The sequence below is a fragment of the Python bivittatus genome, unplaced genomic scaffold (genome assembly GCF_059951505.1).
Source record: "Python bivittatus isolate LINGU-HERP-01145 unplaced genomic scaffold, Pbiv_v1 ctg000440_np1212, whole genome shotgun sequence".
In the NCBI taxonomy this organism is placed as follows: domain Eukaryota; kingdom Metazoa; phylum Chordata; class Lepidosauria; order Squamata; family Pythonidae; genus Python; species Python bivittatus.
Window position 1 is genome coordinate 9410794 of NW_028277063.1, and position 136779 is coordinate 9547572.

The 136779-nt window shown below is 41.8% G+C and overlaps 4 protein-coding genes across 9 annotated transcripts; 3 read left to right on the forward strand and 1 right to left on the reverse strand.

Moving 5' to 3' along the window:
• Positions 1-1885: 1885 nt before the first annotated feature.
• Positions 1886-6273, forward strand: LOC103062608 (olfactory receptor 10A7-like). Of its 2 annotated transcripts, XM_088142547.1 has the most exons (2): positions 1886-1894; positions 5368-6273. In XM_088142547.1, the coding sequence occupies exons 1-2, from the start codon at positions 1886-1888 to the stop codon at positions 6271-6273; spliced, it is 915 nt and encodes a 304-aa protein (XP_087998673.1). The 2 variants fall into 2 exon arrangements, with proteins under 2 accessions (XP_087998673.1, XP_007444766.4); XM_007444704.4 differs by lacking the exon at positions 1886-1894 and having other exon boundaries at positions 5338-6273.
• A 15486-nt stretch (positions 6274-21759) lies between these two features.
• Positions 21760-29420, reverse strand: LOC103059055 (serine protease 33-like). Its single transcript, XM_007444321.3, has 6 exons — positions 29369-29420; positions 27586-27612; positions 25223-25388; positions 24613-24890; positions 23817-24007; positions 21760-22256 (listed from the first exon to the last, which is right to left on the reverse strand). The coding sequence occupies exons 1-6, from the start codon at positions 29418-29420 to the stop codon at positions 21990-21992; spliced, it is 981 nt and encodes a 326-aa protein (XP_007444383.3). The 3' UTR covers positions 21760-21989.
• An 8562-nt stretch (positions 29421-37982) lies between these two features.
• LOC103050046 (von Willebrand factor A domain-containing protein 5A-like) lies at positions 37983-64818 on the forward strand. Of its 3 annotated transcripts, XM_088142797.1 has the most exons (20): positions 37991-38551; positions 41793-41863; positions 44565-44635; positions 44895-45097; positions 46944-47166; positions 48116-48288; positions 49632-49746; positions 49994-50166; positions 50520-50608; positions 51154-51298; positions 53762-53841; positions 53928-54042; positions 55451-55615; positions 55811-55914; positions 56705-56910; positions 59662-59714; positions 60977-61058; positions 61799-61956; positions 62711-62834; positions 64117-64818. In XM_088142797.1, exons 3-20 carry the CDS (start codon positions 44581-44583, stop codon positions 64194-64196), a joined length of 2343 nt encoding a protein of 780 aa, XP_087998923.1. In that variant the 5' UTR covers positions 37991-38551; positions 41793-41863; positions 44565-44580; the 3' UTR covers positions 64197-64818. The 3 variants fall into 3 exon arrangements, with proteins under 3 accessions (XP_087998924.1, XP_087998925.1, XP_087998923.1); XM_088142798.1 differs by lacking the exons at positions 62711-62834; positions 64117-64818 and having other exon boundaries at positions 37983-38551; positions 59676-59714; positions 61799-61937; XM_088142799.1 differs by lacking the exons at positions 60977-61058; positions 61799-61956; positions 62711-62834; positions 64117-64818 and having other exon boundaries at positions 37984-38551; positions 59676-60869.
• Positions 64819-74669: 9851 nt separating this feature from the next.
• On the forward strand, positions 74670-104775 carry LOC103051714 (von Willebrand factor A domain-containing protein 5A-like). Of its 3 annotated transcripts, none has more exons than XM_088142795.1 (21): positions 74670-75228; positions 78895-78965; positions 81671-81741; positions 82001-82203; positions 85830-86052; positions 86520-86692; positions 88013-88127; positions 88375-88547; positions 88901-88989; positions 89535-89679; positions 93757-93836; positions 93923-94037; positions 95119-95283; positions 95479-95582; positions 96373-96584; positions 97842-97967; positions 99380-99418; positions 100701-100790; positions 101734-101891; positions 102650-102773; positions 104055-104775. In XM_088142795.1, the coding sequence occupies exons 3-21, from the start codon at positions 81687-81689 to the stop codon at positions 104132-104134; spliced, it is 2469 nt and encodes an 822-aa protein (XP_087998921.1). In that variant the 5' UTR covers positions 74670-75228; positions 78895-78965; positions 81671-81686; the 3' UTR covers positions 104135-104775. The 3 variants fall into 3 exon arrangements, with proteins under 3 accessions (XP_087998921.1, XP_087998919.1, XP_087998922.1); XM_088142793.1 differs by having other exon boundaries at positions 99380-99416; positions 100696-100790; XM_088142796.1 differs by lacking the exon at positions 99380-99418.
• The last annotated feature ends 32004 nt before the right edge of the window (positions 104776-136779 follow it).

The window sequence follows — 136779 nt, forward strand, 5'->3', positions numbered from 1 at the left end:
TTCCTTCATTGTTGTGCTTGCCATGAAAGGGACTGGCAAGGATAAGGAGACAGACTAAAAATTTAGGCTTAGTACCCTGCTTTCCGAGGCAATAATAGGAGATTAACGTATTGCATAGATGCTTCCTATATCAAACAGGAAGTAGCCTTCACCATAAATATTCAGTGTTGCCATTCGTAGGTGTGTTATATATTTACCAATCTAGTGATATATGCTTAGCACTTTACATAACTTTGTAAACAGATTGCCACTCTTTTTTTTGTAATAACTTTATTAGATTTTTAAACAAGAAAGATAAAAACTAACAAAAACTCATCTTTAAAATAAAGGAAAGAAAAAATAAAAAAAGAGAGAACAAAGCCAAAAGTGCAAGAAAAAAAAAAGGAAAAAAAAAGGAAAAAAAAGAAATAGAAAGAAATGACTTCCTGTTTTCTTTTACAACAGTTATAGCATACATTTAAATTAAACTGTTACTCTATAGTCACAACATAACTTTCATTTTTTCTATCATCTACAATTTTTTTCTAGTCATTAAACCCATATATCATAAGTTCATTTTTTCTGTTTCACACAAAAACTCCAAAAGGGGTTTCCAATCAGCATTAAACTTAGTGTCCTTTCTCTTATCAAGATTGTCAATTTAGCCAACTCAGCAAGCTCCATCATCTTCACCATCCACTCTTCTATTGTGGGCAATGTCAAATCTTTCCACTGTTGTGCATATAAAAGTCTCACTGTAGTTATCATATATAGAAACAAAATTCCATGAGTTTTTCCCAACTTTTTGTCAATAAGTCCAAAAAGAAATGCCTCTGGCTTCAGCTGTATATTAATCTTTAAAATCTTCTGAATTAGTGTATGTATTTGGATCCAAAATGTCCTAGCTTTTTTATATATCCATCAAGCATGATAAAAAGTCCCCTATTGTTGTTCACACTTCCAGCATAAATTCAAAGTACCTTTATACATTTTAGACAATTTTTCCAGTGACAAATACCAACAATACATCATTTTATAAAAATTTTCTTTAAGATTATAACATAATGTAAATTTCAGTCCTTTCATCCACATATTTTCCCATTGTTCCATTTGCATGTTGTAACCAAAATTTTAGCCCATTTAATCATGCATTATTTCACTTGTTTATCTTCTGTTTCAAATTTCAATAAAAGTTTATACATTTTAACAATAACATATCACTTGTACATAATTCTGTTTCAAATTCAGACTTATAACGTTCAAAACCAAAAGTCCTTTTGCCTTCTTTAAATCTTTCTAATAATTGTAGATAGGAAAACCATTGACACATATATCCTTCTAATGTGAAATCTTCTCTTGATTTTATTTTGAATTCTCCCTGGAAAAATTCTAATATGTCACCATAAGTTAACCATTTGTGTTTAGTTATCATTTCTCTTCTATACGTAATATGCTTCTTGTGGTGAAAGCCACACGGATATTTTCGGAGACAACCTGGGTTTATATCTATTCCATGTTCTCAAGATGGCACGTCTAACAAAGTGATTTTTGAAATCTACATTAACCTTAGCTTTATCATACCATAGATAACCATGCCACCCAAACCTCAAATCATGTCTTAACTCCAGTAATCTTCTATTTCTCAGTATCACCCATTCTTTCATCCAAACTAAACAACAAGGTGTAAAATATAATTTCAAATCAGGTAGATCCAAACCTCCTCTTTCTTTAGCATCTTGTAGCAGCTTTTATTTGATTCGTGGTTTTTTCCCCTGCCACACAAATTTAGATATGTCTTTCTGCCATTGTTTAATTGGTACATCAGTTGTCAAAACAGGTATTATCTGAAACAAAAATAACATTCTAGGCAAAACATTCATCTTTATCACAGAAATTCTCCCCAACAATGACAATTGTAAGTTTTCTTATCTTAACATATATTTTTAACTTCATTCCATATCTTAACATAATTATTTTGAAATAACATACAATTTATATTTGTCAAATAAAAACCCAAATATTTTACCTTTTTCTCAATATTAAAACCAGTTTTGTTCAACAATTCTGTTTAATTTTGTGTCTTCATATTTTTGTTAACATCTTTGTCTTCTATTTGTTAATCTTAAAACCAGCTAATGCACCAAATTCTTTTAGTTCTCCCATTAGTAGTTCAATCCCCTTTAAAGGATCTTCCAAAACTAGCACCACATCATCTGAAAAAGCTCTCCACTTATAAGTCTCTTTTTTTAATTTTTACACCCATCTTGCCTTATATCTCTATTCGAAACTTCAAGAACCAAAATAAACAAAAGAGAGGATAATGGGCAACCTTGTCTTGTTCGTTTTTGTATCTCACAAGATTTTGTTAGATCTCCATTAACAATAATTTGTGCTTTCTGTGGGGTTTAAGTCAAGTTTACCTATTTTATTAAATTCTCTCCAAAATTTGTATCTTCCAAAGCTTTATATTAAAAAGGCCAATTTAAATTGTCAAAAGCTTTCTCTGCATCTAAAAACATTAACGCTGCTCGTTTTTCATTATGCTGTTCCAAGTATTCTGGTATGTCCAACACCATTCTGACATTGTCCTTTAACTGTCTTTTAGGTAAAAATCCACATTGATCTTCATGAACAAATTCTCGCAAAATTATTTTCAGTCTGTCTGCTAAAATTGTGAATAACTTATAATCATTCAATAGTGATATTGGTCTATAATTTCTTGTTAGAGTTATATCTTGCCCCCTTTTAGGTATTAATGCTATATTAGCCTCTTTCCATGTCTCTGGCATCTTTCCTCCCTTTAGTACAGAATTAATCATATTTTGGAGGGGTTGTAAAAGTTCATCCTCAAAACATTTGTAATAGGAACCTAAACAGATTGATGCTTTTAGAAAATACGTGGTGTATAACAGTAAGGGGAGGAGAGGAGAAGTGCAAAGATCCATGAGATCGAATCAGAATTTCTGAAACAGAGGGGATTACAAGTGGTCCTCGCTTAATGGCCATTCATTCAGTGACCATTCAAACTTGAGATGGCACTGAATGAGGGGTACTTATGACCACTCCTAGAAGTTCTGGCCACTGCAGCATCCCTGCGGTCACATGATTGCAAGATTGCAGCATCCCACAGTCACATTTTCGCCATTTGTGATTTTCTTTACTGGCTTCCTAGAAGCAAAGTCAATGAGGAAGTTGGCAGGAGGTCACAAATGGGAACCACGTGATGTCCTCGCTTAATGACAGTGTGGGATTCACTTACCAACGGCAACCAGAAAATGCCGGAACTACCCTTGCTAAGAAACATGGTCACATAACATCACACTTTATGACTGCATCACTTAGCGACAGAAATTCCTGTCCCAATTGCCATTGTTAACCAAGGACTACTTGTATTGGCCTAATGGTACTGCAGCAAAACCAATGTTATGAGCAATAACCATACTGCTCTTAAACTGACTGCATAAGGCTCAAGCTAGCCACATATTAACTATTATTCTAGTCTTATTTAAGGATTCAGGCATTCCCACTTTCTTGTTCTGAATGATTTTATCAGTGAATGACTTGAAAGAAACATCACGTAAGAGAAAATAAATATTTCACTGTATACAAAAAGAGCATTTGTGCAGCACATGGTTAATAATATATCTAGTTGTATGGGGTCACTTCTAAGCAAGGTTCATATTTATATTTTCATTACTATTTATTAAATTAATAGAAAAAAGTATAGATAACAATATAGTGTGACCTCAAAAATATTAATCAAGATGAGAATAAAAAAATGATTAAAGGAAGAAAAGGAGAAAGGCGGGGGGGAGCCTGGAATATTGTTAAGCAGAATAATTCCTGGACTTACTGCTTTTTAAAAGTGTTTGTAATTGTAGACAATATTAACTCAAATGCATAGATACAAGTTAGATGTTTCCTTGGAGATACACATGGCAGACAATTTGTGGCAGATTCCTTGGAGATATATATCACAGATAACTGAACTGGGCAAATTATTTCATCCAATCTGAAAAATTGTTTGATTCCAGAGACTCCAAGTACTGAGGCCAAGGATGATTCCAGCTGAGTAGCTCCTAGTACTATCAATCAAAAGATATGCTCTAGTTTTCTATCTTTTTTTCTTTAAAGTTTTTCAATAGTTAAAAAGAAGCAGAGAAAACACTGAAGCTTTGCCAATGGAAAGCAGTGATGACTTCTAAACCCTATAAAATTCCATGGATGAGGAAGAAAATTAAACAATAAAAACCTCAAAGGAAGGTACCTAAGAAATGAACCCACTGGACCATCCTGAAGATCAGTATGTGTGGTGTACTTCCATAACTCATCCAAGGAGGTTCACTGAATTTTGTCCACTTCCAACTATTGATGTTGTTTGCTGCCAAGATTTATGGTACAGCACCAAATCTGAAAGTAAGTAAACAGCAGGGATACTAGATAGGAAGAAGAGGACGTAGGTGGACTCTGGATTGTTGTTTTAAAAATGATTCATTAATGGAACCCTATATTCTGGAAAAATGCATAGCTGAGATATGTACATTATCATTATGGCTTAATTTTTCGTATACAACAGGATGGTTTTACAATACTTTTTTTTCCAGTTTAAAAAGGACCCGTTGAGGAAGTTAAAAGGCTCAGGAAGATCTTCCTGTTCAAACTATACACAGTTCTGTTAAATTCTGTGGTGCTATTTTCAGGCAAAGTTAAGAGGAATATTTGCAGAACATAAACATACCATCCTGAAACCCTTACCTAACAACAATAACTTATCAAGGTTACAGATAAGATTTAAGAAAGGATGCCAATTTTTATTAAAAGCTCCAGGGATCCTAACAATAAAGAATGCCTGGCATTTTGCTTGATTCAGGATACTGATATCTATTTAAAAACTACAAAATTTTAAAGGTTAAGAACCTGACTTTATTGAAACTTCACTTCTATATTTTTACTATATTCCGACCAACATTCCTTCTTGCTTTCTTTCCTGAGGGGAAAAATGTTATAGTCAGGCTAGATTTTGTAAGGTGCCATACAATTTTATTTGATTTAGCCTCTGAAAGCAATTTCCAATTAAATATGCTGGTGAATCAATTTCACAGGCAACCTGAGTTTCATAAGAAAGCATCTTGGAGGAGTGAGGGGAGCTAGAACAGTCTTTCACAACTTGCTGCCTCCAGATATGTTGGACTGAAACTCCAAGAACGGTGAGATAAATTTTGGGAGTTCCAGTCTGGCACATCTGAAAATATCAGGTTTTGGAAGGCTAGCCTACAGAGTTTTGATTAAGTCAGTAGTTAGATAAGTAGTCACACTCCCTGAAGTCCATCCTTTTCACCTTCCTTTCTTCTTTTCTAGATGAATGTTGAGCTGGCCAGACCCTGGGAGAACCAAAGTGCCGTAAATGAGTTTGTCTTACTGGGGTTTCATGAGCATCCTGTGCTGCTTTTCACTGCCTTTCTTGCTATCTATCTGACTGTTCTCCTAGGCAATGGCCTCATTGTGGTAGTGACAATGCAGGATCCTGCCCTCCATACACCTATGTACTTTTTTCTGAGAAGTTTATCAGGGCTTGAGGTATGTTACATTTCAGTCACTCTTCCCAGGATGATAGCCAGCCTGGCCACGGGAGACCACTCCATATCCTTGGAAGCCTGTGCCTCCCAAATGTTCTTCCTGCTTTTCCTGGGTGGTGCTGAGTGTTTCTTACTAGCTGCCATGGCCTATGATCGCTATCTTGCTATCTGCCTGCCCCTGCACTATATGACCATAATGAATCAAAGGATGCTCCTAGGATTGGTGTCTGGTTCTTTCGTTCTCAGCCTCCCAATGCAGTTGGTACAAATTGGACTCATCTTCTCCCTCCCCTTCTGTGGCCCTAATAAGATGGACCACTTCTTCTGTGACATCCCACCAGTCCTCAGTCTGGCTTGTGCTGATCTCTATACCAACGAGTTGGTAATCTATACTGAGGATGTCATCTTTGTGTTGGCTCCATTTGTTCTCATCTTGACCTCCTATGTATACATCACCAGGACTATACTACACATGCCATCAGCCACAGGGCGTCAGAAGGCTTTTTCCACTTGTTCATCTCATGTGATTGTGGTCAGTCTTTTCTATGGCTCTGGAATGTTGGTATATCTCCGTCCCAAAACCACAGACTCCATTAAAGTTGACAAGCTACTTTCCCTCCTCTACACAGTCATCATTCCCCTTTGCAACCCCCTCATCTACACTTTGAGGAATAAGGAGGTAAAGGCTGCCCTGAAGAGACTCTTCAGTAATAAATAGTCCTTTGATGTGAGCAAGAAGGGTGTTTGAGGACATCAGCTGAACACCTCCCTTGCTTTCAGAATCTTCCAAATCCAGGAAGATATATCTGCTGAAAAAACAAGTAAAATAGGCTCAGAAGCATGCTTGTTTAGCCACAGGTCTTAGTTCAGTTCAAGATTTTATTTAACAATAAAGTGGTAGATTATTACTGAGTTTTGTTTTTTTGGTTTTGTTTGGTTTTGTTTGGTTTTCTTCTGTTTTGTCATTCATATGCATGCTTGAGAAATTGGTACACGTTACAGTTAGGATGATATGAGTACTACTGACAGACAATGGGCTACTATAAGGAATGTCATAAGCATGAGAGATGAATGTCTTAATGAATAGAATAGAATAGAATAGAAATATTTATTGTCATTGTACTACTTGTACAACGAAATTAAATGCCACCCCAGTGCAGCTTTAAAAATATAAAAACCATAGAACACATAAAACACATAACACACATAAACACATATAACACAACCTTCACATTCCATATTGCACAACCCCTGATGCTGCATTAATAGTGCACTATACGATAGAATTCAGTACAGTTGCAGCTCTAAGATAGAAGCTATTCTTCAGCCTATTGGTCCTTGTTTTCATTATCCTGTACCATCTGCCAGATGGTAATAATTCAAAAAAAGAATGTCCCGGGTGGGATGGATCCTTAAGAATGTTTTGAGCCTTCTTAAGGCAGCAGGAACTATAAAGTTCTTCCAAAGAGGGGAGAGGGCAACCAATGATCCTCTGGGCAGTGATGGTAACCCTCTGGAGCGCTTTCCTATCTGCCACTGTGCAGTTAGCAAACCATACACAGGTGCAGTAGGTCAAAATGCTCTCAATGGTACAGCGGTAGAAGGTCACCAGCAGTTTTTCATTCAGTTGTTGTTTCCTGAGAAGTCTCAGGTAGTATAATCTCTGCTGGGCCCTCTTAACCAAGGCTGCAATATGAGTGCCCCAGGTCAAGTCCTCCTTTATAGTAACACCGAGAAACTTAAAACTGGCCACCTGTTCCACTCGGTCTCCATTGATAACCAGGGGCTGGACATCTAATCTATTCCTCCTATAGTCCACTATAAGCTCCTTGGTCTTACTGATATTAAGAGCCAAATTATTGTCTCCGCACCACGAAAGCAACCGGTCCACCTCATCCCGGTAGGCAGACTCATCTCCTTTGGAGATAAGCCCATGATGGGTACTTGTTGTAGAATTGATGGGTACTTGTAAAACTGATCTCTTTGGGAATCTTTCTTCTTCTATCCTAAAGCTTGTGAAAATCAAACATTTAGATCACAATATATCAAGTGTGCATCGGTTGCACAGGTTGTGCTTGATCTTTTTTCCAGGTACAATATGAATGTCTTTTTTATTCTTAATCTTTATATGGTTTATTTTATTGATTTATTACAATTACATCCTGTCTTTACTTCAGAGGTTCAAGGGGGTGTACATAACATCCCCATCTGCAATTTTTCCTCACCATGATTACTCTAAGTAAAGTTGGGCTGAGAAATACTGATGGGTCAAGTCATCCAGTGAACTTCCTTGTCTAACACCTTAACCACTGCACAACACTTTACCATCTGCACCAACATAAATTTGCCCAGGCCTTGAGTTCAATCACAGAGGCCTTGCAGAACCATCAGATTGGCCCAGCATTCTTAGTGGCATTTCCACCTCTTTGGAATTCCTCTCTCAGTCACTCATGACTTTTAAGCAAGTATTGGTAAAAATAAAGTAAAATCTATTCAGCTCATGTTTTCTTTGGCTTCATGATTTAATAGCTGTTGTCTTGATAGTTAATTTACTTGGAGGCTGGGTTGTTGTGGTTGATTAGTTTTAAATATTTTATTGTTAAGGTATTTTATTAATAAATTACTATAAGTAAATATAGGGTTGCATTTATAAATAGGCAAACTAAGCATAGTGAGAAGCAGTCCTTTTAAAAAATAAGAAATATCAGTGGTACAGATTTCTGGAGAGGGACACTTGCATTTTCAAAGGCTGGGTGCCAAGCTCAGATAAACCACACCATAACTTTTTATCTTTTTATCAAATATTATTCACTTAGTGTGATTGGTGAATGAGATTGCAAAAAACTCAAGGGAGAGTTTATCTCATCTGAACTGATGTGATGGAAACCACTTTCCTGGGCTGATTTCAGCATAAAGTCCCTTTCTAAGAAAAAATGTGGTCAAGAAATCAGTAACTTGGTTTTTGGGGGGGGGGGGCGAGGGTTGTTTATTTGGTTAGTTGGCTGATTGGGTTGGGTTTTTATTTTTTGTTTTTGATAAAACAATATAGTAGCTCAAAACTGGTGATCTATGCAGATGATACCTTGTGATTCTTCATTCAGTATTTTCTCTGGGTAGAGTCTCCATGTAGGTTGCTATAACAAATTTTAAATTTAAAGAAAACATTGTGGTTAATTTTATGGCTTTATGCTGCTATTTTTGGAAGTCCAGATGCTCTGGCACTAAAGACACTATGTTGCCAACTGCTGCCTAAGCATTATTCATCTCCTGGTAGAGCCAGTTTGGCAACACGTGGTTGAAGGCAAGCTTCTTTTCTGAAGCTTTTTCTTTCTATTAGTTGCATCACCAAGATGTATGATTCATGTCACTTCTCTCCTTAGCTTTTCATCTTTAAAGACAAAAAGTTCACTGCCAATCTTTGGTATCATGGGTAAGAATCAAGAAAACAAGATCAACTCTCTTCAGATCTGCACACTTCAACCTAATTCTTTTTCTCTCTTTCTTCTCTAAACTCCAACTGGTGTGTCTCCTTTTGCACTGGTGCCCTCAAGGGCAAAATTCAACAGCTGCTGGCAGCGCTGAGGGTATCACCATCAAGGAACACATGCTGGCCAAGATGAGGAGCTAGGAGTTTGAGCTCCATCTTCCAGATCACCTAAACTTTCATCTTTTCTAAGCAATTGGTGGCTAGATTCTTTGTTTTTCTCCTTCATGATTATACAATGCTTTTATAGGAACCAACTGGTTCTCCATTTAGTTGTTTAATAAAAATGAAACCTGAATAAACAAGGAGTTATTTCGCTCAATCTTTCTTCAAGGCATGGAGGCCAAGCCTTAAAGGGCTGTTTTCTAGAACTGGTCTGTTGGCTCAGCTGTCTCTTTATTTCCTGTGCTGAAGTCTTGTATTATTTATTCCTTCAACAGTTCTGCTTAGGTTGCCCTTAGATAATTATCAAAATATTTTTTGCTGCAAAACCATATAATAGGTGCTGCTGACATCAACACCAAACTTCCTTTCTACAGTATGCCTATTCTTTTCAAACAATTTGGTCTTTACCTAAAAGCCTTGAAATCCATATGCATAAATGTGAAAAACTGAGAAGTTATTTTGTTTGACATGCCTTGCCAGCACTGCCAACAGCTCCACATAAAATTTCATATGCCTAAAAATTAGAAATCACTGTTTTTTACATTTTCTTTTATATATATATATATATATATATATATATATATATATATATAAAAGAAAATATAAAAAAACAGTGATATATATATATATATGATTTTTATTGAAACTTTTAAAAAAGAAGATAAAAACGAATACAAACTAATATAAAGTAAGGAAGAGAAAGCAAGAAAGCAAAGAGAAACCAAAAAGTGCAAAAAAATGTTTAAAAAGTTGAAGAAAAATAGAAAAGAAAGAAAAAAGACACAAAGAAGTACCTTCCAATATTCTTCACAGCGCTTATAAGTACAATTGTATTTTAACCTCTCTCAAGTTACATCATAACTCTCTTCTTTCTATAATCTGTCCTGTCTAATCATCAAAGCCATAAATCACAAGTTCATTTTTTTCATTTTTATGCAAAAAGTTCATAAGAGGTTTCCAGTCACCAATAAATGTAGACAGTGCCTTTTCTCTAATCAAAGAAGTTGATTTATCCATCTCAGCAAGATCTACCCTTTTTTAAATTTCCAAAGGGGTAGCCATGTTAATCTGTTCTGACAAGATCAAGAACGAATCATGTTTCACCTTAAAAACTATCAGTTTTGTTATGGCAAAAGCTTTTACGAATCACAGGCTACAGATGGTTTTATGAATCACAGTCCATGTATAATCTGAAGAAAGGAAGGTTATCTAGATATACTGTAGAGCTGTCACTCAATGGGGTGAGAAATGGTAAAAGAAGAGATGAAACAGGGTTATGTATAGATAGTGACATTAATAAGCAATATTTAGGTGAGGCACACTCATGATTGTCCTGATGAGCTAGTTAAAATAGGCTAAACCATAATGTGGTCTGTTTAGTCTGGTACTTCTCATAACATTCACAAATATTTATCCAATTATGAATATATATTTTTTTGTTGTTGGATTTTTTAAAATGCCAGCAGAGTATCTCAGGCCTCTTCTCAAGCTTTAATCCTCCTATGGGTATGGCTACATTCTCTAAGGCATTACAAGTTTTGAAGAAAACCACATAGTAGCAACCATTGGTATGGTTGAAGCTGCTAAGGAACATTTCACAGGTACTGAAAACAACACAATCCTTCCTTTTTGCCTGAAGATTCAAACTGTAAATGGCTTTCTTTATGAGAGGGCAGAGTTCATAATCTTATAATTGACTTCATATGGTGATGAGGAAAGTTCTTTCCTTTATTTTTTTAATTAGGTCACTTTGCCTGCTATTTCTTCTGTGGTCAAAGTACTTGAACTGAGAAGGTACGTGGGGTTGGTTGGGAGATGAAATATACTTTTGCCTTTTCGTGTACATTTTCCCACTTATTTTCTTCTTAAAATGGGAAAAACTACCATGCTGAATTTCAGGAATTTGCCCCTCAAATTTAATGATATGATCTAGGATGGTTTGAGGGCAGCACAAATGAAGCTGGGGATATGCAGACCATAATTTGTCCATCATTTCACCAAGCCAAAATCACGCATCATATCATTGCCTAGAATAGTATATGAACTGAGGGCATTTCCCAACAGTGTTTTTTTCTCCTCAAAGCCTCCAAATCATTTTCATCCTACTGCCCTACAGCTGGCTACTAAACATTCCCCACAAGCAGGCCATGTTTCTGCCAATCAGCCAGGATGGTTGAACAAACAGAATTTGGGCTGTTTTACAATGGTAGATGATTTTTCAAAAGTACCAAATTCACCAGCATTTCCCTTGCAACTACTAATCACTATTTTAATCCTTCAGATTGAGGTAAACATTCCTTTGTGTGTGTGTGTGTGTGTGTGTGTTAGTGAATTTGTAGTTCTTTATTTAGAATGTTGTCCTTTTTTAATTTAAAAATTGTTTTATTGTTATAAGACATACATAATACATAATATATTATTTTGGTAAACTGGCATTTATACAGTTTTGACTAGAGAATCAGCACTCTAATGTTGAGACAACTCAAATCATCAAAGATTATTTTAAAAAATGAATATGAATATAGGCTTCATTTAAATTATCATCAGTTACTAATTTTCTTGCATTTTTTTTCAAATCCATTTTTAAACCCATCCAGAAGTAGTAGCATTCACATTAGCTATATACTGTGTCCACATTTTAATAGTGATGGGTAAGGAAGGGGAACACATGGCCCACCAATGTTGGTGAACTGCACTGGTGCTGGGGATGAGATCCAGCATTTGAAGAGTCACTGGTTTAGAACAGTGGTTCTCAGTTGTTTACTTAATGTAAACCATCTCATCATTACTGACAACTGTTGAGAATGTGAGATTTGCCCCGTTCGACAGAGAAACTCTCGTGACACGTGTGGTTCACAAAGAAGGTTTACTCATACGTAACGTAGTAGTCACAAGCAAAGCCAGGACTGGCTTGGTACAATTGCATCACTTGTTATATTCCCCCCTTCCCGCGCTTTTTCCCGCCTCGTGATCGCGTTGCGGCTGTGGGCAATTAGGCCCCCCAATGTCCCCCCTGATCGTTCATGATGGCAGGGTCGGTCAGAGTCCATTGTCCTTGATTGCCAGTCCCCCTCCGGCTGGGTTGGCCCCTCCCTGCTACGTGCAGACCCGCGGGTTCTGTGCTGCGTTGCGATCTTGTTTCGCTGCCCTGCGGCCCCGTTCCTTGCTTGCTCGCGCCGTTATCAGTTCGTAATTAAAAGCTTCCGCTGCGGTTTTCCTGTTTAGCTGGCCGCAGGTGGCTCGTTAATTAGCGGCGCTTTCGGTTCCTCTTTTCCCCGCTAGCTACCGCCGGTGGATTCCGCGTGGTCTGGTTGCGAGCTTCCCTGCAGCCCCGTGCTTCCCTGAAACCTCGTGCTGACCGAACCTGACATGCCGCCCCCCTGACGACAACTCCCCCCCTCGGTCCTATTTCGGCTTCCCGGGGTATTTACTGTAAAAGTCCCGCACTAGGTCCGGCGCCCTTATGTGGGCTTTACTCACCCATTCGCTGTGGGACTTGGGGAAATGTTTCCATTGCACTAGGAGCTGGGTCTGCCCCTTGTGCCTCCGGGCGTCCAGTATCCGGTTGATTTCGAAATGCTGCTCCCCCGACCATGATGGGGGTGGTACTCCCTCCGCCTTGTGCCAGGCGTTCCCCGGCTGGTGCAACTTTAGCAGGCTGCAATGGAACACCGGGTGGATCTTCCCGAGGCTTTTCGGGAGCGTCAGCCTGACGGTCACCGGATTGATGATCTCCGAAATGGGGAACGGCCCCACAAACCTCGGGCTGAGTTTTTTCGATGCCTGGTGCGTCTTTAGGTTTTTGGTTGACAGATACACCTGGTCCCCCACTTTCCACTTCTCCTCGGGGAGCCTCTTGCGGTCCGCGTGCTTCTTGTAGTCGGCTTTGGCTCTTTGCAATGCCGCGTGCGCCGCTCGCCGGGTCTCGTCGATTTGGGCGAACCAGGCGTCCAGGGAGTTGATCTGGGATTCCGGCTGAGGCAGCTCCGGCATGGGGACGAATTCTCTCCCGGTGGCTACTTTGAACGGAGAGAACCCGGTGCTCTTGTGGACGGCGTTGTTGTATGCCACCTCCGCGAATGGTAGTAGCTCCGCCCAATCGCCCTGTTGGTGCCCCACGTAGCAGCGCAGGTACTGTTCGAGCCCCCCGTTCAGGCGTTCTGTGGCTCCGTCCGTCTGCGGGTGCGCCGCGGAGGATAGGGCTTGTTTCGTCCCCACCCGCTTCAGGAACTCCCGCCAGAACCGCGCGATGAAGTTGCCGCCCCGATCGCTGACGATACGTCGAGGTGCGCCGTGGAGTCGGTAGACATGTTGCACGAACAGTTTCGCCAGCCCCTCGGCCGTGGGGACTCGCCGGCACGCTACAAAGTGCGCTTGTTTGGAGAATAAGTCCGTGACCACCCAAATGGCGGTCTTCCCCTTACTCTCCGGGAGCTCCACTATGAAGTCCATGGCGACCTCTTGCCAAGGGCCGTCGGGTTCCGCTACCGGCTGGAGTAGGCCTCTAGGTTTGCCTTTGGCTCCTTTCGCCGTTGCGCACACCGGGCAACCCCCGAGTACGCCTCCACGTCCTTCCGGAGCGTGGGCCACCAAAACTGCCGCCGGATTAAGTGGAGTGTCTTTACGAAGCCGTAATGCCCCGCGCTCCGGCTGTCGTGGGCTCTCTCCATGACCTCCCGTCGGCAACCCTCGGGCACGTACAGCTTTCCTTCGTGCCACCACAACCCCTCTTGGCCGGTTAGCGCCTCTCGGTTCTGCTTGAGCCAGCCGTCCCGCTCCGCTGCCTCCGCGAACCCTTGCCTTACTTCAGACGCCGCGTCCCGTCGCTCCCCCTTGGTCTGGCTTCGGGTCACCGCCTTTGCAGCCAGCCTGCTGGCGGGGATGACGGAGTCCACGATCTCCTCCCGTAGGCTGGCGTGTTGGGGCATGCGAGACAGTCCATCCGCTAAGAAGTTGCGCTTCCCGGGGATGTGTTTCAGTGTGAACCTGAACCTCCCGAAGTATTGGGACCACCGTGCCTGTTTGGGGGATAGCTTACGCGGGGTCTTCAGGGCCTCGAGGTTCTTATGGTCCGTCCACACCTCGAACGGTTCAGTTGCCCCCTCCAGTAGATGCCTCCACGTGGCCAGCGCCCACTTGACCGCGTACGCCTCTTTCTCCCACTCCATCCACCTCCTCTCCGTCTCGGTGAATTTGCGGGAGGCGTAGGCGCACGGGTGGATGGCCCCTTCCGGGCTGGGTTGGAGCAGGACTGCTCCCGTTGCCACGTCTGATGCATCCACTTGGATTATAAACCGCCGGTCTGGGTCGGGATGGCGCAGGATCGGCTCCGCGGTGAACCGCTGTTTTAGTTCCTCAAACGCCCCCTGGCATTCTGCAGTCCACGCGAGTGCCATGCTGGGCTTGGGGGTTTCCCAGTGCCCTTGGTTTTTAGCAGGTCGGTTAGGGGAAGGGCGATTTGGGCGAAGTTCGGGATGAACTGACGATAGAAGTTCGCAAACCCTAGGAAGCTTTGGAGTTGCCTCCGGGTTCGCGGCGCTTCCCAGCCCAGGACATCCCTTACTTTCGCCGGGTCCATCTCAATTCCCCGGCTGGATATTCGGTAGCCGAGGTAGTCTAGTTGCTCTCGATGGAACTCGCATTTCGAGAGCTTTGCGTACAGCTGTGCCTTCAGCAGTCTCTGGAGCACCGTGCGCACCAGGCTCACGTGCTCCGCCAGGGTCTCGGTGTAGATGAGGATGTCGTCCAGGTAGACCAGGACGCCCCGGTAGAGTAGGTCGTGCAGCACCTCATTAATTAGCTGCATAAATACCCCCGGGGCCCCTTTTAATCCGAACGGCATCACGGAAAACTGGTAGCTTCCGAGCGGGGTGTTGAACGCCGTCTTCCACTCATCTTTTGCGCGGATCCTAACTCTGAAGTAGGCTTCGCGCAAGTCCAGTTTTGTGAACACCCTCCCCTTCGACAGATGCGACATCAAGTCCTTCATCAGGGGAGGGGGTATTTGTACTCCGTGCTGATTGCGTTCAGCCCCCGGTAGTCTACGCACATACGGAGCGAGCCGTCCTTCTTCTCCCGGAATAACACCGGGGCCGCTAATGGTGACTTCGCGGGTTGGATGAATCCCCGTGCTAGGTTCTTGTCTATGAACTCGCGCAGGGCTCCCATCTCCCTCCTCGACAGGGAGTACATTGTCGGCTTAGGCAGGGTCGCTCCTGGCTCTAGCTCGATGGCGCAATCACTGGGCCGGTGTGGTGGGAGCTGGTCAGACTCCTTCTCCCCGAACGCTGCCGCCAGGTCTCGATACTGCCTCGGGATTCCGCCGCCCGTCGGGGGTTCCCGGGTCCGGCCCCTCGCTTTGCGGTTGCCTCGCCAGTCGCCGCTGCCTCCCTCGCCTCGGGATCGTGGCGGGTCTCCGGGGTCCCGGCGCTGCTGCTGCTGCTGCTGCTGTTGCTGTCGCCGCCCGGGTCTCGGGCCCCATCTGCTCTCGCCCCGTCTCCCGGTGTCCCGGACCCTCCGCTTGTCCGCCGGTGGTTGCGGCTGCCTCCGTCTCCACGGCTCGGTCCCCTCTGCTCTCGCCCCTCGCCGGTCTGTCGACCCCGAACCGCACTGCCTCTGCCGTCCAGTCGACTCGTGGGTTCCGCCGCCGCAGCCACGCCAAGCCGAGTACCACCGCGTAGTCGGCCACCGGGACCACCACGAACCTCAGTTCTTCCCGGTGACTCCCGATCGTCATCTGGACCGGCTCGGTGTAATACTGAGCTGGTCCCCCCCCTGCCAGCGTGCCATCTAACTGGCTGAATGAAATGGGCTCCCGGAGGCGCCTCAGCTGTAGCCCGAGCCCCAAGACCACCGCTGGGTGCATCAAGCAGTGGGTGCAGCCCGAGTCCAGTAGCGCCCGTAGCTGCGCCTCCCCTCCGGATCTCACCCCCCGGACGTGTATCCTCACCCGGAACGGTGGGCAGTCCTCGTCTCCTATTGGGTCCGCGCGCCTCGACTCCCCTGCTCGCACTGGGACGCCGTTCAGTGCGAGCGCGCCTCGTTTCCCGCCGGCTCCGAGTCCTCTCCAGAGGATGCTGTCTCCGGGGTCGACCACCCCCCGCGTCCTTTCTCGGTCACCGCCGCCACTGCCCCCTTCCGCGGTCGGTCACCGGTCCTTTTCCCGTTCGCACGCGGGGTTTTGACTTCGGGCCGTGGTGGGGCGCCTTCCCGCTCCGTCGGGCACTGCGCCGCTCGGTGGCCTCTGCCTCCGCATCGGAAACACAGATTCGGGGCTCTGGTCGCCTCTCGCCTCCCGGTGGACTGCCGTCGACCGCTCCGTCTCTCCTCGGGGCTCCTCTCCCTCGGCCGGTCCCTCGTCTGGTCCCGTCGTCTTGTGCTCTGTTGGATCTGCCGCCACGCCGATTCCGCCGTTCCGGCCAGCCAGATCCAATCCTTCACTGTGGCCGGGTCGTCCCGCCCCAGTGCCCGTTCCAGGATCTCTGGGTTGAGTCCCCTCTTAAAATACTTCACCTTCAGGGACTCCGGCCAGTCCGCGAGCTTCTCGGCCAACCTCCGGAACTCCAGGGCATATTCCGATACCGATTTGCCCCGCTGCCTGAATTGTAGGATGTCGTCCTCCGCCCGCTTGGCGCTCAATGTGTCCTCGAATCTGTCCCGGAGCGCCTGCATGAAGTCCGGGAAACTCCGTAGTTCCGCCGCGTTGGCATCGTACAGCCCGATCACCCAGCTGGCGGCTTGGCCATCTAGCAGCTCGGCCACGTAGGATACCCTGTCCTCGTCTCTAGCGAATAGGTGACCACCCCTCTGCATGAACCCCCTGACGTGCGTCAGAAAGTGCGGCAGCTGTTCGGGGTCCCCTGAGAACTTCCCAGTGATACCTCGAAGTCTCAGGGCGTCTGCCGCCCGTTGGTCCTCCGACCGGGGCGCCGTGGGTGGTGCCGGCGGGGGTGTCGGACCGCCCCCCTGTCGCTCGCCTCCTCGTTTACCGCCGGTGGCCCCACTCTCTGCAGTAGGGTCTGGAGCATCGCCTCCACGGCGTCTAGGCGTCGCTCGACTCTCTCCTCTAGTCGGGCGAATTTCTCGCTCCACTCACGGTCCCGGAACCCCGAACCCCGGGTCATCGTAACGCCCGAATCGTCTGGTCCTTGATTCACGCCCATCGACCACCGCTCGGATGGAGTGCGCCCGGCCCTGGCCGCTGCCCCGTCGCTCCCGGGCGGCTCCGACCGCCCTTCCGCGAGCCTGGATCCCTCGCGCTCCAGCTGACCCACGGATTCCTCGTCGCTGGTCATGCCTGTATTGAGAAAGAAAACGCTCCTCGGTGGTACCGGGTAGCGCTGACGGTGAGTCCTGGCTTTATGTGAGATTTGCCCCGTTCGACAGAGAAACTCTCGTGACACGTGTGGTTCACAAAGAAGGTTTACTCATGCGTAACGTAGTAGTCACAAGCAAAGCCAGGACTGGCTTGGTACAATTGCATCACTTGTTATATTCCCCCTTCCCGCGCTTTTTCCCGCCTCGTGATCGCGTTGCGGCTGTGGGCAATTAGGCCCCCCAATGTCCCCCTGATCGTTCATGATGGCAGGGTCGGTCAGAGTCCATTGTCCTTGATTGCCAGTCCCCCTCCGGCTGGGTTGGCCCCTCCCTGCTACGTGCAGACCCGCGGGTTCTGTGCTGCGTTGCGATCTTGTTTCGCTGCCCTGCGGCCCCGTTCCTTGCTTGCTCGCGCCGTTATCAGTTCGTAATTAAAAGCTTCCGCTGCGGTTTTCCTGTTTAGCTGGCCGCAGGTGGCTCGTTAATTAGCGGCGCTTTCGGTTCCTCTTTTCCCCGCTAGCTACCGCCGGTGGATTCCGCGTGGTCTGGTTGCGAGCTTCCCTGCAGCCCCGTGCTTCCCTGAAACCTCGTGCTGACCGAACCTGACAGAGAACTGGCCCATAAACCAATATTCAGACTTTGCATGACCATCTGAAGATTCTAACTAGTCCCCCAAATTAAAGTGAAATTAATTTTAAAATTGAAATGGACAAACTTTCAGATATAACTGATCAAATGCATGGTCATTCAGGTCCCTTTGATCAAACAATGCTACATAATGGGACCTAGGAAATGCGCCTTCTCTATGACAGTGGGTTGGATAATATCAAGCCCCTGTAGGATGTTATTCAATTTAGTGTCTTCTTTCTTCCAAACATGCATGATCTTTGTTTCCCTTTGTTTTATTATTTTCTTGCTTTTAATACTGAAAAGTGCCCACAGTCTTGTGGAGTTGGGTGGCCTATAAATAATAAATAAATTAAATGTGAGATCCAAACTTGAAATAAGGAATAATTACCAGACTATAGACTTTTTAACCAGTGGGACAGCCTGCCTCCTGTAGTCTAGAGTGCTCCATCACTGAATATAACAAAGGTTGGGCATCCATTTGTCTGGGAAGGTCTGAAGATTCCTGCCCTGGGCAAGGGGTAGGACCAGAAGACATCCAAGGTCCCTTCCAACCCTATGATTGTATCCATTAGAAGGGTATGTTATATGTGAAAATAAAATAATAAAATGAAATGAAATATTCGTCTCTCAAAAAATGAAAAACAATTCCCAAAGAACATCTGGAGATATATCACTATTATCATTTCTCTGCCCCTTGTGGTCTTTCCCTACCAGTTGTTTATTATTATTACTGTTGGTCGCACAGTCAGATAGATGTTTAGACCGGATCTGGCATTTTTATCCACCTATCAAGTCCCTCCCAAGGTCCCAGAGCACTTGAGCTTCTTCATTTTCTATTACTTTGTCTGTTTTGTGGTCCCACCAGTTCTTGCTTCCAGGCAAAGGGTATTTCTTGTGGATATTCCATTGTGCACCATTCTTGCTACTTTGTCATGCCATTGCAGCAGCTAACTAGGTGGTCCATTGTTTCTTCAGCTTCTTTGCAGAGGTGGCATTTGCTCTCTGTTGCTGTCTTCTCAATTCTGGCTTTACACGCATTTGTTCTTAAGGCTTGGTCTTGTGCAGCCAGAATTACCCCTCTGCCTCTTTCTTCAACTTTCCTGCTCTTAGCCATTGCCAAGTCTGGTTGTTATCTGCTTTGCCTACTAGTTTTTTTGTGTACCGTCCATGTAATATTTTGCCTTGCCATGTCTCTTTTCTATTCTTCATTTGGCCTTTCTTATAGGCCAGTTTGGTCTCTTCGGTATTCAGTAAGCCTTCATGGTGTACTAGCTTCAGTGCATCTTCTTCACTGTCCTTCAGATATTCTTCCAATGCTTTTTTTCTTCAACCATTATTATTTTATCCCATCAATTATATTTATATATTTATATTTATATTTACACACACACACACATATTTATATAGCTCAAGGTGGCGAACACACTTAATCCTCCTGCCTATTTTCCCCACAACAACCGCCCTGTGAGGTGGGTTGGGCTGAGAGAGAGTGACTGGCCCAGAGTTACTCAGCTGGCTTTCATGCCTTTGAATCCTAATGTTAATATCCCAGAATTCTATCATTTAAAGTTGCATTTCTGATTGCAGTGACATTTGCTAGACAAATTCTGAGATCATGGCCTTCTCAGAGATCATCTATGTGTATCTGACAAGGAAACAGCAATCTTATTATTAAGTAGATCCATTTTCATTTCCAAAGTAAACTTGTCAATTTGTAGGATATTTTCTTTTTTCTGTCCCAAGACTTTATTACTTGGAAAGAGTGTCCACAAAATGTATGCAGCATGGCATTTCAATTGGCATCCAGCACAACACAGCATTTACTTTTTGCCTCCCTTCAGATAGCCACTCAAGAATTAAAAATGTATGGTGTCCTCTCTAAGATCCAGGATATCCTGCATACTGATTTAAAGCCTAAATATTTCTGGCTTATGGGCTTCAGGGATATCTTTATTTGAGGTCTATAGCTCATTCCACCAGGACAATGTCAACTATAGCAGCTTTTTTGACTAATGCTCCAGTTTCAGAAATTTGTAGAACAATGACCTGGTTGTCTTTTCCCACTTTTGTCAGGTATCACATGACTCATATAGACACCTCCACCAAGACTGTCTTTGGAAGACAAGTTTTACAGCATGTGGTTTTTCCCCTTTAAATTCCATTTGGCTGGTGAAAAAAGTAACTGATTACTTATGTCTCTGATCTGCCCTAGCATAACTCGCTTTGGTTCTACGCAATGTGTGGGTGCCTCCTTTACCACAAACAGAGAAAGGAACATTGGATAATTTAGGTAAAAGTTATTTCCAGTTTCGCGTGAAAGAGAATCTACCCCCATCTTGGAAGTGTCTACAGAGGGAAATTACTAGAAATCTAGGCTGAGTACCCTGCTTTCCTGGGCAATAACAGAGGATTAATTCATTGTGTAGATGCTTCCTATATCAAACAGGACGTAGCCTTCACAATAAGTAGCCAATGTACCCATCTATAGTTGTGTTGTTATATAATTTACCAAACTATTGATATATGCTTGGCACTTTACAGAACACTGAAAATAGACTGCTTCTCCTAAGAAGCATGAAGTATATAACCATAAGGAGGGAAGGCTCCATAAGATCAGTTCTGGACTTCTGAAAGCAGATGAGATTATTGGCCTAATGGTGCCACAGCAAAAACAATGTTACGTGCAAACAATACTGTTCTTCGGCTGGCTACATTAGGGTCAGGTGACCACATAGAAATATTATTCTAAATTTATTTAAATATTAGTTCTTCTGACTTCCCTGTTCTACCTGATTTTATTAGTGAATGGCCTGAAGGGAATATCATAACAGGAGAAAGTGTGAGAAAATAAAACGGGACACAAAGACTGCATTTGTGCGACACATTGTCCAGTTATACGTGTTTACTTTTCTGCCAGGTTCCACATTTTTTATTTTTATTGTTTTTATGTTAAATTAATAAAACTATAGATGTATAGAATATTAATACAATGTAATTTCAAAATTAATAAGATAATGAAAAGAATATGGGAATAAAAGGGGGGAAAGCCTCAAATATTGTGAAACAAAGTAACTCAAGAAACTTTAACTGTAGGTCTTCTTCCCTGCAACCTTGTTAAAAAAAGCAAAATGAATTCAAATCTCAACAAATACATGCCAGCAAGTGATTGTTGCAAATAGAATAGATTTCTTCTGTCAGTGTCATATGCAAATTCTTTTAGGTATCCCCACTGCCCCAAAATTTCATCCAGCTGACACTGGTTTGTTCTAGCATTTTTGTGTCATCTGCTACCAACTTTTACCTACTGATAAAGAAAAAAGTAAACTAAAGCAAGCTGTAGGCTGTTTAGGTGTTGGGGGTATGTGTGTGTCTGCTTAGCAATGAGCATGATGACAGAACTATAAAACAAATCAGCACAATCCATGATCACAGCAAACCATGATGGAGGTTATCATGTTGTCTGAACATGTTCATTATTGGGTAAGCTGGTAGAAGAGGCTCCTAGAAGACGACTTGGGGATAAAGAACATTTTACTTGAAAGTCCTTATCTCATGGCACAAACCCCTTCTTTCTATCCCTAATGATTCAAGGAAACAAACTGGGTTTATTTCATTTATTATCAAATGTATAACCAAGTCAGAATTCTGAAAGTGGTTAATAATAAGATAAAGTGGTAACAGGCGGCTAATGTAGTCTAGTCTCTGGGGAAATTCCTATTTTACACAACAGGAATAAATATATTTTCCCTTTGGAACTAGGTATTTTTGCATTGTAGCTGAATGGTAATACTATATTAAGTGCTATATGGTACTTGTGTTACAATTACATTTCCAGCTGGTTATAAAAGAACAGCACTGATATGGAGAGGGGTCAGGAGAAAGATTAAAAACAAGAGAAGGACAACAGAAGTCCCATTGGAGAGAGGAACACCACCACTTGAAGCTGAGTTCTTTTCTATAGTGTGTTGAATCCAGTCCATGTAAGAGGTGACTCTGGTATAGACTCCGGGTCGGTTGGGTTCAGAACAACCCAGCCCAAAGCTCACAACTCCAGCTAGGAACCATGTACCATTCAGCTTGCAGGCCAGAGGTCCCCCAGAGTCACCCTAAAAAGAAAAAAAGAAGTTAACTAGGAACACTCCTCCAGGAGGCCATAAGGCAATGACATGCATTTTGAGTTTATTAAATTTAAACAGATGAAATGAATATGGCCATTCACCATTTCCTCTTAGTTTTATTCAGCCAAGCTTTTTCCATACTGAAAAGGGGAAAATAATAATGATTTAAAAGTAAATGTGAAAACAAACAATCCTGTGGAGAGCCAATATTTCATCTTCAATGTCTTTGATGTGGGGTTTGAAGGTGGCTAAGGATACCCTCAGTGAGCAGAGGGGCCTTTGTCTCTCTGCTTTCAGAAATCCATGACATCACTGGAGACATACTGGAGAAAATGCTATTGCTGCTTTGTGGTACTATCTGCCTCAGAAGGAGTATGTAAAACCACTTGAAAATGTTGACAAATTGTTTTGTGGGGCGAAAAGGTACTGCCATTAAGGATGTACTGTAAGAACCAGTATGATCAAACTATTAGACTGAGAAGGTGTAGGTTTAAATTCAAACTTAATCACAAAGCTTACCAAATTTACTTTAGACTGGTCATTATTCTAAGACATATGTTGTAAATATAAATAGAAAAAAACAATTCTGCCCTAATCTACTTAGAAGAATGAGGTGGGAAAAATGTTTTAAAGTGATCGATGATTGTTAGGTTTTGGGGGGGGGGGACTAGATTAGTCTCCTTATTTTAAACAAGTAGGCTATGAGAACACATGTGCAAAAATGTGTTAGTGTTGTTAAAATCCCTGTAGATTATGAGCTAAATAAACAAATAAAATTATTAGAAAAAATATCTGGGAGAGTTCAGAGGAGTTGGTAAAGACTTAATGACCTCTGAGTATGCTCACTGATCACACAATGACACACAGACACTGTAGAACAGGAGAAAAAAAATGGATGGGTGGGATGGATCTCAAACAAAAGCATATATATACAATTCATTGCAGCTACCCAACGTTTCCTGTAAATACAGAAAACCTTTAGCTTCTTAATTGGGATGAACTGCCATTTTCATACTAACTTTTAGCCAACTAAGGAAAATCAGTTAGCAGGGGTGAGCAACCATTTTTGGATCAGAGGTCATGTTCAAGAAGTAGGTCATGTCTGGAACTTCAATGCAAGAAATATGGGGCTTGGCAAAAAAGTGGGCAGGTTCAGAGTGCATGCTACCAGCATTTCAGTTGTATTAAACTGCTTATTTCTATTATCATGCCCATCATTGCTGTTACTTAAAAATCATTACTAATTTTTAGCATTGCCAGTCACAGTTACACATATTACAGGTAAACACTGACTTACAAACTGAAGACTTGTTTTCATTATTGTCCATTATGATTCCCCGTCAATATTATTAAGATTCCAGTGATCTTTTTCCACCCTGTATACACTGGTTGGATTCACACATGGTGCTCAGCACAGTTATGGAACAAACTACAATATCTAAGTTCCCAGAACACGCTACAACTCATGCTAAACAAGTCACATTCTGTATTACAGTAATATGTGATGCAAGTCATAATTGATCCCCAGCTCTGATGCCTGATTTTTACCTGGCAAGAATCTTTCTTTCCTTCTGGATATCCAGCACAGATCATGTCATCATAGATTAGCCTGTAGTCTTTTGGCACAGCTTCAGTATCTGTGTCAATGCTGCTGGAGTCATTATGGTACATTTCATCACACTTATCAACATCTAGGATTGGCACCTCCAGCTTCTGCAGTGTCCGAGTGATGAAAGAGGCTGGTGCAAAAAAAGGGAGGCTCCAAGGTGAACATCAGGTCCTAAGCACTTACGGGTGAAGTCTTCCCCCTCATTGGTTTTAAAGGACAAAGGGGTACATGGAAGCATCTGTGAGCCTTTAGGGATCTTTTTCATCCCTTTAAATCTCTCCCAACTCCTCCAGACCATAAACCAAATGTTTTGACTCCACACCCTTTGCAATAATGTCACTGTGCCACTGACTACATTCTTGATGGCATTAAGTGGCCGATTAAAGCAAACAAACAATGGAATGGCAAAAACAATGGATATAATTAGTCCGGTTAGGAGTAAGCCATGAGCTACACGTGCCCCACAGTTCATTTATTACAGATCCCAGAGCCCTCCCAAATCATGCCACCAAAATTCAGGGGCAAATCACTACTGCAAAAAATCTTTCTTTTCTTTTACAACGATAAGTGATCATATAAATTTGTTAACCCTCCATAAGGCTTAATGCAGCTAAATGGCCCTCAAAACATTGTGGGGAGAAAAATCCTCTACCCCCAAACGTAGACCATATTCCCTATCCTTTGCAGAGGCCTGAATTACACCCTTGATGTAAGAAGATCCCACCTCTTTCTTACCATCTGGATAGAGGTTCCCCCAGCCAGTGACCCAGCACATCATCCCTGCAGGGAAAGGCTCAGGATCTGCGATACTGGATAGGCAGATAGGCAAGATGGTTCGGGAGAAATTGACGGGCTCCTCTAGCTGCACCAGAGCAATATCAGCACTCAGCCCATCTCCAGCATAATAGGGATGCACTACAATCAGGCTGACAGCAGATGAGACCATGGTGGGTGCAGGTTTGGGGAGTTCATACTCCCCCAGGTGTACTCGATACTTAGATGGAACTAGTGGCCTGTGGGAGCCAAGAAAAAATCAGTCTTCTACAATCCTTGCTCAGCTTTGAAATTCAACAGGAAATCTGGTGCTTTGAAATGAAGGTGCTTTCAGACAAGGCATTTACCATGCAATTGCTCTGCCTTGTTCATAGAACATTATGGAGGACAACTTTTATACATTTATGCCACCTTCATATAAGCAAGATAAAGTTGGTCCACTGCCAAATGGATGAATTTAACTGAACTGCCATTGCCCCCTAGTGCTATAGCTCTATCTTCAATTACTGATGCCCTTATAGAAGAGAAACAGGCTAAGATACAGTCTCTTCAGTGCAAATCTGCTACTTACCCTTCAAAGCAATGAGCAGCTGTCACCACCCACCGGGAGGAGATGAGACTTCCACCACATACATGTAGCCTGTTTTCTCGTATGCTGACCTGCCAGGGCCACTCCCCTTCCACAGATTTCTCCCCACCAACAATGCGAAGGGAATGTACTTTTGGGCGCCCACAGACTATAAAAGAACCAGAAGAGAGGTGTGAGAAGTAGACGAGAGCTGCAGGAAATTGATGAGATCATATTTTGGGTGGTGTTACTACCATTCCACTACCAGTACAACCCAAGTATTGTGTTGTATTGCCATAGTTGGGTCCACATATTAATTTTATATTATTATTATTATTGTATTGTTGTTGTTGTTATTTTGTGAAGCCGCAAGGTATTTGGATGGGTGGAAAGAACATATTGCATGTTTCCTTGGAATTCTTAATTCAGTTCAACCCTACTGCATGTTACAGGTAAAGTTTCTTTCTGACTTTTACTCCTGATGATTTCATAGGCACATCCAGATGTTTTCTTGGTAAAAATATGCAAATGGATTGCAACTGTCTTCTTGACTTTTTTCAACTTCCCAGTTCCTGACAGTCTTCCATCCAAATACCAACCTGGTCCTATTCCACTTAGCTTTTCAAAATCTATCATCATTGGTTAGGTGGACATGAAGACCTACATTAGGGAATTTGTAACAGATGTTGAGAGAATAGAATGATTAGGATAAATCAACAAAATGATTGAAAGGGTTGTGATAGTTAGACCATGGGTGAGAGGGTAAAGAGAGCTAAGGATACTGTTAGGGTGAGGGAGAAGATACACAGATATGATTAATGAGCACATATAGTAATGGAAAATATTTATTTATTTATTTATTTATTTATTTATTTATTTATTTATTTAAGCAATTTATATGGCCGCCCAACTCACTCACAGTGACTCTGGGCAGCTTACAGAAATAAAACCCCAAATACAAACCCACTACAGCCCCATCCCTGGTGACAACAATACATTCAAACAAACCACTTGATGGGCTCCATATCAAATATGTTAAATACATACCTGAATATGTCAGCAATTATCTACAGCCAGCAGGAAACCCTTTGCTTATAGAAAAAAATAGATGTTCTCAAGGTAGTTTCATAATGATAGAATATCTGGGGCCTCCAGACATCTTTGAAAAATGGTTAGAGACAAATAGGCAAACTGGTGTCTCCTCCAGGGGTTTTAGGCAACTCTTTTAATCCCTTGCCATTCCATTAGCTGGGAATGAGGGGAAATATATTTAAAGGCTACCAGATCATCTACTGCTGTTTAAAAACATTTTGTGTTTACTTAGCCAAGTGTAATGTATTTTCTACTTTAGATCTTGTTGACAACTGCCTTGAGTTTACAGAGTAGGATGAGTCATAACTAGACATAATTACATCAAAACAAATTACACCTAAGACTAGATAGAAAGAAAAAGCTGTAGAAAGAATGTGGGTAGATGAGTGTAGATCAAGCAACAATAGATAGATGGAGGCAGCCACCAAATGTTGCTAAACTACGGCTCCCAATATCCCTAACCATCATGGCCAATTATAAGGGATGCTGGATTTCTAGTTCAGCAATATTCATAGGTTCTGTGCCACACATAACAGTATACAAAGATGTAAACAGTGGAATTAAATGAAGACTAGCATTTATAACATAGAGAGGATATACATACACACACACACACACACACGACTGTATTACCTACCTGGCTCTCACATATGTTCATTAACATGCACAAGAGGCCTATAAGGTGCACAGCATCCATACACAGCCTGGCCAGATTTTCACTCTCTTTATACAGCAGATGTGGGTCTTTTCTCATCCATGTACAACTGATTTGCCCACATGGAAATCTTCAGTCCCCACCCTACACTGCATTTGCAAGTGTGCCCATGTTTAATCTCTCTCTCTCTCTGTATATATACACACTCTTCCTTTTCATGACTATCTCTGCCCTATATTGAAGCATATTATTTATTTATTAAATCAATTTATATAGCCACCCATCCCCATACTGTTACACTTATCTTGCAAATGAGTCAGTTTTTGCACCAAGTGAACCATCACAGATGGTTGGAAAAAGGAAACTGAAATATGTAGGCATTTCCTAATAAACTAAAGAACATTTATACACTGTCACACTCTTCATCTCCTGGCCATAACCTAAAACTTATCACAAGAAAGAAGCCTAAAAAAGTGTGAATAGAGAAATGTCCATTTTTTCAATTAGTATATGCGTAGGCTTATTTATAACACTGAAAGTTATTCACTATCCCTTCTCTAGGCCTTCCTTCCCCATTATTAGTTATGGCTGATTGTCCTTTATCCAAGTGTATTCTTACCTTTTTGAGCATCAGTATTTTCCACACCTAAAAACACAACAAATGATGGAGTCAGAGTGATGGAATGAGAGACTATTACTATTAGAAGCTAGAGATCAGGAGTTAGATAGCCAAAGAACAGTAGGTAAATATTTTGACTTCCCAAAACACACTGTCATCAACAGCAAGGTTGCCATTCTTGGAGGAAAAAAAGAATTATAAAACTACTTTTACTCCAAAACAGCTGAATAATAATTCTTTACGATCTATACCATCATATCGAATGGGTTAAACATGACCATGTTAAAATAAAATGTTTAACTGGGTCAGTCAAAGACCTAGTACTCACAGATATAATATGATAAGCTTGGTTAGTGTTAATGTTGGTTTTGTTTATTTTTTTTAGTGGCTTTGGGTTGTGAGAACCCAAATCTGGTTAGCTATTTGGTTAGCTTATTATGCAAAGCCAGAAAAGATGTTATCTCAGTAAAAAGATTAAGCATCTTCTATGAAGATTCTCTGCATGTGTTAACCAGCTCATTGATGAAAGAATGACTATGTCACAGCTATTCTTTGGTTAATGATCTCAATGTTTGGTTAATTTACACTGTCACCTCTCCTCTTACCATTTCTTCTCCCAACAATATCTGTGAGTATATATGATCCACGCTACAAACCTCTTGGTTGTTTTTGATCCAAAAGGCTTACACAAGAGGAGATCAGATGGCATGGGTTTGCATTGTTCTGACTCACCAAACATGTTCTATCAAAAGCCTACACAGATATTTCCCAAACCTGATTACTAGGGAAATGTAACCGAGTCTAGGCCTGAAGCATTGCAAGTAAAGCCAGGCCAGTAAAAGATATGCCACTAAGGAAATTCCTTGGTCAGTAACTGTAATGGATCTTTCTCTGAAGACTGATAAGCAGCAAATCTGATCTCTTTAGCATATTGTTACAGAAATAGGAACAGAGCAGTAACTCAAGCTTGCCATGAGCCCACAGACACACAAACTGTTTCAGTCCAGTAATTTGTCACCATTCTAATTGTATAATGCATCAAAGTGATAAGTTGCTATGTAATGGCCACAAGGAGAGAATATAAAACCCATCTGCATTCTCAGTGCAGGAATCTACATGCATACACATTTTCCTTACACAGCTGGATTACTACCTGTATTCTGACAAATGGAATATTGCAATTGTTTTCTTCTTCTGCAGGAATACTTTTTTAACCAGGAGAAAAGCAATACTTGTTGGAAGTTTTGCTAGCTACACCACTGAAAAAGGCACAGAAGTCCTGGCTGAGGGTGAAATTGGTACCTAGAGCTAAGTAATATCAGCCTCCAGATCTCCCCATTCTCATGCACTGGAAGAATCCACATCTACTTCTCATCGTCGTCAGAAGCATCGTTTTCTGATGTCTCAGATTTTGAAGCTCACCTGGCAAGCCTAGGACATTCCTTGCTCTTACATCTCCTTGCTGTAGTTAGCCAAATTCTCATATTTCTCCCAAATATTTTCATCTTTCTTACCACCTTCTCAGATAACCTAGTTGTGTTGAATCTTTACTTTTCAAGACAAAAATTGGTGGCTCAAATGGAGCAGAGATTGTTTCTGTACTCTCCAACACTAATCTAGGTGATCAAGTACCATCCCTACAACTATCAAAGACACCTCTACAGACAGACAGACAGACAGACAGACAAAGAAAGAAAGAAAGAAAGAAAGAAAGAAAGAAAGAAAGAAAGAAAGAAAGAAAGAAAGAAAGAAAGAAAAAGCACTTTCTGTCCTGGCTACCCACCTTTCAGCAAGAGAAATAGAAGCACAATCTGGGAGCAACAGAAAGCCAGCATTGTCCAGGACTAGCAGCCTTCAGTCATCCAGCCCTACTGCAGATCAGGTATACAGGAACAGCACACTAGGCTGTGATGCTCAGGTCAAGCACCCAGGACTTGCAGAGAACCAAAGGAGCAATCTCTTGGCTGTTGCTCAATACCAAGGAGACTGCCAAAGAGACCTGAGCTGCTGGATATTGTCCTTCTCTCACTCCACCCCCAGTTTTTCAGTGGGGCAAGTTGAGCAGCCTACTCACAGGCTGGAAGCCAAGCTATCCTAACAACTTCTATCTCCACCTCTGGGTGGAGTGAAGTGGTAAGTAATTTGGAGTAATATGAACAATTATCTGATAGCAGCTTGCTATTGAAGGTAAGAGAAAAAGCTGCATCTATTACACTTTCTACTTCAAGAATTAGTGTTATATTGTTTTCAGGCACTATGCAGGGTGCCTGGTAACAAAACTTTTAATGCCTTAAATAGGATGGAAGCAAGATACCTAAGGAATGGCTAAGAATTCTGGGAAATACAGTCCCAGTGTCTCTGGAAATTGCCAGGTCAAAGATGAAGAATCTAGTCCTAGAAAAAAAAACTGTCCATGTTTTAGGTTCAAGTCATGAGACATGGTAACATGGCACTTAATACCAAATCCATATACCATATTAAACAATAATAATAAACAATAAATCTGGATTGGTATGATAAACAAGCTGCTGTTTGTAGAGCACAAAGACTGGGCTCACACAACCAAGCCAAAGTCCCATGAAATACTAAGCTTCAGGTATGCAGTTTATGGTTTAGCATATGGGTTGAATTTGCACTCCATGGCTTAATCATGGCTCACTGAATTAACCTGAGTGGATTCAGCAACATACAGAACCATAAGCTAACTACAGTGGCTCTAAATAACAGCAATAATTCTAATACATTGATAGAATTGCAAATAGCACACATTTGAATTTATATAGAAAGTTTAATTTTACTGTTAACAAAAACTACTGAGATTACGTACTTGAAGTCGTCTTAGAAAATGAAGTCAAGATCATGTGGGATTTTAAAATACAGACTGATAGATACTTGAAAACCAACACACCAGACATTACTATTATTGAAAAAAAATGTGGATCATAGATACAGCAATACCAGGAAAGAGTCAAACTGACAAAAAACACATGAAAGAAGTAACAAAATACCAAGATTTGTGAACTGAAGTTGACAGACTTTGGAAGAAAATGTCAGCTATAATACAATAGTAATTGGAGCTCTTGGAGCCATATCAAAGCCAGACCAAAAGAATTCACCAACTACGTAGCTTACATAAGGAATCTTCTTTCATTTTATTCCCACAACAACAACCCTATGAGGTAGGTTGGGCTGAAAGAAGATGACTGGCCTGAAGTTACTCAGAGAGTTTCCCATGGCTGTCAGCCCCTTGAGGTAGGCCAGACCAGGAAACTGCAAGAACAGCTAGAACTCTATTATTAAAGGGTACAGTAACAGAAACTTGCAAGCCTGACACAGATTCTCTCTCTCCTCTCTGACACCAATAAGACTCAAGATAGGGCAATCTTGAATTTCCTTCTTACTCTTCCTCCTTTTCAGGGCTAAGCTGATGTTTATCTAATGGCTGTTGCATGCCTTCTTCAACACTATCTCTGCACTCAATATAACAATGCCAGAGGGTGGACTTGAACCTGGGTTTCTTCAGTCTGTTACCTTAACTTCTACACCAGTTTTTTTTCCAGCTTGGTAACATTAAGATGTGTGGACTTTGACTCCCAGAATTCCCCAGCCAGCATGCTGGTTGGACAATTCTAAGAGTTGAAGTTCACAAATCTTAAAGTTGCCAAGCTGGAAAAACACAGTTCTACACCTTGGTGGTTCTCACTACAAACACACTGATTCACACAACATGCTAAGCTCCAAACTAGCCAACTGTGTTTTAGACTAGCATGAGAACCTACCTGACATGGGAACCTACCTGAAGGCATCTTTGACCATGTACAGCAGAGCAGTGTCTTCTCCTTCATTAAAGGTAGGTAATGGCTGGTTTGCATATCAGAGAATCCCTAGCTTAAATTTCTCTGTAATCACCTTTGCAAACCATTATTTTCTCAGCCTCAATTATTTCACTCCAACCCTGTTTGTAATGTGGTAGTAAGTGATATAATTATCTTATAGGCGTTGTTATGAAATCATTAGATAACCTACTGGATACGTTATTGGTCTGAATATTCCTTGAAATCAATTTCTTGAATTGAAGAAATTTCAATTGAAGAAATTTCAATTCCTTGAAATCAACCTCTAGAACAGAGGTAAGCTGAATTCAAGCTTACTGGATATATTTCTGTTTTTTATTATTATTATTATTATTATTATTATTATTATTATTATTATTATTATTATTATGCTAAGGAAGCAAACACAAACTAAGAATCACAGAACAGACTCAGATGAGCCTTTGAGCATCTTTTTATCCAGAAATGTATTTTTTTTTAATTTGAGAACTGAACTCACAGTCTTTTACTAACACATGGATCATTTCAGTTTTGCTCATAAACCCTCTTCAGCTACCTAATTTATTATTACCATTAAACAATTGGAAATCAATAACCTCTGGTCCGAGCTTGACCTGCTATCTATCTAGAATTTAAACCTTGGCTGCTAGTTCACAATATTTTGGATAAATCCAGATCACCCAATGAGCGGGCTCCTTTCTAGTCACGTTTTCAGGTCAACAAGTTACCTCTAGCCAAGGTGTGAGGGAAGCTAACCTGCTTCTATGATTCTGGGTCCTTAGCCTGGAACATCTAATAAGACTTGGTAAACCAAAACCTTCATTTTCTTAGTCCAAGAAAATGGTGCCTTCTGCCTTAGGAGAAGAGACTCCACACAGGCACAAAAACTGCATATTTATATATTATCCAAGTTGTTCAATAACAGGAGTGTCAATCTTTACAGTTCACACCATAATCCATACCAGAAAACAACCTTGGGGGGGGGGGTTCTACACCACATCTCATAAAAAGTAGTAACCTTTTAGCCACATACCATGTGCCCCCTTCCCTCTTCTCCCTTCCTCTGACCCTCAGTTATATTTCTAGACCTTGCTTAAATGCTTACATGTCATTTTACTTCAAGCTCAAGAGTTCACTAACAGTTCAATCGCTTCAATATGGGTCAATCATGGCCACTGTTTAGTCATTCTAAGTATGCACATTCCCACCCATCCTTTACAACATTTAGTTCTCTTTCCCTTAAACCAGCAGCACACAGCTACCATGCATCAAAACGTAAAAACTAGGTTAAAATCACTGTTCCTTCAGTGCAGTGTAAATATAAGCTCAAGTTCCAGTCTGTTCCCTCCCTGTCCTAGCTGACCTCCCAGGGAGCAACCAAGATTCAAAGCACTGGAAGAGCAGGATTCCCAGCAATTGTGCTGGAAAATTGGAACATGAGCATCGTGCTGACAGTGCATGCTGAAAGTGGGTGAGTCATATAAGCACACCTCCAGAAACTGTCAGCATACTTTACCATCTGAGTTGATTTTCATTCACAGAAACTGCATCGTTCTCGCAATACGTGTAATTGACTGTTTATATACATTTCCTGTTCAATTTCATTTCAAGAAGAGATTTTCTCAGAGTGACATTTAGGAACATATACACCCAGTGATGTGCTGGTAAATGTTTGAGAACTGGCTCTGACAGCACCATTGCTGCTGTTGTGCAGTATCACTAGCCATGGAACAGCAGATCAGCACCGTAGGCCGAGTAGCTCGGCTCGGCTGCGTACCAGCTCACAAAATCCCAGAAACTTTAACAATCAGCTCTCATGATCGGAAGTAAGCTGGCACCAGCAATTTATGTGGTGCGATACCTAAAATCACTGGGCCCTGGCACAGTGGCCCATTAAGGCTATAAGAAGAGCCCTGCTAGGTAAGGCCATTAGTTCCTCTAGTCTGGGTAAACACTTAGCAACCACTAATACCCTGACGTTGTAGGAGTCTGTCTAGTGCCATTTTAAACCCACTCAAATCAGCTATCATTGCCACAATTATCACTACCAATTCCACAGCTGAATTACAGTACCATATGTGCTGTGTGAAAAAGTATTCTCTTCATTCATCAGGCATTGGGTTGCAATTTCAGTTTCACACTCCCCAATTATGTTTGCATTGGTCTGTTGTAGCAAATCAGAAATTGAATACTGTATCCATTACCTTTTTAAAGCAATTTTCTGCAATTTTCCTGTACTGCTGCAAAGTTCACTTTCAACCTTCATTAGCCATTGACTGTGATGGCTAACGATGGGAGCAGAAGCCACCTTGAAGGCACCAACTTGGGAAAGGCAATTTTATAAACTGTGGCTCATTTCTCATAATATTCAAAGGATGGATTATTGAAGCAAGATTATGGAATAAGCTACAGTTGGCTCAGTTCATACAATACTAAGCCATAAACCAAAGTCAGTTGGTGTCAGATGGTGCCTACATTGAATTAAATAAGAAAACCAATGTTTACAAAGCAAAATAATTTGGGCTCACTGAAATCACTAAACTATCATTTGCTCTACTCATTTTAGTGTTACATATACAAGCCCAGTCAATGTTTTATTCCATTGACCCAAGTTTCAGAGAGTTAAGTTTTATAACCGCTTGTAGAAAATGGCCAAAGAGAGCTATTATATGGCTTGTTTGAGTCTGGCTTAGCATCTTGTGTGAACTCAGGGTCTAGTATTTGCAAACTTAGCATCATGGCTTTAACTAATCCTGGTTAAGCAATTCTGGTTGACCAAAATTGACAACTGCTCCAAGTTCACATGACACACATTGTTCAGACCTTGATTAAACAGCTGCCTGCCACAGGAGTTAAGATGGTGGTCCACAGGCCTTATTAATCTGGTATGGAAGTTAAGCATGTCATGTGAACAGCTAATATCTAAGGATCCTCTGGAGTTCTTGTCTCTTTTCTTAGTACTGTCATAAGGAAACTAAGAATTTGGTGATATTTCCCTTCCTGCCATAGGTTCTGTAGTCAATCAATCAAAGTTTATTGCGGTCTTGGACCAGTACAAGGATGATGCTCTGTGAAAATATACAGAGTCTATCTGAAAATGATAACGACCTAAGATAAAATTAAAAGTTAAAATTAAATTAAATTAAAATGCATTTATAAAACTGTCTAACTAAAGTCTGTGGCTGCAATATAAGGTGCAGTCTATACTAGGTGAAAATATACTCACTAAGATTATGTTAAATATAAAATGTAAAATCTAAATATCTTAAATTACCACTCTGATAATATATAACATTAAAATGAATTACTGTTACATAAAATACATTGTATAAATTAGCCCATCAGGATCTGACGAATCTTCATTCCTGCAGCACAAAACCTAGCTACTTGCGCTGTGACAATAGGCTTTGATTCTATAGTCTTAATCTTGTGGGTTTTATTCTTTCCTGATACAAAGTTGCCTTCTAACAACAATGCTTCAGTATCAAAGAGAGAAGAGCTCGTTCACTTTCTTATATATGGACATTTCAAGCCCACAATTCATACCATGTTTCTATAATACAGTTGGGAAGACTCCAAGAGCCTCTTAAAATTCTGCAGGGGCTGTACAAGATCCTGGGGCTATGATACACCAGGCCTAGCCCAAAACCTTTGTCCCCTTAAAGACAAGATGGCATCTTCTTCCAGCTACAAAGCCTGGCTAAACTAGTAGTTCAATCTGATTTTAGTGCTGGGGAAGAGATGCCCAGAACAGGACATACCCCAATGTATTCTCTAATGGAGGTTTTAAAAGGAAGAAAAGAGGATGACCAGCAGCGAAGTGGATGCACTTGATTAAAGTGGGGATGGGCATGCCATTGGAAGACCTGAAGGTCCAGACTGGGGACAGATCATCCTGGAGAAGGTCTATCTATGAGACCACTAAGAATCAACACCATCTTGAAGTCAATCATTTAAAAAACAAAAGGGTAGTGGGCAAGGCAAAGCTGGGAATTCGGATTCCCCTCCCCCAATTTTGGGGGAGGGTTTGAGGGTCTCTTTGTTTTTTAAACCATATTACAGCTATACAGTAATACCTCGGTTCACAAACACTTCTGTTCACGAACAATTTGGTTCGCGAACAGCAGCATTCGCAAAATTTTGCTTCCATTCGCGAACTCCACATCGGGTGACGAACACAACCTGCGGCCATCTTCCCTGCTCTGACACGTGGTCGTGGCTTCCTCTAGGCGAGAACACAGTCGCAGACAGACACTTGCTGTGAAGCTTTTTGGTGTGCTTTTTAGCACATACAGTTCATCCAGCATGGCTCCAAAGAAAGTGCAGAGCAAGCATGGTGGTAAAAAGAAAGTGCAGAGTGGTAAAACAAGTGACATTAGACAGCTTTTCGCCAAAACTGAGCCTGCAGCTAAGAGACAAAGAAGAGAGGAAACCCCTGAAGGAGATCTCCCCAATGTCCTTATGGAAGGGGACTCTCCCTCCAAACAATAACCGCCTCCCCACCCGCCTTCCTGTCCTCCACACCAGAAGTCGCCTCAACCAAGGTTAGTGTTCTCTCTCTTCATACTGTACTGTACTTTGTTTCATATCTTTGTGGTTAAAAAAAAATACATATGGTTCAGAATGGATTAACCTTATTTACATTGAACCTTATGGGAAAATTTGATTCGGTTGACGACCAAAATCAGTTGGCGACCATGTTCATAGGGGTCAGAATGGATTAACTTTATTTACATTGAACCTTATGGGGAAATTTGATTCGGTTCGCGACCAATTCAGTTTGCGCCCAGAATCGTGGAACAAATTAAGTTCGTGAATTGAGGTACCACTATTAGGATGTACACCCTAGGACTTTTGTATCTGTTTCCTCAACACACCAATAGCATGCACTACCAATCTTCAACAACTGCACTAAGGAGTCTGCAAAACAAAGACCAAAGTTCACAGGCAAATCAGATCTGAAATGTCAGGTTGTCCATCCCACCTTTCCACAGTATTCTGGTTTATGCACAATAAACCATGTTTTGATTAACCATAGTTTTCTTAATGAAGCACAACTAGCCTGGCCTTGCACAATCCATTAACCTGTATATGGTTTCTGTGATTTTGGCTTGAGATGTTGTGAGAGCTGTTCTCCAGCTGAATTTGCTTACAGTGCCAAACTAAAACTAAACAAATGGCATGATGACTTTCCTTATTTTGGTAACATGTGTGAAGCCTGATTCTATCACACATTTGTACAAATTCTCAAGAACACTTGATTAAGGGAGACCAGCTTCCATCTAGCTCTCCCAGCAATCCTGACATAATGGTGCAGATCCTTAATAGCAATAAGGAATGCCTACTAACCCTTCTCTAATTGTACCTAGCTAAGTTACAGACATGGCATGACAACTTTCTTCAGTCGTGTCCATCTTATCTCCAGCCCGTGAGTTAGAGAGGCTCAAAGTGGCTTTAGTTGTGCCAGTGTTCAAGAACGTGCAGTGTTTTTGTATTCAAGGAGGAAAAGATGCTTCAAGACATATGGGCGTGATGACAGCATCTGTCAGCAACTCCTTAAACCAAAGGCGCCTTTTCCTGGGATTGCACTGCAGCAAAAAATCATGCCATTCTGGAAATGAGGCCACTGGCTTAACAAACTGCTAACAGACACAACATGAACATCCCTGTATGCTCCCTCTCCCTTCAAATCCAAAGTGTTGCACAGCCCTACTATTTCCTCCCTTATTCTGACACAGTCCAGGTGTAGCCCAAACTGGGCAAATTATCTCATTCACTTGGAGGCTAGAAAGGTGACTGCAGTAATTTGAAACAGATGCAGTCAAGGCAGGATAGAGACTGGCCATAGGACAGCCATTGTCCCACTGGCCTAGGGATAGAGGGAGCTATGGGCTGTAGGAGAAAACAAAGGACTGGAGAAGCAGGAGGGAGGAAGAAAGAGGCTGTACTGTACTTCCCTCCCACTGATTGTTCCTCTCCTCCTGTCCTCCTTGAAGATTTGGATAGGCAGAAATCAGGGCATAGTCATTTAAAACACCCAAATCTCATCTTAAAAGACCATTGAGACTGCTGAAAGGTTTCACTTCACCCAGTTGTTTCAGGTATCCACGTGCTCTTCTCCTCTGGCCAATTTTCACATATGGCAGGTGTTTGTTCTAACGATAGGTTTGTTGGGGAGTGGAAAGATGCCTGAGAGCAGATTACTGGATCCACCCCAGTCATCATTTCAAACATTCAGCATCAGTAGTTGGCTTATGTAAGCTGAATGTATGCATATACACACATGTGCACCCAACAAGATCTATACCAGTGGCTGGTGTGGGTCTTCCGGGCTGTGTGGCCGTGGTCTTGAAGTCTTGTTTCCTAACGTTTCGCCAGCACCTGTGACCGGCATCTTTGGTCTTCGACAATACATCTATACCAGTGTTTCTCAACTTGGCAACTTTAAGATGGGTGGACTTCAACTCCCAGAATTCCCCACGTTCAGGTTATGGCATGGCTATGAAGTTCTGTAAAACCCAAACCATGCAAATAGTAGGTGGGGAGAAAGGGGTTAATCCTTCCCTCCAGCCACGAAGTCCCTCCCTGAACCGAGCTGGGTTACGAGGCAGGCAGGTTGAGAAAAGCTGAACAGCCTGCCCATCTCCTGGTAAACAACGCGGTGCATTTGGGCCTTCAGCTGCCCCCAAGTCCTACAAGCAAAGCCTGTGACTGAGGATTAGGGGAGCTGTAATCCAGATGTCCTTGTACCACGACCGAGGATCGTCAGATATGGGCATTATAGGATATCGCTTGCGCTTCTTCCTTCCTAAAACGCGCGGGGAAGGACGGAGGGAGAGAGAAAAAAGATCGGGAGCTTCTGATGAGACCGCGGAGCCCCTGAAGGAAAAGAGGACGCAACAGGAACGGACGGAGGGGGAACACGGCCAAGAGCTCTCCCCGCTGCCTTCGTTGGTCCCGTCCGGCGCAACTCTCGGACCGAGCATGGCTAGGATCGCGCTGATTGGAGCTCGTCTGGTGGAAGAATCTAAGGCGTTCTCTAGCTAGGGGTGGGGATAACGGGGAATTCCCGGGAAAGTTTACTTTCGCTTTTTCTTCAGAGGAGAGGCGGCTGGAATTTCGCACCTTTGAAGGTAGGTAGACCAAACTCCTTTGCAGGAGGGAGTTTCCCTTCCGAATTCTGACGTAGCGTTTACTTCTTTGCTTATATAGAAGGTTAGTCTGTATCCTGTTGCCTTTGTAGTCTCGCACTGTGAATCTTTGGAGAACTAAAAGCAGTTTGCTTCTCCGTCTCCTTGAGGAAGCAGCCCGATTTTGTATTTCGCTGTTGCACTTCCTGTCCTCTGCGGCAATCGGGGCGTGTCTCCCTAATCAGGAGAGTCTCCCTACTAACCCTAAAGAGAGTAAGAAAGACAGAGGTTGTCTTGTCTTCTGCTGGCCAACTAGATCAAAGGGACCTGAGAACTTCCAAAGAACTCTCAATGGAAGAATCCCAGCCCTCCAACCCTGTGTCCTTTCATTTATACTCCATGGTGAGGGCTGTGCTAATTATCACAATCAGTGTTAATGTTCACCTTTCTTACCACCTGGTCCATTTCTTTCTTGTTTGATGTGTCCCTTTATAAAAACAATGTATGTCCTGCTATATTGGTCCTGGCCATACAATTGCAACGTACATTGCCTTCAGCTTGTTTCCATTTATTAGCTCTAAGAGGGTATCTACTGTTAGCTGTAGTCTGCACCCCTCAGCTATTTTATTATCCACCCTTTATCCCTCTCCTGCTGTTCAGCCAGAATAGAGGGATTTAGAGAAAATAGAAAATAGCAGAATAGAAGGATGGGTAGCTTCATAATACAATGAATAGGATAAAGATATTCTGTGGAAAATGCAAACCTTTCTTTTATAACTGCATTATTGATTAACTTTTACTCCTCCATAGGTTTCTGGATATCTTTTCTCCAGGCTTTCAGAAATGTGGGTCTCTATAGTGTAGTGGTAAAATGTTGGACTAAAATCAGGGAGACCCAAATCCTAGTCCATTCTCAGCTACAGAAGCTCACTGTGACCTTTGGCCACTCAGTTTCTCTCAGGCTAACCTACCTCTCATGGTTGATGCTATGGGTGGGAAAAAATGGGAGCAAAAAAGAAAATATGAAGAAATGAGTTCTGATTTTCTTTTACAGCAGTTATAAGTATAAATGTAAATAAATCTCTTCCTGTATGGTTACATCATGACACATTTTTCTATAATGTATTTTTTTCTAATCATCAAAGCCATATATCATAATTTCATTTTTCTTTTTCTGTTTCATGCAAAGGCAAGATACAGGCAAGGCTTTTGCTTTTTTCATGACCTGCCACAGATCAGTAGTTATTTTTTGTGTTTGCTGTAAACACGTTTATTCGTAGACATTGTAACTTCCCGCCACCTTTGTCTGCAAACAGAATTCTTAAAGAAATAACACGTTTCCCTAATAGTAGAGTCTGGGTAGATTCCTCCAGCCTAAAGCAAGAATCAAATTAATTGCATTTAGTTTAGTGCTAGACAGCTGAGGGGGAAAAAGCAAATGTATTTTAAACAAGTACAGGACAGCTCATTTTTCCAGAGATGATTGTACTAAAGGGAAGTTTCTCATCCAGTAGAGTGTGATGCAGAGTTCAGTAACCTTCGTAGTGAGGCAGGGCTGTCCATGAGCAACAGAAATCATTTCTCCGCTAGCAACCTTTAGTAACCTCTGTCTTCAGTGCTAAGTCCTGTTCTGCTTCTGCAGCAAATCACACAATCCCTACTGTGGTCAGGTCACTGACCCAAAGTTAGCATACAAATCAGAACAAGATACCTGAAAGCAATATAACAAAAATCATACAAAACCATCAGAGTTTATCGACTATTACATTTATCAACCAGTACATTTATCAACATCAGTTCTTGTCTATACTTTAATCCAAGAGAAGATAAGAAAAGCAGCTGGTTGATTCTCCTGCCAGTGGTAAAACTAAGCACTTGTTATTCTCCCTGTAGGCTAGAAGCGAAGGCAGGTTTTAACACATGGCTTGACCCAACTGAGCCAGACTGATGTAGTGGTTAAGCATCAGTCTAGAGACTGGGAGTTCTAGTCCTGCCTTAGGCATGATGCCAGCTGTATGACCTTGGGCCAGTCCTTCTCCCTCAGCCCTAGAGAGCAGGCAATGGCAAACCACATCTGAAATCTTGCCAAGAAAATTGCAGGGACTAGTCCAGGTAGTCACCAAGACTGCCTTGAAGACAGCAAAAAAAGACCCATCTACCAAACACTAATGCAAAGGGTTGATGGGGCTCTTATGAGAAACTCTTCTGCTTTACTGAGATGCTCCTCCTGGTAAGCAAAATCCACTGGGCAGGAACAGCATACACTGAATGGCACAACCAAGTAGCTGGTATTGTGGACAGGAACATCTGCACAATATTGTGTACAGTATGGACTACACCCTCCCAAGTCTAGATGGGAGATTCCACAGAAGGTCATGGTGAATAACAGAGCTAAGATCCTGTGGGACTTCCAGATCCAGATATTGTGGTACTAGACAAGGACCAGAAGACAGCAATGGTGATAGATATAGCAGTGCCAAGTGACAGCAACATCAGGAAAAAGGAATATGAGAAATGGAGAAGTGCCAAGGCCTGACGGAGAGAGGATGTGGAAAGTAAAGGCCAAAGTGGTCCCAGTTATGGTAGGAACACCTGAGACTGTGACTCCTAAGCTGAGAGAATGGCTCCAACAGATCCTAGTATCAACATCAGAGCTCTCTGTCCAGAAGAGTGAAGAGTGCAGTCCTATGTACACTAAGATACTGTGCAGAACCCACAATTTCCCAGGGCTCTGATAGAGGACCAGAGATTGAGGAAGACACATACTACCCATAGGGTTAGAGGGGTATATATACACACACACACACATACATACATATATACACACACACACTCACGTACAAAAACATACATACATACATACTTATATTTAGTATTGAAGCATTTAGATTTTCATTAAGGATTTCTGAATCCTGTTTTCTTCTTTTCATTAAGTTTGTAAGTTTGGAGGCCTTTTTCACTAACCTTGATAGATAAAAAGTTGTGCCCATAGAGACAGGATAAGGTATACATTCCAAGGATAGCTTCTTGCTTGGGAAAAGGTGTTTAGCTAATGGTCAGGGGCCCTAGGAAGGAAGGAAGGAATTTCATAATATGAAATAACTCTGAGGTGGGAAAAAGGTGACTGAGTAAGGGGTGACGTACTAAGGGAGGGGTTGCATGGAATGTATATATTGTGCTAAGGGGAGGGGGTTGAACTGCAGGCCACCCACCTAACAGCTTGCTGTCATCTCTTTTGCTTCAGGGTGAAGAATAACGAGCTTAATTTCATGCTACTGCCCATTGTCTCTTTGGTCCCGGCTCAGAAACAAACTGGTAGGAAATAATTCTAACAAGGGAATCCTTTCCTAGAAAACAGAGGTTGAGAGGAACAAGCAATGTGGTTTATGTACTGAATTGTTCTTAGGACTAAAATCAGGGAAGAACCCAATGGGCACCTATTTCTTTGTACTGATTATCTGTTTTCTGTTAAGAGACAGAGAACCAATTTAGTAGTGAAGGTCAGAAAAAGTCCTTACAGCTTCTCTAAGAAATAAGAATGTCTGTCTGTCTGTCTCTCTGTCTATCTGTCTATCTATCTTCCTACCTACCTACCTACCTATCTACCTACCTACCAACAGCTGTTTCAAACTCCCCCAAATAGGAAGCAAACCTAGGTCATGAGATAAGCTCATGATCTCTTCCATTGTTATTTGCACTGACCCTTTACGAAATATTTATTTAGTGGTAGTAAATCATGAGTGCAGATTTCCTTTTGTAATAAGAAAAAATCCCCATGTATTTAAATAAAAGGCAAAAGTGAAAATGATTTGAGAGCTCTCTGATTCATCCCCTTAAGCTGCAGGAGAAGACTGCCTGGGCTTGAATAATATATGAAATAATTTTTGGTATGTCTTGATTCATTTATTTATTCATTCATTTGTTTATTATTGATTCATCAACCTTCATGTATTTTAATTCTTACAATATGTCTGAAATAAGATAAACCAAATAGTGACTCTCTCTTTTCCTTTTAAATTATGGTAGAGGATATATTTTGGGATTTATTATCTTTACTCGGCCAGGCTTAACACAGTATCAGCTTTAACACATTTGGGTGGAATATAAAATAGCTAAGAAAAAACAGAACAGCCATCACCATCCCCAGATCACCAATGCAACCTGGTCAATGGACATTGGGTGGTGAAATGGGGATGGGGGTGGCTCTCACTGTCTTCTCTGGTGTTATCCCCCCTTCTTTTGCCAGCCTGGGGAGAAATGCCCTGACTGACAGGCAACTCAGTGGAGTACAGTGAAGTGGAGGGGAGTTGGATAAACCAGAAGAGTGTTCTACTCCTACATCCACCAGTGCTGTGGAAGCTGCCTGATCCCCTGGGGTAAAATGATGGAGGCTACACAGTGAAGCTTTATCTTGTTAGCCTGGGGAGAAATGCTGCAGGTCAAACAGCAGAATGATTCTGGCTGAAACAGGAACGAGTTCTCCATGTGCATGTCAGTTGAGGTACTTTTTTACACAAGTCTGGCAGTCTTGTATGAGACCAGTAGACACATTTTTTAAAAAATGCCTTGGCTGGCAAGCATTTTGCACCATAAAGCATCAGGCAGGGGAGACTCCCTCCCATTGGGCAGTCTGCCTCTACAGCCATATAGATAAGGACCCAAAGTGGCCAGCACTTTACAATGTACCCATCTGACATTACATGGGCAACTGCCTGGTGGCTGATGTCTTCTCTGCCCAAGCCAAAATGGCCATGAAGGGAAGTCACCAGGAAAAAACAGAACAGCCATCACCATCCCCAGATCACCAATGCAACCTGGTCAATGGACATTGGGTGGTGAAATGGGGATGGGGGTGGCTCTCACTGTCTTCTCTGGTGTTATCCCCCCTTCTTTTGCCAGCCTGGGGAGAAATGCCCTGACTGACAGGCAACTCAGTGGAGTACAGTGAAGTGGAGGGGAGTTGGATAAACCAGAAGAGTGTTCTACTCCTACATCCACCAGTGCTGTGGAAGCTGCCTGATCCCCTGGGGTAAAATGATGGAGGCTACAGAGCGTCCCAGAGAGGAGGGACACGTCAACAACAGCTGAAAGTGGTGAATGGGAGGTGGGCAGATCCTGGCATCATCAACAGAGTTGCCACCAAAGTAGCAGAAATGTGCATGTCAGAAGAAGATAACCCACCACTTCTGCATCGGGTCTGATAACTACCAAATTAGGTTGCCTCAGCTATGGGCTGCAGATGAGATGGACTGCATTATGGGACATGTCCTTAAAGAACAAGCAAGGTATCTTCAAGCCATACTTAGGGGCACATGTGAATGGCTGCTACCAGCAACCAACCATCATTGTACCAAAATTATACTAAAAAAGCTAGGCTTTATATCTCTTCCACAGTGGTTCGGTGATCTTATATTTACTTTGTTCTATTTTTTCCCTTTAAGTCCTTCAAAAGATGTGGCCTGTTTCTTATATATCTTTGTTTCATACTAACAAATTTATATGGTCGCCCATCTACCAGTGAACTCTGGACAGCGAACAAGAATAAAAACATAGTACATTAAAAAAAATTGAAACAAAAAACAAGGCCCCAATAAAACTAAGCCATGTTTATTTTGGTTTATCATGATATACATACAGGGTCAGAAAAAAAACACGGTTTTATAGCAGTAAACTATTATTCTTTGTTAGCTACCTGATCATAGGAGTGGTGTAATGCTGTGAACAAACAGGTTGGTTGTTTCTTGCCTTATTCCTAGTTTGTTTTGTGGCCGAGCAAATATCTAGCTAAACCATAGAAATGCAAAGCAAGAATGGCTATAAATGAAGCAATTGATATCTGGAATTAGCCAGGAAGCCACAAAGAAATTACTCAGTTGAAAACTGTCCCAAAGTCTTTATGGCTTCTTCAAAAAATCTGTATATTAGCTGAAATCATTGTTTACCTACCATGATGTAGGAAAATAGCTATTTCTTTAAATCAGAATAAAAATAGGATTATAATTTTTGTCTTCTACAGTTGGCTTCCTCTCAATATGTGGGCATCAACTATTCATAGATGTGGCCTTCTCACGTCCTCTAAGGTGCCAGGTAAATTGAATATCCATGATTACTGGTTAATGCTCTCTAAAACAGAAAGTTGCATGCTGCTTAAAAATGAAATGATGGTGCTTTCTAGCTGACAGTCTGTAATTATGTAGCTTTGTAGATCATTTGATGGGTTTGAGGTCTCCTGCAATGAATTTCTTCTCAATGCCTTCAGCATTTAACTCTGAGCTCAAGGTTTTTTTCTCTGGGGCAGGCCAGATATTCAGTTAACTATTCTCTTTCTCTTATTTCCACACCTCAGTGCCTTTGAAAAGCATTTCTGTGGATGTCCTTGTCCGAAGTTTCGTGGCTGATGTAGTAGCTGAACTCCAATACCAGAATGAGGAGAAGAACCCTGTGGAGGTCACCTTTGTCTTCCCTCTGGATGATGAGGCTGCAGTATATGCCTTTGAGGGTCTGATCGGTGGGACACGGATTGAGGCCCAGATCCGAGAGAAGAAGCAGGTATGGAGCAATGAAATATTTAGGGATTTAGAGGTCATTTTTTGTGGAGTCAACAGAGATTTCATCGATGCACCCCAATTGTGTGTCAAGAATTCCATATGTTGCTCTTAGAATCAGCTGTACTAAATTGAATGTTTACAGATACTTTCTTTAGTGGGTCTTAGGATATTTTCTTATTGTTTTTACATGTTTACAATAGTTAGCAGTTCTTAAGTGGTGAATATGTTTTCAGTTTGGAAAGACATCTGCCAACTGCTAAACAGTATTTCCTTTTCCAAGAACTGTGCTCTTAGTCTGATCTTAAGTGGCCTGTGAATGCTACTCTTACAATCATGCTTCTCATTTTTCCTTGTTTAACTTTTCCATTTGTTGCCGGGCTGCTTATATTGGAATATTTACTCATGGCCATCTTAGGTTTCAGAAAAGAACAACCCTGCTTCCATATTTTGCTTTCCTCTTTGTTTACCCTTGTATTTCCCTCCCTTCTTTTCCATTGTCATTGTTATACACCTGCAACATTACTGGGTCATTCCCCCACCAATATCATTTAAAAGATATTTCAACATTTACCTTTACTTGACTACTAAAATGCATTGTTTCAATGTATCCTTATTTACACTTCTCAATATTTGTCAAGTGCATCTAACTCAATAAATATCTTGAAATTTTTTGTCTAGCACTGTCCTAAATTGTTGGTAGTATCTCAGTTTCCTGACTATTAAAGCCCATTAAGAAGTTCCTTCTTTATTGTTTCTATAATTTCCTCCCTTTTATTTGCATTGTCCTGTTGTCTTTCAGGCTTACCTGTATACAAAACGCTGTAAAGGGTTGAATGGATGTAACAAAGCAAGAGAGACATGTCTCTGTTGCACTTCTCCCAATTCCAGAATTTTTTAAAAAGTGCCATTGTCTTTTGTCCTGCCTGAATGCGCTGCTAATTTTCTTAACATAGAAAACCAATAAAATGACAAAAATTGTTGCTGGCAGTCAGGCAGCATATAAATTTAATATATCAATATTTTGTTTGATGGTGTTAAAAGTATTCTTGTAGGATGTAAGCAAAAATACCGTTGACTCCATCAAACAATAACTATTAAGGTTGGTTGCACAATCAGCTACATATTTAGACTGCATTTGGCAATTTTATCCACCTATCGAGTCCTTCCCAAGGACCTGGGATAGGCAGATGGTGTTAATTCAGCTTCAAATCCATTCAGCTTCATATCACCTGTGTAAAGGAGGTGGGATAGCCTGATAGATGTTTTTGATGTTTGATAGCCAAGGCCTGCCTTGTTCAGTATTGTTGACAGAGGGATCGATGCAATAACAAACAGTAGTGTTGATAGTGAGTCTCCCTGAACGATTCCTCTCTTGATATTGACTTCTCCCAATCTATCACCATTAGCAAGCAACGGTGTCTTCTACTGTGCCACTGATCTTTGCACAAAGCTTCTGACGTTTCTACTGACTCCTGTTATTTCTAGGCACTTGATTATCCAGTCATGTAGCAGGGAGTCGAATGCCTTCTTGTAATCAATCCAAGCTGCGTTCAAGTTGGTCTTCCTTCTCTTACAGTTTCCAAAATTATCTTGCCAATTAGGAGCTGGTCTTTTGCCCCTCTGCTGTTTGGGCAGTTTCCTTTCTGCTCAGATGGAAAGAGCTTGTTTTCAGCTAGATGCATCAGGTGTTGGACTGCATCAGCTACAACACCAGTTAGCAATTTGAAAGTGAAACACCATCAAACATCAACATCAACATCATCATCATCATCATCATCATCATCATCATCATCATCATCTGTGATCTTGTCCTGTTCCTGCCCATTTCTCCCTCTTCTCCAATATAGGCAGAGCAAGAATATGAGGATGCCCTGAGCCAAGGCCACCAAGCTTTCCTGCTTGAGAGAGAAGAAAACACCAGTGACATTTTCACATGCAACCTGGGCAATCTTCCTCCTGGTGCCGAGGCCACACTGAAACTGCGTTACGTTCAAGCTCTAGCTGTGGAACCGGATGGCGCTGCCCGTTTTGTCCTGCCCACTGTCCTGAACCCCCGCTATGTTCCTGAAGGTAACTGTCTGTATTCCCAACTCCAGCATGGAGCCCCCAAAGCAAGGCCTCCAATAGGCCCCTTCCCAGCCCTCTTGCTCAGGGGCTCCAAGCCTGGGACATTATGGAACAGTGAACTCAGCTGTGCACTTTCACCCTCTTCCTCCTGAGCCTCCTTACTTTACACCTAAGACTGGAACTGCAGAGCCATCTCTTAAAAAACAGCAACCAGAGTGGCTGGAATCATACAAGACATGAAGCCATAATATAGGATGCGTACAGTCATGTGGTCATGCAGCTAGCAGTGATTCAGTCACATTATGCAAACTTCCACTTTCCACTGAATTTACCATTTTCTTTATTCTTTTAATGGGATTGAACTTAAAATCGTGTGCAGTTATTAGACCAGACTTTTGCAAGATGGTGCCCTCCAGACAAGTATCAGAAGGCGCAAAGAGCTCAAAGTGAGAGACTTTCAGCCATAAAATTCCATTATTTTCCTTTCCAAATTAAAAAAAAAAAAATGCTGATACAGACTGCCCTTCTTCCCTTCCCATTTTCTTCTCACACCATCTTAAGGAAGTAGATTAAGTTTGCAGGCTGAGAGATTGGGACAAGATAACATCCACTTCAATTTGAGCAAGATTCCTTGTGACTTCATGGACACCCTCTTGTGCTCCTCTTGGCAGGAGTGAGTTACCATTGCTTTCTTCAGTGGTAGCCAAGTGGTAACCATGGCTATCCCTGCGTAGCTTTGGAGTCCAAGCAAAGCATCTGGCAGGATCCAAAATCAGCGAGGATTGTGGCTGTATGGGGCTCTGAACCTGGTCTGTCTTAGTCCAGCACGCTAATCGCAGCACCACAGTGCCCCTTTCCTGTCTTGATTGGTGTCCTGCTACCCTCTGGGAATCCTCACAGGAGCCTCCCCACTTTCTGTGCGCAGGTCCATGCATGTGTTTTATCTTTGCAGGCTCAGAAGAAGGCAGTGTTTCCCAGCAGATACCACGAGTGCCCACAGGAGCTCTGCCCTACACACTCAGCCTCAGCGCCCGGGTGGAGTCCCCCTACACCATCAACCGCGTGGGCTCAAAATGCACTCTTGATCCTTTGCAGTATTTGACAGAGGACCGGACCACTGCCCAGGTAGTGCTGCTCAGGACCTGAGGATTTGGGTTGGAAGAAACGTCTGAAAAAAATTGTTGTTTTCCCAGCCCCTGTACACCTCGCCCTCCACATCAGTAGTGTGCATGGACCCAACAACCAAATGAGATATAGGGTTGTTCACACCATTTGGGTTTCCAGGACTGACTTTTAGAAAAAAAAAACAGAAATAGGATGCAGGATGAAGATTGATGCTCAAAAGCAGTGGTGTCGCTGCCCCACTAGAGGGCTCTAAATGCACAGGAGTTGCCAGATGCAGTTCCTTTTAGAACTGCTGAAAATGTTGGTCTGCTGCAAAGTAGAGCTACCTGGTTTCCCAAATAGTCTTTATTCCCATATTGGGCTAAGAGGTGCTCTGCCAATATTTGGATCTATGCCATGGGTGCAGTGACGGTCTGGAAAATGCCAACAATCCTCCATAAGATAGAAAGAAAATGGTGTTGTCTTGCTGCCAGAGAGCAACGAGAAAGGGAGAGAGACTGAGAGAGAGGATCCTGGGGATTACAGGCTAAGGAGTTGGACTATATTACAGGGCATGAGCTAGAGGGAAGGAGGACATTTTGCCAAGAACCTCTTAGTGCCAGTCTGCATCATTAAGCCAGGAGTAAGCAACTTTTCTACAACCAGGATTTGGACTTTCAGGTTTATTTTTCAGCATATAAGGGTCATAGCAGGCTAGACAGTGATGTAAATGGCATCACCAGAGTCAGTGAATTTGTTAGGTTGTATTGAGATAGAGCTAGAGATGGAACTGCATTAAGTCTATCAGAAGCTAAATGCGCCTGTCTCTTTTTGATCTCCTACTGAATGATTCTGCCATTTCCTCTCATATCTCAGTGCTGCAATATTGGGGGATCCAGGGGCTGACTGTGCTGGCCAAGAGATTACCAGTTCCCTGTTCCCCACACTGGTAGCCTTCAGACTGTTCCACTACCAGTCCCATCGTTCCCAGAAATCATGGCTTACCCAAGTGGGAGAACACCAGGTTTCGTATATGGCCTTTCTCTGGAAGAATAGATGAGCTTACAGGGCTGAACCAGTCTTCTGGAACTCCTCAGAGTGGGAGTTTGCATACATATCTGGGTGACCTGTTCCTATCGGGATTAAAAGGGATCCTCTCTTAATGAAAGATGTAAGGGACAAGGCAAGGCAGCCTTTACATGACAAAGGCTTGAGCAGCCTCCATGGCTTAGAAACTCAGCAATTCCTGCTTATAACCTAGTCATTCTTGTGTGGCATTTAGTTTGAGAATTCCTGGCCTAGAGTGTACAGCAGTGTTAGGACTGCAACCTGCGAGCACTTTGGTTTTGCTTATCTTCCCAAAGGTTTCCTTGGCTAAAGGGCACCAATTTGACCGTGATGTGGAACTGTTGATATATTATGAAGACGTTCACAAGACCAGTGCCATTTTAGAGGCTGGGAAGTCTGGGGCTGCTCCAGGTGAGCAAAGCTGAAGGCAGAGGTGGGGAATCTGTGCCTCTCCACTACAGCTCTCAGCAATCCCTGTTAGCATGCCTATCAGTGAAGGATGCTGAGAGATGTCACTCAGCAACATCTGGAGGAACACCAGTTCCTCATCTTTGGCATAAGGTTATCCTGTGGCTGAAGTAGAAGGTTCCTTGGAATTGGAAGGGCCCTGCCTTGAGTGAAAATGCTTATCGATCTCATTTCTTCCTGCAAAATACAGGATCGCTGATGGGGGACCCTGCCCTTCTGCTAACCCTGTACCCCAACATTCCAGCTGTCAAGCCAGGTCAGAGTGTTGCTGGAGAGTTCATCTTCCTGCTGGATCGCTCTGGCAGCATGGGTCCCATCGTGGATTACCAGCACTCCTTACCATCACGCATTCAGAGTGCCAAGGTACCTTATGGGTGGATGGATAGAGGGGTTGCAATAGAGATCTGTAGTCTACTACAATTATAAGCTGAGTGTAGTGTTTTACTGAATGCTTTGGATTTTCCTCAAGCCTTCGAAGGTGCTCAACATGATGTCCATGGTCCGTTCTTTAGAACAACCCTGGGAAGTAGATCACACTCAATGACTAAACAAGTCACAGAAAGAGGCTTAGGGCTGAGAATTGAAACCTAAGTCTCCCAACCCTGTATCCACACACAACAGATTTTATAAAAGGAGAACTAAAGAAAAGTAGAGATGATACTTTAACATGCATGGAAACTGACTCTGGATGTTTATCTACTCCCCCTCCATCTCAGGAGACCCTGATTTTCTTGCTAAAGAGTCTCCCTCTGGGATGTTACTTCAACATCTATGGCTTTGGCTCTACTTATGACTCATTCTACCCGTAAGTATTAGAAGTTGCCTCTTGTCAGACCTTTTATTTCTTAGCTTCACCAGCCCCTACCTATCCACTGGAAAGAATCAAATATGTAGTTTGTTTTTAAAAACAATACAAAGTTAAAAAGGAGATGTCAGCCGAAAGAAATTGGTCTGACCATGACAGGAACCAAATTTGATTGAAACCTAAGGAAGCTTACATCAATTAAATGCAGTTTGTAATTTTCCCTACATATTGCATTGAAAAATATAATTGGGTGGAAAGGGTTGGAAGGTTCTGGGAGTTAAACCAAAGCTTTTGGGAGCCTGTATGTGACCTTAAGATCTCATATCGGACCCCAGATCATGAGGTGTTGTGTTGTCCTCTTTGGGCTTCTTGGTGGTCATCATGTCCCCCTTGTGCCCTCAGCATTGAGTTCTAGGGCTATAAATACTGTGAGATGGCGAAGAGGAAATGGATGATTGTTGTGTATATGGGCAATATATAAAACGCTGTTTAGGGGAACTTGGCTGAGCTTGGGGATAGCCTTTACCCTCTAGAACTCTCTGCAGGCAGAGTGTGGAGTACACCCAGGAGACCATGAACACTGCTATCCAACGTGTGAAGAAGCTGGATTGTGACTTGGGAGGCACAGAGATTCTAAGACCCCTGAAGGCCATTTACAGCCAGCCAGGCCATGAAGGGCATCCTCGACAGGTATTCAAATAAGATCTTCTTCCCTTTCATACAGAATCAGGATTAAGCACACTCATGGAAAGGTTTACAGAAAAAGCATATAAGAATGCTCATTGCTAGAAGCATGAGGAGTATTTACTTTTATTATAGGCTGTAGACATTTTATATATCCAAACTCATCACATTATTTCCCGTAGCTACTCAGGTCACTTCATGGTGAACCAGCTGAACCTTCCAAAAGGTCTTCTAGGGCAGCCCTGTGTAAAATAAATTGCAGTAGTCCAGCAGCAAGGTCATAAGGGCGTGGGTGATTGAGAGCAAAGTTTCCTGGTTGAGATACAGCTGCAACTGGCGCACCATGCTCGCAATATTTATTACTTCTTCTGACATTAATAGCCTTGGTTTCAATTTCATTCTTGATGATGTCACCATAATTTCCATAGAAATCTCTAAAATCCCCTTTCCAGGATTCCCTCAGTTCAGTTCAGGCACTGGGTAACATAGTTCTTTTCATTCTGTTCCAAACAACTCCCTCACCTTCTCTCTTTGGTCCATTTTCCATTCATTCTGTTGGGAAATTAATCAATCTTACAATATTTTTAATATTTTATTTTGCATTTTTGTCTGCAGTCATTCTACTTTTACTCCAGTTTCTTTCACTTCTTTCCTTTCTTTTCCATTCCATTTTTTCCCCCAAGATTCATTCTTGACATTACTAAAAAATGTTTATCCCATTGTCAGAATGTTTTATAGAATCCTTCACTAACTCTCTCTGTTATTTATCATAAATAATCAAATCTATCATGCTTTTAGATTTATATTAATTGTTCTCAATTAATTTATAATAATTGTTCCCCCCTGTGTATGTATGAGTAGGCTTATGCTTAAACCACATATGTAAAACAAGCAAACCTTTTTTTAAGCAGATAACTCACCAGTCATCATTTACTCATTCTTGGATTCCACTGGATCACGTTAATTCAAAGTGTTGCACATTTGTTCCAGTACTCAACCCTGTTTTTTCTGTTACCATACGCACTGGAATTTAACATGAACTTACCACCTATGTATGGATTCCTACTTTCATACACATTTATAACACTTAGATGATACTAATTCATACTTTCTGACAAAAAATTTAGTCCTTTCATTGATGATGAAACCTACACATTTACTTCCCTGCATGTCTTCATTAACCCATTCCACAAACACAGGCAACCATTGAAAACTCTTATATCCTTTCCTTTGTTTCACAGACACATGATATATCTGTTTTTCTTTCATTTCATTCATTAATTTATATCTGTAACTCCTTATGATCTTCTGTATGCCATGGTCATAACCTGTCAGACCAGCTCCATCTACATAAGCAGATGCAACCCTAGATGTTGATCACCTTCCATCTTGCTTTTGGGGCAATTAAGGCTTTCTAGCGAAATAACAGTGGGGACGCAGTGGCATGGAAGCTTAATGACACTGGAAGTTGCCGGCCAGGGACAGTTGACACTCCAGCGGTTCGAGCCCAGCTCCGCATGGCAGGGGGAGCTCCTGTCGTTACTCTCCTAGCTTCTGCCCACCTACCAGCTAGAAAGCATCGGCAAGTAGATAAATAGGTACTCTCACCCCAGTGGGAGGAAGAACGCTGGCGGCACCTTGCACGGGAAAACAGTAATCAGTTGCCGGTAGCCATCGAAAGATGCGATGCAACGGAAGAGACTCAATTTCCTGCGTCTGCTAGCTGGGCTCCACCCTAGGAAGGAGGCAGTGGCAAACCACTTCAAAAAAAAACAAAAAAACACCTTCCTAGGAAAAGTGCAGGGACTTGTCCAGGCAGTCTCCGTAGAATCGGTCACAATTGAATGCGGATAAAAAAAGAAAGAAAGCGAAATAAGAGAACTGTAGATTATGTTGCCAACTTTTGTCAGACCTGTACCACATACAGCATTCCCCACTAACAATAAGGACAGTAATGATCTCCTTGGGCACCAAATGGAGATACATGCACTGTGTGTCCCTAGATGCTATGCTACCAAATACTAGGTTGCCACAATAGAACTGTTTTGTTTAGATTCGATTCTGGTAGCATGACCACCTGAATAATTAAAGTAAGATGTAACATAATAAAACTGGAGCGTTCTTGGTTGGGATTGGCTGCTCCACAGTGATCAGCTTTTCTGTTGTCTCCGAGCTGAGGCCAGCAGTGGTGATTGCTGATCCCCACGGTGACTGGTGAGGTACAAGGCTAAGGCTGTGTAGGAAGAAAAAAGAGAGGAACTGTAGGCCCAGCCAGGAGGTCACCGTATGGAGAATCAATTTGTTTTAGGGAATGCAGAGATGGTTACACAGAGCTTTGGTTGCCTTCCAGTCCTGTCATCTCTTGAAACCCTCCATAGGAAGTTCAAATTAAATTTCTTCTCACCTGCTTCTAGGCACCTTGGTGGTCAGCTTAGACTTTTGACTTCATGTCTCTCTCCATCTCCACAGCTCTTTGTATTCACCGACGGAGAGGTGTCCAATACAAACGAGGCCATTGCTGAAGTTCAACTTCACAGTAGCTCCCACAGGTAAGTAGAGAGGGTGAAACTGTTTTGCTGCTGTTCTTTTCTCCTGGCTTCCATCAGCTTCTGCCCTCTTCCTTCCCCCCCAACAGGTGCTTCTCCTTTGGCATTGGGGAAGGGGCTTCCACGGCTCTCATCAAAGGCATTGCTCGAGCTGCTGGAGGCAGTGCTGAATTCATCACTGGCAAGGAACGCATGCAGGCCAAGGTGAGGCCTCTCCCTCTTCATGTGTTTTAGCCCTGCTGTGTGTCATTGGCATGTAGTTCCAGGATTTAGCATCTTTTAGGCTGCCACTTGATTATCTATAAGTTTTTAATAACACAGCTGTAGTGGCTTTATACCTTTCAGGCAAGCGGGGGGATCAGAAATTACTTTGCATGGTTCAGTTCTTTGGTGCTGCCAAGAACTAATGAGAAAACCCACTGTTTACTTTGGTTTATAATACATATTCTTCATGAGGCACAAATAGAGGAGCATATTTTTGGGTAGTAGAGATACACACACTCTTGTTATCTGGAAGATTTGGGGATTAATAACACAGTTATTATGACGTAGCTCTTCCTAGACTAGAAGCCCCAGATGGGATGAAAGATTAACCAAAGTGGCAAGATAGAATCAGAGAATCACAGAAGAGACTGTTTAGGCCATTGACTCCAATGACCCTTTCAGGCCAGGAATCCAAATTAAAGCATCCTAATTTGTTTCACCTCCATCTGAACACAGCAAATGAAAGGGAGCCCATTTACCTCTCTAGGTAATTATTTCCACTGTTGAACTGCTCTTAACATGAGAAAGTTTGGTCTAACTTTCAACCAGAATCTGTCTTCCTGTAATTGAATCCACTATTCCATTTCCTGCATTCTGGAACAAGAGACAATTACGTCTTGCTTGTTTATTGGATTTATATCCTTCCTTTCAAATAAGAGCTCGAGGCAATGTGTTTATTTATTTGGATTTTTTTAAGGCCCCCCAATTTATTTGGATTTTTTAAGGCCCCCCAGTTCATCACCAACTCCGCAATCCCTTTTAAGTATTTGAAGAATGCCACCATATCCCTCCTCAGCCATCTTTCCTCAAGGCTAAACGTACCCACCTCCTTCAATCTCTTCCCAGAGCTTAGTTTCTAATTCCCTGATCTTCTTTCCTGCCTTTCTCTGAACCTGCTCCAGTTTCTTTCATTCCTTCTTAAAGGGTAATGGCCAGTACTGGACACGGTACTCAAGGTGGAGTCTGTATGAAGCAGAATAGAGTTGAATAATTATTTCCAGTGATGAAAATTATGCTTCTGTGGTTGCAGCCTAAAACTGCATTTGCCTTCTTTGCAGTCACTTCATGCTGCTGCTCATATTCAGTTTTCAGTCAATTAGATCTGTTTTGCAAATATTGCTACCGAGCTGGTCTAAATCCAGAGGTCTTGTCATCTGTGTCATGGGGGCTGGGGGCAGAATGGAACATATCGTTTAGCCAAAATTCTGACTGTTTTTGCAGACACTGTTTCATAATCTCAAAGCTATAGCAGTGACAACCTTGACATTTTTAAAGTGAATATTGACTTATTTCCCAGAGGAGCCTAAATCTTCTATAGCCTCTTCACAAGATTCCTGTTTTCCCGCAGGCTTTGCAAAGTCTGAAGAAGGCCCTTCAGCCAGCAGTGACCGGGATCTCCCTGAGCTGGGAGTTGCCTCCAGGCCTTGAGGCCACACTGGTGGGGTCAGGCCCTCAGGTCATTTTCCAAGGGCAGCGCTGCCTCGTCTATGCCCAGATCCATGGGCAACTTCAGGCAAGTAACCCACCTGAAGTCCACCAACCGGAGCAATTCCTCCCTCCCGAGGTGTAGTCTGTGTCCTGTGCCTGCTCAGCGAAGGATATTCAGTTGCCCTTCCTTGGCAGCCCTCATCCTAGAACATACCGATTCTCATAAAGGATTTCCCCTCTTTTCCCCCTTCCTTTCCCTGCATCTTCTGTTTTTGTACAGACATCAGGTTCCGCGGAGGGGACAGCAGTTGTTCGGTATAATTTCCAAAACGAGACTCCTACAGAAACGATAAAGTTCTCACTCCGTCTTGAGAAGACAGACAGGTAGAACCCAAGGCTGTCCAAGCCCTTTAAAAGAGGCGCATCACAGCAAGGGGGAGCAAATCCAAAGTTTTTCTCTGAGTCCTCAAAGCAGACGCCTCTTTTTTCAGATTCGCAGAGTTCCTTCATGAGCTGCTCCCTGCTGTCTCTTCATGCATGAGGCAGCCAGGAGTAGCTTATGAACCAAGAAAAAGACGTGGCTGTCTTGTCGATTCAAACAGAGGTGCTTTTCACCAGCAGAGCCGTTTCCTCTTGGTGATCCTGTGGCCTTCGTATGTTAAAGCCAAAAGAAAGTAGGAAGCCACCACCTTGGCCAACTAGGTGTGTGTATCATCTCTTGCCCTCTGGACTCACAGTCCCTTAGCCAAGGGCCCAGAGGTTTGGCTGGGTTCATAATTGTTCTGGCAGTTTTCAGCACAAGGACATTGTTCATTTGACATTGGTTGACTAAAGCACAACAGAGCAAGCCAGTGCAAAACAAGCCACGTGTGTTCTTTCATGGTACTTCCAGGCTACGGAAGGTGCTCCCCGAGGTATACGTTCAGCCTGGACTTTTTCTCTTTTCATGGAAGGAGACAAGAAGGAAAGGTCTTTTTAGCCCAGATTTTTCAGCTTCAATGAGTTAAAATCCAAAACAAGCATTTAGTCACTCTTAACTGTTTATGTCTTCTCTACTGTTAGCTGACCCTCTGGGCAGAAAGCCATGATATAAAAGGAACTGACAATAAATTCAGATTAGGTGTGTGGTGTGATGGCAGCCCTTTCTCCGCTCTTCCCACCTCCTTCTGTGCAGGCTCCCTGTTCACCGTCTTGCAGCTCAGGCACTGTTGCAGGAATTAGAGGAGGCCAAGGAGAAGGTGGAAGAAAAGCGGCGCCTGGCACTAGAGACAAGCCTGAACTCGGGGGTGGTGTGTTCCCAGACAGCCTACGTGGGTGTGAACACGGAGCTGGGCAAGCCGGTTCAAGGACCTCTCCTCCACCGAGACATCCCCCTTCTAGGTGAGTGGTGAGCAGAAGAGGGTGGATCAGTCCCAGGCCCTGAGTGGCCTTTGAATCAAATGGGGGTCTGATTTGCAGCTGAGATTCTCCAGAAAATCTGGAGTCTTGCCTGGTGGAGCTTCAATTGAAAAGCCCATTGCTCCTTGGACTTTAGCTGTCCAGCAGCTGGCAGACTGGGTGGCTGAGATCCACTCTTGTTGGTTGCCAGGTGTCATCTGTACCAACATGGCACATTCCTTCATGTTCTTGTAGTGACTTAGTTGGATTGCTGGTTTTCTACCTCCTTCCTGAGCTGTCAGGCCCTTTGGTTTTCAATATTTTAGTGGCAATTATTGCTTGTGAATACAGTAATTACTTCTATTTCAGACCATCCCCTCTTTTCTTCAGGGAGGTAACCATTTCCAGGCATCTTTTCGACTTCTCCTTGCAGGCAGCTGCAAATCTCTCTCGAGAAAGTTACCATCCTTCTTTGGGCACAAAGGGCAGCCTTTTAGTGGCTCAGGGTCACATTTAATGATTAGTGGGTGGTACAAGAATTAGGCAGCGTTGCACTGTGAATGAAGCCACATAATGCATGTAAATGCAGCTGACATTTCCCATTTTCCCAGATGTTGAGAGCTGCAGACTGGGGTCATTCTAAGAAGTGTGTGTGTGTGTGTGAGAGAGAGAGAGAGAGAGAGAGAGAGAAGGAGAGAGAGAGAGAGAGCGCGAGCGCCTTCGAGTCAGTGTTGACTCCTTGCGACTGCCTGGACAAGCCCTTGCAGTTTTCTTGGGAAGGTTTCAAATCTGGTTTGCCATTGCCTCCTTCCCAGGACCAAGAGAAAATGACTGACCCAAGCTTACCCAGCTGTTTTTGTGCCTTAGGCAGGACTAGAACTCACAGTCCCCTGGTTTCTAGCCGTTCTAAGAAGTACGGTAGATAATCCAGGCTGCCAACAGTTCTTTGGGAGCTTTTCTGTAGTCCAGGCTGAGTTGCCATCTCCACTGCTCTGCATCTGCTGGGATCTAGACTAGCATTTCTCAACCTTGGCTACTGTAAGGTGTGTGGACTTCACCTGGCTGGGGAATTCTGCGAGTTGAAGTCCACAAATTTTAACGTTGCCAGGATTGAGAAATACTGATCTAGACCATCCAGAGCTCACAGAGGAATAGAAGGACACAAAGGTAAGGAAACATTAATCTTGGGTTATTATAGTTCCTGTTGCAAGAGTTTTTCCTGTGCTCTCTTTCACTTTGGAATGTCTGCAGTTTTCAGCAGGGGTCCAATATCATACACCAGTCAATGTTGCCACCACCTTTAGGTCCATTGCTAGGATGCAGCTTCATGTGTTTGGCTCAATGTCAAGGGGCAAGTTCATATTTCACCTTAGAAGGTAATTCCTGTCAATCACTGGGCAAAGTTAACAAAACAAATGCTGTTCTAATTAACTTCCTTTATATTCTGTATGAGGGTCAAAGATGGGATGCATTACAGGTGGTGCCCAGTTTAAGAACGAGTTCCATTCCCAAGGTCTGTCCTTAAGTCGAATTTGTATGTAAGCCAGAACAGTATTATTGTATAATACTGTATGAGTAGTATTGTGTAATGAACTTGAACCATTCTGTATTTAACTCGAATCATTGTGTATTTAACTCAAATTTTGCTACAATAGGCTCTGTTCTTAACTATGGGTCATCCTTAAACTGGGCGTTCTTAACCTGCGTTCTACTGTAGTTCATATCAATAATTGCAATAAATAAATAAATGTAGAATATTATTTGTATAAGGTTGTTTTGGGTTATGCTGTAATCTCTTCTGATGACCAATCCTGTTAATTTTGTGATGCTGGCAGAACTCGGGTGGACAAAACTGTTGGAGTCCAAAATTGAACCTTTAGGTCAATGCTTGACATTTGTGCCTCTCAAAGTCTTATTTTTGGAGTTGCAGATAACAAAATGTACATTATTGTGACATGGTGGGGAGGGGATGAATCAGGCCATTTTATGGTTAGTAACTGTGAGCTCTAGAAACCTGCTGTTCAGTGACTGGTTGATTATAAACAGTGAGTTATTCTTTAGTGCACTGTTTTTCAACCCTGGCAACTATTAAGATGTGTGGACCTCAACTCCAGCGTGCTGGCTGGGGAATTCTTGGAGTTGAAGTCCACACATCTTAAAGTTCCCGAGGTTGAGAAACACTGCTTTAGAGCATCTCCTCTTTCCTTCTGTGAAGTAACAGTTTCCTGTAATCTTTGAAGAAAAACAGTATTTCTCTGGACCTTTCCAAGTATAACTTGCAGGCAGTTATAAATCTGTTTCTAAAAAGCTGCCATCCTACAGGGTATAGTCAAAAAAGTCAAGATAACAGCTGGAACAGCATGATCAAAACTCCACGTATTTTTTATCTGGGTCACCACTTTTGTTACGTGGACGCCATCTTGACTTCTTTTTTACCACCTCCTGCAGGCATTCCTGCATCCTTCCTTTAAGGCAGAAAGGGCAACATTGGGTGGCTAATAGTCATATTTAATTTGGGGAGGGGGGTGGGAGGACTGCACTAATTGGCCAGTGATACTCTGGAAGAAGAGCTACATAATGCATATAAGACACGTAAGGAGTATAAGACATATCATGCCACTGGCATCTCTCAGCTAGACTACCGAAATTCATTTCATATAGGGTTGCCCTTGAAGATGACTTGGAAGCTGCTGCTCACAAAAATGTGGCAGTTAGATTACTAACCATTGTTAAGTCCACTTAACAAAATTACAGATTCTGTTTTGCAGGATGTAGCAATGTATCGTCAAAGCCAGCTGCACTCCCTGGTGAGTACCTATAATACTTGGTATGGCTTGGGCTCTATGACTTTGGGACCAAGTTCTTCAGCTTCTGCCCCTCCCCACACCCACACAGATGATCTATCCGGGAGATAAAGCTCTGGGTACCCATCCGAGAAGAGATTGTGGGTCTGGCCCCAGACAATGATATTCTCAGCAGTAGTATCCTTTCTCGATGATAGCTTACCTCTAGGGCAGTGTTTCTCAACCTTGGCAAATTTAAGATGAGTGGACTTCGACTCCCAGAATTCCTCAGCCTGCCATGCTGGCCAGGGAATTCTGGGAGTTGAAGTCCATTCATCTTAAAGTTGCCAAGGTTGAGAAACACTGCTCTAGGATCAGATGTCCCTTTGCCTTAAGATCTTTATGTTAAGTGGGAAGACAGTCGTCTTTGGAGAGGAAGATAGGCGTAATTGGTAGCCACAGTGTTTTATTAATAATACCCAGTGTCCTTAACTGCTTAATATTTTTATGAGTAATATTTGGATATTTTATTCCATTTATTATAAGCTGCCTAGAGTCCTGAGAATAAGCAGCCTACACATGACTATAAATAAATATATATTGACATTTCCCATTCTTCTCTGCTTTCAAAGGGAGCTACATCCAATTATGTTATTTATTACATTCCTTTAATGAGATACATTAATATACATCTTTCTGATATGACTTAATTTTCCTACTACCCTGATTTTTGTGATTATTTTAGTACTTATGCAGTGACCTTTGTGTTATTTCATTCCACTGAATGGTCAGAAAGTCTAAGAAAAGGGGGAATCTGATGGCCACAACACCAAACTATCAAGGTGGCAGTCACAGCCATGGAAAATCAAAGCCCCTGCCCCTTTTTTATATGCGTCACAATGGATGTAAAAAAGGGTGGGGCTTCAGTCACATGGTTGTAGCCACCATCTTGACTCGTTTTATCCCTTCCTTGCAGACATCCCTGCCACGACAAAATATTTGGGGGGCTGTACGTTGCCCATCTCTATTTAATAATAAATTTTGAGATCTTTAGACTACGATCAGTTTACGATATAACGTAGATAATCCAGGCTGCCAGTAATTCTTTGGGAGTTTAGTATTAGTATTCCAGCCTCAGACTTCTCATCTAATTAGCCCTGTATCTACTAGGATGTAGACCATCCAGAGCTCAGGGAGGAATGGGTGGACAGAAAGGGAAAGAAAAATTAATTTTGGATATTATTATTTTTTTTCCGATGATCATTTTCATTTTGGAATTAAAACAGTCGTTTCTGGAAGAGGATTTAGACGACGGCACATCGGAGGACCTCTGTCGAGAGACATGTGATCCTCCAGCAGCCAAGATGGGTACGTCCTGTCAGTCACTGTTGAAAACTAACAAAATAACGCCATTCTCACAAACTGTTTACTGGACAGACAAGTCAAACAAGGACTGTATTAGCTTGTCTCAGTAATAATAGTCAAATGTAAGGGGCAGGGGGCACATAGAAGAGGGGATGAAACAGGTGGTTTAATGTGTCAGATAACTGTGAGATCTAGAAACTTGCTCCTCACAATTGTGTTTTTAAATCTGTTCAGGGTTCCATATTAGTCACCAAATAACACAGAATTTTGATTCCCAGGTTCCAACTCAGATTAATAAACTGGAAATGTAATGTTTGAGGCAAAGGTAGTATGAATTAATATATCTCATTGTTAGAAAAAAGCAGTAAAGACTTATGCTGATGCCCAGTGAGAGTTCCTTTATTTATTAAATACATTTATTTAAACATTGCTTCACTTGACTAACTCATCATGATAAAGTTAAGTAGATCTATAAATATATATTTTGGATAATTGTGGGTCTAGGCCTAAAACGGTGAAGGTAACTTAACTCCTGAGTTTGTGTAAGTAGTTCCCCTTTGAGACTGTGATTTTTGCCTCTATATTTCAAGTCAGAATTGCTCAGTCCAACAAGAGGTAAGAGGGGCAGTTAACATGACATGTTCAGTATGAAGAAATCAGCCAAGAGGAAATTTAAGGAAAATACTGTATAAACCTTGATGGGTTCTGAACGTGCTATGATACTGAGATCTCCTTTTTGACAGCTCGAGAGTCAGAACCTTCCAGCCCTAAAGAGGAAGGGTCTCCTCTTTTGAAGTTGGTATCCCTGCAGAATGCAGATGGCTCCTGGCCTCATGGGCATGCCCTAGCCACCCTACTAGGCCTGAGTGAGGCTGAAATCTCAGACAAAGCACCAGCCCATGTAAGTTTGTGTAAATTTGCATAAGCTGCAAAAGCTTTATTCATTTGATTGTTGTCTATGGTTAGAAAAGGCTGTACTAATTCACTGTTTGGAGGAATGGACTGTAGAATTAGGTTGATGGTAGGTACCCTAGAACCCTCCAGATGCACTGTCATCCGGATGTTCTGGAGGATACTAAATTCCAGACTCTGAACTAACCAAGCTGTTACTAAAAATGTCATGACATTGATAGAGTATAAAATAGCATGCTTGTGAATAATGGAGGTGTCAAAATAGGTGTAGACAGGCCAATGTATGCTTCCCCTGCCTTTAATCCCTGATTTTATCATGATGGGGACTGGAAGGGTAGAACCACCTTATGCAATCTCTTCCCCTAAAACCTCTAACATCTTAACTTCAAGATTTCATACATAATATAGAGCATTTAGATGGCCAAGCAAAGCTTTCTCTGTGGTGGGATATGGAGTGGAACAGGAATGGAAGAGATGGTTGCCAATAAACAAAGTTAGAGAGGTAGCAAAGTTGCCTTAACTGAGTGTCATTCAATGGAAAATGTAGAACTGAACTGTTATCAATGAAAACCATTACCTTCTTCAACACATTGTTTTGTATTCTGTGTAACAGCTTGTATCTACAATATGATTTAGCTATTAAATAGTTACTTTTAACCATCATCTGGCCAAATATTATGCATGCCTGCACAGGAGCAGTATGTAAGTCTCATTCAACATCTTTCTCACACCATCACTCTCAGGTGGCCCCAAACATATGGGCAACGGTGCTGGCTATCCTTTGGCTTCATTTGAATGCTGCAGAGCAGAAAGATGAGTGGGAACTGCTGGAAGGAAAAGCTGTCCATTGGCTCCAATTGAACACAGGTGAGATACTGTGGACAGCCGGTCAAGAGGATCCAATGCTGGGATAAGAAATTGTGGTTTGTGGCACCTCCTAGCCTACCTTGGGCAACAGTGAAAAGAACAGTAACAAACCTGCTTTGTACTTGGATGGAAAACAACCAGGTTAGCTAGTCAGACTAGAAGTCAAAAAAATATCCCAGGAGAAGAGAATGTCAGAGGAGTTCTGAACTATTGCCAAGAAAAGTACATGGATATGTCCACAGAGTCACCAGGAAACAAGTTCAGTTCACCTGTTAGGGAGAAGGCACTTTAATGAATGTAGTTCCAACAGCAGTGCCCATTAGACTTATTTGATCCTATGCATCTGGTTCATCTAAGCCCTTATTAAGAACACAATTTCTTGAGAAATCCTTTGGATCCTTCTTTGGACACCCCCCACCCTTTGCATTGCACAGAACATAAATCTGAAAGTAGAATGTAGATCTGAAAATTGGTTCTTCAAACATTACAGTACATAATGGTTCAACTATAATACGAGTCCTTTTCCTAATAATACAAGCCCTTATCCTTTTTCATCAAGGAAGAGAATAGTATATTGTGAATGAAGCTTTCTTCTGCCAGATCAAATGGCTTACTGCCTGACAAATGGTGGTTTTTTTGGTATTTTTTTACATTTATTAATCTCGGGACCCTACCCCAATTTCAGTCACTGTAGTGTAGTGGTTGTGGTGCTGAAGAAGGACCAAAGACATCCAGATTTAAGTCCATCTTCAGTTGGGGAAGCTCACTAGATGCAAAGAAAAACAGAAAATGCTAGCTCCTTACTATTATGTAGTTTTATAAACTTTTGGAGTTTTGCAGCCCAGATTTGATAGCCCTAAATGAGTGCACGTTACTGTTGACTATTTCTTGCTTTCTCAGTGCATGAACTGCTTCATTTCTCTTCAGGCTACCTCATATATTAAATCCCCTTCTACTTTGGTTCATGCCTATTAAGCTGTTTTTGTCTTTTGATATTTTTAAGAGTTGTGCTTGAGATTGGCTATGTGAATAACAGCAAGGATGCTTTCTTTGTACGTACTGTAGACCATACAGTGGCAAGGAAGATGGGCTATTCCTGCCTTCCTCAATCAGCTCCCAGAATTCCCCACCACTGTAGCCATTGCTAAGAGTTCTGGGAGTTGAAGTCCACATATATGCATGACACCCAGATTAACTTTATTGGCATTGGAAGATGAAATGGCAGATGGTAGCACAGTAGTTAAACTGAAGTGGGTTTTAACATTTGTTTCTTTGTTTTCAGGAGCTCAGCTGGCTGAGTGTGTGAAGGCTGGTAATGCAGTCCTGGGAAGTAGCGTGAGCCCCCAGGTTTTTGGGCTCTGAGTTCATGGAGTTCTCCTATGCCTGAAACGAAAAGGTCCGCTTCTGTATTGCTGAAATGCGATCTGCTGCCTCCCCACAGGGGCACCATTAATCCTCCTTCAGAAGGTGTCAGCGTCTTGCTTGCAAACTTGCTAAGTTCCTATGTATCTCAATATGTTTTCTTGCTGCATTATTAGCCAAGCACTCTCTGTATAAAGACAGATGTAATAGTGAAATAGGCACAGATATATCTTAAAAGTAAATTAGCAAGGAAAAAAACCTTTCATAGAAAGCATGGAAATGAAGGCTGATGCCTCACCTGAACATTTTCTCTTTTAATTTGCAGTTTAAATTCTGTAATATGAACAGTACCTTGGAACATGAATTCTTATACAATGCTTCTTCTTCTAATACATAAAAATTAGGCCTTTGCTCCCAATCAAAAAAGCATGGGCAGGGCGGAGGGTATGAGCTTCTTTACATCCACAGAGCTACAAGCTTCCATAGTTCTTTAATTACGTATTTGGCTTGCTCAGATGCTGTTAGTCAAACCTAAGAGAGATAGTCTGATGATAATTAATGTATACTCTCTCCCCCAAGGGGGACGTGGACAAATAAATGCTATGCCAAGTAACAACTGAAACCATGACTCTAGTCTTTCAATAACTGCCATTATGGAGAAACTAGATAGGCTGTATTCCTCCTGAACCGCTTAGTGATCAAGCTGATAGGAGAAGAGTATCTCTGCTAACAACAGGAAGACCTCTGAACCGTTAATCATCAAATCCATGGACTCCCAAACTGAAATTTATGCCAAGAGGAACTGTTCCACCTTAGCCTCTGGCAAGCATTTCTCTGTTTTCTATTGAAAGAGGCCAGCCGAAAAAGAAAGCAGCAGACTCGAAGTTTGAAGGAGAAATGAAAGCAAAGGGAAAACTTAAAAAACAAATTAAACAAAAATCGGAGGCGCGGCAGGACAAAGCTATTAAGGAGTACAAGGTAGTTGAACACTCTAGGACTGCAGTGGCTTCCAGACAGCCAAAGTTGACTGACTGGGTCCAGCAGACACCATCGATATGTAAGCCTCCTTCCTTTGATTTTATGTCGACCCCCGAGGAATTTCGCACTAAGCACTGTTTGATGTCAGACTGTGAGTCAGAGGAGCTTCCTGGAGAAGAGCTTGCTAATGGAATTAGAGAGGCAAGCTTAAGCAACTTAAAAGTGGACTTAGCTTTGGTCGCAAAAAATTGTCTCCTGACTGCTAAAACTGTAATAACAATTTTTGAAGAGTTGAGGGAAGTCAAACAGGAATTAGAGAAGCTCAAAGCTTTAATTACTGAGCAGTTTACTACACCTTTAGGGGAAGCTAAAGTGGCAACTTTAAATATAAACAAGACACCAACTACAGGTCCAAACATCTCGTGTGTTAGTGAAGCCTATAAAGATAAAAGAAGTACAGATGAGGCGCTAACTATCCAGAGACATAAAATGGTGTTGCGGATAGCACCTAACCACCATAATGTAGGCAGATGGAGTAATAAATCGGCGGTATTGCATTCCCTCTCACAGCTTCTCTACCGTAAAGTGCATCCCAATGAGCTGACTGAAATATTTTGGCTACCGAGGTGGCAAGGATATTTTAGAGTGATGGTGATTTTTAACCACCCTGCACTCCCCTCAATGATACTGCAACACAAACATCGATTTGAAAGTTTCCAAATCTTTCCACAACGTGTTTTCTTTAATAACAACACGCAACCCCTCCTGAGTAAAGTGAGGATGGACAGGTGTGTGAATGAGGAATGTCTAAATGGCAGAGTTTGTAATGCGAAGCAGCTGCAATTAATTCATCAAAGTCTGCCTGTAACTACAAGACCAGACATTCCTAGTTGCAAGAAGTATAACAGCCCAGAAGTGGGGAAAGGGATGATACAAATAGGGACTGAAGAAAATGAACTGATACAACAATTTGGCATATTACCAGAAGAGGAACAGCAAGTAATACTATGCAAATTAGACACAGTGAAAGCAAAGTTAACATCAGTAATGGCAACTACTAATTCCATTGACTCTTTACTGCCTCTTAGTGGCACTTTGGCGGATGTGACAGCAAGCTCACCAGTTGGAAATAATGTGGAGCCGAAAAACAAAAAAAGGAGGCGTTCCAGCCCCACTTCTAATTTGATGGCATTAGGAAGCGATGATGAGGATACTATTCCTCTGCTTACAAGGACTTTGGTCAGGAGCCAAACAAATGAGGATGAGGTTCACCAATTTCTCTCTAATGAAACGAAGAGACAATTAATAGAAGTGGCAGCTTCAACAGTATTGTGTGCTGCGGGTGGTGCTATGTGCCATAACGAAAAGGAGGATGGAACGAAGGAAATACAATGTACTTTGAGGGCTCCGGAGGATAGAGTGCCATTGGCCCCGCATCAAATTGTTATCACGGCAGAGGTTAATACAGTGGCAGGTGCTTCACAGTTGCCGGATTTACATTCACAACCAGAGTTGATAATGTCTGAGGCAGGTAGTATGGATTTGACCAAGGCATCTGACTTTGCAGCGGAATCAAGTCCAAATCAGTCACTCCTCGAGGAACATGATATGGCCCAGAATGATTGACTATCTACTAACATCGAGATCATCCCTCCTCTGTTTATTCATTTTATTACCTGGAATGTAGCAGGATGGCACTGTAATAATAACCAATTAGAAAGAGACCAGTTTTTAGCTAAATTCCATGTGATAGCCATCCAGGAATCCTGGGTAGTGCAAGAAGATCATCCTATTGTATTGCCAGGATTTCATACCTGGCACCAGCCAGCCCGCAGGAGGGCTTTTAGAGGTAGGGCTGTAGGAGGTCTTTCACTGTTGGTAAATGCTGAACTGGGGTGGAAGGGTAGTAAGATTTTGCTAGATCCAGAGGTACAGTATCTGTTACCAATTCATATTTCATTTAAGGGTCTGGATCTGCTTATATTGAACGTATATTTGAATCCTAAAATGGGAGAATGGTCTGAATTAGGACTTAAGATCTTGGAACTGAAGAATAGATATCCAAAGGCGCTGATAATCATGTTAGGAGATACTAATGCACGAGTGGGATCTTCCCTGAATAGGTTTGTACAGTTGGGTATTATTCCCAGCGGGTACTTATTTAATCAATTTACTTGGGAGTCAAATGATCCCAGGGAGAATAGGGCCAGGGAACATTTGATTTCACTCATATATGAGAATGACATGCAAATTCTAAGTAGTAGCAATAGTGATTTCAAATACCCAATAACTTATCACGGAGGGCGGGCCTGTTCATCCATTGATTACATATGTGCATCGACCCCACTGGTAGCTTTAGCCTCTGACATAGAAACTTATTTGAGATGTGACAGTGACCACCAACCAGTATCGGTTAGGTTACGTCTCCCTTCAGATCTTCGCTCAAGAGCTCCAGTTGAACAGGAAATAGTTAATAATACAACTATCCACCAGGAAAGAAGGTTAGCTTGGAGGTTGGTGGATGTGAAAAAGATAGAGGCACTAATACATTCCCAGGAGTTTACGGCTAAAGCTGACAATGTGAGAGGGCAGAGCCCACAGAGGAGCTCCCCTATTGAAGATTATAACTGGATTTGTGGGCGACTTAAGCAATTATTGGTGACTGCTCTGCCTCTTAGAGAAAGAGTTTGGGTAAGAGAAAGATGGTTTGACCAAGAGTGTTCGGTGTGTAAAACACAATTGAGAAGACTTTTGAGAAGATTTCTTCTCTCTCCCTCCTATCAAAACCACATGTCCTTCATTGATCAGAGAAGGAAATATAAGTTACTATTAAAAAAGAAAAAGAGGGAGTATACAATTAAATTCTGGGCTAGATTATAAAAAGCAGCAAAGGGCCCTTCCGTGGTTTTATTCTGGCAGGATATAGCAAAACTTTTAAGATAGAAAAACAGTCCTAGACGTACATATCCCTGCAGAAAACTGGGAATCTTATTTCAGGGCAATTTTTAATGATGGTCCTGGTATGAGGGTACCCAGACAATCTATATGGGAGAAAGATTTGAGGGACTCCCCGTATTGGCCCCCGGTTTTGGCCCTGGAAACCAAACAACTAATTACAGCATTAAAAAATGGACGTGCTCCAGGGCAGGACTGTGTGCCTGCTGAGCTTCTCAAGCATAACACTGATTGGTGGGCTCCTGTGTTAGCGGGCTTATTTACTTATATAGATAGGACAGGAGATATCCCAATAGGGTGGAAACTCTCTCTAATTGTACCTATATATAAAAAAGGCAACAGGGATGACCCATGTAACTATAGGGCAATTAGTCTGATTGATATCATAGCTAAACTATACGCCAAACACCTGCTCAATAAATTAGAGCAGTGGGTCATGGAAAATGACATCCTCCCAGAAGAACAATCAGGATTTCGGGCAGGAAGGTCAGTTATGGATAATTGCTTTATTTTAGCCCACTTAGTTAAGAAATATAAGGATAGGAAGAAATCTCTCTTTGTGGCCTTTATTGATTTAAAGTCAGCTTTTGACTCAATCAATAGGCAGATTCTATGGAATAAGTTGAAAAGGTTGAGTGTAGAACCCAGACTTTGCGCTCTCATAAGGCCATTATACACGGATACACAGTTGAAAGTCCGTGTGGGGCGATCAGGAGCCACAACCCGCCCCATCCCAGCCAATAAAGGTGTAAGGCAAGGTTGCATTTTGGCACCTACATTATTTAATGTTTACTTAAGTGATCTCCCAAAGGTGTTTGCTCAGACAAGTTTTCATAGACCAAAAGTAAGAAATAGGTCCATAAACATGGTGATGTATGCCGATGATTTGGTTCTAATGTCATTTTCTCAGATTGGTTTAAGGAGACAACTAAAAGCTCTGTTGGAATACTGCAATGTAAATGACCTTACTATAAACAATGCTAAATCAAAGTTAATGGTTTTTGGCTCACAAAAGAAACAATATCGTTGGCACATAGACGGTCGCCCAGTAGACCAGGTATCTTCCTTCGTTTATCTGGGCTTGACTTTTTTGGTAAATGGCAGTTGGAAAAACCAGATGAAGACAGCTGCGCAGAAAACTGCACAACGTATAGCAGCGTTGTATAAACTTATGTCTTATTCAATTCCAACAACAATACTTCCAGTGCTTAGGGTATATAGAGCAAAGATCATCCCATTGTTAACCTATGGAGCTGAAATTTGGGGTTCTTTGGTAGCCCCGTCCTTAGAAATACCACAAAACAAATTTTTAAGAAGAATTCTTCTGGTTGGACCAACGGTTCCAGCCAGCGCCATTAGAGCAGAAACAGGTATTTTCCCATTAAGTGTATCTGCCCTATTAAAAGTAGTAAAATATTGGAGACGATTGATTGAGATGGAGGAGTTTAGACTACCAAAACAATGCTTTTTAGAACAATTGTCAGCTCCCGAGATTACCAATTGGGTTGGACTTTTGTATAAAGCTACAACAACTATGGGCCTCTCCCCCTTTTTACTTCAAGCCCTTGGAGACCAGGCAGTTAAAATCATTAGACAAAGAGCACAAGATATTAGTGCTCAACAAGATATTGAAATCTTATCTGCTGCGAAGTCGGTTGGCTTAGCCAGAAATAAGACTATTTTTGGTATAGAAAGGTATTTGACAGTCCCAACGCCCTTAATGTATCGCAAAATCTTTACACGATTAAGATTTAACCAGCTGGAAATTCAGGAAGTAACGGGCCGGTACGCAGGCATACCATATCAGGAGAGACTTTGTTTTTGTGGTAAAAGTAGAGTGGAAAATTTAGTCCATATAATCTTTGAATGTCATCTGTATGAACAAATAAGACAGAAGTATATAAAGCAGTATATTACAGTTAGACTTTATATATCCTGTGATTTTATATTGGACCGATTATTGTCAGGTTACAATCAGCATGTGGTTAGGAGTATCACTAAGTTCATTAATAAGGCGATAAAAATTAGAGAGGAATTTAGAGCAACCAATGTCATAAATTGTAAAGATGATGAACTGAGTTAAGACAGTTCCTGGTTTTATAATTATAATTTTAATTGTATATTGGATTTTATATTTAATATGGTATTAGATTGTTTTTATGAAATTGAAATGGCCAGAAGGCTAATCAATAAAGATTGACTGACTGACCTTAGCCTCTAAGTTTTGGGAAGGCACAAGTTCTGCTGTCAACACAAAAGATGCTGGGTATTAAACACTAGAGTGAACAAAGGTAGATGGATTTTAGGCCTCTATATACACACTTTCCTAGTGTAATTGTAGTCACGAAGGTACGGACCCAGGATTGGGCTGTCCATCTAAAAATCAAGAATGAAATTACAATTGTTTCTGGTTAGGTAGTCAGATTAGTAGACCTGAGTTTATACTGTAAAGGGCATAATAATTGATGTACTTGTGGTCTGAAGCGTGACCAGCCACAATGGATTACTGAGGGAGTTAAACTAACGAAGCTTCTGAGGGTAGGATGTAAAGCCTACAGTGACCAGCTTCCCTTAGTTCTTTTGTCTGATACTTATGAATGGCTATGAATGGATATCCATCTTGAAGCGCCTTTGCAATGCAAGCTGAAAGTGGCTATGTCAGAATAAAAGAGACCTAGAGATTAGACAATTATTGCCCAGATATCCTAAGGCTTGAACTTTGTTCCTCTCTTATGCCATCACATCTGCTACAAATTGTAGATTGTCTTTCTTAGCAAGAAAGGAAGAGAGAGGACATTCAGTGCCAAGCATCGCAGTGTTAATTTAATAAGCATTATTCTTTTAAAAAGATGTACAGAGATATTGATAATCTAGTGCTATTCACCCATTTATCAAATTTGGGCAAAAAACCCCAAGATTCTGGCAAGTAATTGCAAGTTATTCAAGGGGCAAAGCAGGAAGCACACTCTGCCATCTTTGAAGCAGAGATAGATGAAAAAATATTTCTCTAAATCATAAATTGAACAGGATTCTGGGGTATTCCTAACCTGAGTTCAGATCTATGATGAAGTTGAGCTCCTGACATCCGCCCTTAAGTACAGGTAGTCCTCATCTTACGACCATTCGTTAAACGACCATTAGAACTTTCGAAGGTGCTGAAAAAAGTGACCTACGACCAGTCCTCACACTTATGATTGTTGTTCATGCTGGCTGGAGAATTCTGGGAGTTGAACTCCACACATCTTGAAGTTCCCAAGTTGGAAAACAACAGTTCTACACCTTGGTGGTTCTCACTACAAACACACTGATTCACACAACATGCTAAGCTCCAAACTAGCCAACTGTGTTTTAGACTAGCATGAGAACCTACCTGACATGGGAACCTACCTGAAGGCATCTTTGACCATGTACAGCAGAGCAGTGTCTTCTCCTTCATTAAAGGTAGGTAATGGCTGGTTTGCATATCAGAGAATCCCTAGCTTAAATTTCTCTGTAATCACCTTTGCAAACCATTATTTTCTCAGCCTCAATTATTTCACTCCAACCCTGTTTGTAATGTGGTAGTAAGTGATATAATTATCTTATAGGCGTTGTTATGAAATCATTAGATAACCTACTGGATAAGTTATTGGTCTGAATATTCCTTGAAATCAATTTCAATTGAAGAAATTTCAATTCCTTGAAATCAACCTCTAGAACAGAGGTAAGCTGAATTCAAGCTCACTGGATATATTTCTGTTTTTTTTTTATTATTATTATTATTATTATTATTATTATTATTATTATTATGCTAAGGAAGCAAACACAAACTAAGAATCACAGAACAGACTCAGATGAGCCTCTTTTTATCCAGAAATGCATTTTTTTTTAATTTGAGAACTGAACTCACAGTCTTTTACTAACACATGGATCATTTCAGTTTTGCTCATAAACTCTCTTCAGCTACCTAATTTATTATTACCATTAAACAATTGGAAATCAATAAACCTCTGGTCCAAGCTTGACCTGCTATCTATCTAGAATTTAAACGTTGGCTGCTAGTTCACAATATTTTGGATAAATCCAGATCACCCAATGAGCGGGCTCCTTTCTAGTCACGTTTTCAGGTCAACAAGTTACCTCTAGCCAAGGTGTGAGGGAAGCTAACCTGCTTCTACGATTCTGGGTCCTTAGCCTGGAAAATCTAACAAGACTTGGTAAACCAAAACCTTCATTTTCTCAAGAAAATGGTGCCTTCTGCCTTAGGAGAAGAGACTCCACACAGGCACAAAAACTGCATATTTATATATTATCCAAGTTGTTCAATAATAGGAGTGTCAATCTTTACAGTTCACACCATAATCCATACCAGAAAACAACCTTGGGGGGGGGGTTCTACACCACATCTCATAAAAAGTAGTAACCTTTTAGCCACATACCATGTGCCCCCTTCCCTCTTCTCCCTTCCTCTGACCCTCAGTTATATTTCTAGACCTTGCTTAAATGCTTACATGTCATTTTACTTCAAGCTCAAGAGTTCACTAACAGTTCAATCGCTTCAATATGGGTCAATCATGGCCACTGTTTAGTCATTCTAAGTATGCACATTCCCACCCATCCTTTACAACATTTAGTTCTCTTTCCCTTAAACCAGCAGCACACAGCTACCATGCATCAAAACGTAAAAACTAGGTTAAAATCACTGTTCCTTCAGTGCAGTGTAAATATAAGCTCAAGTTCCAGTCTGTTCCCTCCCTGTCCTAGCTGACCTCCCAGGGAGCAACCAAGATTCAAAGCACTGGAAGAGCAGGATTCCCAGCAATTGTGCTGGAAAATTGGAACATGAGCATCGTGCTGACAGTGCATGCTGAAAGTGGGTGAGTCATATAAGCACGCCTCCAGAAACTGTCAGCATACTTTACCATCTGAGTTGATTTTCATTCACAGAAACTGCATCGTTCTCGCAATACGTGTAATTGACTGTTTATATACATTTCCTGTTCAATTTCATTTCAAGAAGAGATTTTCTCAGAGTGACATTTAGGAACATATACACCCAGTGATGTGCTGGTAAATGTTTGAGAACTGGCTCTGACAGCACCATTGCTGCTGTTGTGCAGTATCACTAGCCATGGAACAGCAGATCAGCACCGTAGGCCGAGTAGCTCGGCTCGGCTGCGTACCAGCTCACAAAATCCCAGAAACTTTAACAATCAGCTCTCATGATCGGAAGTAAGCTGGCACCAGCAATTTATGTGGTGCGATACCTAAAATCACTGGGCCCTGGCACAGTGGCCCATTAAGGCTATAAGAAGAGCCCTGCTAGGTAAGGCCATTAGTTCCTCTAGTCTGGGTAAACACTTAGCAACCACTAATACCCTGACGTTGTAGGAGTCTGTCTAGTGCCATTTTAAACCCACTCAAATCAGCTATCATTGCCACAATTATCACTACCAATTCCACAGCTGAATTACAGTACCATATGTGCTGTGTGAAAAAGTATTCTCTTCATTCATCAGGCATTGGGTTGCAATTTCAGTTTCACACTCCCCAATTATGTTTGCATTGGTCTGTTGTAGCAAATCAGAAATTGAATACTGTATCCATTACCTTTTTAAAGCAATTTTCTGCAATTTTCCTGTACTGCTGCAAAGTTCACTTTCAACCTTCATTAGCCATTGACTGTGATGGCTAACGATGGGAGCAGAAGCCACCTTGAAGGCACCAACATGGGAAAGGGAATTTTATAAACTGTGGCTCATTTCTCATAACATTCAAAGGATGGATTATTGAAGCAAGATTATGGAATAAGCTACAGTTGGCTCAGTTCACACAATACTAAGCCATAAACTAAAGTCAGTTGGTGTCAGATGAGGCGGCTATGGGCTGTAGGAGAAAACTAAGGACTGGAGAAGCAGGAGGGAGGAAGAAAGAGGCTGTACTGTACTTCCCTCCCACTGATTGTTCCTGTCCTCCTTGAAGATTTGGATAGGCAGAAATCAGGGCATAGTCATTTAAAACACCCAAATCTCATCTTAAAAGACCATTGAGACTGCTGAAAGGTTTCACTTCACCCAGTTGTTTCAGGTATCCACGTGCTCTTCTCCTCTGGCCAATTTTCACATATGGCAGGTGTTTGTTCTAACGATAGGTTTGTTGGGGAGTGGAAAGATGCCTGAGAGCAGATTACTGGATCCACCCCAGTCATCATTTCAAACATTCAGCATCAGTAGTTGGCTTATGTAAGCTGAATGTATGCATATACACACATGTGCACCCAACAAGATCTATACCAGTGGCTGGTGTGGGTCTTCCGGGCTGTGTGGCCGTGGTCTTGAAGTCTTGTTTCCTAACGTTTCGCCAGCACCTGTGACCGGCATCTTTGGTCTTCGACAATACATCTATACCAGTGTTTCTCAACTTGGCAACTTTAAGATGGGTGGACTTCAACTCCCAGAATTCCCCACGTTCAGGTTATGGCATGGCTATGAAGTTCTGTAAAACCCAAACCATGCAAATAGTAGGTGGGGAGAAAGGGGTTAATCCTTCCCTCCAGCCACGAAGTCCCTCCCTGAACCGAGCTGGGTTACGAGGCAGGCAGGTTGAGAAAAGCTGAACAGCCTGCCCATCTCCTGGTAAACAACGCGGTGCATTTGGGCCTTCAGCTGCCCCCAAGTCCTACAAGCAAAGCCTGTGACTGAGGATTAGGGGAGCTGTAATCCAGATGTCCTTGTACCACGACCGAGGATCGTCAGATATGGGCATTATAGGATATCGCTTGCGCTTCTTCCTTCCTAAAACGCGCGGGGAAGGACGGAGGGAGAGAGAAAAAAGATCGGGAGCTTCTGATGAGACCGCGGAGCCCCTGAAGGAAAAGAGGACGCAACAGGAACGGACGGAGGGGGAACACGGCCAAGAGCTCTCCCCCGCTGCCTTCGTTGGTCCCGTCCGGCGCAACTCTCGGACCGAGCATGGCTAGGATCGCGCTGATTGGAGCTCGTCTGGTGGAAGAATCTAAGGCGTTCTCTAGCTAGGGGTGGGGATAACGGGGAATTCCCGGGAAAGTTTACTTTCGCTTTTTCTTCAGAGGAGAGGCGGCTGGAATTTCGCACCTTTGAAGGTAGGTAGACCAAACTCCTTTGCAGGAGGGAGTTTCCCTTCCGAATTCTGACGTAGCGTTTACTTCTTTGCTTATATAGAAGGTTAGTCTGTATCCTGTTGCCTTTGTAGTCTCGCACTGTGAATCTTTGGAGAACTAAAAGCAGTTTGCTTCTCCGTCTCCTTGAGGAAGCAGCCCGATTTTGTATTTCGCTGTTGCACTTCCTGTCCTCTGCGGCAATCGGGGCGTGTCTCCCTAATCAGGAGAGTCTCCCTACTAACCCTAAAGAGAGTAAGAAAGACAGAGGTTGTCTTGTCTTCTGCTGGCCAACTAGATCAAAGGGACCTGAGAACTTCCAAAGAACTCTCAATGGAAGAATCCCAGCCCTCCAACCCTGTGTCCTTTCATTTATACTCCATGGTGAGGGCTGTGCTAATTATCACAATCAGTGTTAATGTTCACCTTTCTTACCACCTGGTCCATTTCTTTCTTGTTTGATGTGTCCCTTTATAAAAACAATGTATGTCCTGCTATATTGGTCCTGGCCATACAATTGCAACGTACATTGCCTTCAGCTTGTTTCCATTTATTAGCTCTAAGAGAGTATCTACTGTTAGCTGTAGTCTGCACCCCTCAGCTATTTTATTATCCACCCTTTATCCCTCTCCTGCTGTTCAGCCAGAATAGAGGGATTTAGAGAAAATAGAAAATAGCAGAATAGAAGGGTGGGTAGCCTCATAATCCAGTGAATAGGATAAAGATATTCTGTGGAGAATGCAAACCTATATTTTATAACTGCATTATTGATTAACTTTTACTCCTCCATAGGTTTCTGGATATCTTTTGTCCAGGCTTTCAGAAATGTGGGTCTCTATAGTGTAGTGGTAAAATGTTGGACTAAAATCAGGGAGACCCAGATCCTAGTCCATTCTCAGCTACAGAAGCTCACTGTGACTTTGGGCAAGTCAGTTTCTCTCAGGGAAACCTACCTCCCATGGCTGATGCTATGGGGGGAAAAGATGAGAGGAAAAAAGAAAATATAAAGAAATGCGTTCTGATTTTCTTTTACAGCAGTTATAAGTATAAATGTAAATAAATCTCTTCCTGAATGGTTACATCATGACAGATTTTTTCTATAATGTATTTTTTTCTAACCATCAAAACCATATATCAAAATTTCTTTTTTTTCTGTTTCATGCAAAGGCAAGATATAAACTGTCTTGTATTTTGCAAAAAGTAGATGTTGCTTTAAGACAAAGCATCAGCCTGTTGGTAGCAGGATTTGTGCTGTGATTAGAGTTGGGCAAGGTTTTTGCTTTTTTCATGACCTGCCACAGGTCAATACTTATTTTTTGTGTTTGCTGTAAACACATTTGTTCATGGACATTGTAACTTCCTGCCACCTTGTGTGCAAACATAGAATTCTTAAAGAAATAACACATTTCCCTAATAGTAGAGCCTGGGTAGATTCCTCCAGCCTAAAGCAAGAATCAAATTAATTGCATTTAGTTTAATGCTGGACAGCTGAGGGGAAAAAAAGCAAATGCTATTTTAAACAAGTACAGGACAGCTAATTTTTCCAGAGGTTATTGTACTAAAGGGAACTTTCTCATCCAGTAGAGTATGATGTAGAGTTCAGTAACCTTTGTAGTGAGGCAGGGCTGTCAGTGAGCAATAGAAATCATTTCTCCGCTACCAACCTTTAGTAAACTCTAGAACTCCTCCAGGCCATTATGCAAGCAAAAAGGCTCTGTCTTCAGTGCTAAGTCCTGTTCTGCTTCTGCAGCAAATCACACAATCCCTACTGTGGTCAGGTCACTGACCCAAAGTTAGCATACAAATCAGAACAAGATACCCAAAAGCAATATAACAAAAATCATACAAAACCATCAGAGTTTATCGACTATTATGTTTATCAACCAGTACATTTATCAACATCAGTTCTTGTCTATACTTTAATCCAAGAGAAGATAAGAAAAGCAGCTGGTTGATTCTCCTGCCAGTGGTAAAACTAAGCACTTGTTATTCTCCCTGTAGGCTAGAAGCGAAGGCAGGTTTTAACATATGGCTTGACCCAACCGAGCCAGATTGGTGTAGTGGTTAAGCATCAGTCAAGAGACTGGGAGTTCTAGTCCTGCCTTAGGCATGATGCCAGCTGTATGACCTTGGGCCAGTCCTTCTCTCTCAGCCCTAGAGAGCAGGCAATGGCAAACCACATCTGAAATCTTGCCAAGAAAATTGCAGGGACTAGTCCAGGCGGTCACCGAGACTGCCTTGAAGACCACAAAAAAGACCCATCTACCAAACACTAATGCAAAGGGTTGATGGGCTCTTAGGAGAAACTCTTCTGCTTTACTGAGAAGACCCTCCTGGTAAGCAAAAAACACTGGGTTCGGGAAGATTTTATATAATTACATACACATATAATTCATATTTCATAATTAAACACAGACATGCACATATACACATATTTGGCTGGAAAGGACTAGACTAAGACAGCACTGAGGCACTGATCATAGCAGCACAAGAACAGACACTGAGTGCCAGATCCCTGGGAGCAGGGGTCTACCACACTAGACGGGACCCAAGGTGCAGACTGTGCCGAGAGGCCTCAGAGTCATTCCAACACATAGTGGCAGGGTGTAAGATGCAGGCAGGAACAGCATACACTGAATGGCACAACCAAGTAGCTGGCATTGTGTACAGGAACATCTGCACAGTATTGTGTACAGTATGGACTATACCCTCCCAAGTCTAGATGGGAGAAACCACAGAAGGTCATGTTGAATAACAGAGCAAGATCCTGTGGGACTTCCAGGTCCAGATGTACAGGTAGATACTGGCCAATCAACCAGATATCGTGGTAGTAGACAAGGACCAGAAGACAGCAATGGTGATAGATATAGCAGTGCCAAGTGACAGCAACATCAGGAAAAAGGAATATGAGAAGTGGAGAAGTACCAGGGCCTGACGGAGAGAGGATGTGGAAAGTAAAGGCCAAAGTGGTCCCAGTTATGGTAGGAACACTTGAGACTGTGACTCCTAAGCTGAGAGAGTGGCTCCAACAGATCCTAGTATCAACATCAGAGCTCTCTGTCCAGAAGAGTGAAGAGTGCAGTCCTATGAACACTAAGATACTGTGCAGAACCCACAATTTCCCAGGGCTCTGATAGAGGACCAGAGATTGAGGAAGACACATACTACCCATACGGTGAGAGGGGAATATATACACACACACACACATACATACATATATACACACACACACTCACGTACAAAAACATACATACATACATACATACATACTTATATTTAGTATTGAAGCATTTAGATTTTCATTAAGGATTTCTGAATCCTGTTTTCTTCTTTTCATTAAGTTTGTAAGTCTGGAGGCCTTTTTCACTAACCTTGATAGATAAAAAGTTGTGCCCATAGAGACAGGATAAGGTATACATTCCAAGGATAGCTTCTTGCTTGGGAAAAGGTGTTTAGCTAATGGTCAGGGGCCCTAGGAAGGAAGGAAGGAATTTCATAATATGAAATAACTCTGAGGTGGGAAAAAGGTGACTGAGTAAGGGGTGACGTACTAAGGGAGGGGCTGCATGGAATGTATATATTGTGCTAAGGGGAGGGGGTTGAACTGCAGGCCACCCACCTAACAGCTTGCTGTCATCTCTTTTGCTTCAGGGTGAAGAATAACGAGCTTAATTTCATGCTACTGCCCATTGTCTCTTTGGTCCCGGCTCAGAAACAAACTGGTAGGAAATAATTCTAACAAGGGAATCCTTTCCTAGAAAACAGAGGTTGAGAGGAACAAGCAATGTGGTTTATGTACTGAATTGTTCTTAGGACTAAAATCAGGGAAGAACCCAATGGGCACCTATTTCTTTGTACTGATTATCTGTTTTCTGTTAAGAGACAGAGAACCAATTTAGTAGTGAAGGTCAGAAAAAGTCCTTACAGCTTCTCTAAGAAATAAGAATGTCTGTCTGTCTGTCTGTCTGTCTATCTGTCTATCTATCTTCCTACCTACCTACCTACCTACCTACCTACCTACCTACCAACAGCTGTTTCAAACTCTCCCAAATAGGAAGCAAACCTAGGTCATGAGATAAGCTCATGATCTCTTCCATTGTTATTTGCACTGACCCTTTACGAAATATTTATTTAGTGGTAGTAAATCATGAGTGCAGATTTCCTTTTGTAATAAGAAAAAATCCCCATGTATTTAAATAAAAGGCAAAAGTGAAAATGATTTGAGAGCTCTCTGATTCATCCCCTTAAGCTGCAGGAGAAGACTGCCTGGGCTTGAATAATATATGAAATAATTTTTGGTATGTCTTGATTCATTTATTTATTCATTCATTTGTTTATTATTGATTCATCAACCTTCATGTATTTTAATTCTTACAATATGTCTGAAATAAGATAAACCAAATAGTGACTCTCTCTTTTCCTTTTAAATTATGGTAGAGGATATATTTTGGGATTTATTATCTTTACTCGGCCAGGCTTAACACAGTATCAGCTTTAACACATTTGGGTGGAATATAAAATAGCTAAGAAAAAACAGAACAGCCATCACCATCCCCAGATCACCAATGCAACCTAGTCAATGGACATTGGGTGGTGAAATGGGGATGGGGGTGGCTCTCACTGTCTTCTCTGGTGTTATCCCCCCTTCTTTTGCCAGCCTGGGGAGAAATGCCCTGACTGACAGGCAACTCAGTGGAGTACAGTGAAGTGGAGGGGAGTTGGATAAACCAGAAGAGTGTTCTACTCCTACATCCACCAGTGCTGTGGAAGCTGCCTGATCCCCTGGGGTAAAATGATGGAGGCTACACAGTGAAGCTTTATCTTGTTAGCCTGGGGAGAAATGCTGCAGGTCAAACAGCAGAATGATTCTGGCTGAAACAGGAACGAGTTCTCCATGTGCATGTCAGTTGAGGTACTTTTTTACACAAGTCTGGCAGTCTTGTATGAGACCAGTAGACACATTTTTTAAAAAATGCCTTGGCTGGCAAGCATTTTGCACCATAAAGCATCAGGCAGGGGAGACTCCCTCCCATTGGGCAGTCTGCCTCTACAGCCATATAGATAAGGACCCAAAGTGGCCAGCACTTTACAATGTACCCATCTGACATTACATGGGCAACTGCCTGGTGGCTGATGTCTTCTCTGCCCAAGCCAAAATGGCCATGAAGGGAAGTCACCAGGAAAAAACAGAACAGCCATCACCATCCCCAGATCACCAATGCAACCTGGTCAATGGACATTGGGTGGTGAAATGGGGATGGGGGTGGCTCTCACTGTCTTCTCTGGTGTTATCCCCCCTTCTTTTGCCAGCCTGGGGAGAAATGCCCTGACTGACAGGCAACTCAGTGGAGTACAGTGAAGTGGAGGGGAGTTGGATAAACCAGAAGAGTGTTCTACTCCTACATCCACCAGTGCTGTGGAAGCTGCCTGATCCCCTGGGGTAAAATGATGGAGGCTACAGAGCGTCCCAGAGAGGAGGGACACGTCAACAACAGCTGAAAGTGGTGAATGGGAGGTGGGCAGATCCTGGCATCATCAACAGAGTTGCCACCAAAGTAGCAGAAATGTGCATGTCAGAAGAAGATAACCCACCACTTCTGCATCGGGTCTGATAACTACCAAATTAGGTTGCCTCAGCTATGGGCTGCAGATGAGATGGACTGCATTATGGGACATGTCCTTAAAGAACAAGCAAGGTATCTTCAAGCCATACTTAGGGGCACATGTGAATGGCTGCTACCAGCAACCAACCATCATTGTACCAAAATTATACTAAAAAAGCTAGGCTTTATATCTCTTCCACACTGATTCGGTGATCTTATATTTACTTTGTTCTATTTTTTCCCTTTAAGTCCTTCAAAAGATGTGGCCTGTTTCTTATATATCTTTGTTTCATACTAACAAATTTATATGGTCGCCCATCTACCAGTGAACTCTGGACAGCGAACAAGAACAAAAACATAGTACATTAAAAAAAATTGAAACAAAAAACAAGGCCCCAATAAAACTAAGCCATGTTTATTTTGGTTTATCATGATATACATACAGGGTCAGAAAAAAAACACGGTTTTATAGCAGTAAACTATTATTCTTTGTTAGCTACCTGATCATAGGAGTGGTGTAATGCTGTGAACAAACAGGTTGGTTGTTTCTTGCCTTATTCCTAGTTTGTTTTGTGGCCGAGCAAATATCTAGCTAAACCATAGAAATGCAAAGCAAGAATGGCTATAAATGAAGCAATTGATATCTGGAATTAGCCAGGAAGCCACAAAGAAATTACTCAGTTGAAAACTGTCCCAAAGTCTTTATGGCTTCTTCAAAAAATCTGTATATTAGCTGAAATCATTGTTTACCTACCATGATGTAGGAAAATAGCTATTTCTTTAAATCAGAATAAAAATAGGATTATAATTTTTGTCTTCTACAGTTGGCTTCCTCTCAATATGTGGGCATCAACTATGCATAGATGTGGCCTTCTCACGTCCTCTAAGGTGCCAGGTAAATTGAATATCCATGATTACTGGTTAATGCTCTCTAAAACAGAAAGTTGCATGCTGCTTAAAAATGAAATGATGGTGCTTTCTAGCTGACAGTCTGTAATTATGTAGCTTTGTAGATCATTTGATGGGTTTGAGGTCTCCTGCAATGAATTTCTTCTCAATGCCTTCAGCATTTAACTCTGAGCTCAAGGTTTTTTTCTCTGGGGCAGGCCAGATATTCAGTTAACTATTCTCTTTCTCTTATTTCCACACCTCAGTGCCTTTGAAAAGCATTTCTGTGGATGTCCTTGTCCGAAGTTTCGTGGCTGATGTAGTAGCTGAACTCCAATACCAGAATGAGGAGAAGAACCCTGTGGAGGTCACCTTTGTCTTCCCTCTGGATGATGAGGCTGCAGTATATGCCTTTGAGGGTCTGATCGGTGGGACACGGATTGAGGCCCAGATCCGAGAGAAGAAGCAGGTACGGAGCAATGAAATATTTAGGGATTTAGAGGTCATTTTTTGTGGAGTCAACAGAGATTTCATCGATGCACCCCAATTGTGTGTCAAGAATTCCATATGTTGCTCTTAGAATCAGCTGTACTAAATTGAATGTTTACAGATACTTTCTTTAGTGGGTCTTAGGATATTTTCTTATTGTTTTTACATGTTTACAATAGTTAGCAGTTCTTAAGTGGTGAATATGTTTTCAGTTTGGAAAGACATCTGCCAACTGCTAAACAGTATTTCCTTTTCCAAGAACTGTGCTCTTAGTCTGATCTTAAGTGGCCTGTGAATGCTACTCTTACAATCATGCTTCTCATTTTTCCTTGTTTAACTTTTCCATTTGTTGCCGGGCTGCTTATATTGGAATATTTACTCATGGCCATCTTAGGTTTCAGAAAAGAACAACCCTGCTTCCATATTTTGCTTTCCTCTTTGTTTACCCTTGTATTTCCCTCCCTTCTTTTCCATTGTCATTGTTATACACCTGCAACATTACTGGGTCATTCCCCCACCAATATCATTTAAAAGATATTTCAACATTTACCTTTACTTGACTACTAAAATGCATTGTTTGAATGTATCGTTATTTACACTTCTCAATATTTGTCAAGTGCATCTAACTCAATAAATATCTTGAATTTTTTTGTCTAGCACTGTCCTAAATTGTTGGTAGTATCTCAGTTTCCTGACTATTAAAGCCCATTAAGATGTTCCTTCTGTATTGTTTCTATAATTTCCTCCCTTTTATTTGCATTGTTCTGTTGTCTTTAAGGCTTACCTGTATACAAAATGCTGTAAAGGGTTGAATGGATGTAACAAAGCAAGAGAGACATGTCTCTGTTGCACTTCTCCCAATTCCAGAATTTTTTAAAGAGTGCCATTGTCTTTTGTCCTGCCTGAATGCGCTGCTAATTTTTTTAACATAGAAAACCAATAAAATGACAAAAAAAGTTGCTGGGTGTCAGGATCTGCGCAAGCTAGAAATCAAAGCTTAATTAAATGTAAACTAGTGATGCATAGTTGACAGGATTAAATGTTAGAATGGTTAATTGGAGGCCCGCTTACTTGTTCCTGCCATCAAAGTTAAGAGAGTAGGGGGAGGCCCAAGCCAGGTGCTACTATTATCTTGGCAGAGGCACCAACAAGGTCAAGCAACCCTGAGACCAGGAGAAAGCCGTGAGGAATTTCAAGCGGGAAAAGAGAGTGGGGAGGGGAAGGGGGTTAAAAGGAAAGCTTTTGCCTTGGAATGGTTAGACTCAACAATCTATAGAAGCTGTATACTACTCTCAATACAGAAATTTTTAATGGAACCAATTCGAGTCCAGAACTGGGAAATGAGTGTGCAGACTCTGACACTGGGAGTCAGGCAGCATATAAATTTAATATATCAATATGTTGTTTGATGGTGTTAAAAGTATTGTTGTAGGATATAAGCAACAATACCTTTCACTCCATCAAACAATAACTAGTAAGGTTGTTGCCCAGTCAGCTAGATGTTTAGACTGGATTTGGCATTTTTATCCACCTATCAAGTCCTTCCCAAGGACTTGGGATAGGCAGATGGTGTTAAAGGTATCATTGCAGGATATGAGCTGTTCCAAGTAAAGCTGCCTTTCACAACTGAATGATGGTGATTTTGTCAATGCCGATGGTGTTCAGGTGGTACTCCAGATGTTTTGGGATTGCACCTGAAGCACCTATAACTATTGGTACTATCTTTGTTGTCTTTTTCCATAGCCGTTCTACTTCTATTTGCAGGTCTTTCTATTTTGTGATTTTCTCCAGTTCTTTCTCTTGTATTCTGCTGTCTCCAGATATTACAATGTCCATTATCCAGACTTTTTTGCCTTTCTTATCAACAATTGTTAAGTCTGGAGTGTTGTGTGGCAGTTGCTTGTCTGTTTGAATTCTAAAGTCCCAGAGCACTTGACCTTCTTCATTTTCTATTACTTTGTCTGTTTTGTGGTCCCACCAGTTCTTGCTTGCAAGCAAATGGTATTTCTTGCAGATATTCCAATGCATCATTGTTGCTACTTTGTCATGCCATTGTTTGTAGTTAGTCGGTGCAATCTTCTTGCAGCAGCTACCTAGGTAGTCCACTGTTTCTTCAGCTTCTTTGCAGACGCGGCATTTCTGTCTGTTGCTGTCTTCTCAATTTGTGTGCATTTGTTTTAAGGCTTGGTCTTGTGCAGCCAGAATTAGCCCCTCTGTCTCTTTCTTCAACTTTCCTGCTCTTAGCCATTGCCAGGTCTTGTTGTTATCTGCTTTGCCTACTACTTTTTTGTGTACTGGCCATGTAATACTTTCCCTTGCCATGTTTCTTTTCTATTCTTCCTTTGGTCTTTCTTATAAACCAGTTTGGTCTCTTCAGTCTTCAGTAAGCTTTCATGGTGTACTAGCTTCAGTGCATCTTCTTCACTGTCCTTCAGATATTCTTCCAATGCCCTTTTTTCTTCTTCAATGATCTGGTGTACTTCTAACATTCCACGCCCACCTATGCTTCTTGGTAAGTAGAGTCTGCAAAATCGCTGTGTGGATGAAGGGCATGATTCACTGTCATTATTTTTCTGGTCTTCCTATCCAGGGCTTTTAGTTCAGCTTGAGTCCAGGCCACTATTCCAGCTGTATATCTAATGACTGGAATTGGCCAGGTGTTAATCACCTTGATGGTATTTCTACCATTGAGTTTGGAGTTTAAGATCTTCTTCACTCTTCTGATGTATTCACTACTAACCTTCTTCTTGACTTCAGTGTGTGATGTTGTCAGCTTTAAGATGCCCAGGTATTTATAGTGATCTTCTTCATCCAGATTTTTGATATTATTTCCATTGGGCATCTTGATTCCTTCAGTTCTCACTATTTTTCCCCTGTTGATGGTAAGGGTTGCACGTTTGTCCAGTCCAAACTCCATTGCAATATCTTGGCTGTATATTTGGACCGTGTTGAGCAGCAATTCCATTTCAGATGGTGTTTTTCCATTCAGCTTCAGATCACCTATGTAAAGGAGGTGGGATAGCCTGGCAGATGTTTTTGATGTTTGATAGCCAAGGCCTGCCTTGTTCAGTATTGTTGACAGAGGGATCGATGCAATAACAAACAGTAGTGTTGATAGTGAGTCTCCCTGAACGATTCCTCTCTTGATATTGACTTCTCCCAATCTATCACCATTAGCAAGCAACGGTGTCTTCTACTGTGCCACTGATCTTTGCACAAAGCTTCTGACGTTTCTACTGACTCCTGTTATTTCTAGGCACTTGATTATCCAGTCATGTAGCAGGGAGTCGAATGCCTTCTTGTAATCAATCCAAGCTGCGTTCAAGTTGGTCTTCCTTCTCTTACAGTTTCCAAAATTATCTTGCCAATTAGGAGCTGGTCTTTTGCCCCTCTGCTGTTTGGGCAGTTTCCTTTCTGCTCAGATGGAAAGAGCTTGTTTTCAGCTAGATGCATCAGGTGTTGGACTGCATCAGCTACAACACCAGTTAGCAATTTGAAAGTGAAACACCATCAAACATCAACATCAACATCAACATCATCATCATCATCATCATCATCTGTGATCTTGTCCTGTTCCTGCCCATTTCTCCCTCTTCTCCAATATAGGCAGAGCAAGAATATGAGGATGCCCTGAGCCAAGGCCGCCAAGCTTTCCTGCTTGAGAGAGAAGAAAACACCAGTGACATTTTCACATGCAACCTGGGCAATCTTCCTCCTGGTGCCGAGGCCACACTGAAACTGCGTTACGTTCAAGCTCTAGCTGTGGAACCGGATGGTGCTGCCCGTTTTGTCCTGCCCACTGTCCTGAACCCCCGCTATGTTCCTGAAGGTAACTGTCTATATTCCCAAGTCCAGCATGGAGCCCCCAAGGCAAAGCCTCCATTTTCTTCTCACACCATCTTAATGAAGTAGATTAAGTTTGCAGGCTGAGAGATTGGGACAAGATAACATCCCCTTCAATTTGAGCAAGATTCCTTGTGACTTCATGGACACCCTCCTGTGCTCCTCTTGGCAGGAGTGAGTTACCATTGCTTTCTTTAGTGGTAGCCAAGTAGTAACCATGGCTATCCCTGCGTAGCTTTGGAGTCCAAGCAAAGCATCTGGCAGGATCCAAAATCAGCGAGGATTGTGGCTGTATGGGGCTCTGAACCTGGTCTGTCTTAGTCCAGCACGCTAATCGCAGCACCACAGTGCCCCTTTCCTGTCTTGATTGGTGTCCTGCTACCCTCTGGGAATCCTCACAGGAGCCTCCCCACTTTCTGTAGGCAGAGCTATGCATGTGTTTTCTCTTTGCAGGCTCAGAAGGGGGCACTGTTTCCCAGCAGATACCACGAGTGCCCACAGGAGCTCTGCCCTACACACTCAGCCTCAGCGCCAGTGTGGAGTCCCCCTACACCATCAACCGCGTGGGCTCAAAATGCACTCTTGATCCTTTGCAGTATTTGACAGAGGACCGGACCACTGCCCAGGTAGGGCTACTCAGAAGAAACTTCTGAAAAAAATTGTTGTTTTTCCAACCCCTGCACACCTTCCCCTCCGCATCGATAGTGTGTATGGACCTAACAGCCAAATGAGATATAGGGTTGTTCACACCATTTGGGTTTCCAGGACTGACTTTTAGAAAAAAAAACAGAAATAGGATGCGGGATGAAGACTGATGCTCAAAAGCAGTGGTGTCGCTGCCCCACTAGAGGGCTCTAAATGCACAGGAGTTGCCAGATGCAGTTCCTTTTAGAACTGCTGAAAATGTTGGTCTGCTGCAAAGTAGAGCTACCTGGTTTCCCAAATAGTCTTTATTCCCATATTGGGCTAAGAGGTGCTCTGCCAATATTTGGATCTATGCCATGGGTGCAGTGACGGTCTGGAAAATGCCAACAATCCTCCATAAGATAGAAAGAAAATGGTGTTGTCTTGCTGCCAGAGAGCAACGAGAAAGGGAGAGAGACAGAGAGAGAGGATCCTGGGGATTACAGGCTAAGGAGTTGGACTATATTACAGGGCATGAGCTAGAGGGAAGGAGGACATTTTGCCAAGAACCTCTTAGTGCCAGTCTGCATCATTAAGCCAGGAGTAAGCAACTTTTCTACAACCAGGATTTGGACTTTCAGGTTTATTTTTCAGCATATAAGGGTCATAGCAGGCTAGACAGTGATGTAAATGGCATCACCAGAGTCAGTGAATTTGTTAGGTTGTATTGAGATAGAGCTAGAGATGGAACTGCATTAAGTCTATCAGAAGCTAAATGCGCCTGTCTCTTTGATCTCCTACTGAATGATTCTGCCATTTCCTCTCATATCTCAGTGCTGCAATATTGGGGGATCCAGGGGCTGACTGTGCTGGCCAAGAGATTACCAGTTCCCTGTTCCCCACACTGGTAGCCTTCAGACTGTTCCACTACCAGTCCCATCGTTCCCAGAAATCATGGCTTACCCAAGTGGGAGAACACCAGGTTTCGTATATGGCCTTTCTCTGGAAGAATAGATGAGCTTACAGGGCTGAACCAGTCTTCTGGAACTCCTCAGAGTGGGAGTTTGCATACATATCTGGGTGACCTGTTCCTATCGGGATTAAAAGGGATCCTCTCTTAATGAAAGATGTAAGGGACAAGGCAAGGCAGCCTTTACATGACAAAGGCTTGAGCAGCCTCCATGGCTTAGAAACTCAGCAATTCCTGCTTATAACCTAGTCATTCTTGTGTGGCATTTAGTTTGAGAATTCCTGGCCTAGAGTGTACAGCAGTGTTAGGACTGCAACCTGCGAGCACTTTGGTTTTGCTTATCTTCCCAAAGGTTTCCTTGGCTAAAGGGCACCAATTTGACCGTGACGTGGAACTGCTGATATATTATGAAGACGTTCACAAGACCAGTGCCATTTTAGAGGCTGGGAAGTCTGGGGCTGCTCCAGGTGAGCAAAGCTGAAGGCAGAGGTGGGGAATCTGTGCCTCTCCACTACAGCTCTCAGCAATCCCTGTTAGCATGCCTATCAGTGAAGGATGCTGAGAGATGTCACTCAGCAACATCTGGAGGAACACCAGTTCCTCATCTTTGGCATAAGGTTATCCTGTGGCTGAAGTAGAAGGTTCCTTGGAATTGGAAGGGCCCTGCCTTGAGTGAAAATGCTTATCGATCTCATTTCTTCCTGCAAAATACAGGATCGCTGATGGGGGACCCTGCCCTTCTGCTAACCCTGTACCCCAACATTCCAGCTGTCAAGCCAGGTCAGAGTGTTGCTGGAGAGTTCATCTTCCTGCTGGATCGCTCTGGCAGCATGGGTACCATCGTGGATTACCAGCACTCCTCACCATCACGCATTCAGAGTGCCAAGGTACCTTATGGGTGGATGGATAGAGGGGTTGCAGTAGAGATCTGTAGTCTACTACAATTATAAGATGAGTGTAGTGTTTTACTGAATGCTTTGGATTTTCCTCAAGCCTTCGAAGGTGCTCAACATGATGTCCATGGTCCGTTCTTTAGAACAACCCTGGGAAGTAGATCACACTCAATGACTAAACAAGTCACAGAATGAGGCTTAGGGCTGAGAATTGAAACCTAAGTCTCCCAACCCTGTATCCACACACAACAGATTTTATAAAAGGAGAACTAAAGAAAAGTAGAGATGATACTTTAACATGCATGGAAACTGACTCTGGATGTTTATCTACTCCCCCTCCATCTCAGGAGACCCTGATTTTCTTGCTAAAGAGTCTCCCTCTGGGATGTTACTTCAACATCTATGGCTTTGGCTCTACTTATGACTCATTCTACCCGTAAGTATTAGAAGTTGCCTCTTGTCAGACCTTTTATTTCTTAGCTTCTCCAGCCCCTACCTATCCACTGGAAAGAATCAAATATGTAGTTTGTTTTTAAAAACAATACAAAGTTAAAAAGGAGATGTCAGCCGAAAGAAATTGGTCTGACCATGACAGGAACCAAATTTGATTGAAACCTAAGGAAGCTTACATCAATTAAATGCAGTTTGTAATTTTCCCTACATATTCCATTGAAAAATATAATTGGGTGGAAAGGGTTGGAAGGTTCTGGGAGTTAAACCAAAGCTTTTGGGAGCCTGTATGTGACCTTAAGATCTCATATCGGACCCCAGATCATGAGGTGTTGTGTTGTCCTCTTTGGGCTTCTTGGTGGTCATCATGTCCCCCTTGTGTCCTCAGCATTGAGTTCTAGGGCTATAAATACTGTGAGATGGCGAAGAAGAAATGGATGATTGTTGTGTATATGGGCAATATATAAAACGCTGTTTAGGGGAACTTGGCTGAGCTTGGGGATAGCCTTTACCCTCTAGAACTCTCTGCAGGCAGAGTGTGGAGTACACCCAGGAGACCATGAACACTGCTATCCAACGTGTGAAGAAGCTGGATTGTGACTTGGGAGGCACAGAGATTCTAAGACCCCTGAAGGCCATTTACAGCCAGCCAGGCCATGAAGGGCATCCTCGACAGGTATTCAAATAAGATCTTCTTCCCTTTTATACAGAATCAGGATTAAGCACACTCGTGAAAAGGTTTACAGAAAAAGCACATAATAATGCTCATAGCTAGAAGCGTGAGGAGAATTTACTTTTATTATAGGCTGTAGACATTTTATATATCCATACTCATCACATTATTTCCTTTCAAGATAAGCAGCATTATGCAAAGCACAGAAAGGGAGTAAGAATTAATAAGCTAAAGAACCTATATGTACTCCCGTAGCTACTCAGGGCACTGCATGGTGAACCAGCTGAACCTTCCAAACGGTCTTCTAGGGCAGCCCTGTGTAAAGCAAATTGCAGTAGTCCAGCAGCAAGGTCATAAGGGCATGGGTGATTGAGAGCAAAGCTTCCTGGTTGAGATACAGCTGCAACTGACGCACCATGCTCATAGTATTTATTACTTCTTCTGACATTACTAGACTTGGTTTCAATTTCATTCCTGATGATGTCACTATAATTTCCATAGAAATCTCTAAAGTAGTCTTTCCAGGATTCCCTCACTTCAGTTTCATCCCCAGTCATTTTGTCGGTTTGAATTTTAATTCCATTCACTCTGCCTGGCAGCTCTTTGTTTAAGTCTCTTCCCTTATTGCCTGTTGTTTTGTTGTGTTCTTTCCATCAAATTTGCTGTGCTTTCCTACTGCCTGCTTTAAACTTAACTGCTTTTTGCTCTCTTTTGCTTTATATGTACACACACAACACAATATCTTTCTCCCCTTGGTTGTTGTTTTTTTTTTTAGCATTTGGTCATATGCATGTTTTCTTATCCACTGTTTCTTCCGTTTCACCATTCCACCAAGCATCCTTTTTATACTTGCTATTAATGTAACTCCATGATTTCTAAGGCACTGGGTAACATGGTTCTTTTCATTCTGTTCCAAACAACTCCCTCACCTTCTTTCTTGGTCCACTTTCCATTCATTCTGTTGGGAGATTAATCAATCTTACAATATCTTTAATATTTTATTTTGCATTTTTTTCTGCAGTCATTCTACTTTTACTCCAGTTTCTTTCACTTCTTTACTTTCTTTTCCATTCCATTTTTTCCCCAAGATTCATTCTTGATGTTACTAAAAAATGTTTATCCCATTGTCAGAACGTTTTATAGAATCCTTCACTAATTCTCTCAATTATGTATCATAAATAATCAAATCCATCATGCTTTTAGATTTATATTAATTGTTCCCCCATGTGTATGTATGAGTAGGCTTATGCCTAAACCATATACAAGTGAAACTCGAAAAATTAGAGTATCGTGCAAATGTTCATTTATGTCAGTATGGCAACTCAAAAGGTGAAACCAATATATGAGATAGACGCATTACATGCAAAGCAAGATATGTCAAGCCTTACTTTGGTATAATTGTGATGATTATGGCGTACAGCTTATGAAAACCCCAAATTCAGAATCTCAGAAAATTAGAATAGTGTGAAAAGGTTCAATATTCTAGGCTCAAAATGTCCCACTCTAATCAGCTAATGAATCCATAACACCTGCAAAGGGTTCCTGAGTCTTTAAATGGTCTCTCAGGCTGGTTCAGTAGGAACCACAAGCATGGGAAAGACTGCTGACCTGACAGTTGTGCAGAAAACCATCACTGACACCCTCCATAAGGAGGGAAAGCCCCAAAAGGTAATTGCAAAAGAAGTTGGATGTTCCCAAAGTGCTGTCTCAAAGCACATCAATAGAAGGTTATGTGGAAGGGGAAAGTGTGGTAGAAAAAGGTGCACAAGCAGCAGGGATGACCACAGCCTGGAGAGGATTGTCAAGAAAAGGCCATTCAAAAGTGTTGGGGACTTTCACAAGGAGTGGACTGAGGCTGGAGTTAGCGCATCAAGAGCCACCACACACAGACGGATCCTGGACATGGGCTTCAAATGTCGTATTCCTCTTGTCAAGCTGCTCCTGAACAACAAACAACATCAGAAGCGTCTTACCTGGGCTACAGAAAAAAAGAACTGGTCTGTTCCCCCTGGCCTCTTTTCTGATGAGAGCAACTTTTGCATCTCATTTGGGAACCAAGGACCCAGAGTCTCGAGGAAGAATGGAGAGGCACACAATGCACGATGCTTGAAGTCCAGTGTGAAGTTTCCACAGTCTGTGTTGATTTGGGGAGCCATGTCATCTGCTGGTGTTTGTCCACTGTGTTTCATTAAGTCCAGGGTCAATGCAGCCGTCTACCAGGAGATTTTGGTGCACTTCATGCTTCCTTCCGCAGATGAGCTTTATGGGGATGCTGACTTCATCTTCCAGCAGGATTTGGCACCTGCCCACACTGCCAAAAGTACCAAAACCTGGTTCAATGATCATGGGATTACTGTGCTTGATTGGCCAGCAAACTCGCCTGACCTGAACCCCATAGAGAATCTATGGGGCATTGCCAAGAGAAAGATGAGGGACATGAGACCGAACAATGCAGCGGAGCTGAAGGCCGCTATTGAAGCATCCTGGTCTTCCATAACACCTCAGCAGTGCCACAGGCTGATAGCATCCATGCCACGCCGCATTGCGGCAGTCATTGCTGCAAAAGGGGCCCAAACCAAGTACTGAGCACATATGCATGCTTATACTTTGCAGAGGTCCGATATTGTTCTATTTCCAATCCTTGTGTTATTGATGTCATGTAATATTCTAATTTTCTGAGATTGTGAATTTGGGGTTTTCATAAGCTGTACATCATAATCATCACAATTATACCAAAGTAAGGCTTGGCATATCTCGCTTTGCATGTAATGCGTCTATCTCATATATTGGTTTCACCTTTTGAGTTGCCATACTGACATAAATGAACATTTGCACGATATTCTAATTTTTTGAGTTTCACCTGTATGTAAAACAAGCAAACCTTTTTTTAAGCAAGTAACTCACCAGTCATCATTCACTCATTCTTGCATTCCACTGGATCACGTTAATTCAAAGTGTTGCACATTTGTTCCAATACTCAACCCTGTTTTTTCTGTTACCATAAGCACTGGAGTTTAACATGCACTTACCACCAATGTATGGATTCCTACTTTCATACACAGTTATAACAGTTAGATGATACTAATTCATACTTTCTGACAAAAATTTAGTCCTTTCATTGATGATGAAACCTACACGTTTACTTCCCTGCATGTCTTCATAAACCCACTCCACAAAAACAGGCCACCCTTGAAAACTGTTGCATCCTCTCCTTTGTTTCACAGACACACAATATATCTGTTTTTCTTTCATTTCATTCATTAATTTACATCTGTAAACCCTTATGATCTTCTGTATGCCATGGTCATAACCTGTCAGACCAGCTCCATCTACATAACCACATGCAACCCTAGATGTGGATCACCTTCCATCTTGCTTTTGGGCAATTGAGGCTTTCTTTCTAATGAAATAAGAGAACTGTAGATTATGCTGCCAACCTTTGTCCGACCTGTATCACCTGCAGCATTCCCCGCAAACAATCAGGACAATAATGATCTGCTTGGGCACCAAATGGAGAATGTAATGTAATGTAACGCAATGCAACACAACACAACGCAGTGCAGTGCAATGCAACATGCAGTAATTATTGTAAGTAAGTAATATAATATAACATGTAGTATGTATCTCTGGATGCTATGCTACCAAATAACACAGATTACTAGGTTGCCACAACAGAACTGGTTTGTTTAGTTTCGATTCTGGTAGCATGACCTCCTGAATAATCTAAGATAAGTTGGAGCATAATAAAAATGGAGGGTGATCAGCTTTTCTGTTGTCTCCGAGCTGAGGCCAGCAGTGGTGATTGCTGATCCCCACGGTGACTGGTGAGGTACAAGGCTAAGGCTGTGTAGGAAGAACAAAGAGAGGAACTGTAGGCCCAGCCAGGAGGTCACCGTATGGAGAATCAATTTGTTTTGGGGAATGCAGAGATGGTTACACAGAGCTTTGGTTGCCTTCCGATCCTGTCATCTCTTGAAACCCTCCATAGGAAGTTCAAATTAAATTTCTTCTCACCTGCTTCCGGGGCACCTTGGTGGTCAGGTTAGACTTTTGACTTCATGTCTCTCTCCATCTCCACAGCTCTTTGTATTCACCGACGGAGAGGTGTCCAATACAAATGAGGCCATTGCTGAAGTTCAACTTCACAGTAGCTCCCACAGGTAAGTAGAGAGGGTGAAACTGTTTTGCTGCTGTTCTTTTCTCCTGGCTTCCATCAGCTTCTGCCCTCTTCCTTCCCCCCCAACAGGTGCTTCTCCTTTGGCATTGGGGAAGGGGCTTCCACGGCTCTCATCAAAGGCATTGCTCGAGCTGCTGGAGGCAGTGCTGAATTCATCACTGGCAAGGAACGCATACAGGCCAAGGTGAGGCCTCTTCCTCTTCATGCATTTTAGCCCTGCTGTGTGTCATTGGCATGTAGTTCCAGGATTTAGCATCTTTTAGGCTGCCACTTGATTATCTATAAGTTTTTAATAACACAGCTGTAGTGGCTTTATACCTTTCAGGCAAGCGGGGGGATCAGAAATTACTTTGCATGGTTCAGTTCTTTGGCGCTGCCAAGAACTAATGAGAAAACCCACTGTTTACTTTGGTTTATAATACATATTCTTCATGAGGCACAAATAGAGGAGCATATTTTTGGGTAGTAGAGATACACACACTCTTGTTATCTGGAAGATTTGGGGATTAATAACACAGTTATTATGACGTAGCTCTTCCTAGACTAGAAGCCCCAGATGGGATGAAAGATTAACCAAAGTGGCAAGATAGAATCAGAGAATCACAGAAGGGGCTGTTTAGGTCATTGAGTCCAATGACCCTTTCAGGCCAGGAATCCAAATTAAAACAACCTAATCTGTTTCACCTCCACCTGAACACAGCAAATGACAGGGAGCCCATTTACTTCTCTAGGTAATTAGTTCCACTGTTGAACTGCTCTTAGCATGAGAAAGTTTGGTCTAACTTTCAACCAGAATCTGTCTTCCTCTAATTGAATCCACTATTCCATATCCTGCATTCTTAAAGGGTAATGGCCAGAACTGCACACGGTACTCAAGGTGGGGACTGTATGAAGCAGAATAGAGTTGAATAATTATTTCCCGTGATTTGAAAATTATGCTTCTGTAGTTGCAACCTAAAACTGCATTTGCCTTCTTTGCAGTCACTTCATGCTGCTGCTCATATTCAGTTTTCAGTCAATTAAATCTGTTTTGCAAATATTGTTACCGAGCTGGTCTAAATCCAGAGGTCTTGTCATCTGTGTCATGGGGGGTGGGGGCAGAATGGAACATATCGTTTAGCCAAAATTTTGACTGTTTTTGCAGACACTGTTTCATAATCTCAAAGCTATAAAAACTTGACATTTTTAAAGTAAATATTGACTTATTTCCCAGAGGAGCCTAAAATCTTCTATAGCCTCTTCACAGGATTCCTGTTTTCCTGCAGGCTTTGCAAAGTCTGAAGAAGGCCCTTCAGCCAGCAGTGACCGGGATCTCCCTGAGCTGGGAGTTGCCTCCTGGCCTTGAGGCCACACTGGTGGGGTCAGGCCCTCAGGTCATTTTCCAAGGGCAGCGCTGCCTCGTCTATGCCCAGATCCATGGGCAACTTCAGGCAAGTAATCTACCTGAAGTCCACCAACCTGAGCAATTCCTCCCTCCCGAGGTGTAGTCTGTGTCCTGTGCCTGCTCAGCGAAGGGTATTCGGTTGCCCTTCCTTGGCAGCTCTCATCCTAGAACATACCGATTCTCATAAAGGATTTCCCCTCTTTTCCCCCTTCCTTTCCCTGCATCTTCTGTTTTTGTACAGACATCAGGTTCCGCGGAGGGGACAGCAGTTGTTCGGTATAATTTCCAAAACGAGACTCCCACAGAAACGATAAAGTTCTCACTCCGTCTTGAGAAGACAGACAGGTAGAACCCAAGGCCGTCCAAGCCCTTTAAAAGAGGCGCAGCACAGCAGTGGGGAGCACATCCAAAGCATTTCTCTGAGTCCTCAAAGCAGACGCCTCTTTCTTCAGATTCACAGAGTTCCTTCATAACCTGCTCCTGGCTGCCTTTTCATGCATGAGGCAGCCAGGAGTAGCTTATAAACCAAGAAAAAGACGTGGCTGTCTTGTCGATTCAAACAGAGGTGCTTTTCACCAGCAGAGCCGTTTCCTCTTGGTGATCCTGTGGTCTTCGTATGTTAAAGCCAAAAGAAAGTAGGAAGCCACCACCTTGACCAACTAGGTGTGTGTGTCATCTCTTGCCCTCTGGACTCACAGTCCCTTAGCCAAGGGCCCACAGGTTTGGCTGGATTCATAATTGTTCTGGCAGTTTTCAGCCGAAGGACATTGTTCATTTGACATTGGTTGACTAAAGCACAACAGAGCAAGCCAGTGCAAAACAAGCCACGTATGTTCTTTCATGTTACTTCTAGGCTACGGAAGGTGCTCCCCCAGGGATACATTCAGCCTGGGCTTTCTCTCTTTTCATGGAAGGAGACAAGAAGGAAAGGTCTTTTTAGCCCAGACTTTTCAGCTTCCATGAGTTAAAATCCAAAACAAGCATTTAGTCACTATTAACTGTTTATGTCTTCTCTACTGTTAGCTGACCCTCTGGGCAGAAAGCCATGATATAAAAGGAACTGACAATAAATTCAGATTAGGTGTGTGGTGTGATGGCAGCCCTTTCTCCGCTCTTCCCACCTCCTTCTGTGCAGGCTCCCTGTTCACCGTCTTGCAGCTCAGGCAGTGTTGCAGGAATTAGAGGAGGCCAAGGAGAAGGTGGAAGAAAAGCGGCACCTGGCACTAGAGATAAGCCTGAACTCGGGGGTGGTGTGTTCCCAGACAGCCTACGTGGGTGTGAACACGGAGCTGGGCAAGCCGGTTCAAGGACCTCTCCTCCACCGAGACGTCCCCCTTTCACTTCCGGGTGAGTGATGAGCAAAAGAGGGTGGATCAGTCCCAGGCCCTGAGTGGCCTTTGAATCAAAAGGGGGTCTGATTTGCAGCTGAGATTCTCGTGGAAATCTGGAGTCTTGCCTGGTGGAGGTTCAGTTGAAAAGCCCATCGCTCCCTGGACTTTAGCTGTCCAGCAGTTGGCAAAGCGAGTGGCTGGGATGCACTCTTGTTGCTTGCCAGGTGTCATCTGTACCAACATAGCACATTCCTTCATGTTCTTGCAGTGACTTAGCTGGATTGCTGGTTTTCTACCTCCTTCCTGAGCTGTCAGGCCCTTTGGTTTTCAATACTTTAGTGGGAATTATTGATTGTATTATTATAAAAATGAATACAGTAATTACTTCTATGTTAGACCATCCCCTTAACTTCAGGGAGGTAACCATTTCCAGGCATCTTTTGGACTTCTCCTTGTAGGCAGCTGCAAATCTCTCCCAAGAAAGTTACCATCCTTCTTTGGGCACAAAGGGCAGCCTTTTAGTGGCTCAGGGTCACATTTAATGATTAGTGGGTGGTACAAGAATTAGGCAATGTTGCACTGTGAATGAAGCCACATAATGCATGCAAATGCAGCTGACATTTCCCATGTGCCCAGATTTTGAGAGCTACAGACTGGGATCATTCTAAGGAGTGTTTGTGCGTGTGTGTGTGTGTGTGTGTGTGAGAGAGAGAGAGAGAGAGAGAGAGAGAGAGAGAGCCCTTGAGTCAGTATTGACTCCTGGCGACTGCCTGGACAAGTCCTTGCAGTTTTCTTGGGACGGTTTCAGAATTAGTTTGCCATTGCCTCCTTCCCAGGGCTAAGAGAGAATTACTGGCCCAAGCTCACCCAGCTGGCTTTGTGCCTTAGGCAGGACTAGAACTCACAATCTTCCGGTTTCTAGCCATTCTAAGAAGTAAGGTAGATAATCCAGGCTGTCAATAGTTCTTGGGGAGCTTTTCTGTAGTCTAGCCTCAGACTTGCCATCTCACTTGCTCTGCATCTGCTGGGATCTAGACTAGCGTTTCTCAACCCTGGCTACTGTAAGATGTGTGGACTTCACCTGGCTGGGGAAGTCTGCGAGTTGAAGTCCACAAACTTTAACGTTGCCAGGGTTGAGAAATACTGATCTAGACCATCCAGAGCTCACAGAGGAATAGAAGGACACAAAGGGAAGGAAACATTAATCTTGTGTTATTACAGTCCTATTGCAAGAGTTTTTCCTGTACTCTCTTTCACTCTGGATTGTCTGCAGTTTTCAGCAGGAGATCAAGATCAGTCGGCTGTGCAATGTTGCCACCACCTTTACCTTCAATAGTAGGATGCAGCTTTATAGGTTCGGCTAAATTTCAAGGGGCAAGTTTGTATGCCAACCTGGAAGGTAATTCCTGTCAATCATTGGGCAAAGTTAACAAAAGAAATGCTGTTCTAATTAACTTCCTTTATATTCTGTATGAGGGTCAAAGATGGGATGCATTACAGGTGGTCCCCAGTTTAAGAACGGGTTCCATTCCCAAGGTCTGTCCTTAAGATGAATTTGTATGTAAGCCAGAACAGTATTATTTTATAATACTGTATGAGTAGTATTGTGTAATGAACTTAAACCATTGTATATTTAACTCGAATCATTGTGCATTTAACTTGAATCATTGTGCATTTAACTCAAATTTTGCTACAGTAGACTCCATTCTGAACTATGGGTCATCCTTAAACTGGGCGTTCTTAACCTGGGGACTACTGTAGTTCATATCAATCATTGCAATAAATAAATAAATGTAGAATATTATTTGTATAAGGTTGTTTTGGGTAATGCTATAATCTCTTCTGATGTCCAGTCCTGTTAAATTTGTGAGGCTGGCAGAATTGGGGTGGAAAAAACTGTTGGAGTCCAAAATTGAACCTTTAGGTCAATACTTGACATTTGTGCCTCTCAAAGTCTTATTTTTGGAGTTGCAGATAACAAAATGTACATTATTGTGACATGGTGGGGAGGGGATGAATCAGGCCATTTTATGGTTAGTAACTGTGAGCTCTAGAAACCTGCTGTTCAGTGACTGGTTGATTATAAACAGTGAGTTATTCTTTAGTGCACTGTTTTTCAACCCTGGCAACTATTAAGATGTGTGGACCTCAACTCCAGCATGCTGGCTGGGGAATTCTTGGAGTTGAAGTCCACACATCTTAAAGTTCCCGAGGTTGAGAAACACTGCTTTAGAGCATCTCCTCTTTCCTTCTGTGAAGTAAGAGTTTCCTGTAATCTTTGAAGAAAAACAATATTTCTCTGGACCTTTCCGAGTATAACTTGCAGGCAGTTATAAATCTGTTTCTAAAAAGCTGCCATCCTACAGGGTATATTCAAAAAAGTCAAGATAACAGCTGCAACAGCATGATCAAAACTCCACGTATTTTTTATCTGCGTCACCACTTTTGTTACATGGCCGCCCTCTTGACTTCTTTTTTACCACCTCCTGCGGGCATTCCTCCATCCTTCCTTTAAGGCAGAAAGGGCAACATTGGGTGGCTAATAGTCATTTTTAATTTGGGGAGGGGGGTGGGAGGACTGCACTAATTGGCCAGTGATACTCTGGAAGAAGAGCTACATAATGCATATAAGACACATAAGGAGTATAAGACGTATCATGCCACTGGCATCTCTCAGCTAGACTACCAAAATTCATTTCATATAGGGTTGCCCTTGAAGATGACTTGGAAGCTGCTGCTCACAAAAATGTGGCAGTTAGATTACTAACCACTGTAAGTCCACTTAACAAAATTACAGATTCTGTTTTGCAGGATGTAGCGATATGCTGTCAAACCCAGCTGTACTCCCTGGTGAGTACCTATAATACTTGGTATGGCTTGGGCTCTATATCTTTGGGACCAAGTTCTTCAGCTTCTGCCCCTCCCCACACCCACACAGATGATCTATCCGGGAGATAAAGCTCTGGGTACCCATCCGAGAAGAGATTGTGGGTCTGGCCCCAGACAATGATATTCTCAGCAGTAGTATCCTTTCTCGATGATAGCTTACCTCTAGGGCAGTGTTTCTCAACCTTGGCAAATTTAAGATGAGTGGACTTCGACTCCCAGAATTCCTCAGCCTGCCATGCTGGCCAGGGAATTCTGGGAGTTGAAGTCCACTCATCTTAAAGTTGCCAAGGTTGAGAAACACTGCTCTAGGATCAGATGTCCCTTTGCCTTAAGATCTTTATGTAAAGTGGGAAGACAGTCGTCTTTGGAGAGGAAGATAGGCGTAATTGGTAGCCACAGTGTTTTATTAATAATACCCAGTGTTCTTAACTGCTTAATATTTTTATGAGTAATATTTGGATATTTTATTCCATTTATTATAAGCTGCCTAGAGTCCTGAGAATAAGCAGCCTACACATGACTATAAATAAATATATATTGACATTTCCCATTCTTCTCTGCTTTCAAAGGGAGCTACATCCAATTATGTTATTTATTACATTCCTTTAATGAGATACGTTAATAAATACCTCTCTGATATGACTTAAAATTATCTTTTTTGCTATTTTTACTACTCTCCTGATTTTTGTGATTATTTTAGTACTTATGCAGTGACCTTTGTGTTATTTCATTCCACTGAATGGTCAGAAAGTCTAAGAAAAGGGGGAATCTGATGGCCACAACACCGAAGTGTCAAGTGGCAGTCACAGCCATGGAAAATCAAAGCCCCTGCCCCTTTTTTATACGCATCACAATGGATGTAAAAAAAGGTGGGGCTTCAGTCACATGGTTGTAGCCACCATCTTGACTCATTTTGTCCCTTCCTTGCAGACATCCCTGCCACGACAAAATATTTGGGGGGCTGTACGTTGCCCATCTCTATTTAATAATACATTTTGAGATCTTTAGACTACGATCAGTTTACGATATAACGTAGATAATCCAGGCTGCCAATAATTCTTTGGGAGTTTAGTATTCCAGCCTCTCATCTGATTAGCCCTGTATCTGCTGGGATGTAGACCATCCAGAGCTCAGGGAGGAATGGGTGGACAGAAAGGGAAAGAAAAATTAATTTTGGGTATTACAGCTTCTATTGCAAGACTTTATCTTATTTTTTTTTCTCATGATCATTTTCATTTTGGAGGTGGATCAGTTGCCTTTGGAAGACCTCTACAGCGTACTGGGCGAAAGCCAGTCCCTGCATTGGGATGTCCTCCTCCAGCACCCAAGATGGGTAATCCCTGTCAGGCAGTGTTCAAAGATAACAAAATAACGCCGTTCTCACAAACTGTTTACTGGAATGAAAAGTCAAGCAAGGACTGTATTAGCTTGTCGCAGTAATAACTTCAAAGCTTATAATGAACATAAGGAAAGTTGGATATTGTTTGTGCAGGTTTGGTTTGGATTATATTATAGCCACTTCTCATTCCAGCTTTTTCATTTTGCGAGAATGAGATGGAAAAACTGTGGGGGCCCAACATTGGACCTTTATGGGGATGTTTGGGATGCGTGCCTCCCAAAGTCACATTTCTGAAGTTGCAGATAGTCAGATATAAGGGGCAGGGGGCACATGGAAGAGGGGATGAAACAGGTGGTTTAATGTGTCAGGTAACTGTGAGATCTAGAAACTTGCTCCTCACAATTGTGTTTTTAAATCTCTTCAGGGTTCCATATTAGTCACCAAATAACACAGAAAGGATTTTGATTCCCAGGTTCCAACTCAGATTAATAAAGTGGAAATGTAATGTTTGAGGCAAAGGTAGTATGAAGTAATATATCTCATTGTTAGAAAAAAGCAGTAAAGACTTATGCTGATGCCCAGTGAGAGTTCCTTTATTTATTAAATAGATTTATTTAAACATTTTTTCACTTGACTAAGTCATCATGATAAAGTTAAGTAGATCTATAAATATATATTTTGGATAATTGTGGGTCTTAGGCCTAGAACGATGAAGGTAACTAACTCCCGAGTTTGTGTAAGTAGTTCCCCTTTGGGGCTGTGATTTTTGCCTCTATATTTCAAACCAGAATTGCTCAATCCAACAAGAGGTAAGAGGAGCAGTTAAGATGACATGTTCAATGTGAAGAAATCAGCCAAGAGGAAATTTAAGGAAAATACTGTATAAACCTTGATGGGTTCTGAATGTGCTGCGATACTGAGATCTCCTTTTTGACAGCTCAAGAACCAGCACCTTCCAACGCTAAGGAGGAAGAGTCTCCTCTTTTGAAGTTGGTATCCCTGCAGAATGCAGATGGCTCCTGGCCTCATGGGTCTGCCCTAGCCACCCTACTAGGCCTGAGTGAGGCTGAGATCTCAGACAAAGCACCAGCCCATGTAAGTTTGTGTAAATTTTGCAGCATAAGCTGCAAAAGCTTTATTCATTTGATTGTTGTCTATGGTTAGAAAAGGCTGTACTGATTCACTGTTTGGAGGAATGGACTGTAGAATTAGGTTGATGGTAGGCACCCTAGAACCCTCCAGATGCATTGTCATCCGGATGTTCTGGAGGATACTAAATTCCAGACTCTGAACTAACCGAGCTGTTACTAAAAATGTCATGGCATTGATAGAGTGTAAAATAGCCTGCTTGTGAATACAGGAGGTATCAAAATAGGTGGAGACAGGCCAATGTATGCTTCCCCTGCCTTTAATCCCTGATTTTATCATGATGGGGACTGGAAGGGCAGAACCACCTTATGCAATCTCTTCCCCTAAAGCCTCTAACATCTTAACTTCAAGATTTCATACGTAATATAGAGCATTTAGATGGCCAAGCAAAGCTCTCTCTGTGGTGGGATATGGAGTGGAACAGGAATGGAAGAGATGGTTGCCAATAAACAAAGTTAGAGAGGTAGCAAAGTTGCCTTAACTGAGTGTCATTCAATGGAAAATGTAGAACTGAACTGTTATCAATGAAAACCATTACCTTCTTCAACACATTGTTTTGTACTGTGTGTAACAGCTTGTATCTACAATATGATTTAGCTATTAAATAGTTACTTTTAACCATCATCTGGCCAAATATTATGCATGCCTGCACAGGAGCAGTATGTAAGTCTCATTCAACATCTTTCTCACACCATCACTCTCAGGTGGCCCCAAACATATGGGCAACGGTGCTGGCTATCCTTTGGCTTCATTTGAATGCTGCAGAGCAGAAAGATGAGTGGGAACTGCTGGAAGGAAAAGCTGTCCATTGGCTCCAATTGAACACAGGTGAGATACTGTGGACAGCCGGTCAAGAGGATCCAATGCTGGGATAAGAAATTGTGGTTTGTGGCACCTCCTAGCCTACCTTGGGCAACAGTGAAAAGAACAGTAACAAACCTGCTTTGTACTTGGATGGAAAACAACCAGGTTAGCTAGTCAGACTAGAAGTCAAAAAATATCCCAGGAGAAGAGAATGTCAGAGGAGTTCTGAACTATTGCCAAGAAAAGTACATGGATATGTCCACAGAGTCACCAGGAAACAAGTTCAGTTCACCTGTTAGGGAGAAGGCACTTTAATGAATGTAGTTCCAACAGCAGTGCCCATTAGACTTATTTGATCCTATGCATCTGGTTCATCTAAGCCCTTATTAAGAACACAATTTCTTGAGAAATCCTTTGGATCCTTCTTTGGACACCCCCCACCCTTTGCATTGCACAGAACATAAATCTGAAAGTAGAATGTAGATCTGAAAATTGGTTCTTCAAACATTACAGTACATAATGGTTCAACTATAATACGAGTCCTTTTCCTAATAATACAAGCCCTTATCCTTTTTCATCAAGGAAGAGAATAGTATATTGTGAATGAAGCTTTCTTCTGCCAGATCAAATGGCTTACTGCCTGACAAATGGTGGTTTTTTTGGTATTTTTTTACATTTATTAATCTCGGGACCCTACCCCAATTTCAGTCACTGTAGTGTAGTGGTTGTGGTGCTGAAGAAGGACCAAAGACATCTAGATTTAAGTCCATCTTCAGTTGGGGAAGCTCACTAGATGCAAAGAAAAACAGAAAATGCTAGCTCCTTACTATTATGTAGTTTTATAAACTTTTGGAGTTTTGCAGCCCAGATTTGATAGCCCTAAATGAGTGCACGTTACTGTTGACTATTTCTTGCTTTCTCAGTGCATGAACTGCTTCATTTCTCTTCAGGCTACCTCATATATTAAATCCCCTTCTACTTTGGTTCATGCCTATTAAGCTGTTTTTGTCTTTTGATATTTTTAAGAGTTGTGCTTGAGATTGGCTATGTGAATAACAGCAAGGATGCTTTCTTTGTACGTACTGTAGACCATACAGTGGCAAGGAAGATGGGCTATTCCTGCCTTCCTCAATCAGCTCCCAGAATTCCCCACCACTGTAGCCATTGCTAAGAGTTCTGGGAGTTGAAGTCCACATATATGCATGACACCCAGATTAACTTTATTGGCATTGGAAGATGAAATGGCAGATGGTAGCACAGTAGTTAAACTGAAGTGGGTTTTAACATTTGTTTCTTTGTTTTCAGGAGCTCAGCTGGCTGAGTGTGTGAAGGCTGGTAATGCAGTCCTGGGAAGTAGCGTGAGCCCCCAGGTTTTTGGGCTCTGAGTTCATGGAGTTCTCCTATGCCTGAAACGAAAAGGTCCGCTTCTGTATTGCTGAAATGCGATCTGCTGCCTCCCCACAGGGGCACCATTAATCCTCCTTCAGAAGGTGTCAGCGTCTTGCTTGCAAACTTGCTAAGTTCCTATGTATCTCAATATGTTTTCTTGCTGCATTATTAGCCAAGCACTCTCTGTATAAAGACAGATGTAATAGTGAAATAGGCACAGATATATCTTAAAAGTAAATTAGCAAGGAAAAAAACCTTTCATAGAAAGCATGGCAATGAAGGCTGATGCCTCACCTGAACATTTTCTCTTTTAATTTGCAGTTTAAATTCTGTAATATGAACAGTACCTTGGAACATGAATTCTTATACAATGCTTCTTCTTCTAATACATAAAAATTAGGCCTTTGCTCCCAATCAAAAAAGCATGGGCGGGGCGGAGGGTATGAGCTTCTTTACATCCACAGAGCTACAAGCTTCCATAGTTCTTTAATTACGTATTTGGCTTGCTCAGATGCTGTTAGTCAAACCTAAGAGAGATAGTCTGATGATAATTAATGTATACTCTCTCCCCCAAGGGGGACGTGGACAAATAAATGCTATGCCAAGTAACAACTGAAGCCATGACTCTAGTCTTTCAATAACTGCCATTATGAGAAACTAGATAGGCTGTATTCCTCCTGAACCGCTTAGTGATCAAGCTGATAGGAGAAGAGTATCTCTGCTAACAACAGGAAGACCTCTGAACCATTAATCATCAAATCCACGGACTCCGAAACTGAAATTTATGCCAAGAGGAACTGTTCCACTTTAGCCTCTAAGTTTTGGGAAGGCACAAGTTCTGCTGTCAACACAAATGATGCTGGGTATTAAACACTAGAGTGAACAAAGGTAGATGGATTTTAGGCCTCTATATACACACTTTCCTAGTGTAATTGTAGTCACGAAGGTACGGACCCAGGATTGGGCTGTCCATCTAAAAATCAAGAATGAAATTACAATTGTTTCTGGTTAGGTAGTCAGATTAGTAGACCTGAGTTTATACTGTAAAGGGCATAATAATTGATGTACTTGTGGTCTGAAGCGTGACCAGCCACAATGGATTACTGAGGGAGTTAAACTAACGAAGCTTCTGAGGATAGGATGTAAAGCCTACAGTGACCAGCTTCCCTTAGTTCTTTTGTCTGATACTTATGAATGGCTATGAATGGATATCCATCTTGAAGCGCCTTTGCAATGCAAGCTGAAAGTGGCTATGTCAGAATAAAAGAGACCTAGAGATTAGACAATTATTGCCCAGATATCCTAAGGCTTGAACTTTGTTCCTCTCTTATGCCATCACATCTGCTACAAATTGTAGATTGTCTTTCTTAGCAAGAAAGGAAGAGAGAGGACATTCAGTGCCAAGCATCGCAGTGTTAATTTAATAAGCATTATTCTTTTAAAAAGATGTAGGTTGTACAGAGATATTGATAATCTAGTGCTATTCACCCATTTATCAAATTTGGGCAAAAAATCAATCATGTAAGATTCTGGCAAGTAATTGCAAGTTATTCAATGGGCAAAGCAGGAAGCACACCCTGCTATATTTGAAGGAGAGAGAGAGAAAAAAATATTTCTCTAAATCATCAGTTGAACAGGATTCTAGGTGTATTCCTAACCTGAGTTCAGATCTATGACCAAGTTGAGCTCCAGTCATCCTCTCTTACGTACAGGTAGTCCTCAGCTTAAGACCATTTAGTTAACGACCATTAGAAGTTTCAGTGGTGCTGAAAAAAGTGACCTACAACTACTCCTCGCACTTACGACTGTCGCAGCATCCCTGTGGTCACGTGATCACAATTCAGGTGCTTGGCAACCAGCATATATTTATGACAGTTGCAGCATCCCATGGTCACATGATCACCATTTGCAACCTTCCCAGGGGGGCTTCCAACAAGCAAAGTCAATGGGGGAAGCCAGATTCACTTAATGACCATGTGGTTCACCTAATGACCACAGTGATTCACTTAACAACAGTGGGAAATAAGGTTGTAAAATCGGGTGCCACTCATTTAATGACCACATTGCTTGGCAGCAGAGGTTCCAGTCCCAATTGTCATAACTTGAGGACTACCTGTATATACATTATTTGCAGAATTGAAATTTGGCAAAACTGCAGAGGAGACCATAGTCCTCTGGAATAGATTAATGCAGATTGAGGAATACCAATTTTAGGCACATATCTGCTTATCTATCTTGATCAAACAGCAATTGTTTGTGATGACTGGGGACCAGCTATATTGACCATTTAAAAGAAGGGGGGAAAGGGGGAAATCTGATCCAGCTAATTATTACCCAATTAGTCTGTTTAGCATAATCAGCAAATTATATGCCAGACATTTGTAGTGGAAACTATTGGATTGGCTGGAAAATGAGCATATCTTTGCCAAGGGATAAGACAAATTTATTTTTGGTAGAAGACCTACAGAAGAGTGTTTTATACAGTAATGCCAGGTGGGAAAATATACTACAATCTAGAGTAGTAGTATGCATGGCCTTTATTGACTTAAAAATCAGTGTTTGATAGAATAACTAGAAATAAATTATAGAACAAACTTTGGCCCTCTACAATTGTATCAGAGGGTGGGAAATGGATGGGACAATCAATGGACAGGCTAATCAATGAACTACCAGAAGAGCAAAACATAACCCCCACCCCCACCAGCACTGGCAAAGCAGGGCACAGCAGATAAATAGAGAGTAAACCTCATCCCATTTTAGCACTGAAGATGTTACCTAGCCGGGTAATGAAACGTTTGCAAGAAAAGAACCAAGCTCAGAGAACCCCAAGGACTCCACAGGACAGGACAGAGTCACACACACTGTTCTTCTGCAAACTAAAGTGACATTTATTGCTACAGTGCAAATATTTCTAACATGCAGCGTTCTTGGCTTAACGATCTAATGCACATGCATGTACCAAGCTTCTTACAGTTCCTTAAGTGTTTCAGTTGCTCCCTCCTTTATCCATACAGTTGCTAAACTTAATCACTGCTTTGTTAACTCCTTTTTAGGCAGCTTAGGAGTATCACCACTTCCTGCTCTTATCTGTTCTAAATTGGAGAGGGGGAGGGAAAGAGGGAAAAATAATTCTTTTTTTCCTGAGCCCCTTTGAGAGTCAACAGCTTGGTCATGCTTCTCCACACTATACTCTTGATCTATCTTCTCCAAAGCAGTACCAATCCGCTCAGCAGATCTTCTTTCCCGTTTCTGTTTGTTCCTGCTGGCTTCTCAGTCACAAATTCCTCCCTTGTCCAAGGATCCTCTCTCCAAAGCTGCTTTCCTTCAGTAGCTTCATTCACCCTTCTCCTTGATACATAGACAACCCCTTCAGTACATGCAAAAACTCACAGCACAGCATCTCACTGTCTTATGCGATACTTTTGGCAAACAGACAAAATCTAACCTTGAGACCAACTACAACCCAGCTTCATTGTGGTAAACCCTGCCACAAATTGACCAATGCCTCCTGACCTTGTCCAAAATTTATATAAAACGGCCAGCCCTCAGATGTGATACATTAAAATAGGGCTAATGACCAGATCCAAAGAAGCATGTGCTATTTCTTCCATCAGCAGATGATGCAGCGATGCTTTCAACCACTTTACTACACCTGTTGGGAGTACTAAAATCACTTGCTATCTATTCCATGGGGGGAAAAAACCCACTAAAGCAGCAACTGCAGCAAACTACAATGATGTAAAAATGCAGATGCATATGATGACATATCATCATGGATATGCTACCTTTGGTACTTATGTACCAACATCTGACATAGTTACATAAGCCACATCATTTGCATGAGAACACCATGCACATGTTGTCATTTGCTCTTCCCTCTTCTCCAGGGACATCCATGTCTAGTAATTAGTAATTATTCTATACAAATTATGGTTTTTGTTTATAGGTCCCAAAGCCATAAGTGCCATGCTCTCTGTCCTGTGATGAATCATTCGTGGGCAAAATATGGTGATCTAGCTTGGGAAATGAAGACCTGAAAGAAGAGGTTAGAGATAGATCATCATGGAGAAAACCTATGCGGTCGCTAGGAGTCAAAAAGGGCTTGATGACACATAATCAGTCAAAGCTTGGGAGATACCTATAATTAAAATAGATGCTAGGAGAGTTTAAGAAGAATGGAATCACCATCCCTCCTTATACAGAGAATCAGGTTCTTCCAATTCTCTGAAGACTGACAGCACCACCTGTGTTGTTGGGAAGCAGAGAAGGCAGGTGTGTATATATGTCTTGGCATTTGTACAAGTGGGCTGAAGGGAGGGGTTTAGGGAAAAAATCACACAGGCTCTGGCTATTCTCAGATAAAGAACAGAGAAAAGAAATAAGAGAACTGCATTCTTTAACAAAGTGGGTTCAGGTGGTTAATTCCAACAATTCTGGTCTTTTGATGGTGAATTTGATTTATCATCCCCCCCCCCAAAAAAAAACATATTACCATTGGAACAATAAGGTACCTCGGGAAGGGTTTTCAGCAGATTTTGTTGCTGATCGGGTTGTTACAGCTCAAATGCTTAATACAATTTTTGAACAATTTGCTGAAGTCAAGAATAACGTGAAGGAGCTTAAAAATTCCTTCAAACTGTTAACCCAGAAGTATTTGGATAGGGCGGCTATGCCACCAGTTTTGTCACAAAACAATCCAATCGACTCGCAGATGGATGATCTACTGAAATGAGGGACAAGCAGAGAGAATCTCACTTGCTCCACCCGTTTGTTAACTAAAGGAAGTACTGTAGTAACATGAATCAAGCTATCAGTGAACCTAACAAAACTGGCTTGTTTCCTGCAAATCAATCAGGTCTTACTCTCTATAATTCAATCTGTTATTGTTTTGATTGCAAGACATAACAACAATATAAGACTTGGGTAAAATAATCACTAACCATAATGAAGAAACATTAGGATACTTAAAAGTCTAATAAAAGTGAAACAGCTTTGCTGTTACAAGAATTGAAAAAATTAAGGTTAAAAACTTTTAATCATTTCTTTGTATACCAGCCACTTGAGAAAAACTTGTCTAAAAACATTCAGTTTGGTATAAATCATGGTTCCTCTTCAAGAGGGGCTCCAAACCTTTTTTACAGGCAGAAGGGGAAAAGGGCAGTACAATAAACAATGTGGAAAGTCTTCTATGGTTTTATTAGAACTTGGACAGAAGCACAAATATGGTATTTTAAGGAATCAGCCCTCCCTAGTACTTGAAGACATGTTATTTCCTTTCATTCAATCTATTATTCCACTCACGTACTTATAGAAGAGAAATTTCCTTATTTCAAAATATACCAACTCATGTTTGGCCACTACCTTCATGATTATGCCATATCTCATAATTGGTGTTGTATGTTTTCTGCTTATTAGTGATTTTTTTTAAAATTTTTGCTCTTTTGTATTGTGTGTTTTGTGAATGGGTGAAAGTCTGTTAGGTTGCAGGGGGGTAAATTTTAGATGATGATGATGATGATGATGATGATGGATGACAGATAGATATAAATGGAGATAGATGATATAGATAGAGAGCAATAGAGAGCAATAGGTAGATAGCAATAGATAGAGAGATAGATATAGATAGTTGACAGACAGATAGATAGAACATGCATTTGAATCACCTGAAACAAAATTCTGCCCTACAATGACCAAGAACCCTTTGATGATTTCTCTGAGGGAAAGTTCATTAATTCTTCTTTATTTGGAGAACTGAAATTACTTTGAACATATTATTTCTAGGTTGGAAAGGCTAAAGCACATCCTTTCCTCCATTTGCAATATGGCAATACTACTCTCTGAACTGATGTTTCTTAAAGGTTGATTTTGAGCAATCTGACACGTAAGGAGTTTGGAGGCTCCAAACCAGGACACTGAATCCATGCTACTCAATAACAGTTTTCTTCAGAATTTTTCAGGCTTCCATGAGGAAAACAAGATGTGATGGATTTAGACAGTGGTGAAGACCAGAAAGTGAAATAGCTCCCTTCAAAAGGGGTTGCTGATGATAAGATGTGATTTATCAAGATGTCTAGATGTTTTGCCTTGATAAACATACCAGCAAACTTAGATGAACTTTAATGAAGCTTCTTTAGAGTGTATGCATAAGGAACATACAGTAAAGGCTGTCACCATCAGTTCTATTTCTCCTAAAACAAAATATGGAACAATAGTCTCCTAAAGGTTGCCCCAAAAGCAATTCTCTGACCTTGAAAGATTTTGTCAACAATGTTTGACATCAGACAAGTGTGCAGTATACCTATTGAAATCCCTGTTTAGCAAATTTGCACAATCCATTGGAAATCTGTGCTGGGTATCTATGTGGGGAAGAGCCCATGCTCACAGGCAGATAGAGTACTGAGGGCATGCCACAGTATATAAACAGAGAGCAAACCCCATCCCGTTCTAGCACTGAAGATGTTACCTAGCTGGGTAATGAAACATTTGCAAGAAAAGAACCAAGCTCAGAGAACCCCAAGGACTCCACAGAGTATTGAAAGCCAGTATCACATCATTGGGAAGAGAAGAAATTTAAATCATCAGGTTAGACAGTACAAGGAATAGTGGACACTGAATCTGTACAGTTTGACTCCAGAATATCTTAAAGAAGAAACTTTCAATGAAAGGTTTCGAAGGAATCATCAAGACAGGTTGTGAATGGACAAACAAAGAGTGCAAAGGGACCATTGATTTTGTCATGTGCCGGTTGAACATGGAAAGCTTGAGATGATTATTGTGGAGACTCCTTGGCCCAATTTCATATTATTTTGTTGCAGGAGACTTGGCTTCTGTAACCTATTATTTGAAGGCTTCTATTGCTTATTCATTCTTGGCCAAGTTCAGTGGTAACACAGGCAGATCATAAAATGGTTCAAACATATTAGTTGCTGCTAAACTGGATTCTGTCATCACCCCCATACTGGACTGTAAGTTTTATCCATGGTCATAATTCAGTCTCAAACCATTCCATTTCCCACTGCAGAATCTTCAAATCTTTGTGGGATTTGGCAAAAGCTAGAAAAGTCAATCTTTCACTGGGTAGGAACACTTGATTGATTCTTGTTGGCTTTGCAAGCTAAACATGGTTAGCATTTGAATGGGATACCTCCAGGGAATACCAGGACTGTAAACTAGACTAGGAAGTTGGGGGAAAAAAATCTCTCTGAACAAGGGAATAGGATTTCAATATTATTGCTAAGAAAACAATATGAACGCACCCGTGAAATCACCAGGAGTTGAGTTTGCTTGAAGGAGATTTTATGTTCGCCACCTTGAGTTATTTATAAAAAAAATAAGAAAGGTGGGATAAAAATTTTTTTTAAAAAAACTTCAACACGTTCACTATACATTCACTATACTGCAGCATCCAGGATAATCTCTACTCTAGGATGTATCACACACTCATGGTGATGATGGTGGTGGTGGTGGTGATACCAGATTACAAAAGTATATTAAGTGGGGGAGGGGGAGAGGAAAAATTACAAAATTACAACAGAATTCTTAGTCTGTTCATGATAACTTGTAGACATTTCTCACATTCTGTTTCTAAATCTACTTCAAATGGCAAATCTAATTTTCCATTCTAATCAGATTTTCTTTAGAAAAAAACATCTGGTTTACAAAGGTAGTTCAGCAATAATGGCATGTAGCACAGCAACCGGATAAAAAATAGACCAGTGGAAAATATTGGAAGAAATGGATGCAAGAAAGCTATTAGGAAAGTCAGAGGGAGGCTAGGCAGACCCAAGAATATTAATGTAAGAGAAGAACAGGTTGGTGAACTTCTGGATGGATAAAATTGGTGGAAGACATGATGGATAGAGGCAGGGTGAACTATAGCACTAGTTTCTGAACATTGTGGTTGGAAAGAGTTCAAGGACCCACAAAAAAGCAATTCAGAGGCAGTGCTTAGCTTCAAGTGGTCGACCCATAGTTCATATGGTAGAAATGAAAACAATTACATCAAAACATTTTCACCCAATGGTTGTTATGGCCAGAGAGAAAGAGCTGTTTGGGTGGGCACGTCCCAAACTCTTCTATTTCTCCTCTTAGATACTTCTTGCCTAATTATCAGGTCTGTTGATCCTCTGCCAGATTTAATTATTATCTTTTACACTAGAAGTGTTTCAGCATTCAAAAGCCCAACAAATTATAGAGTAAATGATGGAATAGGAGACTGCATATATTAAAAACAACCAACAAGAAGTGCAAAAAAAATGGGGAGATCATTACAACGCCCTAGCACACTTTGTCACTGATTCATGGTACTTAATCTTGGGAAAAAGAATTACAAAGACCAGTCTCATTGCAGAACAGTTCAACTAGAATAAGAAATTTAACACCATTTCCAATGGAATAAACAATAAGCAGGATTTCTGATCCTACTATGACTCAGTTCATATAACTTAAGCTATGGCTTATTTTATTCATGATTTCTTGACTACATCTCAGTGGCCAGGTTCCTCATCCACAGCTTCTTTCACTTCATTCTTTCCAACTAACAGCCTTTTTCATACTTTCCATCAGCACAACTACACACGCGTGTATGGCACTCTGTACAGGTAGTCCTTGTACACTGTCCACATTTATGACAGTGATGAAAAAGTAACTTTTCAACCAATCCTGGCATTTACAACTTATAAAGGAAAGCAAACCTGAAGTAAGATCATAAGCACAGTCATGCTTTTACTTAGCGACCACTTTGCTTAATGACCTAGTTGTCAGTCCCAATTGTGGTCGCTAAACAAGGAACTACCTGTAATATAATACTTTTCGCTCTGTTCCATGCAGCTTTCACATCCTTTTAAAGTCCATTTTCCATTATTATGTTGGGTATTATCTGACTTTTTCATACAGGACTCATACTTTCTACTCCTGAACTCATTACACTTTCAGTCTGGTTCCCCATATTTCTTTTTCTCCCATGTCCATGTTTTTCCAAGATCCATTTTTGACACTACCAAATTATGGCCAGTCCCACATTTGGAACTTTTCATTGCTCTTGTATCCTTCACTAAATCTCTTGCTCTTTCAGAATAAGCAGTCAAACAAATTACACCTTTTGATGCATTATTTTTCCAGGTGTCCATGTCAACAAACATATGCTTAAATCATGTACTTGAAACAGACATTTTCCAAGCAGATGCTCTCCAAGCTGTTGCCATTTTCATTCATCCTTGGATCTCCACCTGACACATGTACTTTTTCTGTAGTCTTATCTCCCATCCATTCATGTCACCTAACAAAATGTTTTTCCCCAGGCTACATTTATTCAGGATGTTGCACAACTTTTTCCCCAAAACTCATCTGGTTCCTCAATTATTACCACTCACCCGAGTGTCACCTGGAAGTATCCCTAACCTATGGATTCTTACTTTCTGTCAGGCTCTTGGCAGACAGAAGTTAACTCAAAGCAAGATTCTTACAGTCTCCTTTATAAGGATTTATTGAAAGGAAAGAATTTCAACTGAATTACTTTCTCTGTAGAACAAATTGATGTCTCAGTACATTAGGGTATGTTTTCAAATTGTTTCTAATGTTTTTAATAGCAATTAGGTGGTTCTTTTTACAGATTACACGGCACTTTGCAGATGGCCATTTACAGACCAGTACACTTTTACACAATTCACAACAGGCTTCATGACACTGATTTATAAATTCTGACATGCCTTTTGGCTCTTTCATTCATAATTAAACATACACCTCCACTCTGTTCCATGTACTTAACAGCTGCACTCCTCTCTAATCCATTTTTCTTCTTCTTCTGACTCTGACCTGGGAGTTCAGGTTCTTAACTAACTCATTAACTCTCCATAACAGAGAAGAGCGCATCATAGGTTCTTACCTGCAGATAGACCTAAGAAATTTAGGATTTCCTATCACTGTGGTATTTCCTAAATAAAGGTTTTTTACATGCAGCACCAGCCTCAAGAATGCATTTTTACACAAGTTATGCTCCTAACTTTAGTATTTCTCTATGTGCATTCTTTCTTCTGTACAAAGCTGCCTGCCAGCCAATGCAGTCTTCCAACCTCTGCAGATTAAAGCATGGGGGCGTGTGTGGGGGGCAGGGGAGATGAACACAAGCCAGACTTCATTTACTAGTGTTTGTTTGTTCCATAAGGGTGGAAGCCACTGATGGCTAAAATAAATAAATGAACCACAAACCCTTTTCTTGTAAAGGGCCAGAGAGGTCCTTATTTGCGATTATACCAATATAAGGATGCCCTGAGCAAAGGCCATCAGACTTTCCTGCATGAGATAGAACCAAAAAGCAGAAACTTTTTCACCTGCACTCTGGACAATCTTCTTCCTGTAACTGCAGTCTAGTCAAATGCTAGCTGTTAAGCTGGATGGTGCCATCTGCTTTGTCTTGCCCACTGAAACTCTGCTATGTATCTCAGGGTGATAATGTGTGTCCCTCTACCCCAGCACTTAGTCTGAAAGAAAAACTTATCTTTTAAAAAAATCTGCTATCTTCCTTCTTTCACTGCTCAGCAGCTTCAACTTCTGGTACATAATGGAAAAGTTGACACATACACACAGCCCAGTTGTGCTTTATCCAGGCCTAGAGTGGGTGACTATTTTGTTTAGGGGGAAAAAAAAGACCTCTTGAAGTATCAGGCTGTGCTTGTCCTTTCCATTTTATGCATCAAGTTATTTTAAAAGGGAGAATTCAAAATAAGGTTCTGGAACTGCTGCCCTAACTTCCTAGAAGTTAAGCTAAACTCTCCAACATGATGCCCAGAAAGAAGAATCTTGGGAGTTGAACTCCATCATGACTTCAGGGTACCAGCTTGGAAGGACTGGAAGTGCTGAAATATTCAGCTCATCCCCAGGGTTCTGGAATTTCATTTTGCTTTATTGACGAATCAGACTTAAAACTGGTATCAGCTTTATCCCACCTTTCCTTGATGATGCAGTGATTGTAGTCACTCTCATCTTGGCCCCACCCTTACAGTATTCCTTCTGAGGCTCATTGGTTTTCATACCACATGCTGCTGGTTCATCTCCATGAAAAGAAGTCGGGGTTTAGCAGCACATCAAAAATGCACCAGTGGTTTTGTTCCGAAAAGCCAGTGCCATCATAAATAAGCTAGGCTTTATTTATCACTTAATACTGCATTTTCAAGGAAGTTTTTTTTTTAATTGCAATAGTTACGCCCCACCTTTTGCAGTGTCAATCCTACACAAATCCTTTTACAAGTACCCTCAGCCGTGCAAAGTCATAAATATTGTTAGAAACAAACAAATAAATTCTCCTTCTAAAGGGAATTGGTAGTTATAGAGAGGATCCAGCTGAAGAATATGCAGAGAACGTTTTGTACAATCTTGCTAAGAAGACAGACAGACAAATCAGGGGTTTTGAATGGGACCACTGTTGGTTGGAGACACCTACATCGTTCAGTTAAAGTCAGTGGAGAGTTTTTCCCTTCAGAAGTGCCTACTTGTCTTTCTGACACTCATTTCAGGAGTGACTTTAAGCAAATGCAGGTGGGGTGTCATGGAAATTGATTGGAGACTGGGCTTAGAACAAAACAGATTTTCATTTTCATGCACACTCCCACTTAGTTTCTGATTCTTCCAGGAAGAGCTTTTAAGTGCCCTTGGGGCCCTAACTTGACCCCTTTTACTTTGGACTGTGCAGTACATTCAGATCCACTTTTTAACACACAAACATCTCTGAAAACACTGGCCTAACATGGGTGGGCTGGCTTCCGTCCTTCAGCATTTTTTTTAAAATTTAAACATTTTATCTTACAGAAAAAATACAAAATTGCAAAAAAAAGAAATAAATACATGAGAAACTGCAAAAACAAAACAAATATCCCAACAACAAAAGAAAGTAACAGAAAAGGGGGGAATTATTGATATATGTTACATATTAATCATGTCAAGCAGATGTCTAAGTCTACGTTAAGGAGAAAAATAAAATAAAAATAACTAATGATTCTCTAACATTACAAAATACCCTAAAATCTATGCCACAGAAAAACATACTGAGTCACTTTTGATTAATAGATAAAATTGCCTTTTCATAAACAAAGAAACAGATACATACATACATAAACAGATACATCTCTTGAATCCAGTCCTTAATATCAGTAATATTACTACTTTTCCACTTTCTCAAAATTATTCTCTTAGCAATACCCCAGGCCCGATACAACTGTTAACTTCTTAAAAATAGTCAAATTCCAAAATTTCAGGACATAATTTAACACTAAAAAATTCCCCATAAATCTATTTATGTATATTAACATATTATTCCAAAAAGATGTCAGTGATCCCTCAAATTTTTTACATCACCATCTGAGAAAATCTGATTCCTATCCTTTTGAATACATTCTGTGGGGTATCTAGTAAACTTGAAAAAAATATATTTTGATGAATCAGTTTTAATTCTGAATCTGCTGAAGCAAATTTAACATTCTATAGGACCTGCACCCACTGATGTTCCATTATTGGGTGTTCCAATTCTTTACTCCATGAGCCATGGATGTTTTTCTCTTTTTTCCCAGGTTGTTTTTTTTGGGGGGGATCTTTAATATGTTCTGTGCTGGTCAGCAGTCCCCCTTTTTTAAATAATCTTGCAGTTGATCTAACGAGGACCCATTAAGTCAATGAATTATCCTCACCCCAGACACTAATGTTCTGTTCAACCTTCCATCTCTCTGTGGGCACCCTGTCCCATCCCTTCTAGAAATTCAGTGTTCAGTGAACTTCTTTGGTTTCTGCCCAGGTTAGGCCAAACGTGGTTCCCTTGTTCTCTCACCCCCTGCACACAACATTACCACCAATCTATCTTTTCTTTTCTTTTCTTTTTAATTTTCTTTTCTTTTTTCTTTTCTAGCTAAAAAAAAAACATATAGTGATTATTGAGTTAATAACACACAAAAGGAATGGGAAAAAGTAGACAAATATTGCTGCTGTGAAATGCTCAGTAGGTGCCACTAGGTGGGACTCTAACCTAGAGAATGTATGAATCCCCAGTCATTTAATATAATCTGCAGAGTTGGATGCTACCAACATCCAAGAGAAAAACATGTTCAAACCATTGAGACATTGTGTTCAACTAGGCAGTAGGTTCAATGGGATGTTTGAGGGTTAAGCTTTCCTCTCCTCTCCTCCAAATTTATTCTAACATTTCATTCCTGTGAATGTCTTCTATTTTTATCTATTCATTTACCCAAACACCAGAGAAGCCCACAGACCTGAAACTCCTACAAGTTGCCAACTGTGTGGGTAATTCTTTCACTCAGCAGATAGGATGACAGTTTTGCCAACCAACAGTACATTTGAGGAAACTAAGAGAGTGCCCAGCCTAGACCAAAACTCATCCATCCTCTCAGCTGCAAAAGCAAAAGGCTCATCCTGATGTCCTCCTACCCACAGCTGAAAGTTGCTCTAGTAACTGTTTTAACATGTCCTGCAAATGTCTTCATCTCATCCCTAGCCCACCCTTAAAATTGCTTTAGCTGTTCCAGTTTTATTTTCTCTTTCCTCCACAATCCACAATGATTCTAGCTTGCTTCATTGATGATGTGGTTGATGCCACAGTCAAGGACTGATATCTGCCCAGCTGCAATTAGTTGTTTTAAGCCACGGTAGGCATGCCCTCTCTTCTCTGATCACTGGGCACTGCCCTCCCTGGCTTGGGCTGCAGATGAGATTGGGTGGCTGGCTTCCAGAGAAGTATCAGCCCACATAATGCCTGCAGTATTTGCCAGGCCTTACACAGGATCCCCATGAACATGGATGTAGTGTTCTCTTGAAAGAGTGCTAAACCTGTACTTAAAAACAGGACTAGCACGCTCTTGAGGGAGTGCTTGTTCAATGCTGCATAGAAAATTAAGCTGGGAAGGAAGCTGGTTCTGCCAGCTGGGTGTTGCTGGTTCTCCACCAAGGAGATAAAACTCAGAACTGAAAGTTGAGGCCCTCTGTAAGCTTATGCCTGAAGCATTTATCAGAAATGTTCTTTCTTCAACATGCTAAGCTATGTGTTAACCTTGTTAAGGGACTAAGGATTGTCCTACAGATGGTAATCACCCAAGAAGCAGCCAACCATCACTTCTGAAGCTAAGGCCAGATATCCTAGCAGGCTTTTGCTGGCCAACACTACCTTCTTGTTATTGCTGTTATTATTGTCACTGTTAAATTTCTAAAAAGCAAACAAGCCCACAAATGTCCTAATCCTTCCTCCCTCCAGCCTCTTTACTTTCAAAATAAGGCACTCATATACAACCCAAGGAGGGGAGGGGATGAAAAACAGAACAGGAAGAGGCAGAGGCATCTGCAGAGAGGGTCAAATAGGTCAATATGGTGGCAACTTCTGTACAATCAAGGCCCTGTTCCTCTTTACATATAACAAGGAGTGGGGCTTTGTTTGCACATCTTGACTTTTTTGATCCCCTTGCTGTGGATGCCAATGAGAACAGGTACAGAAGAGGTTCTGCAAGAGCAGTTTCTCTTTGCTCCTGATCCTTCACCCTACTGTATAAACTGAAGTGTTTGCCGATTAACCCTAAGGGAGCTAGGTTCAGAGGCCATATTGCACCAAACCTATGATTAAGATAAGCTCACACTTAATTGTACTTATCATGGTTAAGATAAGCTCATCTACAACAAGCCATGGTTATAGTCTGTGCTTACCTTCCCCGTTAACCATCACCCAGCTGGCAAGGTTTCCCGTCTGCTACCTCCTGGTGGATAGGCCTCCTTCAGCAGACTTCCATCTCATTCCTAGAGAGGTCTAGCTTTGCCTGATTTTTTCTGTTTGTGCTTTATTTGGAAAGCCAGATGTATCTAGGAAGGTCCAACTTTTTCTTGGCTTCCATGCCAACAATCTGAAACCTCATGAGTTGCCAGTTTCAAGTGCTTAAAATAATAGGCTTCCCTAACCTTCAATCAGTACAATGTTTCATATCATCAATTCCATTTTTCAAATATCCTTATGACAAGCTGTGTTGGCTGAACCTGTGTGTGCTTATTTATTCAGACAGAAGTCCCTTTGAGTTTAATAACTTATTCTAAAGTAAATATGTATAGCTTTGCAGCCTAAACAGCTTCCCTCCCTCCCTCCTTTCTCCCTCAAACTGAACTAGCAAGTTTTTTTCCTTCTGTCCATAGCACTGATGAACAGCTGATCTCCCTTTTCTTTGTGATTCTCCTGAGGAGAAAAATGATAGCATTTCCAAGAGGCACCTTTGCTTATTTATGGAAAACTATGTTGTGCACACACCAGGTCTGCAGTCTGCAAAGCACGTTGGCCTCCTAAACTAAAGATGGACCTTTCATGCAAGGTGGACTATTATGGACTAGATAAAACTCAAGTTTGCAAAAGGACAAAAGACTACAAGAGATGACTGGATTCTACATTCAGTTGGATGGGTCACAAGACCAGAATATAACCACAAATGTACTAAAATCATGAACAGAGGTTCACATCTAGAGCTTCCCAGGCCTGTTTCTGTGTAGCGATTGATCAAAATACCCACACACCTCACTGTGACAATGATTTTTCTTCCTTCCCTTTTAGGAATAATAAACAGGCCTTCTGCACAGAATATTCAGACTTGGGGAAAATGGTGTACATCTGGTATTACTGACTATAAATGTGCAACCTATGAATTCCAGCACAATTTTTCTTGGCACGTAATTCAGCCTTTCTTGGCATAAAAGGCTACACAACCTGCTCTTACATACTTGAAAACTGCCGTATCTGTGCTTAGTTTTTCTTTCTGCTAAATTAAACATGCCTAATTCCTCCTTTAACCATTTTCTTTGCCTGAGTAGCTCATGCATTGGAAATCTCACATTATTAGGGCCCTCTCCCTCCATATTGTTTATATTTTCTTTGAATAAGGCAATTAAAGCTTGGCTTTTATTCCAGCTGAGGCCTTGCCAGCGCCAAGTAAGCCATTTTTAAGGAGGCTGCCATATTATATTTTGACATTGTTTTAAATCTACTGAACTTTTAAATTAGATGGATATCCAATAGCTGTTTCTATATTCACCTTGGATGCCTGGGAATTACTATGAGGCAACTAGACAGGGTTGTTTTGTAAATATTAAAGCAGTAGATTGGTTTAGTTTCCTTCCCTTCCAGGATATTACATTTGTACTCCAAGAACAGGTATGGCCTGTATCATCTCTAGGTCTGGCCTAATTCAGCAGCTCTAGCCATGATATCATACTAGGTCTCATAACTTTGTAAGACACTGATATATTGCAGTGGGAAAGAACATTGAAAAATGGGAACTTTTTTCTTTTCTTTTTTCCCCAAGATTAATTTACTGAATATAAGCTTAGCTTCCATACGTTGATGCGATCACTGCATGTACAAGCTCGTTGCAATTACAAATTATATCTAGGAACATAAAAAAGGTGATTACAGGCACGTAGTCAGTTCTTTAGGGGTGTGTACTAATAATCATGCATGGGTGTGTTCTCTTGCTGGCCTAGTTGTCTATTAAGCTGCAGTTATCTTTTAGTTTCACCCACATATTACAATCACATTTCATTTCATTTCATCATATCATTGGCCAGACCGTGTTGCCTCAGCCTGGCATAAAAGACAAGATTAAGGAGATGTGATAGATGAACAACCACGGAAGGCAAGAGAGTGTATATTACTGTCAAATGTTTGTCATGACACATCAGCAAGGGCAGAAGTCACTTCTGTCAGCCCCTCTAGAAAGAACGAATGGGGTAGATTTGTTTTTGGAGGGGGGAAAAAAAAAAACAGGAGTAGTACAGGGAAAGGGTCAAAGCTTTTCATGCATTTTATCTTTTTTCTTGCATCCCACATCTCGAACACAAGATGCAGCTTGGAGTTTTAGACTGTTTTGTAGCCGTGGCATCTTAAGGACTCATATTTCGTTACAATTAGTTATGAACCGTAAACCTTTGTTAGTGGAACTTTAGATTATTTTGATTTTATTTAGGTAGAAGCTGAAGCTGTAACAAAATGCTGCAAGGAATCCTCAGCATTCAACAGGAGTTCCTGTTCAAAGTTCTCTCTCATCAACAATGCTTTATTTCCTCCTTGCTTTTTCATTTTTCTTTTCAGGCTGATACCCCACAATCTTTGCTTATGGAACTTACTCTCCCATCCATATGCAGCTAAGGGTAAAAACACTGGGGAGGAAGATAATTGTAAGTGTTAAGATCTTGAAATCTTCCTGAACAAATTGCTCCTTCCCTCTTGTTCTTTGGTCTCTAATCCTGTTAGCGCTCACCATTATAGTTCACCAAAGGAATGATGTATTTCTTCATGTTGGTCTTTCATGAATGTTACTGAGAGCACTATGCTATTGTTTAATGAACTTTAGCTTGACTTTTAATCCAGCCTTCTTTTGCAGTTTTCCCCAGTTTTTGTCAAATTACATTGGTTATATGCTCGTTGAAGGGCAGTGAACTCTGAACCACTGAACTTCCTCCAGATGGCATATCATTAACTGCTGTTCTTTAAGCATGGCTTCACAACCAATTGGGTTGTAGTGTAGTACTTTCTAATTGGGACCACATTTCTCTAATTGACTGTTAAAACATCAAGTGAAGTCAGTTTGTTTATGTCAAGATATATTTATACTATCTCTGCCCACCAGGTTTGGACAGAAGCAAGAGTTAAATTAACTTGTTCTGGTTTGCTCACACTATCAAGATATTCCTGCACCAATCAGATGTTTATGTATTTACCAGCAGTGTAGAAGTACCCAATGCAAAATTCAACAGACAATTTATTTTAGGAGTCTAACACTGCCAGGAAAAGATGGACCTGTTGAAATGTCAATATTACCCTAAAAAGACAGAAGTAATAGTGACATTGTCTCCATGCCCAAAACAAATGAATTGTAAGGAAAGGATTTTTCCATTATTTGTCAACTTAGGCAAGAAGATAAACTGCCAAGAGGAAGAGGCTGTCTCTTCTTCATGGCATTCTTCTCCTTTCCAAATCTTCAAATTAAGAATATTATTAACAGAAAATCAAACTTGCATTTTTATGTTTAAAACAATTAAGTAATGCAAATATTCCTCTGAAAATGTTGGCAATTGTAATGAAAACACGGGGGTTTGTGAGAAATTCCTAGACAATCACAGAATTTCAGATCCCAATATTCCTCACCTCAGAACCATGGCAATTAAAACAAACTTGAAACCTATTTAAATTTGAGCATTATCCACCCAATTTTTTCCAGTCTATAGTAGGAATATACTGTTGGGCAGGAGTAGAAAACCTGTGATCAATTATTGCTGAAACCACAATTTCTTTCAGACCCATCCAGCATGACCAAATGGTGAAGGATGATGGAATTTTATTCCAGCATATTGAGATACAGATTTTCTGACCTTGGATGAGAGTCTGTGGCTCTCCAGACAAAGTTGAACTACAACTCCCAGCATTCTTTATCATTGGTAGTGCTAGAGGGGCTTCTGGGAATTGTAGTGCAGCAGTATCAGGGGGGCTCCTATAATCTTGCTATTTATGTGGATATAAGTGCCACTGACCCCCATCACTCAGCCCTGTTTTCATTGGATGGCCAAGACCCTCATCTCTTTGCAGTTAAACTGCCCTGGATGAAAGAGCAATATGAATGTCTGTTCAGCATGGGGATGTCATCTGGCCTTCCCTTTTCCATCACAGCTAGGTGTCCACAAGCAACTCAAGACTAGGTCAATTGAAACTTCCTTGTGTTGATATGAACTGTGGATCTCAGGACCACAATTTTTGCAATAGCCTGAGAGATCATCCATCCACATGTAAGAACTGTTCTGCTAAATCAAACCAAAGCACCAGTTAATTTAGTATTCTTCTTCTCAGGGTATCCAACCTTAAGGCTTAAACACCCATCTAAATGCAAAAACAATTCCCCCCAAATCCCCCCCTCTTTGCCCAAAGCAATTGTTATTCAGGATACTGCCTCTAAACATGGGGCTCCCACAAAATTATTGTAGCTAAAAGCCACAAATAAAACTTGCCTCTGTTGTATATGAACAGATTCTTCTCTGGGCTAGCTACTTTGAAGGAAAATAATTGCATTCTAAGAGAACCAAGGGTAGCTGTGAGTTCTGAAATGAGGAAAGACCGGGTGCTTGTGAAATTCATACAGCTGGCAAGCCACGTTAGCCGAGCGATGAGTGATTTGATGACCTGTGACTGGGCGGCTGCAACAGGAATTAATTCCTTGCTCGTGCACAACCGGATGTTACAAGTGAGAGAGGACTTCATCCACCTTTGGCAAACAGTTCCATCCAAGCTTAGAGCCTGGCAGGCTTAGGAGGAAGCTAGTTAAGAAAACTAGGCCCAGCTCATTCCCTGCCTTTTTTCTTCCCAGTCCTTTCTCCCTAAGTCAGAGCAACCAGCTGGTTCAGGGTGAAGAATTTGGGGGATTTCCCCTTCAGCTTTGATCCTATGGCAGCCTGAGGGTGCTGCAAGGGTGGAATAGATGGATCCCTGGCCAGCAGCTCCTGGCAATTTGCCTCTTGGGCCAACATATTTCCAGGCTCAAAGCCAGTTCCTTTTGGACTCGTGTTCCCCCTTCCCCAAATTGCCATGGAAACCTTCCCCACACTCAGCTTCCCCTCTCAGCCACCCTGTTTTCTGAAAGGCTTTCCCCTCAAGAGGCCTTCCCTCCACAGGGCACCCCTTGACCCAAATCTCACTCACGGGGAGCCCCAAGATAGACCTAAACTGAAAAACAGCATAAGAGGGTTGCTGTTTGTCAGCCTGCAAGTCCTACGCTTTGGCAGGCCAGCCCTGCTGCACAAAGGGGCATTGAGAAGTCTCTCACTCTCTGATTTACACACACACACACACACACACACACACACACTCTTTCATAGCACCAGGCATCGGATCTTTTGTTCTTTTACTGGGAAAAGTCGCCTCACCCAAAGCCCTGGCTGGGTAACTAGCCAAATCCTCACACGGGTGGGAGGAAACAGGGAATGGGGGGGGGGGGCTGTGCGAGGGCAGCTGCCTCAGGTTGGCCTGACACTTGCGTCCCTGCAGCCCTGACAGTTGTGCGAGGCAGAAATTCAACAGGCAAGGCTTTTCTTGCTACAGCATCTGTTGAATTTTTGTCTGTGATGCAGTTGTTAAAGCAGAGGAGGGGGAAAGCCAACAACAGAAAGACTTCTTATGGACCATGTGCCCAGTCAAAAATGACTTGCAGAAACTAGATGTCTACCCGCTCTACATAAATATGAATTATTTTCTCCAGGCTACATCACCAATATCTATTATAAGCAACTACACTGTGTTATGGATCAGAATCTCAAAAAATCCTTGAAGTATCTTATCTTCTCAACATGGCCACTAAATATCTTGCAAGCAAGGGTTTTTTTACCTAGTACAGCAGAAAGAAAAGAAGGGCTATGCATGTAACATCATGTTCTAGTTTTCTGAGTTAGAGTTACTTTCACCTACTGTGTTTCTACTCACTAATACTACAAATCCAATCTCCCTACCAGCAGCATCCATAATAAGGCACGTGCATCATGATGTCATTGTGCAAATGACACAATGACGGAACTCTGTTTTTCACATTTGACACAAGTACAGAAATCTTGTTATTTGCACAATGACACTGTGTTCCACATGTCATCACTTAACCCTTTGCCCCTTCTTGGATATCCAGTCTCCCATATGAGGAGTCCAAACCTCGTTTTGCTTCCATCTGTAACTTAGGATACACTGCTTTTTTTTTTTTAAGCACAAAGGGAGCCCTTGCTCATAGTCACCCATGCCTTGGTCACTTCCCAGTTAGTTTACTGCACTGGGCTCTACATGACTGCCCTTGAAGACAATCCAGAAACTAGAACTGGGCCAGAAAAAAATGGCACATACAGTTTCAGGTGTCCCCTAGGTTTGCCCATATTACACCACTGAAGCACAAGCTGCATTATTTCTTTCTAGATGCAATTCAAGGTGCTGGTTGTCATCTTTAAGCCCCGTATGGCATGGGGCCAGATTATTTGTGGGACTATCTTCCCTGAGGATATTTGCCCATCCCACCAGGTCCAACAGGGTGGGCACTCTCTGGGTCCCTTCCCTTAAATGTTGTCATCTAGCAGAACATAGGAAGTGTGCCTTCTTGGTAGCAGCCGTTGCCCTGTGGAACACCCTCTCCTCTAAGATCCAGCACGTCTCCACCCTTGTAGCCTTCCAAGTGTTGGGATAGGGTGAGGCTGGAGCCCAGTGGCTGTGACTGTATATGTATTGGAGAGGGTTGTTTTTGTTGTTGTTTAGTCGTTAAGTCGTGTCCGACTCTTCGTGACCCCGTGAACCATATTGCACCAGGCCTTCCTGTCCTTCACTGCCTCCCTGAGTTTGCTCTGTTTCATGCTCATTGCTTCAGTGATGCTATCTAACCATCTCATCCTGTGCCGTCCTCTTCTCCTTTTGCCTTCAATCTTTCCCAGCATCACTGGAAATTGGGTTTTTGTTTTTTTGGATACTGGTTTTTATTTTATGTTTTTATCACTCTTGGTGTGAGCTGCCCAGAGTTATGGCACATAAGATGGGTGGCCATATGTAAGTCTCATGAATGAATGAACAAATAAAATAAATATTTTTTAAAAATTGGGGTCATACTGTGATGTATATGGGCCGTGAACAAAGAAATAGAGGGAGCCAGGATGAAACTTAAATTTGATAATACAATTAAATTAATACAGTTCATATGCTTGCATTTCATGTATGGCAGTTGTCGTCCTGTTCGTTGCATTAAAACATACAATTCAAGATCAACTTTGGAAATTCTCTGGGGACCATAGTGAGGTTTTGGAGGTATATGATGGCAAATTTTGCTGGCTAGTTCCAGCAAACAGAGTTGTTAAGGCAGCAATCCTAGATGCATTTCGTTTGGAATACATCTCATTTAACTCAGTGAGACATTTCTGAGCACCATGGATGAAACTGAAGGAAAGGCAAGAAGAGAAAGACCAGCAGCAAGGTTAATGGACTCAGTTACAGTGGCAATGGATGGATCATGGAAGACCTGAAGGATCATGTTAGGGACATATCATCATGGAGAAAATGTATCTATGAGGTTGCTAAGACTTGATGGCACATACTTTATCAATGAATGAAACTCCACTTTAAAGGGGGTTCAGCAGTTCTCAATATAGATACATACTTCATATTATTTAACAATGTACCTATGGTTCCATGTTACTTCAAAGGAGAGAAATATAATACTTATATAAACAAAAAACAGAAGGATATGGGACTGCCCCTGAAGACTGTTTGGAAGCTACAACCATATGGAATGTAACTGCCTGTTTGCTGACTGGTCAACATGGGTATAGTAGAAATCAAAAGACTTGCACTGGTTGCTAGTCTACTTTCTCAGTCCAATTCAGTATGGTGGTTACTCACTACAAAGCCCTTTGTGCCTCAAGTTCTTAGTATCTTCAGGAGCATCTGAGCCAGGTAGAATCCATTACATACTGATCAAGAGGATAGACTGAGAATTCACCCTCCCATGATATTAAGGAGTGACCAGAAGCAAGTCTACCCAGTGGCAGCCCCCTTGCTGGAACAGCTTACCCCCATTGTTAGGATGGTCCCTTCTGCCAACATTTCAGAAGATAGTGAAAACTGTTCTCTTCCAACAAGCCTTCAGGGCAGAAGTTACCTGTTAATTGGAGACAACTGTCTGGGAAAAGAGGAGTGTTGAGTCACACAATGTACTTTAAATTTCATATTTGATGTTTTATGGTTTAACCACCTAATGTAAACCACCTACAGTCTGTACAGTAGACATGCATGTTTAAATCCATAATCCTTGTATATCCTTTATGATCCTTGCCAAAATTCATTCACAGCTAGACACTGTTTTGCTTTGGTCATTAAAGGAGAGGGACTGTCCATTCCAAGATCTGGATTCTCCTCCCTTCCAACAACCTCTGCTTTTGTCTTCCCCAAATTGGTGCCCTCCAAATGGGCTGAGGCAACAGCTCCCAGAACTCCTACTCAATGGCCATGCTGGCTAGAAACGTTGGGAGTTATCATTCCAATATATCTGGAACATGCCAGTTTAGTAATGGCTGTTCTAGACCCTTCTTATTTTTCAGTCTGGCATTCCATCCAAGAACTTGGCAGCTCCAGATGTGCCCATTGTCAGGATATCAGCAGAATTCAACAGCTGAATGGATTTATTACTAGCTCTGTTGTAGCTTACATAAAAATGCAGCACATCTAATTGTTGTCACTCCCCCCCCCCCACCAATCTGGGACGTCTGCAGCAAAATAGAACAAATTATGGAAAGCCTCACCCCAGAATGACATCACGGTACAAGACCCTGTTTTACATGCCTACCTTGTGATGCTGCTTCTGCTGCTATAGCATGTATATGTAGTGACATCATAACTCATGCTCACGTATGTCAAAAACATGTCTTGTTTCTCACTTGCTGACAGAAAATATGCTGGCCATTGCAGCCAGCTTGTTTTCTGCTAGTAATTGCAAATTACCAGCCAAGAGTAGACTGGGGGCAGCTTTTGCTGTCAGCCTGTTTTTTCCAGCAAAGAATATTTCAAGTGCCATTTTTAAGTTTTTCACCATCCTCTGCTTGGATTTCTTTTAAAAAAATTCTTATAATAAAGTTATGTTAATTGACTTCATTGGCTACTGTGGAAACACCCATGCCCTACACAAAGTGTGCAACTCTATAATGCTTCTGTGCAATCCATTCCTCCATTGGCAGGAATTATCCCCTTGACCCTGTTTCCCTATTCCTTTCTCTAACATAGTGTTGTTCTCTGCCATTTGAGGTTGGTGGCTATGAACATGATCATGCAACAACTTTAGACAGCTTTTTGAGGGAATGGGGAGTGGAAATGGTAATGGTAATGGTGTAGAAAGACCCTAGAACAGGCTTTTACTCCTTGCTGACTTCAGCTGCCATAGTTCTTAGCCAGAATTGACAAGATAGTGGGAATTGAGTTGAAATCCAACATCTTTAGAGATTAGGGAAAGCTGTAGTAAAACAATATATCCCTGTTCATCTGCAGCAGCTACTTTCACTTGGTTTTGAACAAACTTATTTCATCAGAACACAATGGAAGGGTTATAAAGAATGTCTCAAAGGAATGTGGAAGCCAGTAAGTAAAGTTGAAGCGATGTTAAAATTATTATGTGTAAGCTCTCTCTGTCAAACCATCAAGTTTAAAACATAATTAAGTTCATCATTACCCATAAAGATCTAGCAAAAAGCCCCAAATATTTTGGCTCAATGGCTCAAGCTACTTTCTACAGAGAAAATCCAGAGAAGTCCTCTCTTCTCCATCTCGCTACCACCTATTTTCTCCAAAGTGTGGGAGGAAATTGCTCAGGAGATGAAGTACTCATAGCCCTCCAGCACAAAGTAGGATCTGCTATCCTGTGGCAATTCCTGGTTTCATCTCGATAGAGGAAACATTAAATGTTCCCACTGCCCATTATGGGGTTAAGTATGTTTAGGCCTGATAAAAAGGGCTGGTGTCTCCCACGCCCCATGTTTGTTCTGGTGTCTGTTTAAATCAATCCTCATTGGCCTCAGATGCTCTGCCAAGTGTCCTATTTTTAGAGATGCTCCAAGCTACCCCCCTTGACTTATTTTGCAGTTTCCCCTGCCAGCCTGAGGCCTGGGCCAAGTGAGGTAGGTAGCCCAATGCCATTCTGAGTTTGTCCCTCAGTGGCCTCATGACTGCATTGCACCCTTTATTTTTCCCATTAGGGAAGTTCTAGCGGTATGTCCAGCTGCACCCAAGATCACTTTGAAGACAGTCTCCAGCACACACTGATACACATAAATGCTTTCCCCCACCTCTGATGCTCGTTAACTGTAGGCTGCTGCCTCCCTTCCTAAGCTAGCCCAAGCAACTCCCTCCCTCCCACCCTCCCACACACACTTCCTTTCAAAGAAGCCAAGGAGGAGAAACCATGTATTGTTGTATGCCCAGAGGCCTTCTGTTTTCTTGGTGCTTTCCTTTAGAGCTACAGAGCAAGAAACAGGGGAAAAAAAAAAATAGAGTCGAGGTTGGCACTTTGTAGTGCTCTGATGGGCCAGGAACAAAATGTTCCAGAAGTGAGTCCAGGGTGTGCAGAAGGAATAAGGGTGAGGGAGTATAAGGCAGAAAGCAAGACGAGTCGGACATGATTTATAAGTGATGGTCAAAGCCAATCTGGTATTTCTGTGAAGAGACATCAAGGCTAAGTTAGGCTTGGCTCCAATGCCACAAAGGGATATTAAGAGTCAAGACTGTGAACCCTGTTCCAGAACAATACATGGTCAATGCACCATGGGGGTACAATCTGGATTTTTAATCCCACATGCCAAAGATACCTTTGGGCAAGCTTATAAAGAGAATAGCTTGCCTCTTCCCCTTTTGTGATGCCCTCTTAGCCCTTCTTTTATGACTGGAGAGAGAGAAGCACAATTTGGTTCAAATAAATGTCAGAATGGGATATCAGAAGACCATGGATTTCAGTCACCTTCTCTCCTAATTCAAAATTTGTAATAGCTCAGATATTCATTGGTTTTCTACAGAAAAACAAAATACGAGTTCCGATATGCACACATACCAAATAAATCTCAAGCTTCTATAACAATGGAAGAGCATACTGCATGTACAGTATATAACTATGTTACTCAGAATATAAAGTTGCTCAGGTAGTTATATGAAGATCTATGCTCAAAGAAGCCTGAGGTAGTAGGTAATCTCTGATTGTAACAGTTGATCAGTGTTGCATGTTTAATCCATGCAAATGGATTTTTGTAAAATGTTTATTTGAATTTAATGGGGATTTTTTTTTTATCCTAAATGCTCCACTTAAGCTCAGAGTGGTTTACAGCAAAAAAAACCCCCAAAACAGAACAAAACCCACCTCCTCCCTCCCTTATAAAAATTATATTCCAAAACAGAACCACAAGATAACAATAAGCACAAAATCTCTGCACATTTGGGTGCTTGCAGATGTTTGGATTATAATCCCTATCTTCCCTTATGGTTGGCAATGCTGGCTGGGGCTGATGGGAGCTACAAACCAAAACATCTGGAACCATAGCTTAGCAGCTAAAGCCCAGTCAATCCCACAAAGGCTTACAGGCTTACTGCAGTAATTCCAGAACCATGTGTCATGCCACAACTGTGCAGTGAGAAACTGACTAGCAGAACAGTCTGAATATATCCACTCCAAACTAATTCTCATTGAGAATTACTCCCAGGTAAGTGCACAATGATTGCAATGATTAAAGGCCTCCATAAGCCCAAAGCGACCATCCAGAGTTGGCTGTTCACTCTATCTCTCTGATTCACTGTTCTCCTCTTGCCTCCTTTCCCCCAGTCTCTGACAGATGGAAGACAAAGCAGTAACATCTTCTCTGCATCTTGGAGTTGCATGAAAAATCATGCAGCAGTTCAACAGATAAGGGAGGTTGTATGTTATGCCACAACAATTCACACAGCATCACAGATGTTCTAAAGTGGTGGAGACCTTGAGGTTGTCCAGTGTCAGTTGCCTGTGCTATCTGGGACTGAAGGAATTGGAATTCAGCAGCCTTTGGAGGTCAAAAAAATCTCTCTACAAGCAAGCTTTCAGATATCAGAATGAAACGTAGTACTACTTTTAGATCAGCAAGAAACTTCTTTCTCTTAGGTCACAGGTGAGAAATGCCAGGTTGCCTAGAAAGTCCTCTGAAAGAGATAACGTTTAACTAGATTTCAGAATAAGAAGGAAGAATAATTTTGCATCTGAGCTGGAAGTGAATTTAATCATTCATAACCAGGGGCTACTACCATTAAGGCCCAGCTTCTCACATATTTACATATTGAATGGCTTCTGTTGGTTGAGAGAGAGAATAATAATAATAGAGTAGGGAGAGAATTATTCATTCAGCAAATTTCAGAGCAACAAAACGTGTCCACTCTCACATGAACCTATTTATGTGTGTGTGCACACGTGTGTATGCATTTCTCCCAACTATTTCGATGGCCTCTCTCTAGAATGGCAAAAAGACTTCAAATAATTAACAATTTGCTAGCCTTTTATGGCACCCATAAGTCTGCTGCTAGAGGTAGGCCTCCTTCTCATCCAAAGTCCTCAGGGACAGATCTCTGAATTGTTCCATTAACCTGGAATGTTGCTTGAAAGGAATAGGAGGCAAAATATGGAATGGATCATTTAAACAATTAAATATGTATTTGTACAATTAAATATATGCCTCTTGGTCTTTACAAGCTTTGAGTGCTAGGTTTATTTTGCAAAGATTGCTTTGAATGTGATCATTTATTTAAGTCCTTCTTAAACTGCCTTGATCTTCTCATGTAATAGTTCTTAATCTATACAAAACAGTATGTTTGTTTTCACACTATACAAAGCATCCAATCTCCTTTTCACTTCAAAATACATGCAATTTATGGTGAATTTCTAATATGAGCTGTCCTGTCTTCCAAAACATATTATCCCTCAATCCTAATTGTGATTATTTATTGAATGGAAAGTGCTCTTCACATGCTCAAAGGTTATCCCAAAGTACAAGGAACTCAGGATAAACTAGATTTGACTTGAACTGTCTCTTTGCAAGTAGCATGCAGTTTTCTTGTTCATAAATTGCATCAAGGATGCATACTATAACTACATACAGTACATGGTGGGACAGTATTTAACTGTTTCCTCACCTGCTACAGCCATAAAACATTCCTAGCACTGAAGCTCAAAACTACATTTGGAAGAAATCCTCCATTTGCACCAATGTGGGATTCTCCCATGGAAGTACCAATTTCTAGAGAGAGATTTTCTTTGTGGTAACATTAAGGGAAGAGAGGGTTAACTCAGCTGTTTACCTCCTCTGATCAGGTTTATTATCAGCTCCCTGCATCTGATGCAAAGTGTGGTTTAAAAACCGTAGAAGTCTACTTTGCCTCTGGTTCACTCTCCAACTCCTGATTGAAAGCAAGTTCTGGGCAGTTCAGTTTATCTGTTGCCCCGCAAGAAGGTAGCAATGCCTAAGTTTCAGGCCAAGGGATTTGACAGGGTAGGTCTTAGGAGTGGCTTTGTGAGTGTGGGACAACTGGAACCTTTTATCCCAAACAAAGAGGGTGTTTTGCCCAAGTATACAAAGTGTTGGAGGCCTTGCCAATAACTCAGAGAGTGACAAAAGTGGTGTGTGTGTAGCTCAGAGAGATCTTGCACGAGGATTATTCCAGACCAGGATGCAAACAGTGACAAGGCCTAACTGGTTTGACCAGATAGATATGTCCTAGGAATGTGCCAGGCAAAACAGTCCCACCCAGTCCTGCCAAAAAAAGCAGCATTTAAGTGGATGGGTTAGGAACAATAGACAGCCACTGACTGCAAACTGAGAAAAGTAGAAGGCTCAGAAAGAAGGAATTTTTCTGAGAGTCAAAAGAGTTGTCTAGAAATTAGACACTTCAGACACAAGTTTGGTTGGTTCTGGGTGCAGCTGCACAGTGGTCCACTTCACACATTATAATAAGCCAGGGTTTGGCTGGAGTCACAAATTTTAGTTTACAAGCTGCAAAGACTGGATTCACACAACACGCTAAGCCAAAACCAAATGAATGAGAGTTTGATCCAAGACATGGAGAACACGGACTTGATCAGAGGCAGCCTTGTGACCCAGCACAAACTAAACACCCAGCCAAGCATTGGCAGCCCACTGAGAGGTGTGAATTTTGTTGTTTTTTACAAGGGACTGTAAAAACTGAAGTGGTGTGAGTGGTGTTCTATTAAGCACAATAAACCAGAGCAATGCCACTTTTTCTGAGCAAGGAGATTCATGTGGTCCTTGAATGGTAGGTAGACTGAGGCTACCTTCTAAAAACAGTGGGTTAATTAAAAACTAAAACCTTAGAGAAAAGTACATTTGATTCCCCCTCATTTACATTTAAATGTCATTAAAATTAAATGTAGCTACTATGATTACGCTCCAATCATATGTGTAATAATTTTCCATTTTTGTCACATTATTTCTGCTCCTCTGATAGAAACAGATTGGGGGCTGTGAATTCAGCTTCTTGGGCAATGTCCATTTGGCCTTGACCTGATCAGAGAAGAACAAGGCAATGAAGTTGAGGACTCTATTTTATTTTTGGAGAGCAGGAGCATGGCCAAAGTGGGTGTTTCCTAGTTCACAATAGAGTTGTTATAATTTGTTACATAACACTCTTCTTCCCAAAAGCTTCAGGCACAATCCCACTCCCTGCCTTTTAGCTGTACAATTGCCCTGTGAGGTAGGGGACTGAGCCAAGATCAGCCTTGAGCTTTCTGGAGGAACAAAGATGGTTTGGTGGGGGGGAGGGGGTTAGGTTATACCATAGTGGCATTTTTAATCAACCTCCCTGAGCAAAAGGAGTATTCAAAACAATGCAGAAAACTGATGCTGATGGAGACCAAAAGTAACAGCTAAATCTCTCCCCAGCAGCAGTACAAGAGAGAAATCAAACATTCAGGAATAGCTGATGGATATAAAATATTAAATAAACACTCTCTCAATTGCAGCCATTTTAAAAGAATGAATAAATAAATAATAGGCCTTAATTAGAAGGAATTGTTAAAACTCTTGCCTAATAAAACAGTCTTAAACATGGGGAGAGAAGGGGTTAAAACTCATCTCCTCTAGAAGAGGATTTCATACTTTAAGCATCATACCTGAAAGTCTCTTCCAGATCCATGGTCCTTAAATGCAGGTTTTTCCCCACTGAAATGAAAAGCTCCTATCCCTTTATAAGGAGAAAGTAGCAGTTCAGGATGAACTAAATCTGGTTCCTATCTGTTCTTTTCTGATGAATCCCATTTGGGATCTTTTTGCATTCTATCTTGACCATATATTGGAAACCAATTTTTGCTATACAAAGACATACACAGGCATAATTTTACCCAGTTGGATCTTTTAAAATAAATATGCTTCAGCCATGCAACATTTTAGCCAGCTAAAGTCAAATGCACTGAGCTGATTAACGAATGCTGGGCACTTAAATACTAACAGTGCATTTATGTTTTTACTGTTGCATTTGAAATTAAAATGCTCCCCAGAACCTTCCTGGCTACTGACCAGTGCAAGCTTTTAGTTATATGGGGGGAAATCTGAGAAAACTATACTGCTAAAATAATTCCTATTTATTTCCCATCAAAAGCTGATTTTTTTTTTCTTTTTAATTTGGGAAGGGGAAGTAAAATGCTGATGTTTGTGTATTCTTTGTTTTTTCCCTAAGAAGCTCAGAATGGTACAGGTGGTTCTCCTCTATTTTACACTCAAAACAGTCTCATAAAGTAACATAGAATCCTTGGGGTTCTCTGAGCTTGGTTGTTTTCTTGCAGACGTTTAATTACCCGACTAGGTAACGTCTTCAGTGCTAGAAGAGAGTGGGTTTTGCTTTCTGTTTATATACAGTAGTTTACCCTATCAGTGTTGAAAGGGGTGTTTTTTTTTTCTTGGTAGCTCCTAGATTAGGCTGTTGTTTACTGCTTGATTGTTTGTCTGAGTTGGTAGTTCCTTGATTAGGGTATTGTTTACTACTTGATTGTTTGTCTGGTGTTAATCCTGGTGTTAATCCCTGCCTATCTGAGTATTGATTACTGGCAAGGAGGTGTTCTGGTCTTTTTGTTTCCTTTTTATTGTCTCTTTTGAATAGTGTGTAGATGTTGTTTATCTCTATGTGCCTGTTGATGGCTGACTTGTCTGAATACCAAGCTTCCAGGAATTCCCTTGTTTTTTTATTTAGCTTGGTCTAAGATGTTGAGTTTCCCAGTTGAAACTATGGTTGAGTAGGTCCATGTGCTGTGAGATTAAGAAGTTTTCATCGTGTCTTCTGACTGCTAGTTGGTGTACACGGATGCGCTCTGCTAGTCTTCTTCCTGTTTGTCCTACATAGTGGCTGTTACCTGAAGATGTTACCTAGTTGGATAATGAAATGTCTGCAAGAAAACAACCAAGCTCAGAAAACCTCAAGGACTCTACAGTTAAACTCCGAGCTACATATATTCTCTTCTAAAGCAAGCATAGATTAAGTAATAGTGCTGGCCCTTGTTTTTTATATATACAATGAGTTGTACAGTACAGGTGTAAGTAATAATATGAATTTCTGTGCTGTTTTCTAGTTTGGACTCTAGGCCTGTATCATCCTGGCTCAGTTTTAGGCTTGTTTGAGGAAGATTTAAGGCAATGTGCCTAGAACTGTTATAGAGTTGAGCAGCCTGATAAATTAGGTATTTTAAAAAAAGAAAAAAACAGGGTCAGTTTGGTGCATACTTAAGGCACCAGGCTAGAAATCAGAAGACCATGAGTTCTAATCACTTCTTAGGGATGAGGCCAGCTAGGTGACTTTGGACCAGTCACTGTCTCTCAGCAGTAGGGAGAAGGCAATAGCAAACCACTTCTGAAAATCTTGCTAAGAAAGCTGCAGGAACTTGTCCAGGCAGTTACCAGGGTTCAAAACTGACTCAAAGGCACACACATACAAACACACAAGATCTTTTTCTGTCCATCCAATTATGGATGGTATTCAGAACCCCCATTCTAGTAATCAGCTTTCACAGTAATAAAACTAGCATTTATTAAACTTGGTGCTCAAAATACTTTGAAATGCCTTAAACTGAAAAATGCTGAAGTTCAGCCTTACTTAAACCAGAAGAAGAAGACAGAGTGGAAACAATCACAGGCAACTGTTCTTGTCTGGAGTCGGTGTCTGGATTTGACAGCTGCAAATGGCACCCTCCATTCTCAGAAGGCTAATTTGGAACCAGTAATACAGATTAAATTGGATCTCACTTCTAAACAAGCAGGGTTAATAAAGAAGATCTTCCTGGTTGAAGTGACAGCAGTTTGGATGTAAGAACAAGTTGAAAAAAACAGAGCTATTCTTATAGTCTCTTACAATGAATTGATGGATAAATTAAAATTAAGTCTGTCACAGGACTCTGGTGCTTAATGTTAATTTTACATGGAACGAGTGGGGGCAAACCAAGACCATGAATTCTAGTCCCACATTAGGCACAAAGCCAGCTGGGTATCTTGGGCCAGTCATTTCCTCTCAACCCTAGGAAGCAGGGAATGGCAAACCACTTCTGACATCTTGCCAAGAAAACTACAGTGCAGGTAGTCAGAAGAAAGGAAGGAAGGGAGAAAGGAAGCCTTCTGTCTTGGGTTTTCTTCCCTTTATGGTGAGTGAAGGGTACAGAAAGGAGATGCAGAGATTTCTGGGAAACTACAGGAAAAACCCCCTGCGGTTCCCGCACTCAATCAACAGAAATAACCGCTGGCAAGTTGGAGAGTGGAAGTTCTCACCCAGCGTTGAAACGCTTCCCATTAAAAAAGAAAAGGAGGAAAAACATTGCCTGCTCCCTCATCGCTATTTTGTGCGGGAGGCTCACCGACTACACCCGCCACTTGGCAGGACTCCGCCTTCCCTACCGCACCAAACGAGGCGCTTTTGTGGCTGGACTGAAGGATACCAAAAAAAAGCCCTTGTACGTCATGGAGATTACGCCAAAGGAAAGCAGAAACATCTGTGCGTTTGTGTACTGTTATTGTTGTTGTTATTATTATTATTCCGGAGTAATTATTACCGGTTTTATGTTGATCGCTTTTT

Excerpts from the sequence above, each read along its gene's own strand:
- LOC103062608 (XM_007444704.4), top strand. The coding sequence starts at position 5,338 with ATGAATGTTGAGCTGGCCAGACCCTGGGAGAACCAAAGTGCCGTAAAT.
- LOC103059055 (XM_007444321.3), bottom strand. The coding sequence starts at position 29,420 with ATGCTGGCTTTCTGTTGCTCCCAGATTGTGCTTCTATTTCTCTTGCTG. Across the intron at positions 24,891-25,222 it reads GCTGCTCATTGCTTTGAAGG|GCCACTAGTTCCATCTAAGT; the intron begins GTAAGTAGCAGA and ends TGGCTCCCACAG. Across the intron at positions 22,257-23,816 it reads GAAAGAAAGATTCTTGCCAG|GGTGACTCTGGGGGACCTCT; the intron begins GTAAAAATCAGG and ends TTTTCTTTTTAG.
- LOC103051714 (XM_088142793.1), top strand. The coding sequence starts at position 81,687 with ATGTGGGCATCAACTATGCATAGATGTGGCCTTCTCACGTCCTCTAAG. Across the intron at positions 81,742-82,000 it reads CACGTCCTCTAAGGTGCCAG|TGCCTTTGAAAAGCATTTCT; the intron begins GTAAATTGAATA and ends TCCACACCTCAG. Across the intron at positions 95,284-95,478 it reads AGATCCATGGGCAACTTCAG|ACATCAGGTTCCGCGGAGGG; the intron begins GCAAGTAATCTA and ends GTTTTTGTACAG.
- LOC103050046 (XM_088142797.1), top strand. The coding sequence starts at position 44,581 with ATGTGGGCATCAACTATTCATAGATGTGGCCTTCTCACGTCCTCTAAG. Across the intron at positions 47,167-48,115 it reads CCCCCGCTATGTTCCTGAAG|GCTCAGAAGAAGGCAGTGTT; the intron begins GTAACTGTCTGT and ends TTATCTTTGCAG. Across the intron at positions 54,043-55,450 it reads AGGAACGCATGCAGGCCAAG|GCTTTGCAAAGTCTGAAGAA; the intron begins GTGAGGCCTCTC and ends GTTTTCCCGCAG.